Source organism: Psammomys obesus, unplaced genomic scaffold (assembly GCF_907164565.1).
Source record: "Psammomys obesus unplaced genomic scaffold, mPsaObe1.curated_primary_1811, whole genome shotgun sequence".
In the NCBI taxonomy this organism is placed as follows: domain Eukaryota; kingdom Metazoa; phylum Chordata; class Mammalia; order Rodentia; family Muridae; genus Psammomys; species Psammomys obesus.
In genome coordinates, this window is record NW_026596134.1 from 12,381,243 (window position 1) to 12,525,421 (window position 144,179).

Consider the following 144,179-nt stretch of genomic DNA (forward strand, 5'->3'; position numbering starts at 1 on the left):
ATACACACATAATTCCAGACAAGGAGTTATTGAAATGCTGTTGTTAACCAGATCCAACAACTGGTTTATAAAAGAGGACTGCATACACCTTGCTTCACTGTTTCATTCCTGAGTTTTTTGGTGGGTGGGTGGATGGGTGGTCCATGTGCTACCGAAAGCCCCTTCACTTGAGGACATCATTTCTGCAAGGATAAGGAAAATTTAAGAGTTGTAGGTTAATAGGGAAGAAGGTGTCTGTAGAACGTGCCCACAGTGCTGGGCAGCGCACATTCATTACAGCCTTCCCAACTTTGCTTTGAATAATAATTTACTATCACTAAATTCTATTATTAATCTGGTCACTGTGAATCTGAGCAGTGCTTTCATGCAAGCCTGGTAGATAGCAGAGCAAGCCTTAAGATTCTATGTCTCAATCCTGTGACCTTTCTTTGATTGGAATTCACGTTTGAAGCCACTGCTCATTTCTCTCCAACCTTTTCATCTAACCTTCAGTCATTTTGGAGAGAGCCCTTCCCTCACCCCCGGGACCTTTCTTAAAGGGAATTCTTAATAGAATTTCTGTTCTACTGTTATAGTTTGGAAGTCTGTGGTTGCTTCCTACCTATCCATCTTTAATAGCACCTTTTTTTTTAGTCCTCATGGATCCATTATTTCTGTAAAAATACGAGAAAACTAAGTGCCAAAGGGAATAAGACAAACAAATGCAATCCACAATTTGTTAGAAAAAAAAAGATTACTCCAATCTTTTCCAATTATGAAATCACATGCTTAAGAAAATATATATACATATGCAAGAAAGAGACCACTTTCTAGTTAAAAGGAATGTTGCCATTATTTCTGGGCCATGTCTTAATTCCTTCTCTCTCTCAGCTATGCTTGAGAAAGACTGGAAGCTAGTGGCCAAGTTTATCGCTGCCTCTATAATTCTATTCCATTCCATTCCACACTCCACCTCTGCTATCAGTTACATCAGCAGGAAAGAGTTGAGAAACACTTAAAGAAATGTTCAACATCCCTAGTCATCAGGGAGATGCAAATCAAAATGACTCTGAGATTCCATTTTATACCTACCAGAATGGCTATGATCAAAAAACTCAAGGGACAGCTCTTGCTGGCAAGGATGTGGAGCAAGGGGAACACTCCTCCATTGCTGGTGGGAGTGCAAACTTGTACAACCACTTTCAAAATCAATTTAGCGGTTTCTCAGAAAATTGGGACTAGCTCTACCTCAAGACCCAGCTATACCACTCCTGGGCATATTACCCAAAAGATGCTCCACCATACCACAAGGACAGTGGCTTAACTATGTTCGTAGAAGCTTTATCTGTAATAGCCAGAAGCTAGAAACAACCTAGATGTCTCTCAACCAAAGAACGGATAAAGAAAATGCGCTGCATTTACACAATGGCTATTATGAAATGGGCCTGCAAGCCAGGCTTTCTTCTGCTAAGTTTTCACTCTGTACTGCCCAGCAGGATGGACCCGGGCAATTTCAGCATCACCCTTTCTTTTGTCCCATCTCTCCTTTCCATTTTGTGGTTTTAGATAAGTGACACAATCTTCCAGCGCTTCAGGCAAAGGTGGATCCTCAGATTCCCTATCTCTAATGGGCTTCCTGGTGGTAGCCATTGGCTACCTAAGCCATCTCAGTTAAGACTAGTGAAAGTAAATAAAATTTAAAATCCAGTTTGTTAGCTTCAGGAGACCTGTTTTCAAGTGTTCGTGGCTGCTTGTGACTAGTGCCTTTATATCGGACTGTGCAAATTTATATCCTTTCCATACTGCTAACACTATGTACCTGTTCAAAAACCTACCCAGAGACGTTGAAACAACAATGATTGAGCATTTTGCCTGCACATTTCTAGACACTAATGGTGTAGAATTGGCAGAACAAAGCTACTTGCCCCCTGGAGCTTACTCTCCAGTTAGTACTGACTTGATTAAGAGAGGATTGTAGGATGGATTTGGACTTCTGGAAGGCAGAGCCCAGTTTTATTCTGTGACCCTATGACACCCTCTCGGAAGAACCCGGGGATTCCTTCTATGCCTTTCTATTGTTTAGAATTTCAATGTTCCCCAGGGGTACTCCTGTTAAAGGCTTGAAACCTGGGCTGGGGTTATTGAGATGTAGTCGAAATGTAGTTGTATTGGTAGAATCCAACACGTTTCTCTTTATCCGAGGAGTGTTTTCCATCCTCTGTGACCAAAGCAACGGAGTCCATTTTCAAAGTGGTGCGGAAATGGAATACTTCACAGCTACCCTTGGTTATACAACAGGAAAGTCACGAAGTAGAAATGCCTGCAATCAGTCGGTAGCCCTTTCTACCAGGCAAGCTGAGTACCACAATGGAAAATCACCTGGTGGACTTGAAAGAAACCCTGAGAAAGGCAGTCCAGCTCCACTCCTGTTCCTCCTGACTAGAACTGTGGCTGAAGCTAATTTGACAGCTAGCACAGAGGGAAATTATCTTTTTGCCCATTGTTTTGCATTTGTTTTACGGTGTTTGTTTGTTTGTTTGTTTGTTTGTTTTCTACTCCTTCTACAGACTAACTAGAATAAATTCAATAAACCCTCTTCTGGAAGAAGAGGAAGGTTCCTCCATGATTTGGCCTCAGTTTCAGCAGGGCCCAGCGCATCCCACTCATGCTAATATTGATTTTTTTTTGTCCTAACCTTCCTGCCCCTACATCCTGAAGGGTCTCTGGAGGTCCCCCAAAGACAAAGGCAGCTCCTGGGAAGCAGGAGTTGCCCATGACTGATATGATAGGGAAGGAAGGAAGAGAGGCAGCACCCATAGATGGGACATCCTCATCCCCTTGGCAACCACTCACTCTCCTAGGCTTTCCCCTCCATTTGGCTCCACTGTGGGCTCCTTCTTTCATGATTGTAGTTTATAAAGGCCAATTTTGCAATGAGTTGGCACATAAATTGAGCCTGAACCTCTTTTTGCACTGCAGTTTGGTTTTTAATAGCTTGATTAGGTAAGACATCCGACTCGGGAAAATTGCTTTGTTTCAAGGAGGCATTTAGGGCGGGGGGGGGGGGGGAAGTGTACAACCTTCATGATGTATCACGCTTAAAGGAGATCCAGCTACCGTGGATCAATTTTAAAAATCCAGATCAGATATACTAGGTTTAATAATGTTGAGCAGGGGTCCCCAGTTCCCCACCTTTTATGTCGAGCACCCTTTCCTTCTTACTCTGAACTGGTGACTTTTTGTCACTGAAACAAACAAAGCAGTTAGAAAAGAATGCCACCTGATTCCCATCGTACCCTTTCAGGGATCCGTAGGCAGGACATTGTACTCCGTGCTCCAGCTGAAGAAAGCCGTGTACAAAGCCGTTCATATATCCATCTAATGCCAAAGCCAACATTAGGTTGCTTTCCATCTTCCCAACTGCACTGGTCCTTTCTCCTGTGCATCTTCAAATTTCTCCTAGATGTCCTCGGAACAACCCAGTTCTTTCCCCTTTCTATTGTAGTTCTTAAGACAACTAGGTGGGGCTGGGGACATGTTGTGTGAGAGACCTTTCCCAGGAGATGAAACGTGCTCCCAGAAAGGGAGCCAATAAATCCCATTCTCTTCCTACATATCTATATATGCATGCTGTAGTTTGTGTTCTGCGGTGAACCCTGATCAGTGCAAATCATGAAAATACGAATTTACAGGGGACGGAATTCAGCTTAAAATAGACTTTGCCACCGTACTCCACTCCAACCACACTGCCTCAGCCCAAACTTTGCCTGCTTGGGTCTCGACTTGCTGTCTTCTTTATCGTGACCTCCTTCCCCCTAGATATTTCAACAACCCACTCTACCCTGACCTTCGTGCTATGTGGGATAATTCAAAAAACCATAGACCCTGGAGACACACCATCTGGCATATGCCAACTGGATAGGACTGTGGACAAGGAATTCTGAGACTCTGTACTTCATTTTCTTGCCATGAAATGGAAGTAATCATGGCACTATCCTTATGGAAACAGTGCAAGGACTGAATGGCATCACATGCACAAAACGCAGAGTCTGGCACTAAGAGACGCTCGAGCCAGGTTTGTGATTATGGTTGCCATGGCTGCCTGGTATTTTATCTAACCAAAGGGATGTTGTACACAGCACAACATCCCTGAGCTCTGGTGACTGGAGAGTCAGGGAGATAATTAGGTGTGGACAAGATGGTAGAAGTTGATGAAAGCAGAACTAATGATGTCACCTGATCAGGGATGTTGTCCTTTACCAAACTAAAATATCTCAGACACACACACACACACACACACACACACACATACACATACAGGGTAAAGGGGGAGGGAGACTGTATCTTCTCTATTCTGATGTTATCATTTATTGCTCCCCATGTACGATTATGTGTTTATTTATGATCTGCCTTTATTATCAATTCTTCTGTAATAACAAGCTGTACTGGGGCTAGAACATTGCCTCTTTTGTTTGCTATTTTGTCTTTAAAGGCTAAGAGGGGCTGTGGATTCTAGTGCTCAAAGAAAGAGGTAGCTGTATAGATTGTTCTGAGGCCAGACTTCCATGGACCTGTCTCTGTCAAAGAGCAAGCACTGGACTTGAAAAACAGAAAAGTCACAAACAGCAATCAGTTTTGGGCAGAGGTGTGTATGTGTGTGAGCAGTTTCTTTTGAAGTAGTTTCTTGAGAGGCGAAGGAGCCACCATCCAGGGAATTGTCTTAAAATTCAGGAAGTATACTACTGAATAGCTTCAGAAAGCTTCTGAAACTCACCAGACATACCAGAGGTAGAACTTTCAGCTACCTCTCCAGCACCATGTCCGCCGCCTTCATTCTGCTATGCTTTCCACCATGGTGATAATGGAGTAAACTGCTGAAGTATAAGCCAGCCCTGTTTAAGTATTTTTCTTTATAAGAGCTGCAGGTGGCACACACTTTTAGTCCCAGCACTCACGAGGCAGAGGCAGGTGAATCCCTGTAAATTCAAGGCCAGCCTGGTCTACAAAGTGAATCTAGGACAGCCCAGGCTACACAGAGAAATCCTGTCTAGAAAAACCACAAAACAAACAAACAAACAAACAAACAAAACCCCCCACATTAATTCTACAAGTTAAAATTTGGTGGTTATCCATATTTTTGTTTGTTGTTAGTTCCTCATCTGGAGTAAACAGAGGTTTTTGTTCCTATCTCCTCAGGAATAGTTTCCTATAACAAATAAGAGACAGAACTCTCAAAGGCACAGCAGTAAAGTGTCACATGAGGACAGTGCCAATTTAGAAACATCAGCAGGGTACAGTCGTAGACAATCCCCTGACAACGCGCTTGTCCTGCAGGTGACTGCATCGGGAGAGCTCCTAGAGGTGGCTGATGGCAGCCATAATATCTTCTGTGGCCAGAACGACAGCTCAGACAGCCTCCGTAGCTGCTGCAGCCATCCTTTTTTTATTTTTATTTATTTTATTTTATTTTATTTTATTTTATTTTTTTATTTTATTTTATTTATTTTATTTATTTTTTGCCACATAGCAATGGGACCTGTGGCTCCTTTGGGTGAAGGAGGTACAGCTGTGCTGTGACCGTGTCTTGCAGGGCTGATCGGAAAGCCTCGAGTGAGAAGGCTTGAGCAACCTCAGCTTACAAGTTTGTTTGTTTGTTTTTCTTTGATGATGAGGCTGAAACTTTGCCCTTTTCACTTAAAAAAAACAAAAAACAACTTTTTGTGGCTTCTGTTTGATATCCTCACATGCCTGGCACCAGCCCCCCTCCTTTATATTTAGATTACTAAATAAAACAAGGGATATTTGGGCATAAACACTGCAGAGAAGGCCTAGCCCCTGTGGATGTCTAACAAAAGAGTGGTTCTTGCCCTTTTCTGGATAGAGCAAGACAGTTCAAAACCCATCACCACATTTAACATGCAGGTTAAAAGTGTCCCCATTTTTTATTTGTGAAAATTTCTATCTAGGATTTTTAGACTCCCCCTACCAAGTCAACTGGCAGAAGATACCACCAGATGGAGCCTCAGAAAAGAAAAAAACCCAATAACACACTCATGGTACCAAAGAACAGTGTTGTTGTTTCTGGTTTCCCTGGGTAGACCAGGCTGGCAGAGATCCGCCTGCCTCTGCCTCCGCAGGTGCTGGGGTTAAATGCGTGCGCCACCACGCCTGGCTAGTGTTTTTTAACCAACTGTCGTGGACATTCCTGAAACCCACGGAAACAATGCAGAGAGTCTCAGAAACCTGGAGACTCGGTAAAGAGGAGCAAGAGACAGCTCGGGAACTGTTCTGTTGATAAGACCCTCGGGTGGACTGAGAAAACTTGAGTCAAACACTGCTGGGCCTCTTCCGTGCGGCCTCGGGTCCAGCCCACCTTGGGGTGATCTCCCTAGCGCAGCAAGGTGGAAGCTGCTTTTCTGCCTCCTCAGTGGTTAATCATGGGAGAATGCAAAGGCTAGTCTGCGTTTCCTGCGCCCTGGGTGGTGTCACTCTCTGCCTTTTCTCCCTCTCCCCACCTTCCCCGCCCACTTCCCACATAACCTCCCCTCTGCCTGAATACCTACTGCAATCTCTGCCTTGACTAATGCAAATGCGTTGTAGGCTACTTCAAGGGTTTTAAAAAGCTTTTGGCATTGCTACTATGAGCAACTTTTCTTTCCACAATAAATGGCAAGCATTTTGGGAAAAAAAAGAAAAAAAAAAAGCTTTTGAATTGTCTCATTTAAATTTTATAACAATTCTGTAGGGCTGACAAGGCAGAGGCCATTAAGACCATTTTTTTTTCCTTCTTCTTCTACAGAACAAAACCAGACTAGAAGGAGCCTCAGAGCTAGTCTTGCCTGAGAATATTTCTATGCTTCATCTGTACATGAAAAGATTGAACTAAAATTACCAGTTTTCGAATATTCTCTTTTTTTTTTCCACTGTAGTCTACAAGAAGAAATATATTCTATATCATTTCCTAGCATTTACAACTGCATGTCCATAAAACACAGTTTCAGAAGTTATTCCTAAGAAACACAGCACCCTATTTTTTAAATTATTTATTTATTAGATTTAGTTTTAAGTTGCTCTAGGTGATCCTTCCTACTGGATTCCCGGGCTTATAATTCAAGCAAGCAACATCAATTCCTGAGCTTCGGTTCTCCATCTATGAAATGGCAGCAACGGGGACTGGTGAGATGGCTCAGCAGTTTGTGGTTCTTGCCACGATGGGAAAAATGAGACAGTTCTACACAGATAGTCAGGGAAGTAGGTTCCAGATCCAAGTCAGCCAGGATCTAACCACAGGCATTTTTGTCCAAAATGGCCTCCTTCCTGGTTCTTGCCCAGAGCCCCTTGGGTGCGCTTTCTCAGAAGGGGAGTTTTAATTTCCTTACAATATCCAGTCAGGTTTCTGTTTTCATTTAGACAGACCAGTCAGTCAAATCAACGAGAGAGAAACCTAGCCCAGGCCCTGCCTAATAGAATATAAAAGCCCAGACTCACTCACCCAGGGGTTGGACTGATACAGGCTCTGGATTGCTTTCCTTTGTGAAGATCTGTTTCTCTGCACATTTTGCTCTGTTACTTATTTTATATTTTTCAGATTTTATTTTATGTAAATGAGTGTTTTGCCTACATGTATGTCTCTGTGCTACTGAGGGACCACCTGGGAATTAAAAAAAACAACTGTGATTATTTGAATTGAAGCCAGGTGCAGATAGCTCTTGAAGGGCGGGGTGAACTGTTCTGAGAAACAACCAGCTGTGAACTATCTACAACCAGCTGTAAACTATAGAGCAAAAGTGATCTGATTTTCAGGTATAAAAACCCTGTGCTATGCATGTTTGGGGTTGTCTCCTGTCTTTGGAGGGGCAACCCTATCTCGATAGCAATAAAACCTCTTGCTTTTGCATTGAGTTGTGGTCTGTGAGAGTTCCTGGGAAGGGCGAGATCCTGAGATCCTGAGCTCCTGAGCAGTGAGACTCCAGGTCTTACACTACATGCATGCAGGGTTTTTGGAGGCCGGAAGACGGAGTTAGATCCCCTGGGCCTCGAGGTAGGAGTTGACTGTGAGCTACCATACGGATGGGTGCTGGGAGTCGAATCTAGGTCCTTTGGAAAAGTTGCCAGTGCTCTAAACTGCTGAGCCATCTCTCCAACCCTTCTTATTTATTTATTTATTTATTTATTTATTTTTTAAAATAAATCTGGATTGTGCTCCCGACCACAAACTTGTCATCTTGCGTTTCCTTAGGGGTGATGATATGGGACTGAGAAAAGCCCCCCAGGCTGAATCACTACTAAACTTGATGCTGTGAGTTCGATCCCTGGGACGAAAAGAATCAGTTCCCACAGTCTGACTTCAGCACATGTACCAAAAGGCGTGTGTGTGTGTGTGTGTGTGTTTATTACAAACAAATGTAATAATTTTTAAAAATTAAATAATAATAAATTTTTAAAAATTAAATAGGAACAATAGGGCATCACTGAGAGTATACCTTTTCATCTATGGGGGACACACACCCCTATTACCTGTCCCACCCCCAGCCCTGTGGGTGCCGGAAACCACAGATGGTATTGAATTCTTAGGGACTTGGCCATCACCGTGGCTGTAACTTTTGTAATATGAGAAAAGCAACAAAAGTAGCACACATTTCATTTTCCCTCTTCACAACTTCAAGGATAGAAGGCTTATTACCATAGTTCTTGATGGCCTCAGGGCACAATTTCTTTACTTTTGAGGCTGAGACCCTTCACCTGCTCACTTAGAAGAAGCCCCTTTGTGGCTTCACTCTGGCATCTGAATTGCTACCACCACCCCTTTTGCAAGGTGGTGCCATTGATAATAAAAGAAGGGATCCTCGTACTGTGGGCACCGGGCAGGTACCTTGCACTGTCTGGATTCACCAAACAAAAGGGTGGTTCCTGACCCAGCAGGGATGGCGTTTGAGATTTCCTCACACTGCTTTAAACAATGTCTGATTTAATCCATGCAGTTTTTTCTACTCTTGCAATTTTCCAATTAATATTTTTCACATTTCAGTTGACCGCAGATAACTGTAATCTCAGAAAGCGGAGCCCCCACAAACGAGAGGTAGGGGACTATTACATAAGGCTATAATAGAATTAAATCCAATTCTATCTGTGGGTTTAGCTCAGAGTTGATGCTAATTTTTATCCCTGTGACCTAATAGGTGACTCTGGCTCTGCCTATTAGGAGCCTATTAGTACAAGATCGCATTGAAAATGAAGGACAAAAATAGTGTAGGGTGGTGGAGGATTAAAGTGGTCATAATACCAGAATTCCAGCTCTGCTAGGTACTTCAAGCTTCCTCCGTGGGTAGCAGGAATAAGAGGCAGGAACACTCACGTGGCAGTCCTCTGCCTTGGGGGACTGGAGGTGGAGGAAAACCAGCTCATACTGGAAAATGTTGTAACACTTCAGTGTGGCAGCATGTGTGTGGGGGAGTCACCGTATTTTAAGTGCTTGAAGTGCCCCCAAGCAGGCACATACTAAATGTTCACCTGGCTACACGTGGGACCGAGCTGCAAAGGATAGCAAGTGCTGTGAGGAGAACTGGATCGAGTACGTGCCCACACGGGACATTGGCAAAGCTGGCAGAATGACGGTGTGCCCTTGATGAGGTCACAAGCACATCCGCCTTTTAGGAAGTAGCCCTTGTGCCTATAGTGTCACTTAGCGCTAAGCCAGAGCACCGTAGCCCATCTTTGGGTTAGATGGATACTGACAAATGCACAGGACCTAACTGAGCTTTAATTCAAGTCATAGGAGGTTCCCAGAGATAAAAACTAGCCTGATACATAGCAGCTATGAGACAAATGACTTTAGGACTTAGAAGGTAACATTATTTAGGCAGCGGGGGGGGGGGGTGCTTAACTGGTACATCAGATGATGAGATATGTCCTCCAGAATTGAATAAAGTTTAGATTATCCAAATCTAATTGTGAGGTCATTTGCAAAATCAAGATACTACTACGCATCTTTGAAAATGACTCATGTTCCTAGGAAGTGCTATTGCACAAATAGCTCTCTGCACTATCCCCACAGGGTGTTCTGCTTGTCATGAAACAAAGCTTGTGGAAGACCTGTCGCATGTTATAAGCCCTGGGTTAGTGACGGCCGCCTGCAGCGGCGGAGAAAAGAGACATAGCAAACATGTTAGCCGGGCAGGCAGTGGAGGTTGCAACCTCTATCCCGGATCTGACCACAAAAATCTAACCTGTCCCTGGTAAACCCAAACCAGAGGCCACTGTTTAGACATACCCCAAGGCCAACCACCCACAGCCACATAACTCAAACTCGGGTCACCCTGATGGCCCCCAGAACTGGAATCACAGAAACAAAGCATTAACTTTACATTCCGGTTGGCATGGTTCAGTGAAATTACATCAATTAGCTATAAACAAATTACTGCAAACACCTGTTTGTCCTAAAAAAAAAATAATAATACATAAGAGATAATCATGAGATTGGTTGACATGGTTCCTCTCTTACATATTATAACACATTCTGTTGATGCTTAAGAAAAACTTCTTCCAACCTAGTTTGAAGTCTTCCAGATTGTGATCCATACATTTTATGGCATGACAGTTCACTTTTAAAAATTACTGAATCTGATCCAACTTTACCTCTGTCATCTTCTTTCTGCTCTCAAAGTGCATGCATACACACACACATGCAAATCTGTGTGTGCACAGTGCACACACCTATCTGGCCTTGGATCTCCTTGCCTCACTCCATTCAAGCCATTCTGATCTGTGCTGGTCCCTGGGCGATACCAAGCATGTTCCTATTTAGTTCACCCCTGCAGGGTTTTAAGTCTAGACCCAAACGTTACTTTCCCACAAGGTTCGTCCTGGGTCACCTAAAATTACAATTCACGGCTCTTCATTTTTCCCAAGTATGAATGTGTGTCCCCACTTCTTTACATGCTGAATCCTTACTAACTAGCACACGCTCGAGTGCTTGTCACAACAACATAAGTCATATAATCACAAGGATTTTCATATGTCTTAATGCATATGTCTCTACCTGTGGGTTGCAACCCCTTTGGATATCAGATATCCTGCAATATCAGATACTTACATTATGACTCATAACAGTAGCAACATTACAGTTATGAAGTAGCGGTCAAAAAACTTTATGGTTGCAGGTCACCACCACATGAGGAACTGTATTAACGGGGAGCAGCATTAGGAAGGATGAGGCCCACTGTGCTACAGTGTCCTTCTTGCCTAAACTAGAAGTGGGCAATGACAGACGCTGTTTGGTCAGCACCAGCTGTCAACTTGATGCAAATACAGAATACTCTAGGAAGAGGGAACGTCAACCAAAGAATTGCTTCCATTAGACTGGCATACCTGTGGAACATTTTCCCACTTGATAATTTACGTAGAAGGGGCCCATTCCATTGTGGACAATGCCATTCCTAGGCAGGTGGGCCTGTATAAGGAAGCAGACTGAACAAGCCATGGAAAGCAAGCCAATAGCAGCATTTTTCTTTGCCCTCTGCTTCAGTTCCTGCCTTCAAGTTCCTGCTTGAGTCCCTACCCTGGATTCCCTGAATGATAGACTGTAACTGGGAGGCTGAAATAAACCCTTTCCTCCCCTAGTTGGTTTCTGGTCAGTGTTTTATCGCAGCAACAAAAAGCAAACTAGAAAAGATGTTCAATAAACATTTTGCAACTCTAAGCCTCCAGGCAATAGGAAGGATAAGGTGTGGGTGCAAAAATAGCAAAAACATGAGGGAGTGAAGGAGAGGGAGGAGAGCAGAGTGTCTGGTGAGTTCTGAGGAACAGAATCCATGCTCCATCGACAGAGCATCCAGCTGGGGAAGTAAATGAGCTGCATCTATGCACAGAGGAACCAAATCTCGGTTTCTATCAGGTACACAGGCCAAGAAGGGGCAGAGCCACACTGAGAGGCACAGGAGTGGAGATGGGTGCTCTTGAACTCCTCATCCACCCACGCCTAGCTGTTGATGGGCACATTCTTGTGTAGCTCCAATACACATCTCTACAGATAGATGTTGAGTTTGTCATTGCAATGGCTGTGTCTTGCACGGCAGATGACATTTCTGGCCCTTCTCCATACATCGTCTGTCTCTCGAGTTTCCTAGCCTACTGAAAGATTCAGGAAAAGGGGCTGGGAGGTCCTTTGCCTCAGGGGGATGTATCCACCCTACCAGGCTCCAATAGACAGTTCCAATCCAACCGTCACACAGATGGTCTTGGCTAAACAAAACGGATCATAAAACAACCAAAAGTCATAAATATGGGGAAAGGGTAAGTAGGTAGGTGAATGTTGGTAAGGATAAGAGGGAGTAGCGTGGGGCGGGGGTGGGGGAAATGAGTAACCAGAATGTATTACATACATACATAGAAATGCCAAAAAGCTAACTTAATCAAACTATTCCATGTTTAAAAAACAAAGATGGTCCCCTGACAGACGAGGAAAGGACTTGGGGTAATCTGTGTGAACAGGCTGTCTCCCCCTGAAACCTTGTGACGCATCCTCCACAGAGCTGGTGAAAGAAAGGTTAAAATCAAGTTAAGTTGGATGAGGTAAACATGTAATTACGCCTCTCCTCTGCCAGGCTCCAAACTTGCATAATTTTATTCAGTCTTAAAGACAACCACTAATATTTTCAGGGGTGAAATCATTTTTAAAGACGTGTTGGTCATGTGCCTGGCTGAGAGTCCAGCTTTGTCCCCTGGAGCCTAGGATGAGCATTTCGTGTCCTCTGCTGACCTTGCATGTGTTTCTGTGGGGAAATTAGAGAGGCATTAAGTGGCTGCACACAGCAGAATAATCGCCATGGCAACCACAGGCCGATCACCTGAGCTTTCTTCCAAACTGATTTATCAAGACAGAATTGCAGATGGTCTCACAAAATGGAAGATGGAAAAATTGATATTCTCTCTCTCTCATTCTTCCTTTCTCATGTTTTGATATCTGGGTTCTAAAAGTGGCTCACTCATGTCTCCCTTTTCTAAAATTATTCTATGTTTTTTTCCTTCTCCGAGTTGCCGTCTGACTCATGGATCCTGTGCTTGATGAGGTGAGGGGCTGGGATAAAATCAGCACACAGCAGTTCCCTTGGGGGGTCAACCCACATGTCTTACATTGGCAAGGCTGGCAGAATGACAGTGTGCCCTTGATGAGGCCATTTTGGGACAAGCACATCTCTGCTCTGTGAAAGGGGGCCCATGACCTTGTCAATTCACTGTCTCAGATGAGCTATAGCCAAGATTAAAAGAGTTGTCAGGCTGTTTCTGGACTTGGGGTTGTGTGGATGAATAAATGACGACTTTGAGACCACATCTTTACAGAGCTTTGTTTTCCCCAGAGCCCATCATTTGATATGGAAAACAGTAAACAGGAACTGACCTGGAACATGGTTCATATGATGGGTTCTTTGGTTGCTATGGTGATTACCCAGCTATTAGTCAATGGCTCTTCTGTAAACAGTTTCAACACATGAATAAATAAAAAAGACCGACCATGAGTGTAGACAGAAAATGTTTATTCCTGAGATCTTCTCTGTCTCTCTGTCTCTCTCTCTGTCACTGTTTCTGTCTGTCTGTCTGTCTTCCTCTCCTCTCTCTTTGTTGTTTGTTTTGTTCATGTTTTAAAACAGGTCTCATTACATAGCTCAGACTAGCCTTAAACCTAAAATGTTGTCTTATATCCGCAACTGGGATTGTGGGCCAGCACTACCACGCCTCCCTTGCAGTTGTGTTTTAGATCAATAGCCCTCCAGGGAAGGTGGGCATTCAGGTGTCTCCATGCCGTACTGAGAAACAGCACACCACAAGGATTGCCCCACAAGTAAATTAAATGCCACAAGCTTTCTCAGGTTTGCTGAAACGCCAGTGAGGGACAGCTGAGCCTGGAGCTGAGGACCTGGGAGCAGTAGGGTCTTCTACCTACTCAAGATTTGTCCCTCTCAGGCTATTTCTCTAACCTCATTTTTGTCATGTTTCCCCTATGTCGGAGGCAGCTAAGAAGCCTTTGGGTAACTGATGCAAAACTACCAAACCCTGATTATCAGACTCACAGGCAGGAAAAAAGCTAATTTCAGACTATTTCATTTTAAGAAAACTTAGAATAACAATTTTAGGGAGAAGATTTCCATTCCCCTATGAAAGTTAAGTACAGTCTCATAGCTCAGTCCTGAAATTGTACAAGAAATTGATTTTACATCTCCTAGTTTTCTCTAAGAAGCAATGTAAGTTTTATGAAAAGTTTGCCTGAAGGGTATATGCATATGTATTTTTGGGTGGAAGACTTCAAATCATTAAATATATGGTTATATTGAGCTGTGGAAAAGTAGATGAGATTGAATTAACTATTGGACTGGAATTAAATCTATTTCCAATTATTCCCTGAAAAAGAGCAAGCTTATGGGTCAGTTATGTCTTATAGACAAAATTGCTGTTTCTAAAAGGCACAAATTTTAAATCATGAAGTTTTAGGTTGGAAGCTGCCTACCCGAGGTCCCATTCCTACTGCTACATTCATGGCTTCTGTAAGGTTCTCAAAACTGCTCCTGTTGTTGCTGTCCCTGGAGCTTTATCACGCTCTCACTGGAGTTCAGCTGTCTGTCATTCAGCTCTGCTGTGTTTAGTTCCTTGTTTTTAGCAGTTAAGTTCGACTTCCGAGTCCATTGTAAGCTCTGTTTGGTTTTCTGTTTTATCATGCGTGGGGAGGCAGATTAGATGAAGGGAATTGTTTAAAATAATGGCAAAACGTGCCCTTAACAGAAAGGTGTCTCTGAAAGAAATAAATCACAGGTGAACGTATACATAAGCACAGTAGAAGTGAACCAACCGTTAGGGCTTCCATCTTGGTTCTTAGCACCTAGAAAGGCTGGTGTCAAGGCAGTGTTGTCACTGCCTTGCGATTCCTTGACATACTGCCCCTACTTGGACTCTTCACTCCTTTTCCTTGTTCTTCCTGCTTCCTGATCTGCTGTTATGTCCCCGCACAATCCCAAACCAGGAGGCAAAGGGCCTTGCCACAGGTCCAAAAAGGCAACAGTCCGGGTGTCCTGAGCCAGGATGTGCCCTCGATTAGTGCACTGAGGCGGCAGGTGGCTGTACACAAACAAAGGCCATCTGGCATGGCCCAGAAACCTGTCTCCTCAGGCCGGCACACGTGTTAGGATGTGTCTGGAAATGGGGGTGGAGCTACAAAACTCTTGGTTCAGGTGCTTCCCAGCTCCAGACACTGACTCCAGGATCAGCTCCGTCACTCTTTAAAATATGGCCAATGAATGGGTTCCCAGTGCTCTGAGGAGAGAGAGAAACCCTTGGGCTTCCCTGAGCTTTGACAAAAAAAACCAAAAACCCTCCCTGAACTAGTCTTTCCCAGACAATTCCTTCCTTACCCTCTGCCAGTGTCCCTTTACTTCACAGCCATTGCTGCCTGCAAACTTATTGCCTGGAAGCTTGAACCCCAGTTCTACACTAATCCCCCCCATCGATGCCAGCCCTTATTCCTCCCAGCACGTTTGTTACCTCCACAAGGGCTGAACAGAACGACGGCTTCCGGAGTGCAGACCATACTTCCTCCAAGGCAGTGGTTCCCAACCTCCCTAACGCTGTGATCCTTGAACACAGTTCCTCACGTGTGGTGACCCCCAGCCATAAAAGTATCTCCGTCGCTGCTTCATAACCGTAATGAGTTGTAATGTAAAGTATCTGATATGTGACCCCGGGGGTTGGGGGACGTAACTCACAGGTAGAGAATGGCTGGTCTAAGGAGTTCCTTTTTTTTTTTTTTTTTTCCTAAACCCTTCAGGGCTTACCATCGCTTTAAAATCGAGGCCCGCTCTGGGCAGAGCAGTATTCTTCCTGTGCTATATGCACAGAAGGTGTTCTCGCGATAATACTTCTAATCTTTCTTCCAGGCATTGGTGATCTCAGTAAAAGTGATGGGAGTAGCAGGCTTCTTTCGGATAGACCGAGCACTACTTCCGTGTGCACATCATCTCCTGGCGTGGGTGAAGAGCATCCTCCAGTATTCAGTATCCCATGAGACTTCCGCATAGGATGTGGTTTGGACATAGGGTCCCTGCAGATGAAATGAGTTAAGAGGGTGTTACAGCGCATGAAGATGTACTCCGTATCAGTGTCCATTTTCTGTTCCTATAACCAAATATCTATAAAGAAGAGTTTCCCTTATCTCATGATTTTGGAGGACCCATTTGTTGGATCTCTGGTGAGAGCAATGTGCCTGCACCCCGGCACGGCAGACTGCATCATGCCGGGCACCCATGGTACATGGAGTATCGAAGGGTCTTGAGTAATACAGGAAAAGGGTGTCAATAGTAAAAACAGCTTTCAACTGAGTACGCTTCTCACATGATAGGAAAAGGTACTAATATGACACCCCAAGCGCTTATTTAACTCCCAGGCAGGGGAGACACTGACAGGAATACTCTCTGACTCTTCTCCAGGGTCGCAGCTCCTTAACCCTGTCTTGCAGTCCTAGCGCACACCATCCGGTGACAAAATAAGATTGGTGATGAGCAGCCAGTGACTTAGCTGCCCTGGTCCCATTAGCTGTGGCTGGGGAGTAGGCACAGGGACATGTGTTGACAAGTATGGGTTGGATTTATGGCCTGTGTTACCTCCACCTACATGCCTGCTCCAGGGGGCACAGTGGTGCACATATTCAGTTACATGAAAATCAATTGCCCCTTTATTAAAGAAAAGATTTTCTTTTCTGAGTGCTATTTACATAACGACCAGATAAGCACCTAATTTAAGAAAAAAAAAGGAAAATGGAAAATGATTCCTTCTACCATCCATACACCTACTCAAGGTATACACACACACACACACACACACACACACACACACACACACACAGCCTCACAGGTGTCATCTGCCTGGCACGATGTGGGCAGCAGGGGATGTGGGAGCCAAGCCAGCACAGAAAGTGTCTCCAAACACTTACTCATCCTCCCACCGCCTTCCAAAAGCATTGGGTGGCGTTTGACAGCTTTGAAAATGTAATTAACACTTTCGCTTATGGGAGAGTAGATCCTGAAGAGTTTTAGCAGGCTATACCATAAACAGCCTCAAATCTCAATGAACCATGGCCTTACTCAAACATATCCCAAGCATAGCCACACTCTTCTGAACTCCCAGGAGCCTGGAGACCGGTGCAGGCTTAGGTCAACCTTTCTTTGTAGTATCCCAACCCTCCACCCCATTCCAAGACTTAAACATCAAATCCCCCTGAATACGGCACTAAACAGCCTCATGGTAAAAGCTTCAAGAAGCTATTTGAGGAGTTGGGTTCTGTCTTAGGTTTGGGTTCTGTTGCTGCGATAAAGACACCATGACCAGAAGCAAATTGAGGAGGAAAGGGGTTTATTTCAACTTACAGTTCCACATCACAGTCCATCACGAAAGGAAATCAGGGTAGGAGCTCAAGGCAGGAAGCTGGAGACAGGAGCTGAAGCAGTGACTATGGAGGACTGCTGCTCCTGGCTTGCTCAGCCTGCTTTTTTATTCAACTGGGCCCATCTGCCCAGGGGTGGCTCTCTATCCAGTGGCTGGGGCCTTCCTACATCAATCATTACTGAAGAAAATGGCTACAGTCTTGCCTCCAGGTAATCTGATGGAGGCATTTTCTCAATTGAGGTTTCTTTTCCAAGATACCTATACCTTGTATCAACTTGACCAAAACCAAACCAAACCAACAAAACCACTAGGACAGGTCCCATAACTTTCTGCTACCAAAAACTTGACTGTGGAGGCTGTAGATTTGTCAAGAATTTTTGTCTTTACAAGGCATGGTGTGCATTTAGGGGTGACACGACACATAGTAATTGTTCCCATATTTCCCTTCCTGTAAGCCTGTCACTACACCTAGGGTCTTATGTGAAAACACTAAAATATTTTACTTGAAAGGAAAAAAAAAATGAAACTATCATGATTAGAGAGTGGGTTGGCATTGTCATTAGGGAAAGAAACAGACTGGGAAATTTTTGGTAAGGAAACTGAAGATGCTGCTGGGTGCTGCCTGGGTAGGATTCTGGGCCCTGGTGTTCAAGCAAAAGCTGGTTCCCATAGGAGAGAACCAGCTTCAAGGTGCAGCAAAGCCAAAGAGGCAGAAACCCAGGATTGCACAGAGCATAATTTATTTGACACTTCGGTTAAAAAAAAAAAAAATTGTCATGAGTATTAAGATAGTTGAATTCTCCTGAACTGGGTCAGAAAAGGGAGGAAGATAGAATGGCTGGCACAGGACTTCATCTAAGCCAAATGGAGATGATTTATCTCCAGCTGGGACGCTGGACATATTCCTGGTGCTGGTGGGTCTAGAATCTTGGTCACAAAATTTTGCAGACTACTCTACTTATAGATGCTGGGGAACTATGTCAGGAAAGTAGCCAGAGTCACTAGGCATGGTCATGGTTCTCATGACTCAAGATGGCCGCAGTCAGGTCAAGCTGAAGCCTCACACCTGTGCAAGGGGAAAGACAGCTAGGCAAGCCAATGGGGCAGACGGAGATCAGAACTTGTTTCTTCTGCCTACAGCTGAAACATGCGGGCATCACTGGTGAAAACACCAGCTAAAATATTGGCCACTGTCCCGGAACGGCTGCTACATATGACGATGTGAGAAGCATGTTTGATGTTAAAACAAATACAGATTTTCTTCTGGGTTAGTTGCAAGATTCAAGTGGTTATTTTAAATAGCAAAAAAGCAGAAGGCTCTAGCTTCAAATTTCACGAATATAGTGGAATCTTTGGATGGTGACCTGGATGCCTCAGATTTTTTTTCCAGCTGTCCTCCCCTGCTCCTGCCAGTGAAGGTCACTGGAGACCTGAGAGAGATGCTTTTTAATGAGCTTCAGGGATGCAACACTGGGAAGCCTTGTCATGATCAGAGAACAGTGCTAACAGTATGAGCTCTTTGCACTCAAAAACCTTGAGGGTGTTCCCCCCCATCCCAGGAATTCTGTCAGGGACAGTCAGACCAAAATAAGCCCACTCTAAGGATAGGCAGGTCAGAATGAGGAGTGGAGCAACACGGCCCATTTCTATGGCAGAAATTTCTTCAGCATCATCTACTTCCTTTGCAAACTGACGCACATGCTTAAGGCTCACTCCCTTACTTCACGTGATGTGCCGAAGACGTGGTATTACTGGATAGGACTGCTTCCAAGCACACGTCTCCCTGCCTGCCCTGGCTAGTTTAATAAGCACAGCTACAACTTGGGAACCATAACTAATAGTCTGGGAAATTATATACACCAGGTGCATAGTACGTATGAATCACTCACTATGACGATGATCTCTCTCTATAAATATCTTACAGAGGTCCCAAAAGATGGACGGGAGTCTTTGATTTAAAGCCCTCTTACAAGAACCTGAGGCTTGTGTTGGACTGTACAGGAAACTTCTCATTGCATGATACTGACAGGTAGTCTCTCTAACAGTTAACAGGGACACAGGCTATGGCTACTTCTTCCTGAAGGAGCTTCAGTGGCATCTTTTAAGGGATTTAGAGGTGAGGGTAATTTTAGAAACCACTTAGCAAAGCGGTTTTCAACTTCAACACCTGTCAGGATGACCACAGCCCTACACATTTACTTTGCATATTATCCTAAACACCATAGAAGAGAAGAGGGCAGCCTGGAGTAGTATTTTCTTTCTCCACAATTCCCAGTGAAATATGAAAACATCGCAGGACTAGTCATCCTGTGGGTGTAGACAGACGACCATCTTGTTGAGAAACCTATTTGTTGCAAGCTGTAATTAATGAGGCGCCATCTGTGAGAGCCTGTGCTCCTTGCATAAGCTGCAACGATCCAAGCAAAGTTCTTACGAGTTCCAGCCAGATGGAAGAGAGAAGAGGTGTAACAAGGCAGAAATGTGGTGTGAATTAGCTGATCAGGAGCATATGCTGTGCGGTTAGATTTTTATCCTATTATCTGACATAGAGATTCATTTTCATACCCTTCTTAGCAAACTTGATTTAAAATTTATATCCAACTTTGAATTCTTCCACTTGGTTTAGTTTTACATTTTTAAGTCTCTATCTCTCTATCTCAGTCTCTGTGTGCGTGTGTAAGTTTGTCCATCACCTGTTTTGAGTCAACTTTTGTCAAGCTATGAACCAGTGTGCATTTAGAGCACACGTTAGCGAAAAGCTGGTAGTGCATAATTTCAAATAAACTTAAAATAATGTTCTGAACTTTGTAAGAGTGATTATCTTTTAAAATCAACTTATGTCATCAGAGATAAGTAAAATAATTCATAAAAAGTACAGTTTTTTACATAGTGATTTATTTTAAAGTGCAATATATAATTACAAAGTTTCTGATAAAAATAGTTTAGAATACAAAATTTAAAGCTTTACTTAAAGCACTCATAATAAATACACACGTTATTAGCCATGAAAATAAAAAACTTAAAGCATATTTCCAACCTCCTGAGTTTTTATGATAGCTAATGCTTAAAGATTTTTAAGATACACATTTATAAAAAAAAAAAATCGAGGTTCATTACGCTGTTTAACAACTATGTACAAATATCTACCATACAGTGTAAAAGGGGCTTTATCATCTGATTAGAAATGCTGAAACCAGCTTGCCAGTGGCACCTGTCTGTAACTCCAGCACTCAGGAGGCTGGGGCGCGGGATCATAAGTTCAAGGCCAACCTAGACTACTATAGTAAGAGACTCTGTCTTAGACACACATACACACACACACACACACACACACACACTAAACTGAGTTGTCCTCAGAAAAACAAATATTGTATGTTTTCTCTAATGTGTGGTTTCTAGATTTTACTTAGATACCTAAAGCCATGTACATACAGATGTCATGAGAGTGGCTATGAAACTGTCTGGGAGACAAAGGGAACTAACGGGAGGAGGAGGGTATGGCACCCAACATACATGACATACTTGTTAGAAAATGTTGTATTTAAAAATAAGTGTTTTTAATTGATAAAACAAAACCAGGAAATGCTTAAATCCCGTTTTTACACTATTACCTTTTAAAACAACAAAGTTCTTATAATAGGGTCTGTATCGCACTGTTGATACAAATGTACACAGCACATTTTCTCTCTGTGTGCTGACACGTCGTGCACATTTGACCCAGAGACTGATCAGAGCATGGCAAAGTGCAGCTTTAACTGCTTAATTAGGTGCTGTGTGTCCACATGCTCAGGAAACGCTGCTTCCGACTTCTGAGCAGCAACATAGCTTCTCTGAAGATCTCCAATCTGTAAGAAATACCAAATCACAAATAAGATCTACATGTTGAAAAACTGTGAGGGGTTCTTAAAGGGAAATTGTGGTTAAGAATTACCTCATCTGGCTAAGAATCATAGCCAAACTTAGGGGATAGAGTACAGGGAATCTTATGAAAGAAGGGGGAGATACAGAGAGACCTGGAGGGGACAGGAGCTCCACAAGGAGTACAACAGAACCAAAAAACTCTGGGTCCAGGGGTCTTTTCTGAGACTGATACTCCAACCAAGGACCATGCATGGAATTAACCTAGAACTCCTGCACAGATGTAATCTATGGAACCACAGCCTAGTAAGGGGTACAGGGGCTGTCTCTGACATGAACTCGGGCTGGTTCTTTGATCACCTCCCCCTGATGGGGGAGCAGACTTGCCAGGTCACAGAGGAAGACAATGTAGCCAGTCCTGATGAGACCTGATAGGCTAGGGTCAGATGGAAGGGGAGGAGGACCTCCCCTATCAGTGGATTTGGAGAGGGGCATGGGAGGAGATGAGAGAGGGAGGGTAGGATTGAGAGGGGATGAAGGAGGGAGGATGGGATTAGGAGGAGATGAGGGAGGGAACTACAGCTGGAATACAAAGTGAATAAACTGTAATCAATAAAAAAATAAATTAATTTAAAAAAAGAATGAAAAAATATTAAAATAGGAGGAAAGGGGGCATAAATAAGCATGTAAAGTGAATAAATATATAAATTCATAATTTCAAACTTAAAGAAAATAAAAACACTTCCTCAGATCAAAAAAAAAAAAAAAAGAATTACCTCATCTAAGTTAGAAATCTATCATGAAACCAAATGAAGAAAATGAAATTATGTAAGTACTATGTGCTCCATTATAGTTGTTTAGCATTGAATCAGAAGCCTGGGTTTTCTTTCCCTGTTGCTGATAGAATTGTAAGTACAAGAGAGAATTTGTATGCCTCAAGGTCCAGCTCAATGTAGCTAGAATAAATGCCACATCCAATAAATGTGACATTTTGATTAGTGTAGTATCCCTTAGACATGAAATTTTAGCAAAATATATAGCTTAAGATATAAGATATACTCTGAGAAGTTCTAAGTGATACTAAATGCAAGAGTGTTGGGCAGATAGTTGTTCTTTAAGTTTATAAAGGATATTACTAATCTACTTTCATTCGTGTATAAACTTCTGGAAAGACAGAACATTTTTAGTGTGTACACAAAAAACAATCTAGATGATTCAGCTCTAATGGATTTTTAATAACATGTTTACGCTGTTTAGATTGAAGTGGTTTCCTTGTAAAATCATAACATCTCCAAAATTCTCACCATTTTATAGTATTTTGCTGAACTACCTTTGAAGAATCCTTTGGGGTGAGAATCACTAAGGCACGCTGATCTTCCTGTAAGTCAGTGCTGTGCAATTACTAAGCAGCAGCAGCAGGGTGCAGCGGGAGGTGGAGGGGCATGATGGCAGCTGGCATTCAGTTCGGAATCACGCACACATGCCATGTGGCTCTAGGGTGTGTCTTTGTTTTATTTTCTTCATATTTCTTTTTTTATTCTTTTCAGTTATGTGGAGGTGTGAGTGCAGGTGCAGTCACAGCCAGAGATGCAGAATCTCCCAGAGCTGGAGTTACAGACGACTGTGAGCCACCTGATGTGGGTGCCGAGAATCAAATTCTGGACCTTTGGAAGAGCCACAAATACTCTTAACAACACAGCCAACCCCAAAGACCCCTGCTATTTGGGTTTTGCTGAGACTGGTTCTTTCTGGTCTAGCTTTGAACTAGCGGCCCTTCTTCCTTAGCCTTCAGTGTTGAGGGCTTCGCAGACTTGAGCCTCCACTCCCAGCTATTGGTGCCTCCAAAGCTCTGTGAGCATCAGGCTCCACATGAATGTAAGCACCGTGAGGCAGAAGTTTTTGTCTACTTCATTCATTGCTACGTCTTCCATGCTGGCCTCATGGCTTACTCCACAGAGAGGCTCGGTAAAGAAGCATCCCTGGGGTTCCAGTGAGAATTCAGGGAGGTAGGTAGAACACCCCCAGCAGACCTGGAACTCAGCACCTGTCCCAAAACTGTAAGATGAGAGAGAGCTTTTCCTATTTTTAAAGCAGACATGTTTGGATAGTTTCATGTTCACGCTATAAAAATATCATGTTGATGTCTTCAGTCAATAAAACCCTGTACTTTTAGGACAACATTCTCACCTGTTTTCTAATCCTCAAGACAGACTTTGCTATTCATGATAAAAGTGCAGAGATGTCCCTGGTGTGTTTGTTTATGTCTTATTAAAAACAGCTCACTTATTAAAAACACTCACCAGGCATGGTGACACACTCCTTTAATGCCAGCACTCCAGAGGCAGAGGCAGGAGAATCTCTGTGAGTTCGAGGCCAGAGGGAGTTCCAGGACAGCCAAGGCTACACAGAAAAAGCCTGTCTCCAAAAATGCAAAAACAAAAACAGCTCATTATTTCTTTTGGCTTCTGAATATTAACTGATTGGCCACGAATACTAAAATACTAATAGTTATCTTACCCTCATATTGTTTGCAACTAAACAATATTCACTAGCATCCTTAATTCATAACAATGTTGAGAAAGGGTGGTGAAAATATAATCTGCAGATAACAGACAGGGTTCCTCTCTGTAGAAGTCAATTATAAATCCTTCCTGAACCAGGAGTTATCTAACAAGTGTTTCCTCAGTGATTAAATGTGTTATTTTAAAACGTAAGATATTTCTCCTACAACTTAAAGTGGTGTTTTAGTTAATACGCAGTGATAAAGTTTATTACATAATCTCCTGAAGTGAAGATATTTGTGATAAAAGTTTTTAAAAAGTCATTTCTTTCAGATTGGGGAAAAAAATCAACCTTCTGTTCAGAAAGATAAGGTTTAAAATGTTGTATTCAGTCGGTATTTTTTTAAACTAAGAAAGATCAAGAACGTGTCAGATGATAAATTAATAAAGAAAGAAAATACCTTATCAGAGACTGTTGCAAAATTAAAATGTGGCTCGTACATATGGGGTGCTAAAGAAGATGCCGTTTGTAACAGTGCCCGTGCCTGTGGGGAGAAAAGAAGAAAAAGCCACAGATGAGTGCATGTCACTCTGTATCTATGGTTTTTTAGGTTCAAACAAAAAACCTGGAACCAGACCTTAAAATTATCCTGTGGGAAATATGGATGCCATTCCTCAGAAAATAGAATGATGTAATAAAACATAGCTTACTACGGATACACTGACAAAATTATATTAGTGATACATACTTCAAAAGAGGGAATTGGAAATGTAGAGTAGATACAGGCTGTTTGAGAACCACTGCCTCAGAAAGTTTGCGCTTCAGTAGGACACAAAATTTGAAATACAATCTTCTCAAGGCTTAAACCAAAGTCTTCTTGTCTTAAGCTTTGTTATTGGTGATCAACTTAGGAGGTTCTACTTATCTGCTTCCTAATAACAACTTAACACCAATACATTTCAAAGTCCAAAGTTCTGCACTGGTGAGAGCAAGAAAGCATTCATTATACTGCTGACCAGTTTGCTAAGTGAAATAGCTACCGGAAGTGACAAGCTTTCTCTAAAGCACTGTCCTAGTTGGGGTTACTGTTGCTGTGACAAAACACCATGACCAAAAGCACGCTGAGGAGGAAAGGGTTCATTTGGCCGACACTTCTGCATCACCATTACTAAAGGAAGCCGGGGAAGGAACTCAAGCAGGGCTGAAATTTGGAGGCAGGAGCTGATACAGAGGACATGGAGGGATGCTGCTTACTGCCTTGTTCTCCACGACTTGCTTAGCCTGCTTTCTTATAGAATCCAGGACCACCAGCCCAGGAATGGCACCACCCACAGAGGGCTGCTCCTTTACCCCATTAATCACTGATTAAGAAAATGCCCCACAGGTGGATCTTATGGAGTAATTTTCTTAACTGAGGTTCCCTTCTTTCCAGTGCTTCTTCCTTGTGTCAAGTTGATGTAAAACAAGCCATCACGAGTACTCAAATAAAAATTAAGATTACATTTCACAGAACCATGTTTTGCAGAGACCATGGATTAACAAACAGATGCTCATGTGTGCACCAGTTCATATGATGCCATTGGACAATCTTCTCTAAACTCTAAACTTGTGTCCATGACCCTGAGGACAAATTCATTTATCTTTTATTGAAATGGAAAAAAAAGAGCACACTGATTCATATAAGACAACACATACTAGATTTTACTAATAAAACGGGGTGAATGTAAAAGTTTTCATAACATCTGAAATCAGTGGACTGGTGAGATGGCTCAACAGGGAAGGACACTTGCTACCTGGCGACCTGAGCTCAATCCCCAGAACTCTCATGGAAGAAGGGAGGCAGGGGAGAACTCGCTTCTACAAGCGGTTCTCTCACTTTTACATGTGTGACATGAAATGTGTACATACTTGAGCCCATGTACACACACATAGATCAATGGCATTTTAGGCGGGTGCCGGGGGTCTGAACCCAGGTTTCATGCTGCCGTGCGAGCACTTTACAGCCAGAGCTCTCCCAGCCCCTCCAGACAGTGACTTCAGGCTTCCCGAGTGCCAGTGCCGTTCCCACTGCTCAGAGTGCAGAAGTTACATAACAAATGAGGTCCCTGTTTTCAAGCAGCCGACAGTCTGCTCTCTACACACACCAATAGCTGGTAAAATGAGAGGCGGGGGAAGCACGTGGCGTGCTAGACCTCGAGAGCTTTTTTTAGACTGATGTTTGGATGGTTTTTCTAAGGACATGGTACTTAAGACCCAAGTGATGAAAGGAAACATCATTGCAAGAACCGGGGATCCTGCAAAGGCCTGAAGGAAGACAAAGCACTGTGTCATGTCTGTAGAGCAGCAGGAAAGTTGCATGTGCTTGAAGCCAGTGAGAAATGAGCACACGGATGTTCTCAAAGAATATAGGGGCCACACAGGCCATGGCAGGAAGCTTGGGTTTTAGTCCAAATGCACAGAGAAGGGACTGGAGGATTTTAGTAAAGCAGTAATAAAATAATACTGTTTAATAACAAAACCCATTAGCCTATTCAAAGGACTATGTGCTGCTGCTTCATTCATTCATTCATTCACTCACTCATTCATTCATTCATTCATTCATTCATTCATTCATCAATCCATCATTAAGTTACTCAGTAGTCTCCCTGACAGTGGGAAGAAAGGGGGAGGGTCCGCATCTCAGTTGGCAAAGTGTCCACCCATGTGGTATGTGTGCAGGAGGGAGACCAGAGGAGGCACCTGGGATGGTGAAGGGAAGAGATGAATGTGGGGTAGAGAAGAGGAACCAGGGTGAGCTACAGCTGACGGGACTGATGTGGGTGCAGAGGTGGCAGACAGAGGAAGGAAGGAAGGAGTGGTTGGAAGGGTAGCTGCCAGTGTTGGCAGGAGCAGCTAGATCGGGGGAGGGAGGCAGTGTGTTTCAGGCAGTGAAACCACGGAGGCGTGCATTATTCCCAGTAAATCAAATGTTCAATTCTGGCCTCTGAGAAGTGAAGTGACTTGACCAAGGTCACACAGCTAGTACATGACAGAGCAGGGATTCAGACTCAGTCAGGCCTGTCAGACTCGAGAGCTACTAAAGAGTAATGACAAGACATAGTGACAGCCAAGTGTCAGTTTTCCTCTGAAGGAAGCCGGTGGTCTTTGGTGACAGTAGCACTCCTCTGACCTGTTCAATGTGACCCTTCCGCATCTCTAGCACGGCTAGGTTGTTGTAGGCCTCGGCATGGTGGTTGTTGTGGACCAGGGCCAGCCTGAAGCACTGATGGGCTAGGTTTGTATCTCCTATTCCCTGCAAAGAAACGCACATGTTTATACACATGGAGCTGCACTCCCCCACAGCCATAGCCTCCCTCATTGTGCATATAAATCCTTCTAGCTACACAGAGAAAACAAGCACCACCCATAGCAGCGAAGGGTGAGTTCTGTGCATGGATTTAACTTGAGGATATAAAATGACTCCCATCAACCTCAACTGTCAGTTGGATTTATGATATCTGAGAATTTCTTCACATGATCATATGGTGACTTTTTCATAACAGGAAACACACACACACACACACACACACACACACACACACACACAACATACCACAGCTATGTGCCCCAGGTTGTACCAGACATCAGCTGCCTCCTCTTCGTTTTCGGCCAGGGAAAGGGCACGTTCAAATGAGGTCAGAGTCATGTCGTACTGCTGGGCGTAGAAGCAGCACAGCCCCAGGTTATTGAAAAGCTGGCAGCTATAGACTCCCATCTGCAAGAGGCGCCTTTTCAAAGAGGAGCACAAAATTCGCTATCAGACCAGCTTTACCAATGTAAACATTTTTTAAAGCTGGAAGTGAATTAATTTAATAACTCTCGGACCCCTGAAGAACACTAACACAAGCAGATTAATAAATGTTTAAAGCAATGCTCACAACTTGTCACAGGGCCATGTGTCCAGGGACAAGGTCAGAAAAGTGGTTTTTAATGTTGTTTTTTTCTAAAAGCTTTATTACAAAGAAAGGAGAAAGAGTCACAAAGAGGGAAGTTCACATGTGTCACTTCAGAGGCCTCAGTGCCTGCTGGGAATTCGCTGAGGCCTGATCCAGCCTGAGGAGCATGGTCCACATTTACCACTAAGCCTTCTGTTGCACCCTGGATTCCTGTGTCTACACTGCACGGTAGATTCACTCCCGTGAGCCTCTGCCATGGGAACTGCCACTGCAGGTAGCTCTCTGTGTTCCCATGGCAGCTCGACAGCCTCACTTTGCTTCTGTGTATCATTAGTCCCACAGAGTTCAAATACACAAATGATAAGCTAGCCCCCCTGCTCCAAGAAGCTTTGAGCCACTTCAGGGTGGAGGGTATAGCTTTGTGTGCTGGACAGCATGTGCAGCCTTTATGTTCCGGTACGTGTTTGGAAAGAACTTGTCAGCTGTCACCCTACTCCTATACATTACAGGGCTGAAACCACCAGCTAAACATAAACTTTAGGGGCCAGTGAAATAGCTTAGTAAAGGTGTCCATCTCAAAGCCTGGGAACCTGAGTTTGATCCCTGGGACTCTCGCAGTGGAAGGAAAGAGCTGATTTAAAGGAAGCTACCTTTTAACCTTCACAAGCAAGCCATGGTGCATGCACACAAATAAATACTGGATTTAACTGTTAAAAAATGCATTTTAGAAGCCACGTGTAGGATAAAATAAGTATGTACTTAAAACAGAACCAGTGACCACAATTTACTTAGACTTGGAAAAAGCTGAAAACATGTGACCGTGTTTTAGGTCCTCATCAAGGTTCAGAACACAGAGCTACTGCAAACCCCTTCCTGCTTCAGCCTCTCTGTCTTTAGGTTTTGTGGTAATAAGAGGCAGTGACAACGAGAAACACTTTAAGTAGCTATTTAGCCTCTGTTGTTTCTTGACAACTAATAGGAATTCACCCTGAGCCAAAATGAAAGGTTGGCCATGCAGGTCTGTTTCTCCAGGGTGCTGGCCTGCACACCCCCAAAGTGCCGAATACCACTTTAATCCTCAGAAAGCAGCTGAGAGACGCAGATCTTAGAGCCAAGCTCGTGCGGCCTATGCATAATGCATCATTTCTCTATATTTTCATTCCATCCCTTTATGGTTTCACCAACTTTTCCTGCAGATGCAGGGTAACACCCACCTGTAAAACCGGAGTGCAACCTCTGGCTGGTCAGAATAAAAGTGATTACTTCCAATGCAGGCGATGGCTTCCACGTGAGTATTGTCTTGTTTCAGAACTTCTTTGTAGTATTCTGCTGCTGCTGAACTATTGTTCATTTCCTGTTCCCCATCCAGACAGAAGAGCAACATGTTATTGACACTGGACAAAAAGCTGCTTTTTTTGTTTTTGTTTTTGTTTTTCCTGACCGATTTAAGTTCTTTCATTCAACAAATATTTATTTGTAGTCTGCCATGTCAGACTCTGTTCTAGACAGCAGGGACAAAATCCTAATGAAAACATGAAGTCATCGTCCCCAAGGAGGTGACAGCTGGTGGGGAAGACAAACAAATGAGTCAGTGTGGGACGTAATGTAAGGAAGGATGAGCAAGGGAAAGAAACAACGCAGGGTGAGCAGAAAGCAGAGGGAGCAGGGGCACTTGTTAGAGGCCCTGTCTGACAGAGATGGAAATGAAGTGAGGTGTGAGAGCCAGCATTTGTGGAGATAATCTTACTCGGCAGAGAGACCAAAACCCAGAAGTCTAACATGAAAACACTTAGAAGAAACACTTCCCCAGTGAGCCTGGAAAGGAGGCAGTGCCCACCAGAACACCATAGAGGCAGCCAGGCCCTTTGACCATGGGGAGAGCCTTGAACTTCATACAACGTTGGGAGAACACCAGAGGATGAGAAACAGAGGCACACCACAACCATACTGCATCGTGTTTAAGAAATCACCTGGTGGCCAACTATAGGTTGTACCAAATATGGAAACAAGGTGTAAGAAATAAATGAAAGCAACCCAGACCAAGTTGAGAAATACATACTTAGGCAAAAACCAAAGGAGCCTTCTTCAGTCACTGTATACATTTGTAAAACATAGGTAATCACAGGTAAATGTTTGCGGAAACGAATTGTTTGCAGAAGGGAGCAAAACAAATAACCCTTCAGATGACCTTGATAGGTGAGAAAGCATCATTATAGTGAGGGACAGCCCCACAGTAGGAGAGCATCAGGAGAGACTGCATCACCCAGAGGCTTTCACTTTCCCCAAAAGAGCTCCATTAGGAGACACCCACCACGTATAGCAAGGAGGAAATGAGGGTCTTAGAGGAGAAGAACCTTCAGTTTCCAAGGACAAAGGTGGTTTCTGCCACTTAGAAGCTCTTGAGGTGGGGTGGAGTGGGCAAGCTCCATGCCATGAAATCTAGCTTGCCTGGTCTACTTTCTAGGAGACACAGGAAGGGAAGGATTAGATAAAAGCACACATTTTACACATGTCCTAAGTCCAGGGATGAAGGGGCTGGGCTTACTCACAGCTGCAAGTGGAAGGGAGGGAACTAAATTCACTGTAAGTGCGGAAAAAACACCGTACACCTCGTCAGCTCATCCCAGAGCCGAGAGGGGCGTGTCCTGCGACCCAACACCAATGCTGTTCAAGTCTCACCATGTTGCCCACTCTGGGCTTGACCCTGAGCTTGAGCTAGCTCCTTCCTCAGCTTCCCGAGTAGCTGGACTGCAGGCAAACGTCATCCCATCTGGCTCAACATATACTATTAATAAAGGTTTTCACCTCTCAAATCTACCTCATGGCCAAGTCCATCTGCCATGAAACTTTCCTTATATCCAACTTCACACAGATCTCTTCTGCCTCTCAAGTTACATAGCATTCACTGTCACCCACACACTTGCTCTTTTCACAGGAGAACTATTTAAAAAAAACAAAAAAAAAAAACAAAAAAAAAAACATGGTTTTTCTGTGTAGTCTTGGCTATCCAGCCTGGCCTCGAACTCAAGAGATTCGCCTCCTCCTGCCTCCCCGAGTGCTGGGATTAAAGGTGCGCACCACCTTGCCCAGCCACAGGAGAACTCTTATTTACATTCGATTTGAATCACCACACAGTTCTTTAAACATAGGACTTGTATTTGATACAAGGCTCACGAAGAGTAGGACTGTACCGCAGAGCACATTTGCAGACTTTATATATATAAAGTAATATGTAAAGTAAGTTCGTTCACAAGTGGAGTCAAATTCTCCCAAGTCCTCTTTTCAATTGGTCATCCATGTCTGGGTTTTTCAAAACAGTACTGTCTGTGCACTTGGTGTTTTGCTTTTTAAATTTTATTAATAACTCTACATGTATGTGAGATACGATGTGCAGCCTTGACAGGCACATGATGTAGAATGAGCCTAGTGCGCACATCTGTGGCCTCACCTACTTCTCATCTCTTCGTGATGAAGACAGTTAAGATACTTTGGTGCTCCTTAAAAGTGTTCCCCGCCACTGCTCAGGACTTGCTTCCAAGTTCCTAACAGTTTTTGTAGTTCGGATGCCTGTGCTTTCTGGATCTAACCAGCAGGTGTCAACCAAAGCTTTCGGGCAACAATCAGAAATAATTACCATGTTCACCATGTTGGCTAATTGCAATAATTGCCAGGTTTTTCACAAGAGCTGCAGATGAGAAAAACTGCACATCAGCCACTACGTGGCTACAAGGATCAAAAGAAAATGGTGGTTTATATAAATGCCATGAAATATTATTCAGCCATTAAGAAGACAAAATCATGTCATTTGCAGGAATATAGGTAGAAGTGGAGATAATCATGCTAAGGAAAAGAAGCCACACCCAGAAAGAAAAGTGTTGTTTCTCTCTTATGTGGAATCTAGACTTAAAAGAAAAGAAAGGCTTGAAACAGAATGCTAACCAGATGAGGAGGAGGAAGGAAGGAAGACAAAAGAGAATGAAGTAGTGCTAAATAAGATCAAAGATATACATGCATGAGCATATCATAACGAATCCCAGTACTTTGTGCAGCAACTACATGGTGATGAAAGGAAAGATGCTACGTATTTTAAGATGTACCCTAATGCCAAAGGTGTTCAAACATAAAAAGGGATCCTGTGTCTGAATGTGTCTGTGTGCATGTGTTATTGTGTGTAGATGTGCATGCGGAGGCCACATGTCAACCCTGGCTGTCATTCTCCAAGTACTCGTCACTTTCATTGTGGAGAGAGGACAGGTCGTCGCCTGAAAATCCCAGTGAGGCTTGCTTCGGGTGCTTGGAGTCCAAGCCCACTGACGCACTGTTCTTTCTCAATGAAGTGGTCAGCTGCCAACCAGAGCACATTGGCTTTCCTGTGTGTGACGTACGTGTGCACACATCTGTCCGTGCGTGTGTGCAATGTGGAGGCCGGATGCCAACGCTGGGCCTCTTCCTCTGTTGCTCTCTACCTTATTTATTTTTATTTCAAGAAAAGGTCTCTCACGGGAGCTAGAGCTCAGTGGTTTGGCTAGACGGCTGGTGGTGGAGTTCCAGAAATCTTTTTCTTTCTTTATTTTTTTATTAATTACAGTTTATTCACTTTGTATCCCAGCTGTAGCCCCCTACCTCGTCCCCTCCCAATCTCCCCTCCCTCCCTCATCTCCTCCCATGTCCCTCTCCGAGTCCACTGATAGGGGGGTCCTCCTCCCCTTCCATTTGACACTAGCCTATCAGGTCCCATCAGGCCTGGCTGCATTGTCTTCCTTTGAGGCCTGGTAAGGCTGCACCCCACTCAGGGGGAGGTGATCAAAGAGCCAGTCACTGAGTTCATGTCAGAGACAGTCTCTGTTCTCCTTACTAGGGTACTCACTTGGAGACTGAGCTGCCATGGGCTACATCTGAGCAGGGGTTCTAGGTTATCTTGTCACTACCGCCCCAGTGTTGGGTTATGTGTGCAAGCTGCCACAACCGGCTCTTTTTCTGTGGGTTCTGGGGAGCTACTTGGGTCCTCACACTTGCCAGGCAAGCACATGACTAAGTTATCACCCCAGCCTATTGTGTTTTGGCACTTTCTGATCAAAACAGACATTTACATGTTTTTACAGTGTTTGATTGTCATAGAGATCACATACCGCCCAGTCCGTTTTTGGTAAACCTCAGTTACCCTTTACATTTTTAAGCAAAAGAACAGGATATAAACATTTCCGAGTAACTGCACACTGTAGAGGAAAATTCCCAGAAGTAAAACAGCCCCAAAGAAGAACCAGGTGTCACTTCTTGTTGACTCTGAACACCTGCCAGGTGGGCTGCGTCAACACATGCTCAAACAACAGCGCGCACACATGGCGTCTGCCTCTTCACACCCTTGACAGCCTAGCTTCTGTGCAACTTCTTCAGCTCTGCCAGTCCAGGCAAGGGGAAAGTGGCAGAGGGTTGGTTTACTGCTTAATTCAGAGCAGAGACCGGGTGTTTAACATATGAGACATCTTACTTGCTCTTCCTTGAGCTGCCAACTTGTGACCTTTGTCTATTTTCTGAGCTAGCCTGCCTTCTGCTCTTTCATTACTGGCATTCTGTGCTGCTGTAACAGAACAGCATGTGCAGGGTAACAGAGGAACAGAAAATTATTCAGCTACATCTGGGAGGCTGTGGAGCCCAAGATCAAGGGGTGGTATCTGGTGAGGACCACCATACTGACCTGATACTCATGTGTCAGCTGTGATGTGTCCCAGGCATGACAGGCAGTGCCGCTGGTTGATATTTTAACCTTTTAATTTGATTTTATTTACATTTTTAGTTTTGCTATATAGGGTTGTTATTATTATCTATTTTCTTGAGAGCACAGAGTTCCACCTGCCTCTGCCTCCCAGTGCTGGGATTACAGGCATAGACCACTATGCTTGGTGTATACATACACTATGCTTGGCTTTGGTATATAGAAAATCTGTATAGTAAATAAAAGTTCTCAAATATCAGTCTTTCTTATTATGTTTTTATGAAATGATATTGTTTAAAAAAGATTTTCCTCATGTAGGAAAAGGATGGATGGTTCACTGGCTAAGAGCAATGCTCTTCCAGAGGACCTGAGTTCCATTCCAAGCACCTACATGATGGCGCACAAGGATCCAAAGCCCTCTTTTGGCCATGGGCACCAAACATGAACTGTGGTACACAGTCTTACGTGCAGGTAAAAACACCCATACACATAAAAATAACTTATTAAAACTTAAAGATATTTTCCTCATTCTAATTTATACAAATACTGTGCCTGTGGCTTTTGTTGTTGGTGGTGGTGGTGTTTTGTTTTTCTGAAATTTTCAGTTTCTTTGATGGACAGTTTTCACTATTAGTTTGACACAACCTGGGATCCCCTGGAAATAGAATCTTGATAAAGAATTATTTAGATCAGCTTAGCCCATGGGATGTCTGTGGGAGACTGTGTTGACTACGGGGATGATCCAGTCCACTGTGGGCAGAAGCATTCCCTAGGCATGGGGTCCTAAACAGTATAAAAGGAGAAAGCCAGCTGAGAGCAAGCAAAGATGTGTTTATTCCATCTTTGCTCTTCACTATAGAGAGGGTGTGACCAGCTGTTTGAGCTCCTACCTTGATTTCCCCTCTGTCATGGGTCTTAACCTGGGGTAATAAGCTGAAAAAACACTTTCCTCCCTAAGTTGTTTCTATCAGGATATTTTATCACAGCAACAAAAATGAAACTAAAATAGTTCCATGTTTCGAGGTTTTGGCACTTTTTAAAAATGTAGATCTGAGCCTGGAAAGATGACTGTCTGTGATTGTTGCAGAACACTGGGTCCTGGTTCAACCCCAGAAACCACATGAAAAAGGCAGGCATGGTGGTACATGTGTGCAATCCCAGCGCTGAAGGGGTGGATTTCTGGGGCCTGTTAGCCAGGCTAGACTAATTGATGAGCCTAGGTCCCAAAAACCAAGGGAGGCGGCTACTAAGGACTGATATTAGGGTGCCCTCTGGCATCATACACATGGACACATACATGCACACAATAGGTACACACTTTAAATCTGGCTGAAATAATTCTTTCAACATGATAAATACTTGTTCATTCGCTCTATTTTTAAAGTATTTGATTAATAATCTAATAACTCAATTGACTTAACAGCCTGTCTTTGTCACATTCTAAATTTTCATATATTCTCTCTGTTGGTCCTTAAACTTATTCCTGCATCAGAAATGGTTAAATCATAATAAATTTTAATAACATATACTTAAAATAACACTTCCATGTATATAAATATCAGCTCAAGTGTATAATAACTTAATATTAGTTAGTGATTTTTAAAGTGGTTATTTCTGAGCCAATTCATGAAACATGAACTACACTTACGGTTGAATTATTTGAAGTAAAATTGCAAATAGCTTAAAGACATGAATGCTACAGTGGTTCTGCTCTGAACAGCAAAGGAGTGTGCTCAAAATATAAAAGCCAGCGTCCTACTTTTCAGGACTTAAAACTACAGCAGGAAGATCAATTTTACACTTCTTACATATGCCTGAGGCAACCTTCATACACAATAAAGTTGAGGGGTTTCCAGTGTTACATTTCTAATTCTAAATATTTTTCAGCAAAGAACAGTTGAAATGAGGGTCTTTCTATCAAAATGCCTCAAAAAAGTTCAAAAGTATCAGAAAGTTTAACAAAGACACACATGATCTAAGCAAGTGTCTGTAAGAAACACAAGGAGGCTAAGGCAGTATGACATGCTCACTATAAAACAGGAAGCACCCAAACCATGACAGAAGGAACAATCAATAAGAAAACACAACAGAAGAGACGCCTGGAGAAATGCAAAGTCCTCAGTGGCAAATACAGTGTAGCTGCAAACTAAGGACTTGGCTAATTATCAAACCACTGTCACACAAAGAGAAAAGGAATCCTCTGGAAATTTGGCAGAAAGGAAATTAATTGTAAAGCTAAGGCAGAGATGCCACATGCAACCATTTCTACTCTCCGCCATCCCTGGCAGTAGGCTCCTTTCCTCTCTACATCCTTCTCTCTGCTGCTGTAAATGCCAGAAGGCAGCTGATGAAAGACTGTAATCTATAGGACCCCTGATTGTGGTGGTGTACAATGGCAATTCCAGCACCCTAGAGATGGAAGCAGGAAGATGGAGAGCTGAAGGCCAGTCAGGAAGGCGGACACAAAGGAAACAAAAGATCTATTCCAGAGCCAAGGCCTATCTCAGCCTTAGCAACAGCGAGCACAACAGACAGGCATAGATGGAATTCTTCTGAAAAGCAGCATGCATTAAAGATGTTAACAGCTTCCTAGCTCTTCCTGCTAGCACCTTCTGTCAAAAAGAAAAGGACAAAGGGTCTGAGAGATGCAAAGGAGAGAGTCCAATGGTCTAATCACCATCCGAAGGTAACCACCACTAATGACAGCAAGAATCCCCCTGGCTTCAGAAGGTGACTCTGTTTTATTTTCTTTCTAAGCATCTTGGTCAAAGGTTTGTCCATATTCCATTTATTTAAGGTCATAGCAAGTAAAGATAGAAAAATTCTGACAGTATTTGTTTTGATGGGTCAAAGTCTTCTTTGTATTTATAAAAGTTACGCTTCAAAAAGAAAGCTTTCTTCTAGGTATTTTAAATACACTCATTGCCATCAAAAATATAATTCATTAGTAGGGTGTGGTAGCCTGGACGGTGACCACAGAACTAAGAGAAGCTGAGAGGAGAGTGTCACCCCACAATCAAAGACAGCCTGCTCTACATTGTCAGTTCTAGGCCAGCCTGGGCTACATAATGAGACCCTGTATCAAGAAATCAAATCCAACAAAACACAGAATTCACGTTCCCCACAACATTTTGAAAATACAGAAAGTATAAGAAAATAAAAATCATTTACAAGCTATCACCTGGGCATAGCAACTCTCAATCTCTTCCACTTCTGTTAGCAAAATGATTTACCAATATTACTGTTTAAAGTCCCTACCTGCTGCAGGGCATAGCTGACATACCCTGCCCAGGGGCGGGGCTTCTCCTCTCCCAGAGGCCCCTCACTATACAATCCAGACTTCTTGGTTCCTCTGCCCCTTCCCCACCTCCTCCTTCCTGTTCTCTCTCCCCTCCCCCACCTTTCCCCCAACAGTGTGCTCCCCCTCCCCCTCCCATGCTGCTTCCAACAAACCTGCTATTAGCTCATTCTGTTTTATTTAATCAACCAATCATAAGTACCATCTTCCAATGAATTTAAAGAAAACTGAGATATGTTTGTTCAATATCATATTAAAAGTTCTAACTACCTTTTAAAGTAAAATAACAAAACCATATATATATATATATAATTATTTTATTTATAGAAAAATATTTAAGAGAATCTATGGACAAGATCTTAAAATTGAAATAGTGGCTAATATCAAACTGGCTTTTTAAAAAGTAATGTATTCCTATTCACTATCACCAAACAGAAATTACAATATTTCATTCATAGTAATACATGTATTCATAGATATACCTAGAAATACATATGTGCAGTAAAGAGTTAACTGGAGACCTGAGATTGCTGTTCTTAGGAAGGTATGCACTGGGGAACTCAGCTGATCCCTGCTCTTGAGTAAACTTTCCCCTGACGACAGGAGTGGCTTGCTAATGTGACACCATGTGTACTATGTGCTCTGTGCTGACACCTGGTAACTGTAGAAGAGTTTGACAAACTCTGGGACATGATAGGCATATGGTGTCCACATGCAGTCTCTAATGAGATTCCTGGGAGACAACAGGCTGCAGGAGGCGTGACAACTTGTTGCTGAGAGAATTAAGTGTGCTCCTTGTGACTTCACGTTGTGACTCTACCCAGCAGGGAAGCTCCTTAAGACACAGGAGTTCTCCACAGAGGTGAGACATTCCATCCTGCAGGGAAGCTAATTGAGCTCACGAAGTAAACAACTCAAAGACTTCAGGAAGTCCCTGAAACTGACCGGATGCTTTAGGTTCCTTCTTCCCCAAGCATAAGTGCACTGTAAAGACTGAGTAGCACTCTCAGACAAGCTGAGCTGCCTAGGAGAGGCTCAGACAAGATGAGTCACAAGCAGACACCAGTCTAACTGCCTAAGAGAAACAAGGATCAGCTGAGTATCTTTAGATAGAGCCCAGACGGCTCAAGCTGCCTGCCTGCAGGTCTCCAACCTGTTGAGCTGCCTGCCTGCAGGTTGGCAGAATGCTCCAGGTTTCTAGCTGTCACCCATGCTGGACTGGGCTTTGGTAATGCAACTGTCTTTCAGTCACTCCTGTTCCACTCACCTGTACTTCTATAGGTTAACTCCAAGAAAACTCATTGGCTCCCCAGGGTGGACTTTGGTGGTGTCCATCCTTTAGTCTGGGGTTGATTCCCTAGCTGGAGTAGGTAGATGTTTAACACACACACACACACACACACACACACACACACACACACACACACAGTGTCATAGAACACCTCCCTTGCAGGGGCCTTCTGTAAATTCATCCTTTGCTTCCTCTGAACATTGCCCATGAGCATTTTCCCCTCACTGATTTTGTCTCTTTTTGCACTGATACAATGTTCTTGTGAGCACACTGTATCTGTGATTTGAGAGTCTCACTAAAGGACTGAATTTTAGCATGGCTTGGGGACTCCTACCTCAGAGTCTCCCTCAGAATAATCACAAGATGTTCACTACAGTACAAAAAAAGAACAAAGGAACTGAAGAGTTATGTCATACTTGAAAATGGAAAGACAGGCAGTCTACCTGCCCACCCCATCAATCAAATAGTAGCTGCAAATTTACTCAATATGCCTGGAAGTATTAAAAAATAGTTCTCAAACCATAAATCTTAAAAATCAATATAGAAAAACAGAGAGATAAATTTTCAGCTGTAAAGGAGAAAACCCAGGTGGTAGGATGGGATCGTTGTAATGCTATAGAAGTTAGCAGGGAAGAGAACTCAATGGAAATTTTCTATAGTATCTGAGAACATGAATCTAAACCGTATAAGAATAAGTAAGAGACCAAAGCAATCCTGACAAGGCACATCTACCAGGTACCAATAGAAAAAATACAGGAATGTAGCTAGTATGAGACAGGTAGAAGACTAGACAAATAGGCCAATGGAACAGACTAGGAAAGCTCAAGTCATATCTAATAGAAATGGGAAAAACAGATGTTTGATGTTACAATTGTTAAGGGTGCTGAGATAACAGGCTACTTATACAGGAGAAATAAGTTAAATTCCTGCCTTGTATCATTGACCTCTAGGTGTCTAAAATACTTCATTATAAAAACCTAGCTGAATGAAACACACACAGCAAAATCTCTCCTTAAACTGCTGAATCATGGCCAACAATCTTAATTTTATAAACTGTGCTCTCAACTAGGACCCCAAGGGCCTATGAGCTTTTTAAAGTAGCACATAACCTCAATTTTACACCAACTTTTAAAACAATATGATTCTTACCTCATAGATCCTGGCAATTCCACAAAGCAGGGTCACCTCTCCTGGAAACTTATCTAAGCCTTGTTTGAATAGATTTAAAGCAGTCACAGGTTGATCCAATATGATATAAACCTAAAGGCAAGATATATTTCAATGAGATTACTGGTTCTTAAAATAATAGCATTTGCATGACAGGTTTTAATTATTGATTAGACAGAAATTATCTCCCAGAAATTACAGTAAGAATGTTCAATGGATATAATTAGATTCTAATAATGACTTTAAAGCTTATCTGCACGTATTGAGTATAAAAATTATCCCAAGAAATGCGTGCTGTGGGTTACTATTGTCACAAAGACTGGGTAATAGCTGGACAGGAAGGATCAGAGGAACATCTCCTCCCACCCACACCAACCCTCCACTCCCTGAAGGTCCTTTTCTGATATTCATGTCTGTTTTGCTTTTTGACCCCACTGAGTTCAAACAGGGTAATGAACATGACTATGGTTCCAAGCTACACACTGGAGCTCACCAATGGGTATGCAACTGAAGACAATGCTGTCCCTCCCCTAGAATATACCAGTAGCTAAAAGCTCAGCAGGAAGGAGTATGGCCTTCTAAGTCTCTTCTTCAATCCATGATTGACTGATTTTAGACTTAGTCTCATGCAGGCAACTATCCTGCTGTGAGATCATGGTTGCAATGGCCGTGCTGTGCCCAGGAGACAGCAGTGCTCAGCCCTTCTTCCTCTCCTTCCCTCTTACACTCCTGCTCAAAGCATGCTTCTTAACTTGGAATTTTTTTATAGATAAGCCATGATAATGTAATAACTACCACTTCACCAAGTGTTTTCTTCAGTGTGGCTTTGATGAGACTCAGGAGGTGACTTTATTCTAATACAGGTAGAGCTTCCCTTCTCTGAAATGTTGCACCCCAGAAGCGTCCTTAATTTCTGATGATGGGGGCATTCTGGAGTATGCATAATGAGATACCTCGGGAATGGAACCCAAGTCTAAACATGAAATTCATTGATTTTTTTTTAAAAAAATGTTTGTATTTTTATTTTATATGTATGAGTGTCTTGCCTAAATATATGTCTGTGCATCATGTATGAGCCTGGTACCCTTGGAGGCCAGAAGAGGGTATCAGATCCCCTGGAACTGGAGTTCAGATGGTTGTGAGTCATCATGTGTGTGCCAGGAATCAAGCCTGGGTCCTCTAGAAAAGTGACAAGTGCTTTAGCTGCTGACCAATCCTCCAGATCTCTCACTGGCTTGTCCATCTACACGGAAGGCAGTTTTACACAATAATTCAGTGAGCTTGTGTTTTAATTGTGGCACATCCTGTGCTATCAGCTGTGAAATTTTCCACTTGTAACACCATGTTGGCATTCAGTAACTTTCAGATTGGGGAGTATTTCAGATTTCAGATATTCAGATTAGGAGTGTCCAATCTGGAAACCTTCTGGGTGGCCCTTGTACTGGAGCTACAGGTGGCACCATGCAGCACAGTGGACTCGAATCCTTGCTGTTAGCAGCCCAGTGACCCCTCGCAGCCCCATCTCCCTTAGCAGCACTAAGGAAAGTATAATACCTCTAGGTTTTATCCTCTAGGGTTACTGTACGGATTAAATTAATCTTTCTTTACTAACAAACCTGCTAAGATGTCCTACCCTGGATTGTGCTCAATAAAAAAGAAATAAGACCTGCATTACTATAGCAGAGATGAGTAGCTAATGTCCTACAAAACAGCCTATAAAATAGTCCCTGTTCTTAGAGTAGAATTTGATAGCACAGGCCTGGAATCGCAGCTACCCAGGAGGCAGAGGCAGGAGGATGGTGAGCTTAAACTGTGTTTGGACTATAGAAAGATCCTGTTTCAAAAACAGAGGGGCCCTGTTCTCTATAAATTGCTTAGGTCTGAAACGAATAGATTGTAGAAAATGCCTCTCTGTTCCATATAGGGTGGTGAGTCTACAGTGTTTTCTTTTGTCCTAATAAGCAATCTGTCAAGGGGATTTTCTTCTTTTTCCAGAGCCATCAACTCCTTGTGCCATGGGTACTCTCCATATGTTATTTTTCACTTACTATAAAAAATAAGTCTGAACATACTGACTTGCCAAATATTCTAGAAGGAACTGGCAACTTTTCCCTATGCAGTGGCCAGCACACTAAGACAGTTTTCACTCAAGTTAAGAATATTTACTTACTTTTGCCAGATAGAGAAATGTATCTACCATTTCCTGCTGCTTCAGGGCTGATTTAAACTGTTTTTCTGCTTCACGGTACATTCCTAACCTAGAAATAGCCATTAAAAAATTAGCCGTTCAATTGAAAAATCAGCACTTTCGTACATCTTTCTTTTCTTTTTTTTTTTTTTCCAAGCCCTGAGGATATGAACAGACACACCTCATCCCAGAGCAGGCATATACCAGAGCAGGTGATGCTGTTCATGCTGATAGTACCACATTAATAAAAGTTAGCAAAAGCCACCTGTCTCCCGTAGTCATGAGCTCTCTGTGCCTCAAATGGTGTGTAAGTACTGCAGCCTACTCGCAGCAGGACCAAGAGCTGCCTGTAAGCCAGGTCACATCAGTTCACCACCAGAGAGCTTAGGACCAGCTGCACATGCGGCAAGTGACCTAAATAAATGTGCAGCCGCCACTTTGCTGGGAGAGCTGTATGATGGCGTTCCTTTGAAAACAGCTCCTTCTCTAAGGCAAACCCGCCAGAGCCCTTCAGTTACCCCTACTCTATTTAAAAAATGTATTTTTTTAATTAAAGTCCAGTTTATTCGTTTTGTATCCCATCTGTAGCCCTTCCCTCAGGCCCTCCCAATCCCACCGTCCCTCCCTCGTCTCCTCCCATGCCCCTCCCCAAGTCCATGGTAGGGAAGGTCCTCCTCCCCTTGCACCCTTCCTCTATTTTGATGGAAACAGTTGCCACTTGCACGCTACAGATATATCATCATTTTTCTATAGTGCTTGTTTTCCTTTGCCCCTAGTGGACTGCCTCCTCTGTGAATCTGAAACTTGCTCCTTGACTGAGTGATTGCCTTGGTGTCAGTGTCCACCTCTGTGGCAGGAAGCTTTGTTACCACCAGGACAGTCACAGAAGCACTCGGGGCCTCCATTCAGCTTGCCCTCGGTAGACCTGCTATGCTTTCTGCTAACTATTCACTCTCAGCAATCCCAGAGCTACTTAGATAGTGTATATTTTTTAAATAAACAGAAAACTGTTCACAATATACCCCATTGTGCTAACTTCGTGTAAAGGCTGGAAAGAGCAGCTTTGATCATTTTTCAAGATCTAGACTTAAAGCATTGGTGCAGCTGATATACTAGCAGCTGCTGGGAGACGGGATTAAAGTGACTAAAGGTGGCTTCACCAGATTAATGTAAAGCTAATGGGCGTGTGGTGAGGCAGAAGCCCCTCCCTCTCCATAGGTTCCATCCACATAACAATGCAAACAGTGAGAGGTACAGGAAAGCAGGTAGGCTAGGACGGGGCTCTGAGACTACACTAGCAATGCAGATGGCGACTGCTGGAGGTAACAGCTGCCGGCACACTTCCCCTCGCTACGCTCAGGAAGGGTGATGAGATGAGAGACAGAAGGCAGAACACCCAGGGAAGAAGTTGCTGTGAGAACTCAACCACAAATATTAAAATACCCGGAAGTGGGTCAGCGGTTCTCAACCTGTGGGTTGCAACCCCTTTGAGGGTCAAATGACCCTTTAACAGGGGCCACATATCAAATACTTACATTACGATTCATAACAATAGTAAAATTTCTGTTACGAAGTAGCAATGAAATCATTTTTGTAGTTGGAGGGTCACAACAGGAGGACCTGTATTAAACGGTTGCAGCGTTAGGAAGGCTGAGAGCCACTGCAGTAAGTGAGAGTGACATGTCCAGAATTAAGGCACTTCAGTGGGTTAGGTAGAAGGAGAGGAACATCAGGAGTGCAGAGGTCGAACTTAAGTCAGTAGACCTTAGGTCAGGAGCACAGGGGCTGAGGTCAGCTTCAGGCTGATCCTCTAGGAAGGCATCTTTGCTCTCTCCAGGTGGCATCACAGGCTCTCCTCTGGGTTCCCAGGGTGCTATGTCTTTGCTTCCATAATAATGGGGATCGTTATAGTACTTATTTGCTGTCTGTCTCAGCATTTGAAAGGGTGGACACTCTAGTAAATCTTTGTGAGCCCATTTGAGAGCAGTTGCTCATTAAATATTTGGCTAAGTGGATGGATGTACAAATGTGTGAACACTAAATACATGGTAAAGATGTTCTGAAGAACAGAGCAATACTTTAATATGATAAAACGCACTCATTTGAAAGAAGCCACAGTCATATAAATGACATTATATATGGGCAGCAGAGTCTGAGTTATGCATTTTTGTTAATTATTAACCATGTCTGAAGGCTTTATATAGAAGCTCAAGATATTAAAACTGTCTTCAAGAATTAAACTCATAAGATTTTAATGTTATAATGATCTCACATTACCTTCTCGTACAAAACACTTTTCAGTTTGTCAGTGAGAAGAAACAACTCAGAGTTATATGTGAGATGTCTAAATGCAAAGTAATCTTAATGTCCATAGAGGCGACAAGCAACCTTCTAGGTCATTTACTTCCTTTTCCTCTCAGGGCCGCTCTAGAGATGGTTGCTGGTAAAGAGCGAAGCCAATCTTGATTCTTAACAATAAAAACCAATTTTCCATTTTAAAATATGAATGCTCATCTTTTCCATCTTTCCTAAAGGTTCTAAATTATCTGAATATCAGCAGCAAGTTTCAGATTCTACTTGTTGCTAAAAAGTCATAAAATTAGTTACAACTTTGCTGACCTCTCAGCTCGTTTTCTTTCGAATGTATTTAAATATTAATCACATTTAAAAATAGTCAGGTCCTAGAAAAACAAGAAGGATTATGGAAATAGGAGCTGACTGTGATAGACTGCTGATAATCCTGGCACTCCAAAGACTGAGGCAGGAGGATCATGAGAGCAAGGCCAGCCTGGGCTACATAGTGGCACTCTGTCTGAACTAAATAAAGTATTAATGAGAATCAGAGCCAGAAAATGGAGCTGAAATTCTTGCTGTATCACATCTCAGCCCTATGAATTTATTCACATTGGCAAGGCTCAGTCTTGCTCAACTGAGCAGCTACCTCCAGGTGTCATGAGTCCTAGAGGAGATGAAGTTAGGTACAGCCAAGCTGGTTCTTACCTGTAGGGTGGCCCCAGATGTGACACACTTGTGTGAGTGAGGAATTGAGAGCCAGGAGGGCAGACTAAAATAAACACTCTGGGTTCTAGTCTCAGGTCTGTCGAGAACCAGCTCCTGGTGAAAATCACAACCAAGCTCCAGCCTCAGCTTCCTTGTGTGACAAGCTCTCAGGGCACCAGCTCTTACTGTTGTCACATGATTGTTCAGAAAATGTTTGCTCAAATAAACCCAAATTGTCTCAGCTTCATGAGGAAAGCTTTTTTTTTCCCTTATCGTATTTGATGACATAAGAATATTTTCACTTTTAAGACTTTCACAGACAATGACGGTTTTACCTGTAGTAACACTTTCCAATCTGGACTTTCCACCACCAGTCCTTGTACTGAGAGTGCTCCGTGGAAAGGGACGCCAAATCTAAAGCCTTTGAAAACAATTCAGTTTCAATTACAATTTGCTTTTCTAACAGCAAACAGGCAGCAGGATACAGAATGAAATAAACCAGATAATTAGCATCCATCAAAACATGTATTAGTAACGAGATAGAAACTCATGCTGCCCAAGTTTCCAGATGGCCCCACCAATTTCCCCTAAATAATCAGTTCCAGGCCAGAGCTCTGACAACACACAAGTTGGAGACATTGATTGCAGGAAGCAGATACACGATATATCAGAACACAATTTTAATATACAAAGTACAAAACTGAAATTTGTAACACTAGAGTTTTACTCTCTTCCTAATTTGTATCTACTCTCTAAAGATGCAAAATGCCTCAACAGTCAGTGATGTCAAGTGTTCTGCCTGTAAGATGGGTCCAGTGGTCATCCCCATTTTAAACGCAGATGGAGAGAGAGAGAGAAGGGCCACATAAGCAGATAGAAAGGGGATTTGAAAGTGCAGGGACCATTGCTCAATGTAGAGTATCTGTATCACAGGCAGGACCAACCCTGGTTCAGGCTCTCGTCACACTGGGAAGAGGAGTGGAGTATCGGCTTGCTTTAGGGCCTGGGGAGGCATTAGTGGGTAAAGCGCTTGCTGTGCAGGCATGAAGACGTGAGTTCAGATCCCCAGCCCCCAGGGAAAGCTTGGTGCAGCACCATGTCCCAGTAATCTCCACGCTAGGGAGCACAGATGGGAATTCAGAATAAGAATTCAGGGAAAACGGGATGACAAAGAAGAGGCAAAAAAAAAAAAAAAAAAAATATTTGGGTAACTGCTGCCTTCAATGATTACAACTCAATTGCTCTGATATCCCTTTACCTTCTAAAAAATAATTTTCTTCTCCATATTTTAACTGTTTATCCCATATCATCTTTTAAGGACTTGTGTGTATGAGAGAGAGAGAGAGAGAGAGAGAGAGAGAGAGAGAGAGAGAGGGAGAGACAGAGAGAGAGAGAGACAAAGACAGAGATAGAGCAAATGCTTGCAAGGGTAAGGGACATCAGATCACCTGGACTTGGAGTTACAGGTGGTTGTACATTCCAGATGTGGGTGCTTGGATCAGAACTAAACTTGTGTCATCAGCAAGAGCAGTATGCTCTTAACCCCTGAGCCATCTCTCCACTACAATCTCATGGTTTGTTTTTTTTTTTTTTAATCTTTTTCCTTCCTGTGTTTTTACATGGTCACATAAGATATAACCAATTAAGAATTAGGATTTGGAGGGAGGAAGGTTCCCCCTTTCTGAGGACTAGGAGAGGGGGGAGGAGAAAAAGGAGAGGGGATGGGACTGAGAGAAAATGAGGGAGAGCTACAATCGGGATGTAAAGTGAATAAGTTAAAAATAATAAATAAAAACATAATTGGGATTTTTATGGAGAGGAAGTAGAAAATCTTTTGACAAAGGAAAAAGGGGAGCAAGTCTTTACACAAATTTGAAGTTTACAGAAATATAAAAATTCTATAAAGATTTAGGGATTAGAATTGGAGTTATTAGTTAAATGAGAATTTTGACTTTTAATTCTTGTCTTCTCACTGTTGGAACTGTTTTATTCTGTAGTCGGTGTTAATATAACCACGATAGCCAACAGTTCCATTAGAGGAACACTTGGATGTTGCAATTCTATTATCTCAAAATGCATCCCCTATTACTGTCATCTTTAATATCAGCTCTCTTCTGAAATGAATGCCAGAAAATTCCCCTCAACCTCCTACTGCAAAATTAATTACTTTTCCACGTGTTCTCTATCTCTCTTGCTCCAGGGGAGACCTCTAAATATGCAAACTACTTACCCAGCAATGGTGTCACCATGCTGAGCCTCTAATGGACCTAAAAAAATCAACATCTCTACTTAAACTGAACACTGTGGAAATTAAAATCAAGCCGCATATGACTGACTATACTTCCATGTGCATATCTTTCTTCCCCCCCACCCCAGCCAGAAATTAAAGACAAAAAAATGAGAGCAGCATATGACTTCAAGTGGCATTGTCTCAGGAAACTGTGTTCACAGAGGGCTGGGTTCCGGCTCACATTGTAAAGATCTATGCACATTAGCTTTGACTCAGTGTTTATTCAGACCTTTCCCAGCAAATAGATCACATTCGCCATCATGTTTAATATAAACGGACCTTCTGCTTTTTTAGGAAAAGCTTTTCCAATTAGATGCTTATGTACCCTGACTTCCTAAGGTCAGATTCAGTGCTTATGATGGGTGGCCCAAGTTTGCCTTCAGACACAATCCTGAATCAAGTCTAGTATGGAAGATCCAGATGTTAGTCCCATTAAGGGAAATATAATTTGCCTAGACAATAAAAATGGTAGGAAAAAATTACATTTAGCAATTCTTAAGTCACATGAAGCCTTGGGTCAAAACAGACAAGAACATTGTGATGTCTCCTGAAAGCCCCTGCGCTCCCTGAAGGAAGAACCTTTGTGGTCCTTTGAATGAGACTGTTCATGTACTTGAACACTTGGTCCCCAGTTGGTTGTGCTGTTTGAGGAGGTTTGGAAGGTGTGGCCTTGTTGGAGGAAGTATGTCACTAGAGGCCGGCTTTGAGAGTTTTAAAGATTCGTGGCATTTCTAGTTGCTCTCTCTGCTTTGTGCTTGCAGTTCAAGCACAAGAACTGCTTTACACTTGCAATTCAAGAAGTGAGTTCTGAGCATCCATTCCAGCCGCTATGCCTGCTTACCTCCTGTCAACCATTGTGGACTCTACCTCTCTGGAACCATTATCCAAAATAAACTCTTTCTTCTCTACTTTGCCTCTGGTGTGGTGTTTTGTCACAGCAACAGAAAAGTAACTAATACATCTGCTTTCCATCTCTGATGTTCTAGAATGTCACTGTGCTCACAAGAGGCACAGTGGCAAGAGGATGACTTGCCCAGGACATTAACTAGAGTCCTTGCTTCTGACTGGTATAGAAAATAGCTCAAGAACCAAAGGAATCTCTATTCACAGTTCAGAGATACTAGGATTTAAATTTTTATGTAGTGGCATAAGACATGTATTTCTTCAAAATTCTAATTTCTCTCTTTGTGTGTATGTGTCTCTCTCTGTCTCTGCCACTGTGTCTCTGTCTCTCTGTGCACGTGTGTGTGTGTGTGTGTGTGTGAAGTACATTTGGAAGCCAGAGGAAAGCCTTGGTTGTCATTCCTCAGGTGTGGTCTACCTCATTTTCTTTGAGACAGGGGAGCTCATTGGTACCTCAAGTAGACAGGTACTCTACTTGCCAAGCAGATTAGACTGGCTGGCCAGCCATTATTCCAGGGATCCCCCAGCACTGGCCTTAGAAGCATGGGTCTTCATGCCTAGCTTCTTCTACACTGCCTATGGGGCCTGCCCTCAGATCCTCATGTTTGCATGGCAAGCACTTTATGGACTGGCCTATCTCAAATTCTTTAACATGTGTATGTACATTTAAGAATCTTTGCAACTCCAAGGCAGCAACTGGAATCTGCACTAACCATGTCTCTGGGCATACAGCCCAAGCTGCAGGTGCGAGAGGGCTTTTGCCCTCTAGCTTCACTCCTTGGGACCCTCTCTGGGCAACCTTCAGCCGTGTCTTAGACCACTCTTCATCCACCTGAGATAAATGCTACTTTCAGTCTTAATCAGGGAAGCCTCTTTTTCCAGTGAATAGTGGTAAGTACAGAAACTGATGGCTACAAAGAGTCCTGAGAAAAAGTTGCATACAAGTGACTGGCCCTTAACAAAACAGTTATATCACCCTGTCTAAGGCTCAAGGAACACTGCAGAAGGAATGGGGAAAGACTGTAAAAGCTGTAAGATGGGGAAGGGCTGCAAAGTGTTATGTCCTGGTAAGACACTGCTCTTGCCATCACAAACTCACAGCAGATGCCTGTGCTGTCTGCACAAGAGCATGAGCATCAACAGCCAGGCATGAATGAATGAGGGGTTCAGGGTACCCTGCTCCTCCCTGCTTTACTATTCCCTATGGATAGGTGCAGGGAGAGAAGGAGACATTGCTTTCAGGTGCACACCCACTGGTAACCCCATCAGCCTCCAAAGGAGAGCCTAACTGCAGTTAGGCCCTCACATAGAGGGCCCTGGTTAAAATAAACAGGTCACGAAGCAACACCAAAAGTCATGAATCTAGGAAAGGGACTGGTAGAGATGAGAGAAGACCGATAGGGATGGGAGGGAGGGAAAGGGGTCAATCAGAACACATTGTGTACATATTAAAAAAAGTGAGTGTGGCTTGAATAAGAATGCCCCCATAGACTCCCAGATTTGAATGCTTAATCGTCAGAGAATGGCACAACTTGAGGAGGATTAGGAGTTGTGGCCTATTGAAGGAAATGCATCACTGGAATTTTGTGACTTCGGGGTTTCAAGGGCCCAACCCAGGCCTAATGTCCCTCTCTTCTTGCTGCCCACTGATCCAGATGCAGAATTTTCAGCTACTGCTCTAGCATCAGGACTGCCTGTGGGCTGCTGTGCCCACCATGATAATGGACTAAGCCTCTGAAACTGTAAGCAAGCCCCAATTAAATGCTTTCTTTTATGAGGGCTGCCATGATCATGGTGTCTCTTCACAGCAACAGAACACAGACAATTAATTTTAAATAACATAATTAATTAATGGCTACATTAAATACTATTAATATATATTTAATATAAAACCCCAAAATGTTACTTTTTAAAGGAACAGGCTCGTTGAAGTCTAACTGTAGAAGGAACTTTGGCAAATCTGAACAGAGTCATCTGTAAACATGTCCAAACACTAAGAACTTTTAAAACTTTGATTAGTTATGACAGCTTCAAGATGCTGACAATCAAGAGCATATGGAAATAAAGATTCCAGATCATCAACACACATGCTTTACCACCAACTATCAGTTAAGCGCACACACACAGGGAGAATGTCATTAAAAACTCAAATGTATACGTGTAGGTAACAATAAAATAAAAGAACAAATACAGTTTTCGTCAGATCAACAAGCAATGGTACGCATGTGAAGTCAGTGGACAGCTTGCAGGGCTCAGTCCTCCACTTCTACCATGACGGGCTTAGGGACTGAACTCTGGACCTCAGGCTTGGTGGCAGGTGGCTTTACCCACTGAGCCATCTCGCCTGACTGATTTTTTTTTGTTATTATTTTTAACATTGAAAATACTTCATAGTACTCTTAATAGTTAGCTCTAGCAGTCTCCCTATTAATGAAAAGATTAAAAAAAAATGACCAACTCACATGTCACTTTAGTTTTGTCAATAATGCCCCCAAATAGGAGCACAGAGACAGAAATATTGTTGTCACATCAAAGGTCAATTTTACTTTCTTGGCATTTAAATGCCACTTCACAGTTCTTGATATTTACCTATAATATCCCCTGTATTTGTGCAAAATACTTTCTTTTGAAAATCTGAAGGTCATCCAAAGTAATACATATAAAAGCAGCTCTGATTTCATTAGTATGCTAAAAAAAAAAAATCCCCTCTTTTTTCTTTCTTTTTCTAGTTAAAGTTGCAAAATACATAAAAGGTTTTTTAAAAATGCCCAGTTTGTGCTCATTATCTAAATCCTTCTTGGAAAGTAACATTTGTGATAAAATCTAAAGTGACATTTTAATGTTAGTGTCTGATCCAAAGAGCACTACGCGTGAGTTTGTGTGTGAGATCATGCAAGCTGGTGTAGGAAACAGTCACAGGCAGCTGTCCTCCCAGCATCCTCCCACCAGTCACAGGACAAGGCAAGGGCTTCAGTAATTATTTGTTTAAGGAATACACCTATCATTTCATAAGTGCAAACAGGAAATGAAGTTCATACTTTTCACCAAATAAAAACAAAAACAAGCTACCCCTTTGAGTGTTCCACACTAGATTACTAGCAGATGGATATAGTGAGGGCCCGATTATGAGCATTTAAAGTTACCGAGGTACTTAATACATACCTAATATATAAACCAAAGGTTGCTATTAAATCAGGAAACTTATGAAAAGTTTGAGAAAACAACAGAAAATGAGACTTAATCTCCACCAGTGCTGTGAGGCCAAGATGCTTTCTACACTGTTGTAACTCAAGTGGCTGAGGCCTTGTGGCCATTCAACAAGTACACATGGAATAAAGATACATTAAACCTATTCTCAAGAAATACATCCAAATATGTCTTAAGTATATGTGCACATGTATTTAGCAATAGTTCTAGTTTACATTATGAATGGATGTTTTTGACCCAACATTACATAAAACAAACATTCATAATTTTTATGAATTTGATAATTATGTTAATGGCTACATGAAAATCCATCCTGATGTTAATTATAACTTATCAAATTTGCTGTGTAGCACCAAGCATTTATGTTGTTTTTCAATCATTTTTGCTACTGTGTCTAACACTATAGTGATCATTACAAATTCAGCTATTTTTCCTGATTTTTTTTTTGAGAACTGAAAGTAGAGGACAAATTAATGTGTTAATGGCTATCTTCTTCCTATTATCATATATTTTCTAAATTGCATCCTTTGCACATCATGTATAATTTATAATAATTTATGACATTCTCACTAAACATTCTAAATCCCTTTATTTTACATTTCCTGTCGGCAAGAAAATGCCTCTCTACTGTACTGTTTCCTGCTATTTCTCCAAACTGTCTGTGCCTGGGTCATTTTCTATGTCATAAGAAGCCCTCTGAGGGCTGGGCGATGACTCAGCAGGTAAATCTCTCCTGATCAGGAGTTTGGATCTCTCGAATCCACTGAGGGTGTGTGTTCAGCGGCCTGCTATCCCAGAGCACAGGGCAGCAGGGAGGGCAGCAGGAGGCAAAGGCAGGGAGCCCTCTTAGTACCCTAGACTAGCTGGAATGGCAAGCTCCAGGGTCAGGGAGACACTGACATCAACCACAGGCTTCCACGTGTATACACACACGGAGACATACTGTGTGCCAGTAGACACATGAATATCCATATACATGCCACATAGATGCTAGAAAAAAAGCTTTCTAAGAACTTCAGATAATTTTTAAATATGACAAGTAATATTTAAAATCACCCTGTAGATATATTTTTCCTTTCTTCCAACTATATAGAAATTGAATATGAGAAGCATTCAGTTTCTTACCTTTGTGATTGCTTCACAAAACTAACCCATGAAGCAGTTTGATTGTTGAGCTATGTGTGAGCATGTGTATGTTTGTATGTGTATGTGTCAACAAATGTGTGTGTGTCAATCTGACTGTCATTCCTCCAGAGCCAGCAAGCTTTTTATCAAGACAGGGACTCTAGGCTGGCTCATCTATTAGGCTAGGCTGGCTAGCAAGCCTCAAGGAACCTCCCCCTCTCCACCCCAGCACTGGGATTATAAGCACATACCACTATGACCAATTATGTGTGAGTTCTGGGGAATAAACTCTGGTTCTCATACTCTAGTTTAAACTTTTGGAACTGGTCAACCCAATGTCTAAAGGAATAAATAAGCTTCCTCAGTTGTCATTTAACGAGTCAAAAAGATCTACCACAAAGTTTCACTATGTGCTCAGCAGTGCTTATTTTAAATATGTTAAGTCATTATTCATGAACATAATCTTATAAAATTACAGATAGAAACTCTGGTTCCCAAAAGACTTTACAACATTTTCTTGTTCCTGAGATGGTCTTAAAGGTCATTTTGTTATGTGTTTTTTTTTTTTTTTCTATTAATTCATGATTTCTTTTCATGAACTATCTTCCCTGGTGAGGTTGTTGTATGGAACTCAAGATTTCTAATGCTGCCAAGGGTCCTCAACTCCATTTCCTACATTTGAATAAATGTTTTCTAGTGTTCCTATAATTTCAGAATATAGTCTACAGCAGTAGTTTCCCAATCACCACTGAGCACTAGCATTGCCTGTGGAGTTCTTAATAACAGCAGAGTCTCAGCCTCCCCTGGAGATTCTGATTTTGGAAGTGTAGCACAGACCTACACATCCATTGTTATGAAATTACACAGGTAATTAAGAAAGAGAGGCCCTTTTGCATTTCTATTTCTAGGTCAATGAGAATGTAATCTGCTGACATAAATATAAGGAGCAAAGACTTGGGTTGGCCTTCCTCTGTCCTTGATCTCAAGACTGGAGCAGTGGCCGGCATGCTGCATCCCTCCCAGTGACATTGGATGAAAGAACAGACACCCCCTTGGTAAATGAATTAATCTTAAAAACCCAAGAGTATAAAGCCAGATGTGGTGGCACACACCTGTAATCCTAGCACTTGGAAGGCAGAGGCAGGAGGAATGAGAGTCTAAAGCTAGTCTGGGCTACACAGTGAGATCCTGTTTCAAAAAACAAACAAACAAAACAAAACCTTCTGAAAGCAGATGTGTAAGAATTTAGTAGTTAGAGATGTGTCCATCTGTGAAATGGAGCAGGATTCAGTAGTATTACACATCATCCTGCTGAAAGCCTCTTTGAGCCTTACAGTAAGTAAAACCACCGGGTTCTGTTTACAAAAATGTCCATGTTTTCTTGGGGGACTGCCTCAGACTCCTTTGTTCCCTATGTGACTTCTTCATCACACAAGAGCCAGCTAGGCCCTCAGATGCACACACGGAGCTTATTCCTCAGTGCATGAAATGGTTTCTCCACATAGAGGCCTCTGTCATTTCAAACACAAAACTGAGTACGCAGCTTTATAAACTGATGAGCTTCCCTCACATCCCACGCCTGTTAGCAAAGCTGCTATCCTCACAGCCTCCCCAGGTGGCAGCTGTGACTAGTGTCTCCTTCCTCTGCCTCCAACATCCAATCTATCATTAAATTCAGCCATTACTTTAGAGTGTCTTTGTTGCCCTCATTTTTGAAGAGAAGCCTTATTTAGCTCTCATTCCATCCTCCGTTCAGGGTTTCTCCATTTTTTTCCATTTCTTCTGCCTCGTTCCATGAAAGCCTGCTCACTTGGATGTCTGCCAGCATCGATCATCCTCTAAGCATTCCCTTGGCTACCTTCAGTTTGGCAATCAACTCTTGTTTGCTTTTGTTTTTCACACACGGTCTAACTCTGTAGCTCAGACTCGACCTAAACTCATGTCTCCCACGTCAGCCTCTAGAGCGCTGTGATCAGGGGTGTATAGCTCCACACCCAGTGACAGTTTATGCCAATTTTATTTCCCCAGTGAGAACGGACGGCTTTGCAGAACAAGTGTGCTGTCACATTCTCACTAGCATTCCTGAACACTGCACATGTGAACACAGTGTTTCTTTCTCCTGGACTAGTAAGAAAACGGGGGTTGGGAGGGGAGGTAGCCCACGATGGTACATGCCTTTACTTCCAGTGTTCTAGAGGCACAGGAAGGCAGATCTGAGTTTGAGGCCAATCTGGTTCACAAAGTGAGTCCTAGGACAGCCAGGGCTACACAGAGAAACCTTGTCTTGAAAAGACAAAGAGAGGGAGCGGAAGGACGGAAGGAAGGGAGGAAGGGAGGGAGAAAGAGAGAAAAGGGGAAACGTGCTATCAGACCTTACAGAATTGACTTTATTTGACTTGAACAACCCTGGAGTTTCTTCTCATTTACATACCAATTTATATAAATTGAAACAAATTTGGAAAGTCACATGCATATAACCTCAAAATTCATTATTGAGAAGTTAGCATGAAAACTGACTATTGCTGGAGCTATGTCATGAATAACATGGGCCCTTTATGTTATTCTTTATACTTTTTTAATTTGAAATCTTCATGGGCGAGAGGGGCAGAAGTAGGCAGAAATACACGTCAGTAAATTTCTAATATTCTGTGGTCTGAAGAAAAATGGATTGGTAACACCATTAGCATAAAGAATACATTTTAACAGGTATATGGTATTCTCAGTTATCTTTGCCCTTTAACAAGAGCTACATAATCTATGAACCAGGCATAATTCTTATCATTTCTATATTTATACAAATGTCTTCACTGAAACTGAAACTTTCAGTTCCTCCAATTTTTAATGATTCCATTTGTTTTTAAGGAGAGAAATAGAACATTTCAAAAATCTAAAGCCCCAAAGTCTGAAAAATTACAATGAAAGAAAAGAACATGAATTCATCACTTACCATCTTAACATCATTTTCATGGTGAAAAATATATTCAAATAAAGCCTGTGGAGGAAAAAATGTCAAAATACACTCAGTTTTATTTTAACAGTTATTGTTATATGAAAACTCAAAACTTGGTTGACTCAAAAATCCAGGATCTCTAAAGTGCTAGGAATTGCTAAGTAATAAATGTGACTGTCATTTGTCATAATAACCCATTTTAAAATTCTGTAACTCATAATGGACTCTTGTTTTTACAGACAATAAACTGAAAATTCAAAGAGCTGAATCTTTTTTCCTTTATGTTATATGCATTATTTTATTAGAACAAGACAAAAGAAGTTCACTTTATTTCCTAAGGACTTATGATTATCATGAATATTTTACCCAATTTGTATGCTCTATAGTATCAGGATTCTTATTTAATTTTGACACAGGGGAAATTGAGTATTTCTTCTGAAACAATGGGATATAAGTATTAAGCTGAATTTTCTGCTTAATTTTTGTTTTTATTGAGACAGGGTTTCTCTATGTAATCATGGCAGTCCTAGAACTCACTTTGTAGACCAGGCTAGCCGTGAACGTAAGTGATCAGCCTGCCTCTGCCTCCAGAGTCCTGGGATTAAAGGCAGGCACCACCACAGCCAGGCTTACTGATTAATTTTCAAGGCCATCTTCTCAGGTTTAACAGAGAGCTACACAGTCCAAGTGCACACATGGGAGAGTGGGGCGGGGAGGGGGAGCAGACCAGGCCAATTAAATTAGACACCAGGTATGAAGGGTTGAGAAGTCCCCGATACAGTTCGTGACGGTTCCAGATGACTCTACTGTCCAGCCATGGTGAAAAGGTGTGTTTTTTCAGTGTTTATCCTGCTCACCTGGGTAAATATTAGAGGATGAATTCCTAGTTCTAATACCCTACATCTCAAATGCACTATTTAACACTTGGTGGTGGCCCTCAGAGATGTCACATCTTAACAGGGAAGACATAGAGAAAAAATAAATAAATGAAAAAAGGATCCAGTCCTGATGGCATAGACTTGTAAACCCAGCTACTTTGTGGTTGGGGGGCACTAAGGCCAGAGTATCACTATACACTATCTCAACAAGGAAAGAAAGGGAGCTGGAAGGACAGACAGAGGCAGACAGCTACAGAGGAAAGGGAGGAAGGGAGGGAGGAAGGAGAAAGGGAGGGGAAGAGAGACGGAAGGAGAGACTGAATAAGGCCCAAGATGTGATTTCCAGTACAACCACAAAAGAAGAAAGAAAAAAGAAGTGTCAAGCACGGTGATGCACACCTGTGAACTGAACGACCAGGAGGATGAAGTGGGACAGAGCAGGAGCTCTGGACCATCTTAGGTTAAACACTGAGACCCTGGCTTGAAAAGAACAGCCAAAAAAACCCAGATAACAACCAAAAAAAAAATCTCACATAGAGCAAGCCTTCCCTTCTCCTCAAAAACCTAAAAGTACAGTTGTCTATTACCATGAAACGGCTTTCACAAACACCCAAGCTGTGGAACCAAGCGTCTGTGTGTGAACATCACCACAGACATCGCTTGGTATAAAGAAGTTCTGATGAGACAAGGAAAGTTGGCGGGGGGGGGGGGGGGCGGGACGGACTTGGTGACATTTTTACAGCACACCAAAGAAACACAGGAAATCTAGCTTGGCCAAATCTAGAACATACACCAGGTCTGCCCTGGATGTATCTTACTTTAACTCCATTGGCTGCATTAAAACCTGGCCAGCCAGTCACATCTAGGGGGGGGGGGGGCTACGTGTTAATATTCTACTTTCATGAAGAGGGGAACCGAGTAAAGCTTTACAGTCTCCTAAATGCCTGTGACTAGAGTGTGGTGAGAGACCTGGAGATCAGTGTTTTCCCGGTCTGACACAGTCTCCCAAATGGCATTCCACTTTTATCTACACCAGAATGTCAGCAATTAGGCATGAACTCAGCACTCAAGCACGAAGCTCACGGACTTTTTGCTGAGTTTGCTTGGTTAGAGTTCAATGAGTTTCCAGACAGCAAGTGTTCCTGTGTGATTTGTTCCAAGCTTCCCCCACCTTGTGGTTTTGTTTTATTTCATTTTGCTTTTAGGGGCATTTTGCTCTTGTGGAAGCCAGCCAGGGGGCAACCTCAGCTGTTGTTCCTCACCAAGCACACCTACGTTCTATCCCCCCCCCCAAAGCTCTATTTGCGTGCATGGTGGCAGGGGCGGGGGAGGGGCGGGCACAGCTGTTGGCACACAGAGGCGAGCATGGGGCGTTCGGCTCTACCGCGCTGCCTGTTCCTCTGAGCAGGCTAGGATGGAAGCCTCTGAGCCCTAGCAATCCTGTCTCCAACCACCTCAGAACTGTGCTTACATGTGCGAGTGGGACACTTAGCTTGTTCTGTGGGGACTGGAACCCATGCTCCAGCCCTCAGGACCGTGCAGCAGGTAGTCTTAGCCACCAAGACACCTCCCCAGCCCACCGTGTTTTTAGGATAGTTTCGCACTGGCCCGGGGCTCACTGATCGATCAAACTAGGCCACCTTTCTAGCTTCATTTCTACTAATGTGATAATATACCCTGACAAAAAGTGAGTTAGGGAAGAAAGCATTTACTTGACTTACATGTTTAGGTTAAGTTCATTATTGCAAGAAAGTTGGGGCAAGAACTAAAAGTAATGGATCCACAGTGAGGAGTAGAGAAAAAACAAAAACAAAAACAAAACACATGGATCCTTGCTTGTTCTCACCAAGCTATCTCTTCTCTCATATCGTTGAGGACCCCAAGCCTATGGAATGGTGCTACCCATACTGGGCTGATGGGGTCTTCCTACATCAACTAACAAGCCAAACAATCCCATACAGATGTGGCCACAAGACAACCTGATTTAATAATTCCTCATTAAGACTCTCTTTCTAGGAGATTCTAGATTATGCAAAGTTGATAATTAAAAGCAATCATCACACCGCCAGACCCAGCTTTTTGAAAACATTATTTGTGTGTGTATGTGTAAACATAGGCATGTACACATACAATACATACAATAGACATGGATGTCACAGCACACATGAAGACATCAGAAGATAGCCAAGGGCAGTCAGGTCTCTCCTTCCATGTGGGTCAGTCGGGTTAGTCTTGGTGGCATCCCCCTGTTCCCCCTGAGCCATCTGACTGGCCCATATCCACCTCCCTTGTGTTACCCCTGGGAGTGAATGGGAGCCCTCATGCTTGTGAGGAAAACACGTTAACCCCTAGCAGGCTCTCCCAAGACCCCTCATTCCTGAGCTTTTCATCCTGGAAAACTCCTGGACATCTTCCTTTCTATTTTTTGTTTTCATTTCTCTAGTTTCTTTCTAATTTTTCCACTCTCCTCCCTCCTGCCCCCTTACTCACTTGCGGTCTCTGGCCCCTATCTTCTCCTTAATTTAAGGGAATACTCCAAGTGATGAGAAGTACCGCAGTAGTTGACACGTTGGCTGTTTTCTGGCTTGAGTAATACTGAGAGCCTAGCTAATTATTAATTAAACATATCTATCTATCTATCTATCTATCTATCTATCTATCTATCTATCTATCTATGTATTCTATCTTTTGACAGTCCTTAAATCATACAAGAGTTGAAAATTATTTGTTCTAAGAACAGACCAATCTGAAAAACACACCGACAACCTCAAGCTCTGTTCTACAAAGACAATACTGTCTCTCTGCTTTCTTGGTTGTAAATTATTGCTGTTACCTAGGGAAAAAAATTTTCCCATAATAATTATATATGTGCTTAGTTCTGATCAATTGTACTCAATTCAAGACAAAGAGAATTTTTACATGTTATACTAACTAAAGTCATCTTATGGTTGATTCATTTGTCATTACTTCATAACTTAGAATCTTTTGAAGCACATACCTTTGCTAACTTAGGTTTCTGGGAATATTTTATTAAATTCAGTCTAGATAAATTTATAAATGGTCCATCAGGACTTGTAAGCATGGAAGCCTATGAGAGAAAAGAAAGAGAACAAGACATTGAAAACTTTCTCTTAAAATATCAATAAGAGTTTTTATGAATAAAGATTATAATAGATTATAGAAAATATAAGGCAACAAGAATTAATTCAAAACTTACATTTAATTTTCCACTGTAATACCAGTGAGGTGTAAAGCTACTTGGGTAATACAAGGTTCTAGGAAAGACAGAGCCTACCGTCCCGAGTCTGACAAATCTTCCAGATGAGCTAGTGATGGGCCGTGCTGTGTAGGCAGTTCTGGGGGTTCTGATGGCCTGTTCCATTGTACCAGGCCTCCCACTCTGGGTGCTGGGTCTGATGAAACCTGTAATGGGTCTTCCAGCTTGAGTGATTGGCCTGTGGAGAGCAACAGTTATTATAACACAAACAAGATCAATTAATTGTGGATCAGGAGTTGGAGGCAGAAGAATGAACCTAAAACACAGACCTGATAGCTTGACTTGGTCCTCCTATCTGGTTAGTTCCAGGGAGCTTCAGAGATGTGCCAGGACCTACAAGATGGGATAATAATCAATTTATGGATTACTTATGAATTTTAACAAATTTTTAGTAATCTAATTTGCAGACTTATACTGGCCTGAGAAAGAAGACATTGCTAGTAGGAAACAGTTTGAGGAAAGTGTTTGAGACTCAGCTTCAGTGAATGTTCACCGCTCTAGCTGGCAGCATGAACCTGAGAGACCAGCACCTAAAAGTAAGGTGGACTAAAGTCTCATGCAGAAGCCAATTTTATTCAGAGCATCAGACAATTCATACCCTGAAGCTAAGAAGAATCACGAGTAAGATGTTCAATCACAAGAACGAGTCACACATGTTTTTCCACAGAGGCATCTGAATAACAATCAATGGTTGAAGTAGACCCACTCGGATCCGCTGCACTTGGGAGGAGCATGGAAACACACTCTAAGACAATTCTGAGTTTTGAAGAAACTGAGGTCACAACACTCTGTCTTGTATTCTTGGTATTTTCTCACAAGCACTCAGAATTCTCACACGACTCCATTCTTGACTGTGTTCTGACAAGTGAGCACCTAACATGTGATATGTGTTAGCATGCAGACTTCACAAGGAGTCTATAAGGTAGGTTTTGTACTATGCCATATAACAGAGGCTCAGTGAATCAAGTTTGCAGATCACCCTATTAGTACAGCCTGCATTCAGATTCAAAACTAGCATGCTTTAAAATTTAAATGGTTCTAGGCTCAAAAGTTAATTATTTTTCATACAGATGTCTCCAAATAAATGATTGTGTGCAGGATTTAAATATTTTAGCAAGACAATGAGGAAAAGAAGAGCTCAACAACTAATAAATTATTAGCAAACCACCAAATGTTATGGCTGTCCTCCAATACTATTCATACCATGACCCTGACTTGGATTCTAAAATAATCCCATTACATATGTGTTTATATAAAATATAAAAATACATGTGCACACATATTCCTCTGATAATGCTATATTCCTCCTTTTTTAACTTAATGAAGAAGGAGTACTTACGTGGAACTTGAGCAATAGCATTTTCATCCAGAATCATTTCTGCAATCCCTTCCTGATCTACATCAATTTCATCTACGTACACCATTTCAGTCAATGCTCGTGCTTTCAAAATCCAAGCTGCCTAAAAACCACAGAAAAGGAAAGTTTTTGTAAAAATACCATTACATATCTTATAGGGCTTACTAACTTGGGCACGTTCTGTCCGTGCACTGTGTTCTCTGCCTCAGGACCACGACTTCCAGGAAGTCCTTCCCAGTCTCCAACCCCAGGGCTCCTCGCATCTTCTTCAATCTTTCCTTTATGCTCTGATCTTCTACACTTGCCATATCTGACAAATACGTGATCATCTAGGCATGTGTCAACCTCTGTTCCTCAGAATACAAGCATTTCAACTTTGTGCACTCCTGAATTTCTAGACCTTTCATTTTTTTTATGTATAATTAGAAGTTCAGGAAATGTTGGTTGACTCAGACTAAGGTCAGAGTCTCTGGAGTCCAAGTCGCTACTCAACCCCTGTAATTTTGTGATGTAGTCAGGAGAAAACCTGTTGAAGACAATGGAGAATGGAAAAGTAGTGAAAGAATCCGACCTGAAAGCATCATTAGCTTTGCAGCAGCCTGAGAAGGGCATCGTGAAGGTGCCCTTAACTTTCTTGTCAAACACATGGAATCGCTTTACTGCTTTTTTCCAGACTAAAAGCCAAGAATGATGAAGCGTGGTGTGCCTTGCATGATCTGAGAGGAATGCAAGTCTGGAAGTGGCAGCACAGAGCTGACTCTACAGTCCACGGGGAAGAGTAGCAGGGAAATCTGGGGAAAGACTGGGGCGCAGTATACCAGGAATCTGGTTATGAAGCAGGCCGAAGCAAAAGGAGCTAAGGCAGGAAGAAATTGAAAGCAACAGGAAGTCCGCAAAGTCCCCACATGTATGGAACGTTATCCAGTCAGCCTTTTTATTAAAGACCCCTTAGATACGTACTTTCAGGCCAGCTCTGAGTAGGAAACAAGATCATCACATGGATCCTAGCATCTAATGGATAAAATAGCTAAGGAGAGCAGGGTGTAATAGGCGACAATGTGTGAAAGAAAAAAACAGGTTTTATAGAATACAGTTGAAAGAAAAAGGAAGGAAGGAAGGAAGGAAGGAAGGAAGGAAGGAAGGAAGGAAGGAAGGAAGGAAGGAAGGAAGGAAGGAAGGAAGGAAGAAGGAAAGGAAGGAAGGGATAGACAGGCAGCCAGGATAGTAATACATGCCTGTAATCCCAGCACTTGAGAGATCCTCCTTGACTACACAGCAAGTTCAAAGCCAGCATGTGATACATCTCAAAACAACAATGACTATAATAATAATGACAGCTTTGGCTCCGTGGCCAGGTAAGATTGGCTCACAGCATATTTGGAAACTTCCAGTAGTTGTGAATGTTGGCAAGTCTGTCTGGGCGAAGAGAACAGTCAGAGGGCATGTGCCATGGTGAGGTTTAGGTATTTTTACTCTGATCATGAGGAGCCAACAAAGTTTACAGACCATGATTTGGAGCCTAACTTGAATCTTTTTCAGCCAGTCTGCCCCCTCACTCAACCATCCCCAATCTCTTTCTCTGACAGGTTCTCACTATGTAGTCCAGAATGGCCTTGAACTCTAGACCCCCTGATTTAGCTTTCTTAGTGCTGGAATTACAGGCATGAACCATACTCATATTAAATCAAGCTTTTTAAAAAGCACGTTTTTACAATTTTAAGCATTATTTACCCAGTCAGTTGTTAAATATTCATGGACACATCTTAACTAGTTTTGAGTCATTCCTACCATTTCATAGTCCAATCTGTTGTGCTTGATATCCACCCCCTAGTAACCTCTTAAATGCTAAGATGATATAAATTTTTCTGTGTTGAGCTAATCAAAACAGGGGAAGTGAATCTATCATTCTCTCCTGGCCCCAATAAATAAATAACTGTATGAGAAATTTGGTAGGAACATCTACTTAAAAAAAAATCTATTAATTCAGTCTTTATAAATATAATTTGCATTTTTAAGTCTTAAGAAATGGAAACAATAATATGGAAATTTGATATTAAAAGATCTGGAATGATTTGGGAGATTGCTCAGTGGGTAAAACACATGCTGTGCAAGCTTGAGTGAGGACCAGCGTTCCATCTCCAGCACCCATCTAACATACATCTGAAATCTAGCACTGGACAGCTGAGCTAAGAGGAAGAGACAGGAGAATCCTAGAAGTTCCCAGGACAGCAAACCTGCTACAAGCAGTGCCAAACAAGAGACCCTGTCTTAAACAAGGTCAATGGGGAGAGCTGACACCCAAAATGGTTCTCTGGCATCCACACAGGTTGTGGCTTGTACATGTTCTCTCTCTCTCTCTCTCTTTCTCTCTCTCTCTCTCACACACACACACACACACACAGATACACACATATCATACACTCATGCACACAGATACATCTCACACTCATATATATATGTAAATATACACATCATACACACACCTAGCACACTCATGTACATGTATATACACATATACACACAAAATTTTTTAAAGATCTGAGATAAAGCATATGTTGCAGTTTAGTTTTTGTGAACTTGACACAAACTAGGGTCATCTGGCATGAGGGAAGATCAATTGAAAATTTTCCCCCATTAAACTGGCCTGTAGGCAAATCTGTGGGGGAATTTTTTTAATGATGATTGATGGGGGAAGGTCCAAACCACTGTGGGAGGCACCACCCTTGAGCAGTAGCCCTGGGTCGTATAAGAAGGGAAGCTGAGCAAGCCAGGGAGCCAGTAAGCAGGACTATTCCATGGCCTCTGCTTCAGTTCCCGCCTCGGCTTCCCTCAGTGATGGACTGTGGGCTGCAAGAGTAAGCTGAAGTAAAGTCTTTGTTCCCTTAGTTGCTTTTGGCTATGGTGCTGATCACAGCAAGAGAAATCCAACTCGGCCAGACGTTTGTAGCAGGAACATGGGGCATTGCTGTGATGGATCTGACCATGTGGATTTTATGTCTTGGATTGTTTTTCAGGTAGGAATGTGAAGGCTTTTGGAAGTCTGCACCAGAAAAACCATTGAGTTCTCAGAGGTTAACAGGATGTTCTGGGGAAAGCTGAAAGAAAATGTTAAAGAAAATGCAGATAAAGAAGGCCTAACTCAAGAAATTTTAGAGAGAAGTTTGAGTCAGTTCAAATACACTATCAGGGCTATTTGATGTATTTGGATTAAGAATCTATGGAACTGAAAACTTTGTTTTAGTGGGACAATATATGCTGTAAGTTATCTGGGGCTGAAAAATCAATTGTGGTTAATATGAGAACAGCATCATGGAGGTGAAATCTTCTGGGAAATATTTCCTCAGGGTCAGACACAGAAGCTGTGGTCCATGGAGGGCAAAGATGCAGCCATCTCAAGCTGGTAACCAAACATGGTAATGTGTAAGAGTCTCACACATTGTACTGGTTTTAAATGCATAAAGGGGTCGTGGACAGTATCTGAGGTTGACGTTGGCACTGTTTGCAGGGATGGAGTCTCCTTGGAGAGAGAGCAGGAGAGGCCATTGGTAAAAATTCAGGCTCAACTGCAGTGAAGACCCCAGACTTGATGGGCTTTTAGAAGCATCTTAGGCTTGGTACCAAGTGGCAAGGTTGGAATCCTTGAAGAGGCCAGGAAAGGCCACTGGTGAGGCTACAGTCTCAGTCTGCAGTAGAGAGCCCAGCATGTTGGAGATGTCAGGACCATGGAGTACAGCTCGCCTGAGCCTATGAGAAAAGCTATGTGTGCTGGTGGTAGCAAAGTTACAGGGGTCACCCAAGACCTTTGGAGCCCAGAAGATTATGGGTGAATCCTGGATGACGGACACTGAGTGATTTACACTGCTGGAGTTTGGTTTTACTTTAATCTGGTTGTTACTGTGTTCCTCCCTTTTAGAATAAGTACATTTTTAAAGCAGATCACAGCCAATAGTCTTTGAATTTTTTAAAGAGACTGTAGACTTTTAAAGTGTTGAAAGAATTAAAATACTGTGGTATTTAAAAAGTTAAACTATGTTTTATACTGTGATGTTAACAAAATCTCGGGATAAACAAGGAAGAAAAGCTATGGCTGGACATTGATGTGTTTGTGATAAACAACTAGATAAACAACTAGAGCTACCTAGGAACCTCAGTTGAAGAATCGCCTCTATCAGACTGGCCTATAGGCGTGGGCATGTCTGTGGAGGCATTTCCTTGAGTAGTAATTTATGTGGGTGCCCCAGCATACTAGAGGCCAGGCTACCTCTAGGCAGGTGGTCCTGGGTTGTAAAAGAAAACAAGCTGAGCAAACCATGGAGGGCAAGCCAGCAAGCAGCACCCCATCCGTGGCCTCTGCTCTAGTGCCTGCCTCCAGGTTCCTGTCCTGACATGCCTTGGCGTCCCTCAGTGATGAATGGTGACCTGGAAGTGTAAGATGAAATAAGCCTTTCCTCCTCAAGCTGCTTTTGGTCATAGTGTCTATCACAGCAACGGATACCAAAATAGAAAACATACTTAAACCATTATTTGATTTAAAAATTCATCAATATTTCAGAAAGAAATCATCTTCCTTCATTTTTCTTCTGTCCCAACAAAAAATGACTTTGAAAAATCACACATCACTGCTTGATTACACATCAGAGTATGTTCAAATAACCACTCCCAGCAATGTGAACAATTCTTGAGATTTTAATGAAAACAGCAGATGGGGCTTGGGATTAAAAAAAAAAATTTTTTTTGAAATACGCCAAATATGTTCTAAAGTCCTAAAATCCCCTGCATATTAAAAAAGAAGCATGATCAGGCACACACAATAATCTCTAATTTTCCCTTAAATCTGAATAAAAGTACAAATTTGTTATGTATGTTATGTTCAACTGAATACATTGCAGTAGTCCAGCTTTAAAAAACAATTTCTTATGCATGTGACTATTTTTGTATTTTAGTAGAGACCCCAGTTCTATAAAATCAAATTTAAAAAAAAAAGATGTTTAGGAACTTTTTACAAAGGAAAAAGTTTCTCACAATCTAAATGAATATAATTTATTTCCCTGCACGTATTTTTTGCAATTCTTAGATAATTTCATACAATGCATTTTGATCATATTCACTTCCCCCTCCAAGTCCTCCCAGACCCCCTCCTGACTTTATGTTCTTTTTTTTCTTTTCCTTTTGAAAAACCCATCAAGTCTTTTTCATGCTGGGTGGGTCCCTGTACTGGAGCACAGTCAAGCTACGAGGGCTGCCCCTTCTACTCTACTGAGATAAATCTGTAAAGCGCCTAACATCAAGAAAGTACTGACTTGTGTGCTCCATCTTTTACAAGGCTAATCCAATTTCACTTACGAAATAAAAACTCAGCTAGCTAGAAAACGTGTTTTCACTATTCTGTTGTTACTGTAATTAGGATAAGTAACACAAGGCCAACAGGTTAAGGCATATGAGAAGTAATTTTTGATTAATAGAGTAAGTCAAATAAGAATAATCTTTCTGATATGATTTGAATGTCATTAAAAGCTGGCAGTACTACTTGACAGTCTACCTGTGAAATTAAATTTTAGGCACAATATATTCTGTTGGCATTGTGAGGCCTTTTAGGGTTTGGTTATGAAATCTCTCCAAAGGCTCCTGTATAGAAGGCGTGGTCTCTGCTGGTGGCACTATTGAGAAAGGACCCCATCACTAATCCCATCCATAGATGATTCCACAAATGCCTTCATAGCTGGACTGTTAGCAGGTGGGGGATGGGTCTAGCTGGAGCAAATGGGACTCCAGGGGGCATGTCTTTGTAGGTTATGTCCTGTCCCCAGTCCCTTTCACTCTCTCTGCCCCCTGACTGCCAGGAGGTGAGCACCTTTCTGACACTAGGCCATTCTGCCTCACCACAGGTTCCAAACACAGCCACCAACCACAGAGACCCCCTAAAATCCAGGAGGCAAAATCAAACCTTTCTCTTTTAAGGTTTTTTTTTTCAGGTTTTTTATCACAGTGGCAAAAAGCTAGCACAAGCTTCATTTCTTTTTAAGTTGTAAACAAAATGAAACCTGAAAAATATGAACAACATGGTCAACCTTATTCCTTTTGACATCATTATTTGGTGGATAATTGAGTCTACAGAAACAAAATTAGAAACTGTTACTACATATAAGGGCTTCATGAAACCTCTTGCTAGTCTGAAACTTTTAAATAACACAGTTTTCAACCACATCTACAATGCAAATTACTAATGCTTTAGTTTAATTTTAATAAAAATCTTCCATATGTCTAAGAGTAAAAAGTATATATTATTTATTTAGAAATAAATTGCATTTCTGATTTAGATCCATCTTGAATGAGGGCATGTACATTATATAAAATATAATCATGGGAAAACAAATGTCATTCTATAAAGAAGTCTGAATCACATTTGGGCCATTTTCCAGTGTTGTTCTAATTCAGAGGTCTTCATGACAGTACCTCTTAACTTCCTTTCAATCACTTCTCAAATGTACTGTGTGTGCAGTTCAAATCACTGAGTTACACAACACTAGCATTGTGTCTCACTTGGCAGGGCAAACACGTGGGAACATCTAAGCTCTCTGATTTACTAGTCTCCGCACCTCTTCTACTCCCAGACTCAATTGGAACCTTCTGGACTAAAATCTTCACTGGCCAGATGTCATCCTCTACAGCTAGGTCCTCACCACACCTCCTCCCTTCAAGGGCTTCCTTCTGACTCTGGGTCTCTCCTTCTTACCCAGTTAGCAGCTAAGTGTCTTCTCTAACCAATTAGTCCTTGTGATCTGGCCACTGGCCCTTCCCTCCTCCTTCACTGGGACAACCTTGCCCTCCCTGTTAGAGCAACCAAGTCAGTTAGAAAACAAGCAGAGTGGGACCACTGTATTCAAAATGTGCTGCTGTCTATCACAGTTTTGAAGATCCTTGTGACTCTGCTGACAGCCTGGCTCCCTTGTAAGTGTGATTCCTTTTGCCACCCTGTTTCTTTTTCTCATCATTCTAACCAATTTGGCAATTGTTACTTAAGCCCGAGTCTTCATAAGCAGTTCACAATAGTTCTACAAGGCTAGCCATGTCAATAAAAGCTTTAGGGATATGAAAGTTTATTTATGCAATAAGGAACAGAACAGCTGGTAGATGCAGCTAAGTTTCTAATGCTATGAGCAGACACACAGCACATTTTCTAAGTTTCAGTAGCAAACAAGCAATAGCAACCAAATTACTCTCTAAACTAATGTTTGCAGCTAAGCCTTTACCTGAGACACTGGCAAATCGGGAGCTGGTTCCTGGAAAGCATTAAGAAGGTTGCAAACATTTTTAAGACATGCAATTTCTGAAGTCAGAAGTTTTCATGAGTATTATTCAATAAAAATCCACATATTAAATGTGTGTGTTTGTATGTAGTGTGTACATAGGTATGCAGACAGTGGGTCCATTTGCCGTCCACTTGCATACTGAGGACGGAGGTCAACTTTGGGCATCTTCCTTAATCGCTCTCCGTCTATTTTTTGAAACAAGGTCTCTCACTCAATCTAGAGTTTTCAAATCAGCCAGACCGGCTGGACAACAAGCCCTGAGATCCGCCTGTCTCTGTCCCCCACCCTAGTGCCTGGGTTACCCGAACACGCTGGCACGGCAAGCCTTTATGTGCACAGGGATCCGAATGCGGGTCTTCACGCTTGTACAGCAAGTACTCTGCCCATGGACCCAGACCTGCAACTAGTAATCGGAATCTTTTTCCAGAAGTACTCTCAAAAGTCCGCAAAACATAATACACACAGCAAAGTGCTGTTTTCTATCATCAGAAAATTCTGATCAGTCTTATTCAGAGTACAAAGAAAAGGTATCTCAGTTACTTGTTTAAAGAAGTCAGTACAAGGTGCACGAGATGGCTCAGTGGATAAAGGCATTTGCCACCACGATGGAGGACCTGAGTGTGAGTCAAATCCAGGACCCACATGGAGGAAGAAGAGAACTAACTCCCAAAAGTTGTCATCTGGCTACCAGATAAGCTGCTCCCCTCCCACATACAAATATATATGTTTAATCACTCGTGGAGAAAAAAAAAAAACAAATCTTTTATTCCACATTAAGTACAATGAGATTAGCAGTTGCTAATAAGAAATTAATTCTAGCTAGGTAGTGGTGGCCCACACCTTGAATCCCAGTACTTGGTGGGATTCAGTCCCAGAAGCTGCTGGATCTTTGAGGCAGCCTGGTCTAACCCTGTCCGAAAATAATAATAATAATAATAATAACAACAACAACAATAACTCTAACTGCAATGTTCTATAGAAATATTAGGTACTGACAAATGAGGTATTTGAGTCTTTTCTTTCCAGGTTAAACAGAAATCCATCAATCAAATCAGGCCTTGTGGGGCTGAAGAGATGGCTCAGTGGTTAAGAGCACTGACTGCTCTTCCAGAGGAGCCAGGTTCGGTTCCCAGCACCCACAACTGTCTGTAACTCCTGTTCTAGGAGATCCAAGGCCCTCACATAGACATACAAACAGTCAAACACCAATGTACATAAAATAAAAATAAATAAAGATTCGTTTAAAAATCAGGTCTTATAACAAATATCTACCCTTAGGCAGCAGCGGATGTTGAACACTTACCTACACCATGTTTTATTGGAGAAAGTGCTAAGAAATAGAAAGAAGGTTGATCCTTGCTTTCTACAGCTCTAAAATCTGAAAGGAGCACTGGATATTTTAAAGAAAATATCTGTACAGGCAAAGTGCAACTTTGGATAGCTATGTGACTTCTTTAGAACGGTGCATGGTAGGGACATGAGAGGAAAAAGCTAAGCCAGGCTGGACAATGAGTGCCCCAAAGAGTGGGGGTTAGAAAGGATCTTACAATGTACTAAACCAAACACTGGAGAGCCTAGAGCAACTACAGGTTTGCAATCCTGTGCGCGTGTGTTAAGGAGGCTGAAAGCAGTGCTGATTTCCCAAGCATGGCTCATACTTCAGCAATGTGAAACAGAGGGGATGAGAAGGCAGATAGATCCCAGAAACAAGCCTTCCTATTCTTTCTTGGGTGTGTGTGGCTCGTGATCTCATTTGAATGTCGGAACAATGGTCTAAGTGAATCAAGAATTATCACCCATTTTACAGAGGAGGAAAACAGATTTATAGATATTAAACAGTTCGTTCAATGTCACTGTAATGACTAATTTAGATGGGCAACTTGACTGAATTAAGAAACATCTCAAGCACTAATGAAGCACAACTTCTGTTAAGTCTGTGTGAATGCTTCCAAAAAGGTTTATCCCGGGAGGAAAGACACACACTGCCGTGGGCAGCACCATCTTGGGATGGGGTCCAAGACTGAATACCAAGGGAAAAGGGGAAAGCCAGCTGGGCACCGTCATTGTCCTTTCTTTGCTTCTTCTGTAGTGTCATAGACTAAAATTTCTGCCAGCATACTTTCTCTGGCCCGGTGAACTGCCTTCCTCTGAACCAAGAACCAAAATAACCCATGCCGCCCTTCTGGCCACTTCTGGTTAGTATATGGTCACATCAATGAGAGAAGTGACTAGCATAGCTGTACAAATGTTTTAATGAGCCAAAGGCACTTTCTTGCCAGCTTATTGGGAATTTACATTTTCTTAAACGCTAGAAATAACAAGGCAGGCTGAAGAGAGATGAGAGGCTAGATGAAGGGCTAGGCATCCCTCTCGCTGCCATGGTGCGGGCTACGCATGCACCAGACCCAGGATGCATATCGCCAGTACCTCAGAAGGGAAAAACTAAATTAAGTTCAGAATGGTTCTATGATCGGATCAATACAGAATTGAGTGGGAAAGATCAACAACAGGCAATTGCAGGCACTGTTTGAAGAGGAAAAGCAAACAACTAAAGGAAACAGAAGCCCTAACCCAAAACCAAAGCCAGCTGTTTGATACTCTACCAACAGTAGTTAGCTTCCTCTGGTGGCCCAATCAGAAGCCACCAATTCAGCCTCATGGGGTTCTGTTCACTGATGAAGGACTTTGTGATCTGTCTTACTCTTCCATCCCTTGGGAATATATGTGTGACTGTGAAGAGCAGATAGGAAAACAATAAAAAGGTCAGAGAAGAAAATGAGAGGCCTAGAGCGTGGGATGGACAGAGACAGGGGCTGGGTATGTGGGTGGGAAATGTGGGTTGAAAACAGAGGCAAGGTTCAAAAGGGTCCGAGACAGAGACGGTGTTCATTCCACAGCCTGTTCCCGGCAGCCCTGGTACCCACCAAGATGCTACAAACACTCTACAGGGGAATATAGAAAATTAAATAAATTACAACATGGCGTTGGATGCTACACACAGGACCAAACCTCAGCTGATTTCAGGGGAGGGAAGAAGGGTAAAGCAGAAGGCATGGAAATAAGAAGGGAGACGGAGAAAGAAGAGATCACTCTGGAACTTGTAAATGACAATGATTTGTGAACTAGTTTCAACATCATTCTACCACCCATTTCACTGGACGTGAAGAGCATTCCTCGCAAATGCTTTCTAGATGATGAACATCCCTTCAGAAAAATAATAACAGAATTCCATATGCAGATATCTCTAGGACAAAAGTGGTCAGAATCAAAATGAGGTTGCTTATGTCAGAGTGTAATGAAAATCAGGTGGGGTGGGGGATCCCATGAGTGTGTACCTCATAACAAGAACAGTCCCAAAAGACTGCCAGACTACACCCTCAGTCAAAGGCCACTAAAATCTCACACAGAAAACTTCTGCCCCAATTTCTATCCCCAAACTGTCCATGCAACCTCAGACTGATACTATGTTCATTACCGATCTTTGAATGCCCTTGCTATTAATCCTGTGGCCAAGGATTACTGTTTCAAATTCACTTATGTAATATTCCTCGCTTTGCCTTTCCCCTGCCCCATGGTCTTAACATCACACATGCTCCCCACTGTAATTCCCCTTGCTTTCTCCCACGTAAATACTATATTTCTCCGGAGCGTTCCTTCCGTGTGTTTGATGTTAGCTATATAGAAACAAGAGGTAAATATTTTTGGTATTAACCACATATCAGTGAAAACCTTCACATTGTTGCATTGCCATTTTCACTAAATATGAGGTCAGGGTGTGGAGGCAGTATTTGAGCCTGGACACCCTGAGCTGAGCATCCACTATGCTGAGTATGTGAGACGATACCAAGGGAGGAAACAGATCACCATGGGATATATAGAGACCAAGGACAGGGATGGCTCGCTTTGGGGCCCAGCAGCAGCAGAACAGTAAGGAAAGGATTTTTTACTCTTAATTAAATATTTCAACTTAAAGTTGGGGCAATACTTTAACTCAAAAAAGAAAAACAAAAAACAAAAAACAAAACAAAACACTGCAGCCTTCCACTTGGAGTCTCTCTAAATTTTTATGTGCTTAAATTAATTTCTCTAGATAAGAAGCCACAAGTTAGGTTCCTTCAGTCTAGTGAACTGCTTCTCTGGGCAGCAGCACGGATGGGTAGAAAATACCAGACCTTGCTCTAGAGTCAAAAGCCCTGGACTTGATCCTAAAGACATGGCTCAGGTGTGGAACCCTGAGCAAATGGGTCATGCAACCTTTACTACCTTCTCAGAGTTATGGTGATAATGCTCCTTTCTGGGGTAGTTTTAGGACTGATCCTAAGACCTTGCCTTTTCAGGAGCTCTTTCACTGTGAGATGAAAGTCACCCAAGGATAAGCTCAACACACAAGCACCAAACCATCTCGTGGTCCCCTTTTCAGAATCCAGTACTGACTCCAGATTCTCAAAGATCAAACTGAAACTCCCTTGTGTGCCTCCCTTCAAAGCAGGTGAGAGGACAAAAAGGTACAGGGCTGCTGTCTAGACCTGGCAGCTCTCTTTGGCATCAGCATCATCTTCAGCTTTTGCCTCTGTGATAGTTTAAGTGGTGGTCAACTTGTTAGATTCTCTGGACATGTCTACGAGGGATTTTCTAAATTATGTAAACTGAGATGGGAAGACTCATCCTAAATATGGTTGGCACCACTTCATGGGTGGGAGTCCCGGGTTACAACCAAAGAAGAAAAAAGCTGGCTGAGAAGGGGTGAGCACTTACTACTTTCTGCTCTCTCACTTAAGAAGCACTGGGATTGGTTAGCTTCCTTCTCTGGGTGCCATGCTCTCCTGACCACTATGGACTATACCCCTAAAACTGTAAGCCACAATAAACACTTCTTCCTTTAAGCTGCTCGGCAGACATTTTGGTCACAGCGACTAGAAAGGTCCCTAATAAGGCCTCTCCCCCCCCCCCCGGGGGGATAAGTTTCCCTTAAGCTTGCTGATATTACTTCAGGGGACTGATTCTCCAGATATTTCTGAACACAGCTTCCTAATTATCACCAATACTTACTCTGGCTAAGAGCCTATCCAGATCTTAAACTGAAGCATTGCTATTCGGAATGTAGCAAGAGTAGGAAGGAAAAGCCTGTGAGAGTACAAAGATGGGTGGTTCAAAAGGTTCGAAAGGTTAGGAGGTCAAGTGACCGAGCAGCCACACAGCAAATGCAATCTGTGTAATTTGGCAGGACAGAAATCCACGCAACAAAGGGCCTGAGAGTGTACAGATAGAACCAAAGGATGAAGCCTGGCTTAGTCTCCATGGCCCCAAAGAGGAGACAAATTAGGTAAATGGACAGAAAGACATATTTGGGGGCTGTATCATCAAATCATTGCCTGAAGCAACTACTCACATGATCATTAAGGAAAACTTGTTCCCTATCTTTCACGCATTCCAGTGGCTTCCAGCCTGTGCTGCACCTTCAGGTCACTCATCTTCCCCTCTGTGACATCTATCATTGTAAGTGGAGACTCAGGGCAGGAGAGAAGAAAGTGAAGGCGAAAACCCTCACCCCTCCTTCCAATACACACCAAAGTATAACCATCTTCAGAGTCCTACCCACTCAGGAAGACACAGCATCTTCTTAAAAACCCCACTGCCCTTAAAGGCTCCATGTTGTATGAATTGTGAGCTACAATTCAGCACTGTTTTGAAAGCCACTAATCTGACATATGGAGTGAAAAGAATAGTAATCAGATTAAGCAACTAATCAGGATGATCAGCATGAACCAGGGAAGCCAGCCCTTCCTCTAGGTCACACTGCTCTGTGGAGGGTGGCTTTGCATTTCTGCCTTTTACATCTAATCATTCCCTGCTATGTTTTAGTAACAAAAAAAAAAAAAAAAATTTAAAGAACAATACTCTGTGTATTGATCATTCTTAGAATATATGTATTCTTTTTTCAAAAGAGAGGAAACTATGATAAAGGAATTTGCCGTCTCTCTGTCTTTATTCTTAATAGATCCAACTTTAATATCTTCCAAGCTTAGGAACCCTGCCTTCTGTCTCTAACTGTTAATCACACTGTGTCTGGAAAAATAGTCTACAAGCCCCAGTCAGTAGTGGTACAAGCCTCCCTTTAATCCCAGCACTTGGGAGGCAGAAGCAGAAGGATCTCTGTGAGTTCGAAGCCAGCCTGGTCTACAGAGTGAATTCTAAGACAGCCAGGCTACACAAAGAAACCCAGTCTCACCACCCCCTCCAAAACAAGGTAACAAGCATCAACTCACTTTATCAAAGTTTTCTCATTTATCTGGAAGAAAAGTAAACAAAACCAAGCTGAAAAAAAAATATTATTAAAAACAGAAGCTCTCACTTGTGTTTAAGGAGAGAGAAAGGCAGGTGCTGAAATGAACCTATGTGACTTGCAGAAGAAATGTTTGTATTTTCTTGTGCCACTATGTGCCTATCTGGGCACTACTCTAAAGAAACACATTCACACTGGGTTTGTTAGTCTGGGAATGGCAATTCAAATACATAGAAAGGATTCTGAAATGAGGAAGTTTTAAAAATACTAGAGTTTTGTCAACTTGGGCCAAGCTAGTGTCATTTAAGATAAGGGAACTAGGCCACAACTGAGACTGTGGCTTTTGGGCAAGCCTGTGGGTTTTGTTTTATTGTGTTGTTTGGCTGATGACTGATGTGAGAGAGTCCAGATCACTGTAAGCATTGCCAACTTTGGGCAGGTAGTTCTGGGTGTATAAGATAACAGGCTGAGGAAGCCATGGGGAGGAGCAAGTCAGAAAGCAGCATCCTCCATGCTTCAGTGCCTGCCTCCATGTTCCTGCCTTGAGTTCCTGCCCTGGCTTCCCTTCAGGAAGAACTACAAATGTGAGCCAAATAAACCCTTTCCACCCCAATTTGCTTTTGGTCACAGTATTTTTATCATAAGAACGTATTTACCCAAACTGAATATAACCCCTGCTCATATCAATAAATATGTAACTATGAACAATCTTGCATGGTATGAAAAATTCTGTATCACATTATGAAGTCTCATCACAAATCCGCCAGAAATAGGATGATAAAACAAGCTAGAACCTAATATGATCTCTTTCCATGATGATCTTAACCATGCTATTCACTCTGTAGTAGCAACCTCGGTACTCCTCAGTGGGATCCTGGGTCTGCTTTATTTATGATCACTATCAAAACCATACATTCACAAAACAATCCCAGAAATAAGTCTTAATCCTCAAAGAGGACCAAAGGTAAGGCATAATAATGGGGTCAACACAAGAGACCACACTAAAGACCCATTCATCTTGTTTAGCTGGAAATATGTGGCTATGAACAAAGCACTTAATTTGTTTTCTCGTGTTTCCTGGAAAAAAATCTATCACTTCTTCTTACCCATAGTAAAAGCACTGCTTTTCTGCCTATTAGTTTTCCAAAATGGCATCTTCACCAAATAATGGAGGTGATTTGCATTCCTGTTTTCCCTCCAGGTCAAATACGTTTTATTTTTTAGCTAAATACGAATTAGAACTTTTTCCTTCAGGACTTATCAGAGCCTTTATCAACCATGTAGATGTGCCAAAATCCTAAACTAGCTAAAGTCTTGGAGGGAGAGAAGGCACATAAGAAAATATACTGGGAAAAGTTCATAAGTAGTTTTGAAATGTTTCATGGCAGCCATTTAAGGGGCTTGCTAGCTTTGTAACTTTTGGACACATTTCAGTGTCCTGGATCTGTAACATGGGAAAAACAACACCAACCCCTAAAGTAGTTGAGGAGTAAATGAGATAACATAATAAAATTCTCTGAACCAAGTCTATTGTTTCTGTTACCTACTTTACAAGGTTATTCTACGCATTAGAAAAATATTTACTTCAAATAGCTTATGTTTCAGAAGTCTTAAGTAAGCTATAAAAGGTCACTGAAGTGAACACAAAGAATCCTAATTTAAAATCTAGCACAAATATAACTTCAACTCTCAAGTGCAGTCCTGAATGTCACCATGGCCTCAAGTTCACAGGATCTTACCCATCAAGAACACTTTCGCTAGCAGTATCTCCTAGGGATATAAGAAATATATTTGACCTTTGCCTTAGGGGAGGGGAGTGGGAATCAGTACTCAAGTAAGTTTCTAAACTGGTAAAGAAAATTGGGCAAAATCAGTTTTATTTTCTTCTGAACTACTGAGAGCCTCTGGGGCACATCTTGGATCTCCAAGAAGGGAGTATACACCTCCCACTGGTATATAATGAGGAAACTTCCAGTGAGCAACTCTTGGGAATCCTGTTCTGTGGAAACTACACCAACTCAATGAAAACAACACGTACAATTCTTGAGAAACGTTGTGCCTAGAACAATGTCTGGCACATCAAAAGTTCTTAACAGACTTCCCTTGCAATAATGGCAATGAGACTGTCTTATTGTCTCCAAACATGCTGGGTTGTGCAGGAATTGTCTTTAGCAGCATTTGTAGGACCAATGTGCCAAGCAGCAGTCTTGGGGGAAAAAAATACTTGTCTGCAGATGCACAGGCCTTTAACGAGCTGAATAATAGGAACAGAAGGTAGCTTAGCATCACCACTAATATGGACCTTCTTCAGGACGTGTACGATCCCTTGGGTATCATCCATCTCCATTTACTTGGAGAGCAGCAGAGCCTAATAACAACCTTCACAATAAGGACCCTGGTCTCCTAACTCTCCCTTTATTTCCTGACAACTCCAAAGCAATGCCACTAGAGGGGAAGCAGAGGAGCCAGACTATATTCTGCATGCTCCTGAAGCACCGCCAAACTGCCACAACAGGGGCTACTTGCTTAACGGCACTGTAGCTCTCCCATTCATACTCACCCCTTTTCATTCATTATACACAATATTACCGTATTTATTAACTTCCCATCGTTATTTTCTTTCTTTCTAAAGACAGGTTCTCCTTTAGCTCACCAGGCTGGCTTTGAACTCTCTACTCAGCCAAGGATGGCTTTGAACTACTGATCTTCTTGTCTCTACCTCCCAAGTGCTAGGAGTACAAGAGCGCACCCTTTGGACTGTTAAATTTTCTTTTAATCAACGCTATCATTTCCTCTTTTAGAGGGCTTTCCGTCTTATCTTTCCCTCCTACAAGAATAGTTTTTCTCTTGTCCAGTTTTTCTCTTTATTTCTTTAAAAATAAATATATCCTTCCTCCGTCTACATTCTCATTCCTCCATATTGCCTCAATTTTGAACTCATGCCTCAGAAACAAAAGCTCCTTCACACTTAAGACAGATGTCTAAAGACAAGGTAGAAGATGGCATGCTTCACTATCTGAACCAAAGGACAGCTGTGTTTTAAGGGGGCTGCGTCTCCGATCTTTGTTCATATATATTTTACTTCTTAGAAATCAACGAAGAGTCTGACCAGTTAATGGACAATTAATTTTCAAAGCCTCCCCTCAGCCCCCGCATAAACTTAACAGAGTCACTTTTAAATGTAACTGATTCTGAAAAGGGGGTGCTGAAGTTGATAGCTGGAGCTGTCAAGGCACAGAACTCAGGCTCTCCGGTGATGCAAAGAACAGGGACCCGCCTTCCAGGACTCCAAAGAGTCTCGCTCCAGATGCCTTTTGCAGACCACACAGGCAACCTCCTCCCGGACCTCCCCCAGGGGACAGAGGGATTCACCTAGAGCCCAAGGCCTCAGCAAGAGGATCCACAGACTGCCTGGGTCCGGCTAGTACCTGGTCATAAGGGGACTTCTCCAGCATCTGCGTGCACAGATCGGCGCAGAGCTGGAACTTCCTGCGTCTAAAATAGCTCCAGGCCAGGAGCAGCGGATCCATCTCCGAGCCCATGGTGGCCAGGGACAGCGCTCCAGGGACCCGAAGTCCAGTACCCCGGGCCGGGCCCTGGGAGGGCGGGGTCCGGGAACCACGAGCGGGAAGCGTCGGGCTCTGCCGGGCAACGCGCTACGGCGGGGCCTGGCCGAAGAGGTGCCCACGGCGCGCCTGAAAACAGGGGCCAGAAAAGCGTCACTGAGCTGCTCAGGCAGCGAGTTTGCACGAAATTGGCTGCAAAAATGTGTGCTTTTAAAGACAGCAGATTTCATTAATTTTGAAAAGGCACCGTGCCTTTTAAAAATAAAACAGGTAGTGACTTAGACACCTCTATGGGGGCCTCCGTGCTTACAAGAGATGCAGTTGCCTAGCAACCGCCAGGTTGCTTACCCAGTAAGTGCAAAAAGCCACCTAAATTGACCCGGCGTGTGTCTCGGTCCCACTCCCCCGCTTTTGCTCATTCCTACTGCTCTCATATCTCTGACTCTAGAAACGTAAACGCGAAACAGCTCCTCTTGTGCTGTAAATCCAAAAACCCTCCAGTATTTTTCCATCTCACCCCATCTCAGTGTTCAAATTGCCGGAGATTTGAAAGATTGCTCGGGCCAATTCATTCATGAGAAACTGAGATAGGTTCCATAGAGAGAAATGACTTGCCTGTGGTTGCCTGGAGTTAGGGAGCTGGGACTGTAATTTGTGTAACGGTAGGCTGTTGATTTTTAATTCTAAACTTACAGATTGATGGCATTTCCTCCATAGTAGACAATGTGTGGGAAAGGGGGATTTGTTGTTGTATTGAGGTTTTTCTTTCCTTTGGCTTTGGTTGTTTTCTTTTACTATCAGGGTCCTTGCTATGTATCCGAGGCTCGACCCCAGTGCGGAGGGCTACAGGCATTTGAAACCAGATACAACAAAAGAACTTTTGAAACACTGTTTATGAGCAGATGTCATCTGTCAAATGTTTTTGTGTGGACAAAATTGAGTACAGGTTTTTGGCACGTGCTAGGTAAAGATTCTATCATTGCAATGATTGAGTTAAATCCCTAGGCCAGAATGGTTTCTTCAAGTGCTGCCTCGCTTTCCTCTACAGATTTACAGAGAGGGCAAATATCTAATGACAAGAGCCAGTAAAACAGAAATGTGGCCAGGGTGAATCTGGGAGTGGCTTCATAGATCGTTCCCTTGCCTCCTTTGTACCAAGATGGAAGACAGGGGGAAAAAAATCCCAATAGTAAAGCGTTTTCTGATCGTGTCTAAATTTTCTTTCACAGATGGCAATCGACAAAGACAGACCTTTTGCAGTGTTCTCAAACCACTAGAGAATTACAATGCAGACATTATATTTAATCCGGGTAGCATTTGCAGATATCAAGCTGAAGAAAAATTTCAAAACTTAAGGAATGGATTGTGAATTTTTTTTCTCCCTTTCTAAGCAATTTTTTCTACAATGTTTGCATTTTGGAAGTGAGTAATGATAAAGATTATGAGTTTTACAGTGATGTCTAATTTGGTCCATTTGTGTTTCCCTGGGAGTGACTCTACAGAAATAACGTGTAAAAAAGTCCCAGGGAGGCGGTCTATGTGAAGGGCATGGTTTCAGAAAAGCATGTGTTGGCAATTGACAGCTTTAGTAGTTCACAGGGGCCTTTTATTTTCTTAACCCTGGGTAAATGATTCTCAACCCTTATACCCCAAACTGACTGTGAAATGACAAGTTCTGCCTTATCCTCTGAGTGTGGTGGTTAAAGGTATGGACGTGTGTGTGTGTGTGTGTGTGTGTGTGTGTGTGTGTGTGTGTGTGTGAATATATATGTATATATGTGTATATGTATATATATGATTTTTGGTTCACTTTATTTTATGTGTCTGAGTGCTTTGCTTGCATGTATGTCCATCCACCTTGTGTGTGACAAGTGCCTGTGGAGGTCAGAAGAAGGCATCTGGTTCCTGGAACTGGAACCAGATTTCGTTGAGTGTCTGAGCTGCCATGTGGGTGCTGAAAATAAAACCTGTATCCTCTACAAGAACAAGTGCTCCTAACCTCTGAGTCACCTCTCCAGCCCTATACCCATTTGTTTTAAATTTCAGAATGATTTGAGATTTACATTTTAAAACAATGCACAGATAGTTCAATGTATTCCATCCAGTCCTTCCCATTGTCAATTTCGCCCACTGCCACAGTGTGCTTGCCACAACTAATGAGCCAGCACTGATACATTATCAAGCAAATGTCATGCTTATTTGGATTTCAGTAATTTCCTGCCAATCTCACTGGCATTCCAAGTATTGAGCAATGCTTGTTGTTGTTGTTGTTATGGTGGTTGTTGATGTTACACACATTCTCTTAAAGCTCTTCTTCATCTGCAGCAAACTCCCAAGTGAAGAAGCCCACAAAAGTAATCACTTCCCTAAAATAAAATCTCCGTTTCTACACAGGAGCTATATTGCATAACCTCCAGTTGCTGACCATCTGCCAAGCTCCATTTGCCTCCTGCAGCCCTCCAATGAAGCCACCACCTGTTCTTTTGGGAAGGCTTTTTTTAAAAACTGAAAATGCAATTAATAACCATCCCCTCTGATTCTAAATTTGCTTTCTTGACTCTGAATTTCACAGGCAATTACGCACATTCACTAAGTTGATCCAACTGGGTGTTCTTGGGAATATTTCTCAGGTTCTTCTGATTCAGGCCACATACAATAGCCTGCACAGCTCTAAATTAGGTACATAAGGAAAGCTGATTCATTCAATTGCTTTTTTTTTTTTCTATCAGGCTTCTTGTACTCGGCAAATCATATTCTACGTCTGAAAATGAATTAATTTTCAACAATGGGAGTAAGATGAGAACACTGTTGGTTTAAATTCTATTTACGCAATAAGCAGCTTCTGGCCCTTTTTTATGCATGGGTGTGAGGTGGAAGAGCATCCCTTTCTATGTAGTGCCAAGGAATAATGACAGTGTCCTTCAATGTGTTTTCAAATTAATAATAATAATCATATACTTTTTGAAAGATGTAGTTTTTAAAAATAAAACAACAGTATCTCCTCACATGTTACATACATAGGGAATCATGGTATAAATATTTGAAGTGCAAAAATATATATACTTTTTAAAGTACAGTAATGTAGATCTCTACCTTTGATCTTCCACAAAGACTCATGCATGTGTCCCAGGAGGGCGGTGAATAAGAAGGATTTGGCTAGAGTACTGGTCTTTTAAAACACTAGTTTCACAATGCTTTGCCACCACAAATCCAAACTTCCTACCTGGACAGAAAAAACAAAACAAAACCTTCTAGTTCTAACTGTAGACTCTTTCTCTGAGTGTATATAACCCCATACTCACACAAGTGACCCCAGTCTCCTTGCTGCACCTTAATGGACTTAGCGAGAGCATCATATAGCTGTTACTGCCATACTTCTGACCAGACACCCTTTTGCTTTGCTCTATAAAGCTCTCTCATTGAAATGCCACTTAATTGATCAGGTCTCTTTTCAAACTGTCAACATTTTATTTCTATGCCACGTTTTTCTTCAAGGCCCTATCATTAAATATTCTTTTTATTACCAAACTTTTTTTTTGTAACAGGGTCATCTATAGCCCAAACTGGCCTTGAACCATGGAGCCAATGCTAGTCATGAAGCTCCTGATGCTCTTACCTCCATCTCCCAAGTACTAGGATTACAGGTATGTGGTACCGTGCCTGCCTTTCTTTTACCAAACTTCAATTAGGTTCCTCTAAGCCTTTTCAGCACTTGGTCCTTACCTTTGGTTTCTGTGTTCATTTCCACAGAATTCAATTATACAAAGACTACTGCTAACTTGGTTTATAGAAAATCCTCATAGTTAGGTTTGACTTCCCTCTATAGCATATCAATTCTTTGTTTTCCAGAGTCTCCCATATAGTCTGATCATCCTACCCTTCCTCAGGAATCCTATTAAGTGAACTTAGTAAGGTTTCTTCCTAGTTCCAATGTCACCTCGGAGATCTTTCTATTCATGGCTGTGCTAGTTAGTTTTCATCATCTCAACACAAACTAATCATAAATAAAAAGAGGATCCTTCATTGAAAAATGCCTTCATCATAACTGTAGGCAAATCTGTGGGATCATGTTCTTGATTAATAATTGATATAGGAGGTCCCAGCCCACTGTGGATGGGGTCACCCCTGGGCAGGTGGTCCTGGGTACTGTAAGAAAGAAGGCTCATCAAGCCATGAGAAACAGCATTTTTTCATGGTCTCTATCAAGTTTTTGCCTCTAGGTTCCTGTCTTGAGTTCCTGCTTTGTCCTCCCTCAAGAGACTGTGAACTGGGATCTCTGAGCCAAATAAATCCTCTCCTCTCCTAATTGCATTTGGTCATGGTCTTTATTATAGCAACAGAGAACAGCATTTTATTACAGGTCTTTATTATAGAACAGAGAATGCAGGACAACAGCTCTCTACGCCAACACCTCAAGTTTTTCCTTGACGCTAAATTTTCATTATTTTTCATCCCATATTTGAAGTTGACACAGGTTCTTTCTCCCTTACTAAAATAGTATTTGAATGGAAACTTATCAGCTCCTAGTTTGGCTTTATGTTTCCTGCTACATTTTATATGCATTTTAAACATATTACCATCTATGACTATCCCCTGTCTTCTGTTCCTCAGAAGGTAAACACCAAGAACAGAGACTTTGTTGCCTCTTCAGCGCTTAACGTTTGGCATATAATAGGTACTCAAGAACTGCTTGTTGACCAAATGGTTTTCCTTCCAGTAGTAAAGGTCATACAAGTTGTGGGTCACTTATCATACCAGTACTGGGAAGATGAAGACAGGCCCATCCCTAGGGACTTGCTGCCAGACAACCTCACCAAATCAGTGAGCCCCAGGTCCCAGTGAGAGGACCTGTCTTTACAAAAAAAACATAGGATGGTTCCCGAGGAACAACACTTAAGGTTGTCCTCTGGCCTCTACACATATATGTACATGTAAGCACACACTTGTACCTGTACAACACACACACACACATGCTTACGCACACTACCAAGAGCCACCTTGTTATCTCATTTAAATTTGTTCTCACTCCTTTACCTGCAGAACTTGTTATTCTCCTTCATTGCAAACCTGGGTGAGAGCAGCGAGCAGTGACTATAACATAGCCTCCATGTGATGCTGTCTTGAAATTTCTTCCACCCAATTAGTCCGTTGCTTTTGAACTGAGCCCCACTCTTCTCTGTATGGACAAAAGCCAGATCCTCTGCCAGGCTGTAACATGAATGGTCTCTACTCTAATTTCCAATGGGTTTTGTGTTGTGCTTTGAAATCCTATAAGCCAACCCCTCCACTCCCTCATTTCTTTCAGCACTCTCTTCTACATTCTAATGGGAATGGCCCATCAATGTTGGCTCGTGGCATTGCATGGACTCTGAAGCCCATAGTTCTAAACTTTCCTAAATTCCTCCTACAAACTAGCTCCAAAAGCCTAGAAACCACACGGTCACAATACCTCCTACTCCTTGGTATGCTGTTTCCTTTAGTTACTTTGCTCATTGGTCTGACAAAAGCTATTTAACAAAGGCAATCTTTATTTGGACTCACAGTTGGAAGGGATACAGTCTATCATGTTGTGGAAGGCGTAGTGGAGCAGTGAGTGGCTGATCGCATTACATCTGTGGTTAGAAAGCAGACAGCGATGAATATGTGTGTCTTTAGAGGAGAGTATGATAAGTAGCTATCACTTGGTATATATTTAGTGATAGTTATTAGCTTTGAGATTCTAATTCTAAGAATCCATAAGAAATTAGAGATTTTTGTTTGCAGCTCTGAAGGCTGAAACTAAGGCTTATGTAGGCAAGGCATGTATTCTACTAAATGAGTTACATAATTAGTCCAAGGCTTCCTGTGGAGTTTTGTTGTGGTGGGTTTTCCTCTTATCCATTTGCTCCCAGAATAATGACTCATGAGACTCAATTATTATTTTACAAATACCTCAGCCATATAGCTAGGCTCTTCTATGACTAGCTCACAACTTAAAATTACCCATTTATATTAATCTTCATTCTGCCATGTGGCTGGTTAACTGAGCTCAGGTACCATGTGTCCCTTCCCCTAACATCTTGCTGGCTGGAATCCCGTGTGCCTGGCTGGCTCTATCCCAGAGTCCCTTCTGCCTAACAGATGTCCCACCTATTTCCTGATCCAGCCATAGGCCATGAGTATTTTAATTGACAAGTGTTGCATCCATACAATACACAAGAGATTCCTTTTACAGTTTAAAGAGCATCATAGAGTGCTAACTGGGTTTATGTCAACTTAACACAAGCTGGAGTCACTGGAGAGGAGGGAGACTCAACTGAGAAAATGCCTCAATAAGATCAAGCTCTAGGTAGGCCTGTAGGGTATCTTCTTAATTAGCTGGGGGAGGGCCCATCCCATTACGGGTGGGGCCACCCCTAGTCTTACAGTTCTAGGTTCTAGAAGAAAGCAGGCTGAGCAAGCCATGTTGAACAACCAACAAGCAATAACCCTCCATGGCTTCTCCACCAGTTCCTGCCACTAGGTTCCAGCCCTGCTTGAGTTCTGCCCTGACTTCCTTCAATGGTGGACTAAGATATTGAAGTTTAAGCCAATTAAACCCTTTCCTCCCCAACTTGTTTTTTGGTCATGATGTTTTGTCACAGCAATAGAAACCCTAACTGAGATAGATGGGTAGATAGAAACATGCATTTTATATGCATGTATTGACACGTGCACTTTACAATTCAATCAGAAAATAATGATATCATAATCAGTAGCTTATAATCTTTGTATTACACCTCAAACACTCTTAGCAGCTATCATCCCTGAAAATATTACAGACTGTCATTATTATCAGTTAATATTCATCCCAATAATAATAAACAAAAAGTGATATTGAAGTCTCTGATTAATTCTTCCACTTGATACTAATTATAGTGTTATAGTGGAGAAACCCGGCAGATGCTTTTAACCAAGTGAACAAAGTCAATAAGGCCAATAATAGAACAAATAGTTGTGAGTGTCTTGATATGCTGTTCTGAGGACACATGTTGCTTATTGTCATGCTGCCAGAAATGTATGCCCTCAATCTAGTAACGAGAAAGATCAAATGAAGAAAAAGGTGGTATCAAGTCTTCAAATCATCAACGTGATGGAAGATAAAGGCAGAAACAATTCCAGATCAAAAGGGGCATAGAAACCAAATGCAATATGTAAGACCTAGATCAAAATTTAATTTTCTCCTACAAAGAGCATCAATGGAAAAAATTTACATGAGATTGATAAATAATGCTACCGTGACAATATTGATTTCATTATTTTGGTAATTGTGGAATATATACACAGGAGAATATGTTTAAATAAAGATGGACACAAAAAAATGGCTAAATGCAGTAATACACACACATACACACGTATGTGTATGTATATGTATGTATGTATGTATATATGTATGTATGTATATGAGAGATTTCCTGGTGATGGTCAAGGAAATGTGATAATGTTCGTATTGAGGAATCAAGAGATGAGGGTAAAAATAAAACATATGGTAATTTTAAAATCATATTTGCCAATCTGATGTCTTAAAAGGGGAAGCTGGAGAGATGCTCAGTGGCTAAAAGCGCTTATTGCTCTTGCAGAGGACCCATGTTTGGTTCCCAGCGTCCCCGCGGTTGTTCGCAAACATCTATAACTCCTGTCCTGGGTGATCCGATGCCCACTTCTGGCCTCATTCACATAAAATGAATCTAAAATACTTTTAGGGAAAAGAAGAAAACAAAAACTCCTCATGAGTAAATATTCTACACTGTATCTATGGGAGATCCCGTCTAAAACAACTTGATATTTTAGCTTGTGACAAGAAATTTTGGGATTTGAAGAGTCATCACTTTTAAGATTCTCATGGTACAGAATGAAAACTACTTTCTAGTTCATTTCCTATTATCAGTCAAATTGATTTACTAAGCTGTTTATATGGATCTCTCTCAGAAAGAATTTTCCTTCTTCCTTCTGAGAAGCTGGTGTGTTTGGAAATGGCCTTGGATGCTAAGAGTAGTTGCAAAGACTTTACAATTTTTTGGAATTACTATAACCATTAACAAAATTCACTTATTTTGTCTTTCTTTTTCTTTCTTTCTTTCTTTCTTTCTTTTTTTCTTTCTTTCTTTCTTTCTTTCTTTCTTTCTTCTTTCTTTTCTTTCTTTCTTTCTTTCTTTCTTTCTTTCTTTCTTTCTTTCTTTCTTTCTTTCTTTCTTTCTCTTTTTTCTGTTTTTGGATTTTTGAGACAGCAAGGAGCTCCTTAAACTTGCCATGTGGACCAAATGAGCCTTGAACACAGAGATCACCTGTGCCTGCCTCTCCAGTGCTGGGATTAAAGATGTGCACTACCTCACCTCCATCATTTGCTTTTCAGTCTATTCACTTGGTCTATGTGACATTTCTAAATGAAACAATTTGTTGACTCTAGTTTGTTTTGTTTGTGTGTGTGTGTGTATTTGTGAAAAGGTTTTTTTGTTTTGTTTTGTTTTGTTTTGTAGCCTAAGCTGGCTATGTCCAGGCTAGCATCAAATTCACCATCTTCCTGCATTAGCCTTCACAATGCTAGGATTATCATACCCAGTTTTGGATTCTTTTTTATAGGAATCTTAAGATCTTTATTTTGTAAATGTAATTGTTTTTCTTCAAAATGTTCAATGGAATAACCATGATATGCCAAGAAGATATCTATATATTTGTTTATATATCATCTATATCTATCTATCTATCTATCTATCTATCTATCTATCTATCTATCTCATATCCTTCTTGAGATTTTTTAAGCTTCTTGGATCTGTAGTTAACTTTATAGGACTATCAACTCTTATCTATTTAAATGTGTTTTTGTCTCTGTTTTCTTCTGAGACTTTAGTTTCACATATACTAGTATGTTAGAGTGTCTCACACAGCTTTTAAATGCTCTGTTCTTCTTTTCCATGCTCTTTTTGCACTGTCTTTCAAGTCTGGAACATTTCTATTGCTGTAGTTTAAAGTCACTAATCATTTCCACAGTGGTGTGAGGCTGCTGAGGTGACATAAAGGAAGAAATTTCTGGTCAAGGGAGCTAATGCAGCAGGTAAAAGCTAGCGACATGCAACATGTGACCCCCCCCCAACCCTGATGACCTGAGTTCTATTCTAGGAAGCCACAGAGTAAGTCTTCTGATCTCAGACACCTCAGAGAGACAGACAGACGGATGGATGGATGGACAGATGGACAGGTGGACACACACACACACACAGAGTAAAAATGTAAAATGTTAAAAGGAATTATTCATCTCTGGTGTTGTATCTTTTATTCCTAAAAGATTTTTGTAGCTTCTACAAATACTGAAATCTCTTATTACTTGTACATGTTATCCACATTTTCTGCCAGATTCTTTTGCATTTTAGTCATAGTTATTTTAAAGTCCTCAATAAGCTTCCCCCGGAGAAAGAGAACCATTGGCGTATATATAGAACAAAAATCATTGTAGTGGTTTATTGCGTGTCCTTATGAAGATGAATGTCCCACAATCTGTCGTATTCAAGGAGGCCCAGTGGCATGATTCCAGCCCCAACCCAAAGCACTGAGAACACAGGAGCCAACGTGTAATTATCAGGGCAGCTCCTGGGAGCACAGATATCTGAATCAGAACAAGAACATATTAGCCAAAGTCAAGATCGAACTTGCCCATCCTTCATTTTTTGGTTATATTTTGTGGGGAATGTAAAGATAAGCCTTACAGAGGTCCATAGGGAATGGTGAGGGAGGTTTTAGGGGCTCATACAACTCCTCGAATGATCCTGGTCCACTGCACACAACGCTGACCTACTAGGGACTTCTGACACACTGCTCTCAAATGGATATGAGGCTGGGGCAGTGACTACTTCCCCCTTCTTTACAGAAGTCTCCTGAGGTGACCTCGCCTCCCTCCGCATATGTTTCCTTATAGTTACACCAACCTGATTGATTGTTATTGGTGCTTGAGGCTAGTATAGGATGGTCTGATTGGCCCTTTAATCCTATAAAGGCTTATGCACTACACAGAAAGTTAGATCTGTACCTCGAGTCTGGTCCCCAGAGTCTGATTCCCGGGATTCTGCATAGACGTGGTTGCCTCTCAGCCCTCTCCCTCTGTTCCTGATCCCCACAATATTTGAGGCCTCAACATTTGTATTGGTGAGGGTGCTCTTTATCCAATTTACTAATTCATATAATTATCTCTTGCAGAAACACCCCTCCAGATGCATCCAAATATATTCTAATCAGTCATATGAGCAACTCTGATCCAGTTAAATTGAAACATAAAATTAACATTACTGCCTGTATTCTGATTTTCTTCATTGTTTTAGCTATTGAAAACACCTTCTTTGCTTTGTGCATCTTATAACTTTTTAGTCCCTAGCAGAAAGACAGAGGAATAGTAAAGAAAAATGAATATAACTTTCACTGTGAAAATGGGTATCCTCCCTCTCTTTTTTCTGCCAAGACTTTCAATTGAGTTAGCAATAGCAAGACTGCCTTTGAGTGTGATTGCTACTGTTGTCACCATCCCTGTACCATGAATACATTCTTCCAAAGGTAGGCCACAGTTGCTTGGTGCATAGAATTACGCCTGGGTTGCAATAGGCGTATTTCTAGAATAATCTTCATGCTCATGCTGAATGCTATCGTTTTGTTAGTCTCTGGAGGGACTTTGTCATAGTGGGGCAAGGGGTGTCTTTCCTATATCCATTTTAATCTAGTAAGGCTTAAGAATGAATGCAGAGCAGAAAAAAAAAAAACAAAAACAAAACCTCTTTTAATAAAAGCATGTTCAAAGCTGGGTGTGGAATCCACTTCCTATAATCCTAACACTTAGGAGATAGAAGAATCAGAAGTTCAAGGTCAGCCTCATCTACATAGTGAGCTGGAGGCCAGCCAGGGGTATATGAGATTCAGTCCCAGAAACAAAAAAGAGAGCACATTCAATCCATAATTTTTTAGTAACATTATTTATGGTGTATTGCTTGTTTATATTTTTCTTTGTTCTTAAAAATATGTGTGTGTGTGTTTCTGAACATTAATCCTTTAAAACATAGTGTGTACGCTCATTTTCTAGATTACTCCCCCATAGTACCAAACCTAATGACTCACGCGTGGGCACTAAATTTCTGTTTAGCAATGATTATGATGGTGGCTCTTAGCCCTTTTCCTTCTGTGAAATGCTTTTCAATGGTAGAACATTGGGTGATGTTCTTGAAGGAATTAGAAACATCTAGCACCTTGAAATAATTCAGCGATAATGACAGAAAACCACTCCAACAATACAAGACAACTTTCTGAATCTATTCCAGCATCCACAGTTACTGCATTCTACTGACCCTACAATGCTGTTTGAGTGTAATTGTTTTGTTTTGTTTTTAATTTCTAGAAGGTTAATTTTATTTGCTAGTTGACAGAGTTGAACCAATAGTTTTTTTATAATTTTTATTTTTTATATTAATCACAGGTTATTTACTTTGTATCTCAGCCATAGCCCCCTCTCTCATTCCCTCCAAATCCCACCCTTCCTCCCTCATCTCCTCCCATGCCCCTTTCCAAGTCAACTGATAGGGGAGGTCCTCCTTCCCTTCCATCTGACCCTAGCTTATCAGGTATCTTCAGGACTGGCTGCAATGTCCTCCTCTGTGGCCTAGCAAGGCTGCTCCTCCCTTGGGGGGTGGGGAGGTCAAAGAGGCAGACATTGAGTTCATGTCAGAAATAGTCCCTGTTCCCCTTACTAAGAAACCCAGTTGGATACTGAACTACCATGGGCTATGTCTGTGCAGGGGTTCTAGGTTATCTCCATGCATGGTCCTTGGCACCCATCAGAATGGCCAAGATCAAAAACTCAAATGACAACACATGCTGGAGAGGTTGTGGAGAAAGGGGAACCCTCCTCCATTGCTGGTGGGAATGTAAACTGGTACAACCACTTTGGAAATCAATCTGCCACAATTAGGAATAGCGCTTCCTCAAGATCCAGCTATACCACTCCTAAGCATAGATCCAAAAGATGCTCAAGTACACAACAAGGACATTTGCTCAACCATGTTCATAGCAGCTTTATTTGTAATACCTAGAACCTGGAGGATGTCCCTCAATGGAGGAATGGATATAGAAATTGTGGTACATTTATACAATTTAATCCTACTCAGCAATTAAAAACAAGGAAATCATGAAATTTGCAGGCAAATGGTGGGATCTAGAAAAGATCATCCCGAGTGAGGTATCCCAGGAGCAGAAAGACACATATGGTATATACTCACTTATAAGTGGGTACTAGACCTATAAGATAGGATAAACATACTAAAATCTGTACACCTAAAGAAGATAAACAAGAAAGAGGACCTGGGGTAAGATGATCAATCTTCACTTAGAAAGACATTGGAAGTAGGATACAAACAAGTAACAGGACAGGAGCCTACCACAGAGGGCCTCTGAAAGACTGTACCTAGCAGTGTATCAAAGCAGATGCTGAGACTCATAACCAAACCTTTGGCAGAGTGCAGGGAATCATATGAAAAGGGGAGTTAGTATGATCTAGGGAGGACAGGAGCTCCACAAGGACCAAATATATCAGGGCACAGGGGTCTTCTATGAGACTGTTTCTCCAACCAAGCGTAATTGTTTATGGACCTGGAAGTGTTCTGTTAACTCACTGAGCAAAGCTATGTGTTATTAGACTGATGTCAAGATACACTGCTTCATCAGTGTACTGACACTATACTGTGTTTCTGTTACCTGCTGTAACAAAGTGTTCTCATTTGTAGGGGTTGGAGAAGCTGGGTGTTAGCACACATGCTCAGCACATGTGAAACTGGGTTCAGGCTCCAGTGGGATGGGGAAAGACTCAACTGCTAAAAAAATTTTTTTATATTGATTGCAGTTTTAGGCCACAAGGAAACCAATACTTTGTAGCAGCATATTGGATCTGTATCAGGAGACAATGTTCTATGACGATCTCGTGTTTCCTCATATCTTTGAGGTGGACGCACTGACCACCTGTGTCCTGGACTACTTTGCAAAGATGATTGTGATTCATGACCACAGAAAATAGAGATAATGTTTCCCTTCCGACCAGAGGATAGGTTTGATTACTGTCCATTTGATAAAAGATGACATCAGTCAAGTTTAATGCCCATGGTTATAAAACATCGGGGCTCCTGATGCTTGCCTGGGATTCCTTTCCATTTATACAAGTATTGTCTGTCAGGGTGTCGGTATTGGCTCAGGATATCCAAGTCCAAGTTCTCAGCACAAAGGAGATTTATTTGCGCCAGAGGACAAGGAGTAAGAGAGAAAGTCAGGAGACAGAGGATAAGGGAGACCGGGAAAGGAACAAGGGAGAAGAGGAAGGGGTATTTGTCCCAGGGAACAAGGGTGTATCTCTGGATAGAAAGGAGACAGATGTAGCACATAGGGAAATGGCAGGTTATAAAGGTTAAAAGTGGAAACCCTGTGTTAGCATGAGGTGTTTAATTTTAACTTGGCATGTTAATTACAAAAGCCAAAGGAGGTTTTTAATTGCTGAACTTCAATACTTTGATAGATGGACCTTGGTAAACACACTCAGGAGGAGGAAGTGGCCAAACAATGGAATAGACTTCGGTGGCTAGCTTTAAAAATGTGATCTGATGGTTTTGCAAAGACAGAAGGAATGAGAGAAAAGGGTGAGGCCTGCCAGAGCCATGTCTGCCATGCTCAGTCTGGCCAGAGTCCCTTCAGTCTGCTCTTCTTTGAATGTCACCCTGTGAGAATCAGGGCCCAGGAGACATGATCAGTTGCATAGACACAGAAGAAGCTGACTGATGGACCTAATGGTGGGCAGTAATGCTGCTATATCACAACATAGCTTTTAACTAGTTGAAAGGAGCCGGGAGGGAGATGGACAGATGAATTCTCCTTTCTGTTTTCTATGGACTACCTGAGGGCACAGTTTCTCATTGTACTGAGTGAAGGAACTCACATGTGCCAGGAGGATGCACTTGCCTGCTTAACATGATTTATCTCTTCACAACCTAGAAGGTGGCAGCCAGAAAGTAATGGCTCTTTATGTTACATGTCATTCCTGCTTTATCATTTTCCTTGCTTTGCAGCCTTTTCTTCAACCTTCCTGCTCCATGTTCGGCTTCCCCTGATACATCAGTGCCTTAACCATTGCTTTAGTCTGTTTCCTTGAGAATCTAGGCTTAAAGTATTGGCTGGGAAGGAAGACTAAAGACCCTAACAAAAAGATAATGCATGCTCTCTGACATACTTTAGGGATAAAAATAAGCAATTTCCTAAAAATACCGCATCAGAGCTACTATAAGTTATGCGTGAGTTTAGAAATAAGGGGAAGCCAGTTCTGGAAAGTGTGGATGGAGCCATCACAGGAAACTTTACAGACATGTGTTCATTGCCCAGTGCTGTCAAATAAAGCAACCAACTGGGTGGTTTAAACACTAGGAAAACATGCAGATGCAAGTCTGGAAGACAGGAGACCAGAGATCAAGCTTCCAGTATGATCAGCTCCTTCTGAGGAACGTGATGAAAGATATGTTTTGACTCCTTCCATGCCTTTCTGCTAGCTCGTGATGGGTGTCGGAATCCCTTGGCATGCTTTAGCTCAGCTCTGCCTTCAGCTTTACCTGACATTCTCAGTCTGTGAGTTTCTATGTTCAAATTTCCCCTTTGTGTAGAGATGCCAGTCACGTCAGGCTTATCCAACTCTGGAGTGAACCTTTGTATCTACAATGAAATCTTTTCCAAACTAGGTCAAATCCCAGAGAAGTAGGGGTTAGGGTTTTAACTTGTAATTACTGGGGACTGGGGACCACTAACAAGATGGCATATAATCCACATCTGGACCGGGCTTCAGACCTAACAGGGGTTTACTAGGTTGGCAGTAGATAGTGGAGATTATAGCCCAGCATGAAACCTTACTAGGAGTGTGTCTGAAGCTTTGGGGAAGCCTGGTTGATGATGATCATTAATGTAGGTCAGCTCAGAACAGGGAGAGCCTAGCTGGGGATAAGTCTGCTAAAACAGACTGCAAGTTTGGGGTGGCACATCAGCCCTTTATTTTATAAACAACTCAAAACCGCCTAATTTGTTTGTATATAACTTTTGTTACAGTTCCCTAATTATAGACACAATATTGTGATTGAATGGCTGAGGAGCTGGCTTAATCAGTAAAATGTTTGTCTTGAAAGCATGAGGATCTGAATTCAGAGTTCAAGTCCTAGGATCCATGTTAAAACACAACAAAACCAACAACAATAACAACAACAAAAGCTGAGTGTGATGGCTGTGTGCCTGTAATCCCAGAGCTGTGGAGGTAGAGACAGGCAGATCCCTGGGTCTTTCTGGACAGTCATCCTAACCTATTCAGGGGTGAACTTCAGGCCAAAGAGTGAACCTGTCTCCAAAAAGAATTGTCCTGAGGAATGATACCTGAATTTGCCTTCAGATATCCACTGCTACATATGCATGTATCCTTGTAAGCACATGAATATGAATATGAATACCCATCACAGACATACACACTCATATATAAACTGTAACTAAAATGTCAAAATGTAGCTGGAGAGATGGCTAGGTGGTTATAAGAACTAGCTGTTCTTCGAGAAGACCAGGATTTGATTCTCAGTGCCCCCATGTCAACCAACAATCACACAATTCCTGGAGTTCTGATAACCCATTTCTGGCTTCCACGGGCAATGCAGAACACAGGCAAAATGCAGGCAAAACACCCATACACATAATATAAAACTCAACAAAGTATCTAAAAGTTGTTTTTTAAAAATAAGTTTTTGGCCTTTGCAGGGATCTTCCAGTAACTCACCAAAACGATAAACACAAAGAGCGAGTGGAGAGGCACACCCACCTTGTTTTCTTCAGGCCTTTTAGGAAACCAGAAGTTGTTTCTTAGGTCACAAACATGTGACTCTACAAAAAGGGTAATACTGTAGACACCAAGAGGGTGAGCACTGTTTAAAAAACAAAAAAATGGCAAAAACGGGAAGAGTCCACAACTACAGCGGGCACGCTAAGGGTATCACCGCAAACAAACACGCCAAGGGCAAGATAACCTGCCGAGAGAATGAATGTGCAGACTGAGCCTATCAAGCACTTTGCGAGCCACCTGAAATTGGTGACAGAGAACCATCAGAAGAAAGGAAACCAGAAAGAAAACCACCTTGGTTTCCCTGGAGCACCAGCCTGCTCCACCCAGACAAGTACAGTTTGTGGAGACTGAGGGAAAGCAGCCTGAGCTGCTGAGCTGCTGCAGTCTATTCCCTCTGAACTCATGGCTTAAGGAACACAACGAAATAAAAGACCCAGACTGTTGATTTTGTTTTAAACAAAATAAAAGGGTCAGTTGGCAGCTTCCTATGAGTTAGAAAGTTTGACATGGCTTGTGTTCCAAATGTATTTTCTTATTAGAGACCTTGGTTTCCTCTGATCCCTCCCTGACAAGCTAAGGATCTTTTCATGTTTCATTGCTTCCCACACAACAACTCAAAGGGAAAGCTGCATTTCTTCCATTAAAAAAAAAAAAAAAATCTACCCAACAGTTCATGAGTGAGTAGTGATTTTGTCATCTGTCTGACTTCACTCCACCCTCATCTTCCTGGAGGTACCAATTCAGCTCCATCCCTCATGCAGAAGTTCCCTGCCCACATCGGCTCCTTTAGTATCTCCTCTCCTGGGCCAAGCATCCATTCAGGCATTTCCCCAAACAAACAGAATTCTCTTCTCACGAAAAATTCTTTAAAAAATGTTTTTTTGTTACATGTAATTTTTAAAAGCTTTCACAAAACATACCCAGAATAGTTTTTAAATTACCCATATCACAAATCTTAACATGTTGGTATCTTTTGTTCCACTTGTCATTATATTATATAACTGGGCTCATTCTATATATATATTTATTTTGTATTCTGCTTAAAATTTTTATGCATTACATTATAGAAATTTGTCATTGCTGCCAGAATGTATCAGGAAAAAAAACAATTATAATATTTTTGCCATATTGGCTAGATGAGTTTGCTTAAAACTCTCCTTCTGGTTAGGCATTTGGGGTTCTATATTATTTTCCTAACCTGTTACAGTAAACACTTTCATCCTTTTTTTTTTTTTTGTAATGCTGAGCTTAGTAATTGCTAGGTACCCACTGTAATAAGTATTTCAACACATGAATCTTCTCCACTTTTTGCCATTATATTGGGATGGATCCTAGATGGGGAAATTGATGAGCTGAAGAACAAGGTCATGAGGTACCACTGAAGTGCTTCTAGAGGGATGGTGAGAGGCACAATCTCTTAAAGATTCTCTTTCTACAGACACTTCATGCAGCAGACTCTTAAGGAAGAGGTAATTAGAATTTGAATATTACTGTGGCAGTTGGGGGGCTGAGAGAGTGAGAGTTGATGTAGAGGCAGGAATGGGAGTCAGTGATATCTCTTAAAGGGAGCCGGGAGGACTCGGTGGCTAAGTTTGGGAGGTGGGAAGCGTTGAGGGTCAAAGGCAACGTCTCCTGCCAATCAGCCTAATGTAACACTGATTTTTTTTTTTTTTAATAAAAAAGAGACGATGGTTAAGGTGTGCAGATGTGCAGGAGAAATAATTTGGTATGGGACTTATTTCATTTGGATTATATGCCAATTTTTAGAAGCTGCGGGTGGAATCTAATAGGCTTGTGGAATCATTGTTCTCCGGCAGGGGGAACATCTGTTGTTCTTGCCAGTCTGACATTTGACGCTCCTTCGCAGGAGGAATTTTGGGGTGCCAGTCTGGTGTAGAAGGAGTCTCGTCCCGGAGCTGCATTCATTTACACCTGTTTTATTTTTATTTTTTTAAATTAAATTGCAGGTGTCTTTGGTTTGGTAAATGAATGTGGGGGGTGATGGCATATCCAAGTCGGCCTCAAGGACTGCCAGTGACATCCACTCCTTCTTCATCTGCTAATACCACTGGGAGGCTTGGTCTTCCACATTCTTCCTTCCTGTGGCTTCAATGTGCCTGGCACTACTCCGGGACTTCTAGGGGGGATCCGTGACCCAAGCCAGCTAACTGGAGACAATGAAGTTGATGCTTACTAGTCTCCAGGGGACAACCAAAAAAAATAAGGCTATTTCCACAGGGACACCAAGCTAAGGGGGATCGGTCTATAGATGGAGCTGTTGGTAATTATTTTGCTCCTCAGGCAATTGAACCAACACCAAGTAAATCTGGGTTAGTTCTAACGACCTGGTTCTGATTGGTATCCTAGGATTCAAGTACCTCGGTGTGTGCTTTTGGACTTTTAAGTCATTTGAGACATTACAATTCTCTTTAATCCTAAATTAGTTGAAATGGATTTTAATCACGCACAATCAAATAAATTCTTACTAATACAAAACCAAGAGGAGTCCTATAATAGTATGTTTTATATTTAATGGTTGACATAGAAGAAAGAAATGTCCGTGTTAGGTTCTGTATACAAATAAGAGTGATCAAAAGCATGGTTGTAGAAATTAAAACATGATTACAATTTGTAACTGCCCGAAATGGATAGCTAGACTAGCATAAATTTCAGCTTTGTTTTACATGCTTTGCTTCGTGTGTGAGTGTGTTTGTATGTGTACACATACAAGTGTCCTTGCCTTTGCATGTATGAGTAGAGGCCAGAGGTCGACCTGGGCCCTGGTCTTTGTAGCTAGGCCTGATACTCAGTGAACCGGATACACCTTTATCTCTGCCTCCCTAGCATTCAGATTTTTAGGTGGGACCCGGACATCCAAAGGCCAGAACCTCACTCTTGCACAGCGAGCACCCTACCCTCTGACCCACCTAACCCTCTGCCGGTTGCCTACCTTATGTTTCTTTTACGGGCTGGAGGATACACAGCAGGGTGCCGACACACGAATTTGTTTGAATTTTAGAATGCGCTTCACGTATCTGGAACCCACAGCTTCGTACTAGAACTTGGCCTTTCAGTTGACAGATTATTGAAGGATTATGATTCTTTTGTAGAGGGCCTTTTTAAACTCTATTTTATTTGGGGTTCCTGAAAGCCTCTCCCTTCCAATCCTCCAACCCTAAGCAGGAGAGAGGAGGTTAGTGGGAAGAGCAGGCGCAGACCCCTTTACTTCTCCCAGCTGTTTAGGGCCGATGGGCTCTTTTAGGGCTATGCCAATCTCCAACAGCATTCTCCTCCAAGCCTCTGCACCCAAGCGTTTCTCTCCATCTGTTTTGCTCCAAACTGTCTCTGGTTTCTTCAAACTGCCGCTCAACAACACACATCACCACCTCACACCATGCTTTCTCTTTCTGGGCTCTCATATTTATATCCTCAGAGCCCTAGACCACACCCCTCTCCTTGCCGTTCCCTGCAGTCAAAGGCCAGTCCCCGAAGGAGACAACCATCAGCTGTGGACAAACCAAAGCCCAACTAAAATCCCACACCTGGGATTAAAACAAAAAAGCATATTTACATAACATGAATGAGTTTTTAAAGAAACCCAAACTTCCATTGCATTCTTTTACTTAAAATGTGCACCAGCTGTCCACTTGTTGATCCAAGGAGTATCTGGGGGTCTGGTTGCCCCATCATATTGGCATGACTTTCAGAGAGTGATAACCCCTCATCTAGCAGTGAAGGCTTGACTGACCGTTCTGCTGTGACACTAGTAACAGATCACACGGAGAACTGATCAGATTTGCTTTTCCTTCCTTGAGTATTCATGAGTGGTTCATTTCTAGCCACCGCTGTGCCTGAGCCGTCTCTTTTGGTCTTAAATTGTCATTTCAGATGGCTTAATTAAGAATGTTTTTGCTTCATACCGTACCCTTGGGTCATTAAAAATTGCAATGGAAAATATGATAATGGGAAAATAAATTACTTAAATCTATTATTAATCTGAAGGTCTTAAATATGTATCATGGGATCTGTAAAACATCGTGCTGGAAAAAAATCTGAACAGAAGGAAATTCTTATTCTTCTACACCCTGCCCCATAAAAATTATATGTAGCTAGTAATTAATATTTCACAGATGTACAGCAACAAATGCTTAATTTTTTTCTGAACGTGTTACTTGATTTTACATAGTCAACATCTCTATCAGGAGCAGTACCTGATCACAACTATTTAGACCATCTGATTTCACAATTACCTTAAAACATGCCCTTCAAGAAGTCATTTTAATTAAGACATAATTGCTGCTTTCCAAAACAGCAATTGAAAGATCGGCCAGCCAAGGGGGGAGGGTGGTGGTGGCAATGACGCACGTTTGTAATCCCAGCATCCAAGAGGCAAAAACAGGAGGATCATGAGTTGGAGGCCTATTCATCAACAGTAGTAACAAATCCAGGAGTCACTGCTGTTTATTAGGACATGTGTACATCTGCGAGGTTGGATTTCATCTTTGCCAAGTTTCTGAACCAGAGAACACTATGATAAGCGAAAACACACATATGGTATGGAGGAGGTGGTTAAAGGATGAAGTTAACATTCTGGTGTTAATTCCCAGACATATGAACTAGCTGAGGTCACTGTAAAAGGGCGTGCGGGGTCCCCAGAGCTTCCTAGGCAAGAAAGCCTAGCCACAGGAATCCAGATCTGAGGGGCTGGGTGAGGAACCCAGGTTACCGGGTTAGCAACGGTCTAGGGTAGAGCAGGGAGCCCCCAAATTCCGCTCAACTCCGGCAGGGGCGGGGCTACCGGAGAGGCGTGGCCAGCTGCGGAGAGGGGCGGGGCGAGAGCGCCCGGGGGCGGGGCCAGGCGTCTCCGCCCGCCCGCCACTCAGCTGGGCTCGGGAGCGCGCGGCGCGGCACCGCCGGGCAGTGGAGGCGAGGCAGCGGCTAGACGCGAGCGCCGCAGGTGACCCGGGCGGGGAGCCCGGTGCTTGGGGCCGGCTGCGAAGCCGCGGGCTGGAGGCGCACCCCCGCACCCCGCTCGGCTGTCTCCCAGCCTAGGCGCCGGGCGGAGGGGACGCGGCGAGCCCCGAGACGCGCGAGGCCCCGGGACGGCCGGCGGCGCTCGCGGCCCTCGGCATGTTCGGCGAGGCGAGGCTCTTCCTCCCGCCCGTGGGCTGAGGCGGCGACCCGAGCGAGATGCACCTGCCGGGCTCGGCTTAGAGGAGCGTCCCGGCCGCCCAGCGGGAGAGCTTTCGTCCCCCGGCCCCGGCGGCGACCCGCGGGGCCCGGGCCGCAGCGACGGGTGGGCGCCCGGACATGGCGGCCCGGAGCGCCCCGAGCTGCCACCTGCGGCTCGAGTGGGTGTACGGCTACCGGGGCCACCAGTGCCGCAACAACCTCTACTACACGGCGGCCAAGGAGATCGTGTACTTCGTGGCGGGGGTCGGAGTAGTGTACAGCCCGCGCGAGCACCGGCAGAAGTTCTACCGCGGCCACAGCGACGACATCATCAGGTACGGGCTCGGGGGCGGGGGCGGGCGCTGTCACCCCCGCCGAGCGCGCTCGGAGTTTGCACCCGCCTGTCCTTCTGCAAGTCGTGGCGGCTCCCGCAGAGGAGCGTCGCCCAGGGAAGCAGTGTGCGTCTCCCCGGTCCCGAGCCCACCCGCCTCAGCGCTCCGCTTTCCGCATCTTCCTCCTCCAGGGGAGCCTCCTGCGGATGGAAAGGACGCCCTGCAGGTCCTTCGCGTGAATGGCCTTGTGACCTTTCCCATTCCATCAAAATCGGGAGGCTTGTCGACGGGTCGTTTTTCTCTTTTAGACCCCCGTGATTGATTTCCTGTCAAAAAGAACGCTTATAGGGCCAGGGGTAGGAAATATTTAAGAGAAGGCGAACCCAAGCTCCGCAAAGCAGAGGCTGGATTTGGGGAACGCGTCACACAGCGTCCAGGAGGGTACTCAACTCTTGGCCGTAGTTAGTAGTTGAGGTTTCACTACCAGCAATTATCAGTAGCGAGCAAAGGAACTCAGGTGTTACTCTAGAGGCAATTCACTGGAGGTTAAAATACACACACTGGAAGACAATTTGAGGGTATGTCTTATTTGAGAAATAACCCCACACTGATTTCCAGTTCTGTTGTTTATCTTCATCAAAATAATGTTTTCTTTCCTATTTGTAGTTTTCAACCACAAGGTGTATGTTTTTTGCTCTTTATTGATCTGCACCTTAACGTTGGTCGTGATGTTTACATTTCTTTGATAAGAAGTATGTATAAAGGGTAATTTTCAACATCTCAGAAGAACTTTTGAGTTAAAGTTGGGAGCGTTAGAATTGATTATTCCTCAAGCACATTTTGTCTTCCATCACAATGAATGTATTACAGAAAATTTTGGCAGTGTGTTTGTGCTGGTGCTTCTGAATTCTTGACACAGGTTCGGTGATTAGGTTTGATTTTATTCCATCATGGATGTTTCAAAAGATTCAAATTAGGTACTACCTATCCGTATCGTGGTTTGATGCCTCAGGAGCAAAAAGCTCTGGTGCCGAAACTCCAGGAAGTTTGTTATGTTAGCTCTCTGCACATACATATGGGGAATAAAACTGATGAAAACGCTTTCATTATTAAGGCCACTGTCATCACATTGTTTTCTTCTGTCCATCACATTTATGAATGCCGTGTCTTCTGCTGTGAAATAACTGAGCAATTATTGGGATGATTTCTGTGCTTACAGGTCAAGCACTGAATTGAAAAATAAAGACAGGCTTTCATGTTTGACCATTTTTGTTCCACAAGAATAATCTGTCATTACTATCTGAAATAAAATTTCTAAAGCTCTTTGATTTCTCAGTTATATTCTTTGTCTTGTATTAAATTTGTGCCACAATCCTTACTACACCGATGGTTCAGATTTTACCGTCCAGGACAACTTTCCAGATCTTTTTAAGTTGTCATAAATTATATAAGAATGTATCATTTGCAGCAAATCACAGACATGTAGAGTACGTTTGTCGTTTTGAAGTTTTTGGCGATACATGTATGAGTTGCACAACTCGTGCAGAAGGCAAAAGTATGACTTTCTTTACCGTTTACTGAAGTGAAATATAAAAGCCGCAGTCAGTGAAGCTCAGTGATCCAGCGCTTAACATGAGTGAGGCCCCGAGTTCAAGCTGCAGTAGGACCAAAGGATAAAAGCTTCCAGCAGTGTGACTTCCAGCACAGCCTCTAGTCCTAGCAGAATGAAGCTATACCCTTGTCTCCCTCACATAAAGCACACCAGGACTTGGAAAGACTGAAATAATGTGGCTCTCACTGCAGCTGCACCTAGCATCCTTCACCCTTGCACCTCTTACTGTTTTTAGCCGAATAAGATCTGGAGGGAGGCTGTTACTCAGGGCTACTTCATGGAGTCCTGTAAAGCTAGAGACCCAGTCCATGGAGAAGGACAGACGTGACAGGATTGGTGGGAAGTAAAAATGAGGGTGAATAGTGAGATCAGTGATTACTATCACTTATGTTCAAGCTAGTGATTTTGGATGTACACCAGGTCTGAAGCCCTGATACCACAACAGAAATTCCTAATTTGAGAAGAATAAAATTGCTTCTCAGATTCCTCTCCAAAAACCACAATCTAGAAAACCTTCACTCTGGTGTCTAATAAACAAGTGAATGATAATAAAAGCCTCCACCATGCCTTTGGGACTGTACAATCTCAAATTTTCATATCTGCTGAAAATTTACTTGTGATTTGTTGGTGAAATGTAATGAGGCTAAGACTGTTCTAAAGTGAACCAGAAACTGTCACTTGGTTTTAATACTGTAAGTGCTGTGTTGGCTGTAAATTTTGACAAGTCTGTTATTTGTTTGATGTTTCTATAATCTTAATGTCATCTAAGATGGCTCAAGGCGGTTCTGTATGACATCACATCATTTTATTACATTGTTTATAGTTGTCTGCCTTCTTTTGCCCTTATCTGTGTGTATTATACTTCTCCAGTCATTTATCCTTTGCAAGTATTTATTTCGGAAACTTGTTGATACTTGGAAGTGAACTTCTATGTAACAACAACACAGGACTTTTTCTCTTCCTTGTGTGTGCACACGCCTGTGTATATGTGTTTCAAGTTCTGTTGTTGCAGTTTCTCTATTAGCTATTTGCAATGGTTTTTAGACAGTTGTTAGTTCTGTTCTTAGCATAAGAAGCTTATCAATGGCCTGGTTTGTATTTTGAAACTTTTGATAATTAGTTTCCCCAGAGGATTTGATAGTCTTTATATTTTTCTTGTCATTTATTGCCCATCAACATTTACTTTCCAAAGTAGCAGATATTGTAGAAATTTTCCAAATCATGTGTACAGGAAGGGCCACGGATGGGATATAGCTAACGATGTGTTTTCACATTAGACTCTGGTTTGCTCAGTTGTCCACATTTTATAGATGTACAACTTGAAATATTTTAAAACTAATTCCATCTGTTCTTTCAAAAGACTATTTCTCTCTATTTTTCTTAAAGAATTAACTCTTCTGGGAAACAGTACTCTCATATGTCATGCTCTTGTGTTGTCATAGAATATCTGAAAGTAGTTTTACTACTTTTATTCCCCACCCATCACATTTACCTTTGGTTCTGTTTTGCTATAGCCATTGATTTAGACATTGCCAAATCAAGTGGCTAGTAATCAGTCCACACTTTTTTGAATTTTTGTCATCACTTGACACATTTGATCTTGCCCCTGTTAAGATGCTTTTTAAAAATTTAAAACCAAAAATTGTACATATGTGTATCTATTGTATAATGTTTAAATTTGTGTAAAAATACTTTGTGTCCTTTAATTTAATATTTATTGTTTCTTTTGTCTTAATGTTTCAGGGAAAACATTGAAAAAATCCTTCTAGTTTTATGATGTACAGAGCACATTCATTAACTGTAGCCATCCCATTGTGTAATAGAGCACCAGAGTCCTTATTCCTAGGACTTAGGACTTGCTGATCATCTTTTTCCTATCCCTCTTTTCTGCCTTTTTTTTCCTAGTCTTTTGTAACTACCATTCTATTATCAAGTATGAGATCAATAAAAAACAATTCCATATATAGGTGAGATCTCGTAGTTTGTTTTATTTCAATTAACAGTGATCTCAGGTTCCATCCATGTTGTTAAAAGTGGATAGGATTTTGTTCTTTTTATAGCTGCATAGTATTTTTTATATTAATTACAGTTTATTCACTTTGTATCCCATTCATACCCTCCCTCCCTCATCTCCTCCTATCCCCTCTCCAAGTCCACTGATAGGGGAGGTCCTCCTCCCCTTCCATCTGACCGTAGCTTATCAGATCTCATCAGGACTGGCTGCATTGTCTACTCTGTGGCCTGGTAAGGCTGCTACCCCAATGGGGGGGGGGGAGGGAGTCAAAGAGCCAGCCACTGAGTTCATGTCAGAGACAGTCCCTATTCCCCTTATTAGGACACCCACTTGGAGACTGAGCTGCCATGGGCTACATCTGAGCAGGGGTTTTAGGTTATGTGCACAAATGGTCCTTGGTTGGAGTATCAGTCTCAGAGAAGACGCCTGGGCCCAGATTTTTTGGGTCTGTTGCTCTCCTTGTGGAGCTCCTGTCCTCTCCAGGTCTTACTAACTCCCGCTTCTTTCATAAAATTCCCTACACTCTGCCCAAAGTTTGGTTATGAGTCTTAGCATCTGCTAGGTAGAGACTTTCAGATGCCCTCTGTGGTAGGCTCCTGTCCTATTACTTGTTTTCTCCTACATCTAATGTCCATCCCATTTGTTTTTCTGAGTGAGGATTGATCATCTTACCCCGGGTCCTCTTTCTTGTTTATCTTCTTTAGGTGTATAGATTTCATTATGTTTATCATATCTTATAGGTCTATATAAGTGAGTATATACCATGTGTGTCTTTCTCCTTTTGGGATACTTCACTCAGAATGATCTTTTCTAGATCCCACCATTTGCCTGCAAATTTCATGATTTCCTTGTTTTTAATTGCTGAGTAGTATTTCATTGTGTAAATGTACCACAATTTCTATATCCATTCCTCCATTGAGGGACATCTGGGTTGTTTCCAGGTTCTGGGTATTACGAATAAAGCTGCTATGAACATGGTTGAGCAAATGTCCTTGTTGTATACTTGAGCATCTTTTGGATCTATGCCTAGGAGTGGTATAGCTGGATCTTGAGGAAGCGCTATTCCTAATTGTGGCAGATTGATTTCCAAAGTGGTTGTACCAGTTTACATTTCCACCAGCAATGGAGGAGGGTTCCCCTTTCTCCACAGCCTCTCCAGCATGCGTTATCTCTTGAGTTTTTTATCTTAGCCATTCTGATGGTTGTAAGGTGAAATCTCAGGGTCGTTTTGATTTGCATTTCCCGAATGACTAAGGACGTTGAACATTTCTTTAAGTGTTTCTCTACAGTTCAGTATTCCTTAATTGAGAATTCTCTGTTTAGCTCTGTACCCCATTTTTTAATTGGATTACTTGATTTGTTGCTTTTTAACTTCTTTAGTTCTTTATATATTCTGGATATTAGCCCTCTGTCAGATATAGGGTTGGTGAAAATCCTTTCCTGGTCTGTAGGCCGTTGTTTTGTTCTGACAAGAGTGTCCTTTGCTTTACAGAAGCTTTTCAGTTTCGTGAGGTTTTATTTATTGATTGTTGTTGATCTTAGAGCCTGTGCTGTTGGTGTTCTGTTCAGGAAGTTTGTCTCCTGTGCCAATGAGTTCTAGGCTCTTCCCCACTTTTTCTTCCAACTGATTTAGTCTGGGTTATATGTTGAGGTCTTTGATCCACTTGGACTTTAGTTTTGTGCAGGGTGATAAGTATGGATCTATTTGCATTTTTCTACATATAGACATCCAGTTAGACCAGCACCATTTGTTGAAGATGCTGTCTTTTTCCATTGAATGGTTTTGGCTTCTTTGTAAAAAATCAAGTATCTGTAGGTGTGTGGGTTTATTTCTGAGTCTTCTATTTGATTTCATTGATCCACCATTCTGTTTCTATGCCAGTACCATGCAGTTTTTATTACTATTGCTCTGTAGTACAGCTTGAGATCAGGGATGGAGAGACCTCCACTCCAGATGATCTGTTGTTGTACAGGATCGTTTTGGCAATTCTGGATTTTTTTGTTTTTCCATATGAAATTGAGAATTTTTCTTTCAAGGTCTGTAAAGAATTGAGTTGGTATTTTGATGGGAATTGCATTAAATCTGTAGATTGCTTTTGGCAGGATGGCCATTTTCACTATGTTAATCCTACTGATCTATGAGCATGGGAGATCTTTCCATCTTCCAATACCTTCTTCAATTTCTTTCTTCAGAGACTTGAAGGTTTTTTTTGAACAGGTCTTTCACTTGCTTGGTTAGGGTCACACAAAGGTACTTTACGTTATTAGTGGCTATTGTGAAGGGTGTTGTTTCCCTCATTTCTTTCTAGGCCCTTTTGTCTTGGGTATACAGGAGGGCTACTGATTTTTTTGAGTTAATTTTGCATCCAGCCACTTTGCTGAAAGTGTTTATCAGCTGGAGGAGTTCTCTGGTTGAATTTTTGGGGTCTCTCATGTATACTATCATATCATCTGCAAATAATGATAATTTGACTTCTTCCTTTCCAATTTGTATTCCCTTGATCTCCTTTAGTTGTCTTATTGCTCTAGCTAGAACTTCAAGTACTATGTTGAAGAGATACAGAGAGAGTTTGCAGCCTTGCCTTGTCCCTGATTTCAGTGGGATTGATTTAACTTTCTCTTCGTTTAGCTTGATGTTGGCTATAGGCTTGCTGTATATTGTCTTTACTATGTTTAGGTATGTGCCTCGTATCCCTGATGTCTCCAAAACTTTAAACATGAATGGGTTTTTGGTCAAATGCTTTTTCAGCATCTAAGGAGATGATCATGTGGTTTTTCTCCTTTAGTTTGTTTATATGGTAGATTACATGGATGGATTTCCATATATTGAACCACCCCTGCATGCCTGGGATGAAGCCTACTTGGTCATAGTGGATGATATCTTTTATGTGTTCTTGGATTTAGTTTGCAAGTATATTATTGAGTATTTTTGCATCAATGTTCATAAGAGAGATAAATCTGAAGTTCTCTTTTTTATTGCATCTTTGGTTTAGATATCAAGGTGACTGCGGCTTCATAGAATGAGTTTGGTAATATTCCTTCTGTTTTTATTTTGTGGAGTTAGCTCCTCCTTGAAGGTCTGGTAGAATTCTGTGCTGAAACCATCTGGCCCTAGGCTTTTTTTGGAAAGGAGACTTTTGATGACTGCTTCTATTTCCTTGGGGGATATAGGACTATTCAATTTATTTGCCTGATCTTGATTTAATTTTGTTAAATGGAATCTATCAAGAAAATTGTCCATTTCATTTAGATTTTTTTTGTGGCATATAGGCTTTTGTAGTAAGACCTAATGATTGTTTGGATTTCCTCAATGTCTGTTATTATGTCCCTTTTTTTGTTTTTGATTTTGCTGATTTGGATAGTTTCTCTCTGCCTTTTAGTTAGTTTGGCTAAGAGTTTGTCTATCTTGTTGATTTTCTCAAAGAACCAGCTCTTGGTTCATTGATTCTTTGAATTGCTTTATTTGTTTCTAATTTATTGATTTCAGCCCTGAGTTTGATTATTTCCAGCTGTCTACTCCTCTTGGGTGTGTCTGCTTCTCTTTTTTTTTCTAGTGCTTTCAGGTGAGCCGTTAAGATGCTTATATGAGATGTTGCAAATTTCTTCTTGAAGGCACTTAGTGCTGTAATAATTTTCCTCTTAGCACTGCTTTCATTGTGTCCCGTAAGTTTGGGTTATGTTCTGCCTTCATTTTCATTGAATTCTAGAAAGTCTTTAATTTCTTCATTTATTTCTTCCCTAACCCAGCTGTCATTGAATATCGAATTGTTCAGTTTCCAGGTGTGTGTAGGCTTTTTGCTCTTTCTGTTGTTGTTGAGGTCTAGCTTTAGTCTGTGGTGGTCAGATGGGGTACAAGGGATTATTTCAATATTCTTGTATCTGTTGAGGTTCGCTTTGTGACCAACTATATGGTCTACTTTGGAAAAGGTTCCATGAGGTGCTGAAAAGAAGGTGTACTCTTTTGAATTTGGGTGAAAAATTCTGTAGACATCTATTAGGTCCATTTGATTTAGGACCTCTGTAAGTGCCATTATTTCCCTATTTAGTTTCTGTCTGGATGATCTGTCCCTTGGTGAGAGTGAAGTGTTGAAGTCTCCCACTATTAAGATGTTGGGGTTGATGTGTGATTTAAGCTTTAATAATGTTTCATTTACAAATGTAGGTGCTCTAATATTTGGGACATAGATGTTTAGAATTGTGATGTCCTCCTGGTGGAGTTTTCCTTTGATGAGCATGAAGTATATTCTCTCCTCATCTTTTTTCATGAATTTTGGTTGAAAGTCTATTTTATTATATATTAGGATAGCTACCCCAGCTTCTTTTCTGAGTCTGTTTGCTTGAAAAACATTTTTCCAGCCCTTTACTCTGAGGTAGTGTTTTTTTTTAGTTGCAGAGGTGTGTTTCTTGGATGAAGCAGAATGTTGGATTCTGTTTCTGCAACCATTCTGTTAATCTGTGTCTTTTTATTGGAGAGTTGAGTCCATTGATGTTGATAGATAATAGTGACCAATGAATATTAGTTTTTTGGTTTTGTTATTTATTGTGGAGTTGGTAGTGTTACTGTGTTTCATTGCTTGTTTTCTTTTTAAATTTTTTTTGTTGGTAAGTTATCTATATCCTGTGTTTTCTTGGGTGTAGTTGTTTTCATTGGATTAGAGTTTTCCTTCTAGTATCTTCTGATCTTCTGTAGGGCTGGGTTGCTGTGTAGATATTGTTTAAGTTTAGTTTTGTTACGGAATATTTTGTTTTCACCATCTATGTTGATTGAAAGCTTTTCAGGGTATAGTAGTCTGTGGTGTCTTAAATTCTGCTTGACATCTCCCTAGGCGCTTCTGGCTTTTATAGTTTCTGATGAGAAGTCCAGTGTGATTCTGCTAGGTCTACCTTGATATGTTACTTGGCCTTTTCCCCTTGCTGCTTTTAATATTTTTTTTTCTTTGTTCTGTTTTTGACTATGATGTGACGTGAGGAGTTTCTTTTCTGGTCTAGTCTATTTGGTGTTCTGTAGGCCTCTTGTATGTTTATGGACATCTCTTTAAGTTGGGAAAATTTTCTGTGATTTTCTTGAAAATATTTTCTGGACCTTGGAGCCTGGACTCTTCTTTTTTATCCATTCCTATTATTCTTAGATTTTATCTTTTCATGGTGTCCTTGATTTCTTGGATGTTTGTGTTTGGTACTTTACTGATTTTACTTTTTCTTTGAGAGATGTATCAATTTCTGCAAGTGTATCTTCAGCACTCTCTTCCATGTCTTGTATTCTATTGGTGATGCTTACTTTTGTGGTTCCTGATCCTTTCTCTAAGTTCTCCAGCTTCAGGGTTTTCTCTGTGTGTTCTTTATTGATTCTAATTCTGTTTTCATGCCTTGCACCATTTCCTTCATCAGTTTGAATGTGGATTCATGTCTTTCCATGATGATTTGTTCTTTTCCTCTCTATATGCCACTGATTTTGCCTCTACTTGTGCCTCTATTTGTTTGGCTGTATTTGCCTGTATTTCTTTGAGAGCTTTGTTCATTTCCCCTTTATTTGCCTCCATTTGTGTGTCTATTTCTTTGAGAGATTTGTTTGTTTCTTCTTTACGTGCCTTTAATAACTGGATAAGCATAGCTTTAAAATAATTTTCCTGTGTTTTTGATGAATATCCATTAATTTGGGGGGTTGCTGGTGAAGCCATGATGTCCAGATTTTTGTTGGATGTTGTTCCTACGCCAACCTATGGTCATCTGCTTATCCATATCCTTCGCTGTTTTTTCTTGTAGTCTGTGCTTCGGACTGGGTCGTCTTTCTCTGGCATCTGGAGTATTCTTCAGGAAGATGAGAGAGGTCCAGTGGTCTGACAGAGTGTGTTTGTGTTTCAGCTGTACCTAAGGGAGGACAGTTGCAGTGCGGGCAAACAAGCATAGGGGTGTACATGGAAATGTGCCTTGAAGAACAGGGTGCTAGAGAGTGTAGATGCCTGGAATGTGGGGCAGGGGAGGGGTGCAGGCGCAGGAGGGGGTGCTGGTGCTGGCACTGTTCGCTGGCGCAGTGTGTGTGCGCAGGTTCCCTTAATACCTCAGGGGCCTACAGGTCTGTCATACTCTCCTTCTGATATTCAGATCTGTCTGGGCTCCAGGAATTGTTTGCCCAGCCTCCACTGGTAGACCCACAGAACAGGGGCTTCAGTGTTGAGAAAGCTGTCCCAAGGATCCCTATGTTGCCCACAGTGGTGCTATGGGTAGGAGGGATCCGATGTCTGGATGCTTCTGTAGAGGGACCCTGGATCTGGGCTCTGCATGCACTCACTTGAAGGCGCACTCACCTCTTTAGTAGGCCTAATCAGAAAGCACAGGGGTTCCCTCTGTTCTATACTCTCAGATTTGGGCCTCCCGGGGCAAATGCCAGTGTAGGAGATCCATCAGCCCAGTGGTGCTGCAGCCACAGAACTGGGAGGCTGGTGTAGGGTTCACTGGGTGTCCAGCCTCCGCAGCAGAACTGGGGAGCCGCTGGTACAGATGCCTGCTGGGAGGCACTGGGGAGTCTGTACAGCTGCCCACGGACCTTGGTGACCTGGTGGCCCATACAGCCAGCTGCCTGCCACTGAAGGACTGGGAGGCCAGTGCAGTTTCTGGCTAGGAAGCCCTGCAGGGACCGTACAGATGCTCATGGATCTGGGACCTGGGAGGCTGGTACAGCTGGCACTCTGCCACTGAGGAGCTGGGAGGCCTGCCTTCTCTGTCTCAGATACCGAGCAGGGAGTTCAGTGCTAGGAGCAGTGGGCACTGTGGGCCGCCTCCATTGAGGAGGTAGGCCGGACAAGGGAGAGTGCAGGGGGATTGAATATTTGCCACTCTCAGTCCCAGAGAACTCCCCAGGTGACCTGGATCCAAATGGTCTCAGCTCACAGATTGTCCCCTCTTGCCCAGGAAGCCTCAGTGTCAGTGTTCTGGCTTCAGCTGCCCCTCCACTCACTGATTTCAGAGTTTCAGATATTCTGCCCCACAGATAAAGTGCCAACTGGTCACCGCTATCTTGGATCCCCAGCTGAATAGTATTTTATTGGTGTGTGTGTGTGTTTGTGTGTGTGTGTGTGTGAGAGAGAGAGAGAGAGAGGAGCAGAACTATTAAGAACATTTTAAGTAGATGTTCAGATAGGATGGAAGGGAAGCCTCACTATTAGGATGATACTTTAGAGACTGGGGGTGGGGTGGGGAGCTGTGCTGTGTAGAAATCTGAGTAAAGGATAGAATAGCAAAGGGAGTGTTCTGTATAGAAGGTCTAAAGTAGAAGTCCTAATGAATTTGATGAACAGTGAGAGAATTTGTGTGGCTGGAGTAGCATGGACTTAGGTTCAATGAGGTAAAGATTAGATGAAGCAGATTTTGTAGGACCTTGCTGAGAGAGTTTTGGCTTTCTCTCTGAGGAAGTTGTTTTAACAGTTGTGGTTTGAATTAGAATGGTCCCCATAGGCTTGTTGATTTGCATGCTTAGTCATCAGGGAGTAGCACTACTTGAGAGGAATAAGAGGTTTGGCCTAGGAGTAGGTGTGGCCTTGTTAGAGGAAGTGTGTCACAGGGGTTGGGCTTTGAGGTTTCAAAAGCTCAAGCCAGGCCCAGTGCCTCTTTTTTCATGCTGCCTTTGGATCTAGATGTAGAATTCTTAGCTACTTCTCCAGCACCATGTCCATCTGTGTGCTACCATGCTCCCCACCCTGCTGATAATGAATTAAACCTCTGAATCTGTAAGCAAGCCCCAATTAAATATTTTCTTTTATAAAAGTTGCCATGGTCATAGTGTCTCTTTACAGCAATAGAACACTGACTAAGACATCAATTTAATGAAGTTATTGGCTTGGAGAATAACAAAATCACAATGGTTTCTATCTCTATTAAGAGTATACTGGAGAAGAGGGGCAAGAGGAAAGTAGGGAAACCACTGAGGGGAGCTATTGCAGTTTTTCATTCCAGAAGTGTCAGTGGTTTGGACCAGTCGAGATATTGAGAGGAGTAACAGTGAAAACAATGAGAAAAAAAAAAATTCTGAGTATATTTTAATGATGGAACAGCATGATTGATTAATAAATCAGATGTAAATTATGAGAGAAAAGGAAGACAATAATGATCATAAAATCTTGATCAGAACATCAGGAGAATTGGAGTTAGCAGTTACTTAGTTGAGAAAGATTGTGAGAAATATTTTCTCTTGTGGAGAACTGGAAAAATGAGAAGCCCTGTGTTAGAAGAGTTCGATTTGAGATTCCACAGACACAAGTAAATGGGATTTGGAATCATACAGCTGGACACGTATGTCTGTAACTCATGGAAACAGTTTGGTATGGCTAGTATAAATTGAGTGTTATCAGCATTTAAGTAGTAAATCCGTGACTCCCAATAAAGTTAGCAGGTTAGCAAGTATAGACAGAAAGTGGATCTGAAACTGGATTTCTGTTGTGCTTCAATATTCAAATGCAGGGAGGTGAAGAATGAAATAACAAAATTGTGGCCAGAGAAGCAGAAGGACTAGTACGGGGTATGGAGACATCAGATATGACCAAGCCTGCTTCCCATTAATCAAGATGTTAGGTGTCTGTGGTTATTATATTATAGTTATAAGACCTGCCCAGGAGAGCATTATGGTCAAATGGTCAGGGGAAAGGAGGTCCAGAAAAAAGTCAAAATGGGCTATTATGAATACATAAAACTAGCACCCTTTAAGATATTCCAGCAGGTTCTATTTTACTTTGTTATTTAAAGCAAAGAACCAAACAATGGCATGTGGCTGGCAGCCCTAGATTCTTACTACTTACAGTGTGGTCTTCAGATTGGTGATGGGAACATTACCTGAAAACTTATGAAAAAGTACAGATTTATTTTTTCTCTGTGGCTTTCGAGACAGGGTTTCTCCGTGTGGTCCTGGCTGGCCTGGCCTCGCTCGAAATACATGTTCTTCTGCTTCCCACTGTGAGTCAGCTTTCCATAGTTGTAACACCGCATCTGAGAAAGAAATTTTAAAGGAGGAAATCAGTATTTTTGCTTATGGTTTTTAGAGGTTTAAGTTGGAGTTTGGATGGTCTTTTGTTGCCTGGGGCCTGAGGCAGGGCCGAATATCATGGTGCAATGTAAATGGCAGAAGAGGCTCTCACTTCAGGCCATCCAGGAAGCAGGTAGCCGGGGAGAAGAGGACAACAGAAGGAAGGGGAGAATGAGCAATGGCAAGAACAGGAAAGGAGAGAGGAGAGAGGGAAAAATAATGTGGACATTGCATTGGTGAACTTTTTAAAAACTCTTTTATTTACATTTTTATATGTCTTTCTCCCTACTCCACCCCATTCCTTCTAACACCCCAAAACCAGGCAGGAGAGAGAAAGGGTTAGTGGGAGAGGGCGCAAAGTTCTCTTAGCTGCTTCCTGCTGGTTAGAGTTGTTGGGTTCCTTGGAGCCAGTCCAATTCTGGTTTCAGGAGATCTCCAACTTCTTGTCTCTCTGCATCAACAGCAACCAGGAGCCACAGGGGGAAGCAGCAGGAGCCTTCTTCTTCCTCAGAGCTCTGGCATTTATTCCCTCTCCAGAGTCCTCAGATTTAAACTCTCTGCAGTTGGCAAAAAGCTCCTCTCAGAACCGGCATGAGGCAAATAGTCTGCTGCTGTGGACCCTGTGAATCAGTCCCACCCCACACCTGGGATTAAAGCATTGTTTATATCCACCCTATTGTGTGCCAGCTTCACTTCCCACCTAAAGACGGCCTTCATTTGTTCTTGAATTGAATCTGTCCTTGCGTCCTTTGCGAGTACTTGGTCAGGGTCTACAATACTGTACTCCACTGCCCTTAGTGTGGAGGGTTGTATTTCCTACTCACACCAGTACGCGGCTGGGCACGGTAGCAGCACAGGTAGTCTTTGCTAAGTATGCGTCTTGTAGGATTTAACTTAGCCACCAGGGATATAACCAGGCCTGACTGCTCCGTGGTTATCATCATAGGTGGTATAGTTCATCAGGGAGCAGGATAGAATTCCAACCCAGGGTAGAAAGAATAAGACTAATTTTATAGCATAGGTGACTAGCATTAGAGGCCACAGTTGGTTGAGTGAGACTTTGCTGGTTGTTAGTTAACTAATGGACAATGTATTTAACACATAAAACATGAGACCTGGGAGCAGAAATCTTACCTGAAACTTGGGTGCTAGATTGAGAAGCTAAGCCTTTACAAAAGGTAGTTTTGATAGCTATATTTTTAAAAGACTATATAGAAGTTTGAAATTGACATAATAGAGATTATGAAAGGTCTTTAAAGTTCTCAGAGTTTTATTGCTATTTTAAGTTAGTAATACTTATTATAGAAAACTTAAAGCCACAGGAAAATATTTACCCACAATCTTGCAATCTGGGAATATTGCTATATTGTTTTTTAGATTATTCACTTGTGAGCTTTTTTAGTATATGCAGTCTTGAGCAGTTGAGGTTACACTGTATGTAAAATATAGATTATGTTTTTCCTTAATATTATAACAGAAGCTTTTCTTAATGTTACAAAAAATTCCTATGCTTTTAAGTGATGTTAAAGTTTTTTTTTTTTTTCTGTTATAAAGGATGGGATGAGAGCATGTTCATAAGTTTGAGGATTAATTTATTCAAAATTTCTTTTTAACTTTAGTGGTTTCTGTGGAAATTCAGTTAGCAAATATTGATTGAATAACAACAATCAGTGGACTAATCATTGCTTTAGGTGCTTAGGGTTATGAGTGAATAAAAGAATGTTCACAAAGTTTCTGCCCTATTGGTTGGCATATAGATTTTAATGGAAAGTACAAAATCAAACATATACAATAGTAGCTCTAGATAGTTGATAATTTCTGTAAATGCCTCTAGGGTAATGAATAGGATATATTGAAATGTGAGTAGTTAGAGAGAGCTTCTTAGTACACGATACCTTTGACCTAAAGGATGAATGAGGCAAAGATTTTGGAGATAATTCTAGACAAAAACTTAAAGCACAATAATCTTGACCTTTTTATGGGACATAAAGGAGTAGGTGGCTAGGGTGAACAAGAGGGAAAATAGAAGATTAAGGCTTGAGAACATGCCAGATGGGATTTTATTCTAGATCAAGGGGAAGCTATTGGAGAGTTTTCACTAAGTGGAAAGTAATGACAGATTTATGTTGTTCTAAAAGATTACTCTGGGGTCATTGAAATGGCTCAGCAGGTAAAGGTGCTTGCCATATAAGCCTGATGACCTGAGTTTGAGCCCCAAAAGTCATGTAAAACTAGAAGTGTTGAAAAGACTCCACAAAGTTGTCCTCTGATCTTCATATATACTCTGTTGCAGGCCCTACTCCCAGTAAAAAATAATAAATGAAATGTTTTTCTTTAAAAAATTATTCTGGCTGTATTGAGGAAACTCTAAAAGGGAACAATAAAGAAAAGGAGGTGGGTGCCATCCTACTAAAAGCAATCTACAGATTCAAGTACCTCCAACCAAAATATCAGGACCTTTCTTCACAGACAGAAAAGAAAAATCTCACAAGTTGTGAAGAGGCACAAAAGACCAAGAGTGGCCAAAGCAGTCCTAAACAAAAAGAATATTGCAGGAGGCATCACTGTGCCTAGTTTTAAATTGTATTACAGAGCCATACAGAGTAATAAAAACATCATTTTTCTGGCACAAAAACAGAGAAATTGGTCAGCATAATAACCATGGCTATTGGATCTTTGACAGAGATGCCAAAAAACAAAACAAACAAACAAAACACAAAACAAAACAAAGCAAAACAAAACAACCCACATCAGAGGAAAGACAACATGTTCAACTAGTGGTACTGGGAAACCTGGATTTCAACATTCAGAAAAATGAAACTACATCCTTCCCTCTTATCTTCACAAACCACAACTTAAAATGGATAAATTGCCGGCTCTGCATCTGACAGGGAATTAATATCTAGAATATACAGAAAACTAAACATCAACAAAACTAATCACCAAGAAAACAAACAACCCAGTTTTTAAAATGGGCTGTGGAATAGAACCGAATATTTTATAAAAAAAAAAAAAAAAGACATACAAATGGCTAGTAAACACTTTTTAAAATATTCAGCATCTTTAGCCCTCAGTGAAATATAGAGTAAAACTATTTTAAGCTTCCAGTACCATGCATGGTTTCCCTCTTATTTTGTAGACCTTATGTTAGTTATTGCCAACATATGTGTGCCTCTATTGCCGTGCTGATCATTGTGGTTCATAGCTGTCATAGCTGGGTAGGACTATTGGTTGCTTCCCTCTCTTGGAAACTTGATGGTGCCTCCTTCTGGTACCAGGAAGAAGGCTTTCAGATCAGATCCAGCTTAGATCCTTTGGGTCCTGTCAAAAGCACATGGTATCATTAGCAGAAGGGACTTACCTTTCACCTCTAGGAGGCAACCAAGGGCAACAGCAATAGGCTATAATGTTTTGAGAATCTCTTGGACATCTCTGACCAACAACTCAAAAGGAGGCTTCTATCTCAGAGAGGATGTATGTATGGAGTCTTATCAACATGGCTCTCTAAACAAAACCTGAACAAGAATGACATCAGTGATCATGCTAAATGGAAGGGGGATGACCTGCAAGGACTCTATCCTAGATTGAGAACTATGGAGACTGGGGAATGCTGAGAGTGGAAGAAATTATTTTCTCCAGGGAAGAACCTCCCAACTGGTCATCCTATACCAAGTGTTCAGCCCTGAGATCATATATATATATATATATATATGACATTATATATAGACCAAGAAGGTTGCATTTATGTATTTAGTAATATATTTAATAACAATTAAAAAGAGGTCATAAATTTGAGAGATAACAAGGAGGAACTGGAAGAAGGAAAGGAAAGGGAAGAAAATGATTTATTTACATTATAATTTAGAAGATAAAATAATTTAAGAACTACTTTAAGTTTTCATATTATCTCAACCAGAATGGCTAAGATTTTAAAAAGTAGAAGAAAAAGAAAACAAATCCTGGTGTAGGTGTGTCAAAAAGGGAAACAGTTTTACACTGTTACATAGTGCTAGACCCTGCTTGCTACAACATCGACCTTCCAGACTAGATGTGTCCAGTGATAGACACCATGATCATTGCAACTGTTATAAAGGAAAGCATTAACTGAGGCTTGCTTGCAGTTTTAGAAGGTTAGTCCTTTGTCATCAAGGTGGGAGCATGGTGGCATGTAGGCAGACATGATCCTAGAGAAGTAACAGAGTTCTGCATCTGGATCCACAGGTTGCAGGATGGGAGAGAGCCTCTGGGCTTGGGCTTCTGAAACCTCAAAGCCCACCCTAGTGACACACTTTCTTTAATAAGGCCACACCTACTCTAATAAGGCCACACCTCCTAACTCTTCCAAAAGGTGCCACTCCCCGGTAACCAAACATTCAAATCTATGAGCCTGTGGGACCATTCTTATTCAGCCACCATACTAGGTATGGAGACAACCAACCCCCTCTTGACTGAATCTGAGGTCTGTTCCACAGGAGAAAGTTCATGCCTGATACTGTAGGCATGGTCAAACTCATGGCTAGGGAAGTCATAGGTTCTTTTGGAGACCCCATTGATGTTGGAGGATGGGGAGGAGTGCTGTTAAATGCTGTCTCTGGACATGGCATGGCTCTTTGCTGTATACCATTTCCCTCAGAATTGAAGAATTGTTTTTCCTGGAGGGAAGGGGAGGCTCTTTCGACATAGGAATTATGCAAATGATCTGTCCTTTGTCAACAATAAAAAAGAGTAAAAGATTGATGGAGGAAGTGACTAACTAGCTGAGCTGGAGGGAGACACTCAGACTGATAGCTGCTGCATCTGTGTAGAGAGCTCCAACGTTGCAGCCTTTGTGAGTTGTTGCCTGTGTTGGGGTGGGCTTTTCAGTGACATGGCTGCTTTTGACTCATCCTTGTTCCATGTGACTCCTTCCCCATACTCCTGTTGGTGACCTCAATAAGAACTTTGGTTCACCAAGTTGAACAGTGGCCTGTTCTTTACTTTGATCTGTTGTGGGTTCCCTATTCCTGGTGAGCAGACATTTGTGTGTTGTGTTTCCCCAAAAGTCTATCACATGAGTGTTGCTTATTCCAGACAGTTTCATCTAAATGAATCCGTAGAATATGTGGCTCTATGTATATATTTTTTTCTGTCTAGTGTTAAATTTCAGAGTTCATCTCTGTTGCAACATCTTATTAGCACTTTATGTCTTTTTCTCCATTCAGTTATGAACATTTGAGCTTTTTGCTGTTATGAATAATTTTGGCATGAACACTTATGTGCAAATCTTGTGTGGACATATGTTTTTACTCCTTTTAGGAATGAATCTAGAAATGGAATTGTTGTATCCTATAGTAACTCTGCTAACCTGTTTTTAAACTGGCTGTATAATTTTACAGTCCCACAAAATATAATTGTAGGTTCACATTTTCTGTATTATTTTTATTTAATCATTACTGGTACTTTGATGAGAACTCTTGATTTTAGATCGATTTAAGAGGCATTGCCATCTTGTGAATATTACATTCTTTTAAGCCTAGAACTGATGTGATTTATCCTCTGTTTAGACCTTTTAAAATGACTTGTAGTTTGGTTTCTAGATTTCAGTATAGAATTCATATGATCCCTTAAGTTTCTTATTGTATTTGCTCTTGTTGATGCTACTATAATTTAGATTTTCTTGTTTTCTTTTTTGGTTGTTCTCTGTTAGTGTAGAGAAATGCAATTGAAAGTCTTTATCTAAAGGCAAACCTGATAATTTAAAAGTTTGATAAGCACCTTTCAAGCCTTATCATTTATTTATCTATCTATCTATCTATCTATCTATCTATCTATCTATCTATCTATCTATCTATCTATTTATATTTTTTAGTCTTGCACTGCATCCTGAGAGAGTGTTGGTAGCAACAGGACAAGTTGGGAAAGAGCCTTACATCTGTGTTTGGGACTCTTACACTGTCCAGACCGTGTCGATTCTTAAGGATGTTCATACACATGGTATAGCTTGTTTAGCGTTCGATTTGGATGGACAGGTATGTGATAATTTTCCTCCTTTGTATCAATTTTGATGTTAAAATGCGTGCTATAAGAAATCATTATGAGTTTATAATATAGAATTGAAAAACACTGATAAAAAGTATTTGTTTATCTAAAGGTGTTAAAGTATAAATGAGATGGGTTGATGATGTAGCTAACAAAAATAAAAACAATGGGTATTAATTTCATCATTACCAAGAACTTTCTTCATCAAATTATTCTAAAAGCCAAAGAAATTCTCATTCACTAGGCTGTTACTTGATTGTTACAGAAAATTTTATCTGTCACTATTTTCCAGGTAAGGGCATATGGAAGATACCTTGGGAAAATTAAGTTTCTCTGAGTAGAGCTGTATATATTTTCACTTTCAGTCACATTAAGTGTTTTCTTTTATAATTTTATTTTTATTGAAAATGAGACAATATCAATGACTTACTTTTATACAAAATCAAGATCAAAACAGTGAACTTAATCTCACCTCACTGGCTAATCAGTTTCCTAATTATCCTCTAATAAGCCAAGACTTTTTTGTCGTTCTGCACAGAGGCTGTTATGACTAAAATGTATTTTAAAAGTGGTGTAGTTAATTTGTAATTGCTAAATATTTTGTGTTTAAGTCAGATTTTAAAATAATTCTAATGTTCAGAAAAATTTACTTACCTGCTTTTTATTATTGTTGTAGATCTAGATTCTACCAAAAATAGACTTACTGTGCTGTATCCTAGAGAACATGGCAGTCAGGAGGTGCCTTATGTTATTCTGAGGCAGAGCACCTTTGGGTAGTGTAGATTCCTGTGAGGTTCAGGTAAGGGATCTGTGGTGACTTCACTGGACTTCTCTGAAATGTGTTGCTAGGTTTAATGGTGATTAGCAATTGTGAAAACCCAAGTTATGTCCCATGTTTGCCAGTACCTTTCAAGTCTTTTATGTCTAATCCGAATTTCATTTTCTTTCTTAAGAGAAAAATAATCTTTCTTACATCAGAAGAGTATAAAAGAATGAAAGAAATCTACATAATTAGTTTAAAATTTCTTTACACATAAGGTTTTGTGAAATTTAAGATGTTTTTAACCAGAGGAGTCTATAAGTATCCTTTATATATTAATAATATCTTCTTAATTTTTAAAGGTTCCTCCTTTGAATATAATGCGTTGCATTGCTGAGATCTCTGTAAGGAGGAACTACTTCCGTAACTTTTAGTTGGAAGCACTGAGTCTTGCTTACTCTGAGCTTTATCTATGAGAAACCATGAATATTTGTATTTTTCATCATGTTTTCATGAGGACATAGTATTAAAATTTTAAACTAAGAAAGTCATAGCACTATGGAGTACACGCTATGTACCAGGCATTTTCCTAAGCCTGCATTATCTCATTTAATCCTTAAGGCAACCCTATGAAGTAGATTCTGTTGTTATCTCTATTTTGCAGAAAAATGAACTGAGACTAAGACAGTTAAATAACAACTAGTGAGTGAAACCAGAGCAGGAACCGGGTCTCTTGTGCTCCAGAGCTTATATTTTTAACAGCAGTGCTTTTCTGCCTCAAACACGTAACTTAGGAGGTAGTTGCTTATAAATCAAAAGGAATTCAACCTTAATGCAAGGAACTTCTACCAAGATAGATTATTTTATAATAATTTTTCTTATGTGAAGTTAAGGAAGTTATTTTAAAATCGTAATTTGAAGTGTCTATTTGAGCAAACATACCTGTTTATGAACTTCTCATAAGATATTAAGTAGGAAATATTGCCTAATGTTTTTATTTTCCGCTAGATTTGAAAGAATATGTGATAATTTAGGATTTATTCAGTTGACAAGCTTCCTAGTAGGTACCAAGGCTAAATGTTCCTTTCCTAAAGGCTTTCTCCTAAATGAGCTGAATATACATATTAATACTAGTAGCCTCTCTTCTTGAGGATAATTAAGGCCTGAAGAGTCTATTTATAGAAATCTGTAACAGAGACTGAAGAGTCATAAAACAATGGGAGGAGGGAGGAGGTTAACTTACCTTATAATTGATCTAAAAAACATAACCAAATATTATAAAAACATACTTTTCATTTCTTTAAAAATCATGTGCGTGGAGGGCACACGTGTGTGGGCACATGTAGAGGCCAGAAGTCAACACTAGGGTGTCTTCCTCACTTGTTTTGCCTCCTTATGTTTTACTAAATCTAGAGCCCAAATTTTCAACTACCCTGACTGGCTTAAGGAGACCCTTGGGCTTACCCGTCTCTGCCTCGCAGTGCCACGGTTGCAGAGTTATGCCTTAATGCCCAGCTTTTTACGATGATGCTGGAGACCTGAACTCATTTCCTCAGGCTCATACACTAAGCTCTCCACCCCATCTCTCCAGCACACAGTTGAACTCCAGGCCCTTGCCAATTGAAATAAACAAATCTGTTGGCTGCTTAAGGATTCTACCCTTGTGTACTTCAATGTAGAAATTCTCTCCGAAGTGAAGTCAGCTGTAGAACACACTTTATTTCTTCTGTCCCCTTTCATGACTCACAGTGCCTTGCTTACTGTTAAAATATTTGTTTCATACATTTTTGTAGTTTTCTGTATGTTATAGCAGTGGTCAAGTTCAGACCCTGATGTTCCTTCTTGGCTAGAATTTCATCTTTCATGCTTCTTACCTTTTTCATTCTTTCAGTCTTACTAACTCCTGTCAACTGTGTCGTCTCATCTCTTTCTAATTTATTAAACTCTTCCACTAAATTTTTAGCTTCATCTAGTTTTCATTTCAAGTCCTGTCTTTCTCTGTATATCTTTGGATACTTTTTATAGTTTCCTACTCTTTATTCTTGTGGAGATAGTTTGAAACCTTAATTTTATTTCTTTGTGTAAATTAAACTTATTATATGTTGTTGATATAATTCCAATGTTGTGTATTTGTTCATTGCTGGGCTTATTTTCACTTATGCTCTCGTTTTCTGAAATGAAATGTTTGTGCCGAAATGGCTGGTTTGTTTTTACTCTGTAGCTTATTTTTATTTGGATTTCTACCTGTAGGAATTCTTTAAAGGATGTAGTAAAAGTTGTATTACCCCATATTTGATTTATATTGCCTATACTGTGCTACTAAAATTTCTCAAAAGCTTTAGACACACTCTGAAAGAGACTTCCCAGTTCAGGGTTCACAACCCTGAGCAGGCTGGTTGTACTTGCAGATGTTCATAGGAAATCTTTCTTTTTCTTCCAGTTATCCTCTCTAAAAAGGGATTACTTCTCATTGTTTCCTATTCTGAGGAATTTATTTCTGTAGTGAAAGGCTGCAATTCCAATTCCCACGTTGGGTAGATTCCCTAGACTTTTCTTTCTTATTTCTCTTTAGTCTTCAGCAAAACAAACAGCAAACAAGCAAACAAAAAGCAACCCAAAGAACCAGGGCAGCCAGGCTTCACCCGATATATTCCTAGTAAATGTTTCCTACCCTCCAGGGTTCTCACCAAGAATTCTTTGTTTTGTTTTGTTTTTCATTCTTTGAGAGTGCAACAGTATTTTTAAAAGATGTGTTTATAGCTAGAAGTTTTAGCTTTTGGCTGGAGTTTGATAGGATACTCCCTGGGTATTCATAGAATTGAAAGTCTTTCTTTTTACTTAATATGAAAAACTAAATGCATGTACAAATATTAATGGGATGGACACATCTATCTGCTTTAAAGGGTGTCTGAAATATGAATGCATATATTTTGATGTTACAAGTAGAATTTATTTGCTATTTATAATTTGGTAGTTATTTGAGTTCTCTTTTTATTCCCTCCTGAATTTCTTGGACAAAATCCAGCGCTTGGTTTCAGTTGGACTGGATTCAAAGAATGCAGTTTGTGTTTGGGACTGGAAGAGGGGGAAAATGTTGTCTATGGCTCCTGGTCATACAGACAGAGTGAGTACTCTCCTTTGGTCTCTCTAATGAATATGTGGCAAGAAAAGTATGGTGGGGAGTTCACAGGGTCTTCTTGCCTTGTCATTGTCCTGTAGTCACAGTACATAAAAGTTGTACAACTTGTAAAGAATTGGTACAATTATGGGGGTGGGGTGGGAATGGGAATGTGGAATGAATTTCTTAGGCAATACAATTTTCTAAAACCATAGTTACAGTTGAAAAGTTCTGTGAGCATACCAAGTACCATTGGCTTATGAATGTTAAATGAGGAACTTTATATGTAAACTATTAATCAAAATTTTAAAGTTAAAATGACAGAATTAAAAATACTCATGAAATTTTAGATTATAGGCTGGTGAGATGGCTCAGCAGGTAAAGGTGCCTACATACATAAATAAATAAAAAAATAAATAAATAAATAAATAAAAATCTATGAAAAAATATGAGATTACATATCTACAAAAGGACCAAAACACATGATCCACTGTGTACAACATTAGTTTGAAACTTATCTCCATGTTTGCTTTGGTTTAAAAAAAAAAAAAAAGTGCATTTTAAGGCAAGTTTATTAGCATATGATAATTAAGGGCTAGAGATAGTTAATTTGTACTATTTGAAAAGTTGTACATATGAAAACATAAATTATTCCAATATCAACTTTATATGATTTATTTAATTTGGTTTACCATTATGTTGCAAATGTATTATAATAAGGGGAATGTGATGTTGTTTGCATACATTTAAAATTATGTATTACTTCAGGTTAGGAATGTTGCTGTGTGGAAGAATGCTTGCCTAGCATGCACAAGGCTGTGCTTGAACCCCAGCTCTGTAATAAATAAGATATTACTATACATTTTAGAGACTTAGTATTTTCTATTTTGGAAACTTGTTAAAAATATCAATGCCCTAGATATGTTATATAAGATTAATATTAAGAATACTTTGTTTTATTTTGTTTTTTAATTTGAAACAGAGTCTCTACATCGTCCTGGCTGTCCTGTAACTCATTGTGGAGAACAGGTTGGCCTTGAATTCACAGAGATCCACCCGCTCTGCCTCCTGAGTGCTGGGATTAAAGGCGTGTGCCACCACCTCTGGCCTTATACTCAAGTTTTTAGTGAAATGCTGTGATTGTTATAAATCTAGACTAAAATTTAAACTTTCTATTTTGTTATGTTTGTAAAATTCCATTCAGATGCACAATACAGTGATAGCCAAAAATACTAGTTTGTAAGCATGTATAAATGTTTTGCAGGAAATTTTCGTGTTTTTGCAGTTTGGAGAATATACTTGGTTTTGGCAAATCATTTAAAGAGCCTATTACATGGTCAGCGATAACTATTAAAATGTTAAACTTTATCTTATTAGATAACCTTGTTCTCACTTATTTGGGTCAAAGTATTTCACAAATTTGTACCTTGGATTTAGCAAACCAATTCTTGTAAAAATGGTGTTGAATGATGACAGAATTTTTAAAAGTTCTGCTGTTAGTATTTAGAGTTGCATCTTGTGTCTTGTCTATGTGTTGTGTTTCTGTGTGCTGTCTGTTATGGTGAGTTGTTGAAGAGTAGCTTGTAAGATAGCTCTTCTCTATCATCGGAGATAACAAAATTCTTAGGTTAAATTATATCACCATATAATCACTAAGAAATGAGTGAAGAGCAGTATATGCACAGCAAATGACTTGGTTTTCAAGTGATAGTTTTTATTTCATTTATTGCTTAATTATGTGTATCTATTGGATATTTTGATTCACCAGAGTCTTGTAACAGCATGATTTGTGTGTACGATGAATTTATGTAATATTAGATATGAATAAAACATAGGGACTCTAAAATTTAAAAAAATAATTCTGTGTGACCTGTAAACGAGGAAGCTAAAAATTAAAGGATGAATATTGCTGTGAAATGAATATTTAGATAGTTTATTAAAGTAGTTCTGATTAAAAACATTCTATATATCTCAGTGTATAAGTATTCCATTTGGAGTTTTGCCTCTGTAAAAAGTCTCAGGCATTTACCTCTGTTGAACCATTCATGTTACTTAATTAGGTCAAAGTATTCTTTAAAAATTAAAGATACAGTTAGATTTTACTTTATTATTTGCCCTCTAAAGTTAACCAAAACTAATAACTTGCTTTTATTTCTTATTATCATATATAGTTTTTTTCTTCATAAGATTTCAAAAGGTAGGATTTTTATTATATTGAGACTGTTGTACATAGTTTCTTAGAGGTACGGGCTTACCCTACCTCATTGTTTGGGCAGGCTTCTTAAGTGATACTGGAAATATTTTAACCATTAATCTGATTTGTTTACAGATATTTGATATTTCTTGGGATTTGTACCAGCCAAATAAACTTGTCAGCTGTGGTGTAAAACATATCAAGGTACAAGAAGGGTTCTTCTTTTATAACAGTTATTTTTCATTGTCTGTTGCTACATATACATCACACCATTAGCCATTTAGGATAGTTACAGAATTCCGACAGGACTTGTTTTAAAATGTTAACTTTTAATACTCATGTCTAGTCCAACAAGTGCTTATTTTGTACTTATTTTGAGACATTATAAAGGATAAGTTTTAAAAAGGAAGTAATGAAGCATTCCCTATTAGGAAACACAGTTTAGTGAGGTAGAATCTACTGTGAATAGGAAATCAAACATCTAAGAACTTTTGTCTGCAGAGATGATATTGCCTCATAGGAGCAATGTGGATGGTCACAGCTGCTACTTACTAGGTACTTGACTTGTGGGAGTCATTTAACAACCACTTTGAGGTGGTTTTGTTTCGTTTTCTACTATCTTACATAATTGCTCTTGAAACAGTTAATCCCTAATGAGTAAAAAATCTGTGTCCTACCATTATCTGCTTGTCTGTCTCCACTTACTCTTCAAGGCTTTAGACTTCTAATTTAAACACTGGGAAGATAGCTATCTTTGTCTTTAATCTTGATATAGTACTTGAGATAGATGTATATGTATGTATAGTAATTTACCAACTGTGTATTAGACATTGTATATGTCTAATTTTATATTATAATGCATAATTATAAGGAGAGCTAAAATAATTATAGAGTTTCCTATTGACTTACACTATAAATAAGGCTAAAACTTTTATTTTCAGTGTTTTTTAGGAGCTCGTCATCTGAGATCAGAATGTATAATGAATTACATTTTCCTTCCTGTGGTAGCAACAATGACTAGTAAGATGGTAGTTTTGTGTCAGTGGTACATGTGAGGAAAGTAAGTCCCAGAAATGATCTAAAATTGTATTGCCAAGTACAGTAGCCATTAGGACATACAGGATTTTAAGTGCAAACTCAAATGAAACTTAAAATTTATTTCTTTAGTCATTAGCCACATTTCAAATATTCAATAATCACGTGTTTCTGGGGTCTGCCGTATTGGAATCATGCATATATACATTATACACACATGTATTTATTCATATATACTCATATATGTGTGTAGAGAAGAGTGGGAGATTTCCATTTTCACTGAGATTCTATTTGACAGCTCTGATCTGGATTATAAAACAGAAGGATTAGCTCCTGTAGAGTCTCAAAGACATTTGGAAACCTTGACTTTATGTCTAGAAGTCACAAAATTTCACACATTAAAGTGTTCATTAATTAAACTTTTATTCATCTTATTCATTTGTTGTCTTCCTCCTGCTAAACCTAGGCCTAGTCCTGGAAGCTTCTAGCCTCCATACGATCTAATCTAGGCCTAGAATTTTCAGCCTCTGATAACTTTGTTTTTACTGAGCTCATAGCTGACTGGTTCAACTCAGCTGTTCTATCTTAAATGCCTCTCCCAGCTGACTTATTCAGTCTCCCTTTTCTCCTGGCCTCTGAATTGCTCTTCTTGGCTTCATACTAATTCCAACAATCTGCTCTAATCTTCTGATGCCTTCTCATTCTCTGGCTTGTTCTGTCTTCACCTGTGTCCAGCTTGTTCTCTCTCTGCCATCTGTCTCTCTATAACTGTCCTGGTAAAACTACTTCCTCTCTCTCTCATTGTCCCTTAAGTAGCTTTCTTTTCCCCTCTCTTCTTGTGAGAGTTGGGTATATCCTTTTCTATTAAGACAGAATTCTGTATATATAATAAATAAATAAAACTTTAGAAAAATTAACCAACTGACACCAATTTGTGCTGCCCATATGCTCAGGTGTGAGGTTGTCCACTGAAGCATGGCTCAACTACCAGTGGCCATACCATTAACAAAGCCCTGGAGCTGGGCGGTGGGGGCCCATGCCTTTAATCCCAGCATTGGAAGGCAGAGGCAGGCAGATCTCTGTGAGTTTGAGGCCAGCCTGGTCAACAGAGCTCCTCAATTATAGGTGTATGGGCAGATTTACAGTACTGGGCATTCGTTTCCTCTTCTGAGGGAAGCCTTAAATCAAAAAGTGGTTGGTTAACCCCACAACAGCCATAATACTTATTACACTCAGAGCATGAGCAAGGCATACTCGTCATTATTATAGTCATGGGGTTCACAGCTGGGTAAGACTGTAAATAAGTAAAATAAAGTAAAAGTAGATGTCAAAGAAAATATGTTAGCTCAGATTTCTTACTCTTACAGATAAAGATTGAAACTAGTAATTTATATGCCACAACAGCTTGTGATAACACTAAGATGAGGATATGAGCATTGAATGCTATTTTATTATAAGACAACTACTTAGGTAATTTCTGGTCTTCTGCCATAGTGTAGCATTGAATTGTTGAAAATATTTTACTTGGTTTTTATAAGCATTATTTGATAATATGCTTATACTGTGTACATTTTAGTTCTGGAGTTTGTGTGGAAATGCTCTGACCCCAAAACGAGGAGTTTTTGGTAAAACAGGTGACCTCCAGACAATATTGTGCCTCGCCTGTGCTCGGGATGAATTAACATATTCTGGTGCGCTCAATGGGGATATATATGTTTGGAAAGGAGTCAATCTTATACGAACAATACAAGGAGCCCATACTGTAAGTATATTTGAATATTTTCAACAATTTTGGATGTTTACTGATTAACTTTCTTAAAACAAGCTCTCTAATATAGCCCATTTCTAGTCATTTCAGTTTCTTAAAAAATACTATTCTAACAGCTTGGTTTTTTTTTTTTTAAGATTTCAATTAAGAACCATGCAATTAGACTCATACATATTTATTAACTTAGTATAATGATCAGCTTGTTAAAACCTTTGTTGTAACAGTATCTTTTTCAGAATAGTGTTGAATAAAGCTCGTTGTCTCTAGCAATAGAGTTTTCTAAATTAGCTGCAGTAAAATAAAGCTAGTGTTGCTAAGGCCAGCTTACCCAGTAGGCAATTTGGGAATGTGTGGGAAAACAAAACCAAAACCAAAACGATAGACTCATTAAGCCAGGGAGAAGGGATTTAATTTTTTAAATTGATTAAATGATGATTTACTCTGTGCATATGGATGTTTTGCTTGTATGTATTCATCTGTGCACCATGTGTGTGCCTGGTGCCTTTGGAGGCCAGAAGGTGGCATAGGATCTACTGGAACTGGAGTTATATCCCATTGTGAGCCTCAGTGTGGGTGCTAGGAAGGGAATCCGTGTCTTCTGGAAGAACAGCCAATGATCTTAACACCATCTTAAAGTCCTTGGGATTTTTTTTTTTTAATTCATGAGATTTTCATATAACTAAGTCAGAAAAATATATTGTTAAAACTTTTCTGTGGTTTTAAATTCGAACTGTTTTGCAGTTGGATCATTCTCTCCTCCAACAGTGTAGGGGCTTAGTTAGCATGGAGAGATTTTCAAGTGGAAAGTACTGACATGCTATAGAATCATTTATGAATGACTTGCTCTAAGTGTCTGGAAACAAAATTATCAGTTTCTTTCACAAAAGGTTTGTCAATTCATACTATAACTTTTAGTATATAAAACTAGGTTTTTTCCTTCATATTTTTCAGTATTGAATGTGACATGCTGTAAAAATTTGCTTATCTTCTGGAAGAAAAAAATGTTAATTTCCTTAAATATTTGTTTTTTATTAATTACCCTTTTTGTCTTTCACTTTTGTTTGGTTAGTTGTATTGGTATTTTTTCTTCATTAGAGATACATACTTTTTCTTTTCTAACTTATATAATTTTGTATATTTGTAGTTAAGGGCCAGGGATGTGGCTCAGAGATAGAATACTGGTCTAGCATTGTAGTCTTGGTTTCAATCCCTAGTACTGCACACAAACACACAAGAAAGTAAAGATTTTTTTTTCTTTATGGCTTATGGTTTTATCATGTATGAAAAGGTCTTATACCTCCAAGTTACATGAGTATTGTGATGTATTTACATTTATTTGTTCCATTTAGAGTTTTGCCTTTTAGGATTCACTTTATATACAGTATAATATTTAACTTTCCTTTGTGTTATATATATATATCATTAAATACTGCCTTAATTATGTATTGACTTCCCAATGTTGTATTATATTTTAGATTTTTGGATGTGTGTTCTGGCATATTTATCTATATATTCATTTTATATGTATATATTCATAAGAAAATATTGCTGAATGGATTTTTGCCGTTATTTAGTAGACATTCTTAAGAAGGCCATGTCATTAAGTCATTTTCTACCTTCACCTAGGCAGGAATTTTTAGTATGAATGCTTGTGAAGAAGGCTTTGCTACTGGTGGCCGAGATGGCTGTGTTCGTCTTTGGGATTTAACTTTTAAACCAATTACTGTGATTGATCTCAGGGAAACAGAACAGGGATACAAAGGTAATAATGCATGAGTCATGCTAAGCAAATTGTGAAACAGCCGGTTGTCTCTTAGTACACATACATGTTTTCTGTAGGTTCTACCAAGAGGGGCTTCGCTGGTAAAGTCTGTGCTGTTATGACAGAGGTCCTTTTGCGTATACAATGCCTGTTATAATAAAACCTGCAGAAACATATGGTAGACATTTGCTCTTTGTAACTGTGGATTTTGAAAAGACTTTGCTGTTACAACACTAAACAGAATTTGCCAAATAATCACGCAAAGAAAATATATTGGAAATTGGCAACTTTTGTTAATGATGATTTAAGTCGGGTTTTTTTTCTGTATTCAAAACTTATTTTTTCAGCAATTAGGGAATTGTAAAATAGACATAATAAAATAAGTTCATTGTAACGTTCATAACATGTTAATCACTAATGTATCATTGAATTGTAAAACTAAGATTGGAAGTAACACATTTAGATCGTATTTATTTAAAATATATTTAAATCATATTTGTGTTTCTGAAGATATGTGTAACTTTGGTCTAGTTATTTGGTCATCTGTAAATTAAGACCACTATGAATATCTCCTAGTGTTAGATGAATTACCATGTGAATTTTTTAGGATGTTCAGTACATGATAAGCTTTTATATATTAGTCTTTACTCTATTTTCATTAGTTTTAATGAACATTATTCTGAAGCTTACAATTATTCCTTTTTTATTTTATTCTCAAGAGAATATTATGAAGTATAGAGTGTGTTTTAATTGGCAATGTAGTATAAATAAAAAAGATGGGAATGTTTTTTCATAAGGGCCAACAGGAACTGTAGAAAATGCAGATAAAGTAAAAGTGAATTCTCTTTCCTTAAATATATTGAAGAAGAGATTTCAAAAGTGAAATATAGAAAGAAGGCAGGTTGTTACAGAAGAAAACACAATATGCACTTCTCTACAGGCAGGTCCTGAGCACTTGATGCTTGTGAGACCTTAGCTACAAACGCAGTCCGACTCTCAGAATTGTCTAGCAAAGTGTATCTAAAGGATGGGTAGAAATTTGGTTTCTGAAAAAGGAAATCTATTGTCTCATGAAAAAGAATACGAATAACTGAAGGCAATGGGGGTATATATCTAGACTTTGTACTCTATCTTAAAACCAAGATAGAAAACCAATTAAGACTGTATTTTGTTATTGTACACTGACACTAAGCACACTATTGCTATTAAATGTGCTTTTTACCAGGTTTATCTGTGAGGAGTGTTTGTTGGCGAGGTGACCACATTTTAGTTGGAACACAGGACAGTGAAATTTTTGAAATTGTTGTGCATGAAAGAAATAAACCTTTCCTACTTATGCAAGGGCATTGTGAGGGTGAACTTTGGGCGCTTGCTGTTCATCCTACTAAACCTTTGGCTGTGACTGGAAGTGATGATCGTTCAGTCAGGTAAGTAAATAATTTCTTAGGTAGACAACCACAGCAAAATAAGGTACTATGACATTTTAAATTCAGACTGTAAGAACTAATATTTACCAACTAAACGTATCTGTGATCATACACCTTAAATGTACTGTGCATGTTTCTGACCTTCCATGGTGCTCAGGCAATTTGGACACATACACATAATACATAAATGTAAAATTTGTTCTAAAGTCTACCTCTGTGGTGTACGTAAGCTTTAGGCAATGTATAAACAAATGAGTGTCTGTGTTCCTGTAAAACTTTATTTATAGGCATGAAATATGAATGTTGTGTATTTTGTTGTGTTTTAAAATTTTATTCTTTCATGGTTTTCAACAGTTAAAACTTGTAAAATTCATCCTTAATTCTCAGTTTATAAAAACACACAGTCATGTTTTTGTCCCAGGATTTGCCCCAAAGGATGTGTTTGCTGGCACTTGTACAGAACAAGAACTTTCAGCAAACTCAGCACTTAATGTTGCAGCATTGAAACTTTGTAGCCAGGAAAGACAGTATGCATGAGCACAGAATGGCCAAATAGAGATGCCTGTGGCAGGAGCTTGAGAGAGATAGAGAGAGGGGATGGAATAAAAGAGATGAGTAGAAAAAAAAAAAACAAACAACTTTTATACATAGGCAATATGACTGTAAGTGTAGAAGCATCCAAAGAAAATGCAAATACATTCATGGAATTAAAAGGGAATTAGTGGAGCTGGAGAGATAGTTCAGTGGCTAAGAGCGATTGCTGCTCTTTCAGTGGGCCAACAGTTTGGTTCCCGACAGCCACACTGGGCAGCTCAGAACCAGCTATATTTGAAGGTGTCTTTTGGCATCCTCTGACACCTGTGTGCATGATCTCAGACATACACAAATAAAAAAATAAATATTAAGAAGCTAGCAAATATCTTAGCTATAAAAGAATATAAAAATGTACAAACATTTTTCTATAAAACAGCAAAAATCTATTTCGCTTTGCTGATTTTTTTTCTAACCTCTTGGAGCAGATGCTTGTTCATTAAATGATAGCTTTTGTATTATAACATATGCAGCAAAATGTTGCCCTACATATTTCAGCTATAGTCTCTGAGTTTCATCACTGTGTTAACATAGTGACTGTTTATTGTTTTATTATTTTATTTATGTGTGTGTGTGCTACATGTGTCCTGAGTAACCCTGGAGGCAAGAAGAGGGTATTGGATCCCTTAGAGCTGGAGTTCCAGGTCGTTTCAAACTACCTGCGTAGGTGCTGGGACCTTAACTCAGCTTCTCTGAGAGACCAGTGTACTCTTCTACCTGCTGAGCCTGCCGAGCATCTTTCTAGTGCTCAACTTCCCAAGTTTTGATGTAAAGTTTTATTATAGCATTTTTGACTATGTTAAATCTTCATTAGTGTTTTTCTTTGTTCTTTAAGTTTTTTGAAATCACAATTCTTGTTTTTTAAATGATAGCTATTTTCTAGTTATCTTACTAATTTTTAATATAGTCTGGAAGACTTTCTGAATTTGAATATTTTAAGTACTCCATTTAAAAGACTACATATATATGTAGACTACATATATATATAAAGACTACCTATATAATATATATCTATTAAATATATATATGTTAAAATATATACTTGAGACAGGGTTTCACTATGTAGCTCTGGCTGACCTGGAACTTGCTCTGTAGACCAGGTTTGTCTCCAACTCACAGATCTGCCTGTCTCTGCCTCCCTGATGCCCAGTCTTACATATATAATTTAAGGAAATAGATAGCTCTCTTTTGATTAAGGTAGCTATTATTAACCTATCTCAGATTAACAATTGAATCATAGTGATATCAATATGCTTTTGTATTTAAAAATATTGTTATTCTTAGTATGTGAGAGTGGGAGTGTGGGCTCATGAATTTTGTGACAGATACAGAAGTCAGGGCAGCTTTGGCTTTTTCTTCCATTATGAGTTTTGGGGATTGTACTGCAAGCAAGCACTTTTACCTTTGGAGCCATCTCATTATCCCCACTATATTATTTTAAAAACAATAAATTCTGATATTCTTTTTCATTTTAATTATGAACAATGTTGCTATTTCATAGAGACAAATGTCTTTCTTTAAGCCAGATTATTTTAACTAAAATATTCTTATAGAGATTATTATTTTTATGGTACACATTAACTATTTTTATTTTTGAATTAAATTGTACAGGATTTGGAGCCTTGTAGATCATGCTTTAATAGCAAGATGTAATATGGAAGAACCAATTCGATGTGCTGCTGTCAATGTAGATGGAATCCATCTTGCCCTTGGAATGAAGGATGGGTCATTTACTGTCCTTAGAGTGAGGTATGCAATTAGAGTAGAAGCAGAAACAGTAATTTCTTGTTTTGTTAGAATTTATAGTATTTATTGCTCTTAACAACATATCCTTTCTTTCTCTCTTCTTTTATATTTAATCCAAATATTACTTTCATTAAATGAAATATACTTATAAAAATAGCTTTATTGGAAATTAAACTCAAGAACTTTTATCTGAGGGCATTAAGAATGCTTAGCAAATGGGTTAGAGAGTTGGCTCAGTGGCTAAGAAAGCTACTGTTCTTACAGAGGAACTGGGTTTGTTTCCCAGAACCCACATGATGTCTCACAACTACTTGTCACTCCAGCTCTAGGGGATCTGACTTGGTCTTCTGGCTTCTGCAGGTCCTGCACGTGTGTAGTACACATAAACTCAAGCAGCCACACACACATACACATACAATTTTTTATTTAAAAAAGAATGCTTAGTACAGTTCTGGCTAAGCTCTCAGTTACAAATTGGGTCCCGACTTTCTGTTGGTAGTAGTATTTTCTGTCAAGATCCTTTGTCGTTAAGCAACCATAGAGCTATGAGAAATGACTAAGTAGGGTTTTTTGTATGCTTGTTTGTATCTTTATGCTCTGAAAAAATTGCCTATCCTTTCACTTGTAACACTTAATGAATTTATTAAGAGGCTGAGCATGGTGGCACATGCCTTTAATCCCAGCACTCAGAAGCAAAGACAGGAGAATTGCTATGAGTTGGAAGCCAGGCTGGCCTACCTAATGAGTTCCAGGCCAGCCAAGGCTACATAGAGAGACTCTATCTCAAACAAACAAACTAACTAACTAACTAATGAAGACTTTGTTAAAGCTGTTGCTAGTTGATGTTGAATAGGTACATACATTGAGTTTCTATCGTGTGTAGTCATTAGATACAGTGCTGTGGAACCACAGCATGCTCACAAACCAGTGCTTATGAAATCTCTCTTCTCCAGCCCAGTAGTCCTCTGTCCAGTTGCCCAGATCAGAAATGATTTGTTTATATTTACTTTGTCTCTCTTGTGTAAGAGTCATTCCCACAGAAGCTGTCAAGTTACTTCCTTCCAGCTTCACTATTACACTTGCGTGTGAGCTTTGTCATATCCTCACTGGGTTGGTAGAATAGAGAGTGGAAATGCCCTCCTTCCCATCTCAAAACCATCTTCCACCACCATGGTTGAGATTCTTGCTTTCTTTATGAAATAAATCTGTGCCTTGACAATCTCATACACATATATAATGCATTCTGATTACTCTCACTCCCGACCCTGTTTTAGCTCTCTCCCCACACTATCAGCGCTTCTTCAGCCCTACATGTCTCTTTGCCACACTCATAACTTTTTGCTTTGTTTTCTGACCATTGAGAGTAACCACGGCCCTCTGTGTGATCATGAGCTTGGAATTCTTCTGGAGTCTGATGGGGCCATTAGTGGCCCTATAACTGAAGACAACTCCCTCTCTCCCACCATATATGTCAATAGCCAGTAGCTAGCAGGGTGGGTAGGGCCCTAAGTGCCCTCCATCTGTGAGTGACTAGGTAAGAGCATTGATGCCAGTTCTCCTCCAGCAACCTGCACAGCACCCCTGGTGCTGTGGAAGCTACAGCAGAGATGCTTGCAGCTCCTTTCCAGATTTATTTTAGAGATTCCTTTTAGGTCACATTTGTTTCTCTTCCCGAAGACTATCTGCTCCTTAGGCTGAACTTTGTAATCCTTGATATGGTATGTAATGCCCATCTCTGTTCTGCTTCTCTGTTCCGTTTCTTCATCTATACAAAAATCCTTCACAACTTAATCCTAGTTGTTAAGGAGGCTGAGCAGGAGGGTTGTGAGTTGAAAGTCCTCCTGGACTCAAGTTCAAGGCCAGCCTACCTAACTTTATCACTCAAAATAAATAAGGAAATAAATAGGCTATAGTTGAATAGTAGAGTGCTCGCCCTGCACATGTCAGGCTCTGGATCTGATCCCCAGTATGGAATGTAACTGTAGGTTTTTACAGTGGGATGGCCTGTAATTTTTCCTTTTAAGATTGTTTTTATATAATATTTTATTTCAATAATTATAGATGTCCAGAGACATTAAATACATCCACTATTGTGTCACTACTATCTTCTCTAACACTTTTGATCTTTCTGTGTGGATTCAGCTTGTATTGCATTGTATTGTATCTTGATTCAGAACTGCCATACTGATCCAAATTAACCTGAATTGGCATTTCCTGCATAGTTTCCCAGCATACCACAAATAGACAAAGCCAATGGAGTTATTTAGAGCTTTTAACCAGACCTTGGCACTGGGAAGGTACCGACTCCTTGACATTGGCAGGATAAACTTGCTTACATGATCTCATTTTTTCCCCTTTTTTTCTAGCCCAGGTTGTGGAGATGAACTTGAGCTTGCTTGTCGAACACTTCTGTTAGTAGTTCCCAAAATTGTACTCTGCAAACCTAGATTTTTATCTGCCTCTCTCTTTGGTTTCACTCAATCTTATTCGTTTATCTTCAGCTTCATTGTTTTCTGCTCTTCCCACTAATTTCTGTATCCGTCACATACTGTTCACCATTCTTCAAATGGGCCACCCACTACATGCTTCCATACCATTGTGCTGTTCTCATTCCAGAAGAACTTTCTCTCCTCTTTCATACTTTAGCTACTGTCTCACTCATGTCTTATGCTCACGCCAAATTTACCCTGCTGTGGCTCCTTCGTGCTTTCAATCTAGTCTTAACCAGTCGTTTAAGTTTTTCTTGCAGTTTTGCATATTCCTTTTGAGCAATCACCATATATTGTCATAGTTATTTTATGTCTGTCTTTCATGCAAGGTCAATTCAAGTTTGAATCCCTAGTACTAAAGTAACGTAAGTGTTTAGTGTTATTAAAAGAATTTGAATGTTTTTTTTTAACCTCCATTTAGAAAAATTTAAAAACAAACAAACCAAGAAACATACTTCTGCTTCTAAAATTGCTAATCTGGAGCATTTCAAATGACTGATGCAGAATTATATGGAGAGTTGGCTGCTGTCTCTTGCCCATCTTCCCTGCATCTCTGTTCTTTCACTCCTTTCAGTTCTAGAAGTTCGAAAATTAAGTTGTGTTAAGCCTAAGTGTTCATCTGTTTTTATGGCTGTTACCAACACCCATGCTATTTTGGAAATTCATTTTAAGGAATCTCAGAAAAAATGGCTGAACTGTGGTCTACTTTTTAAAAATAAATTAAGCTGAGCATGGTGGTGTATGCCTGCAATTCAAGTGCTTGGGAGGCAGAAGCAGAAGGATTGAGAGTTTGAGGCCAGCCTGAGCTACATAATGAGACTTTCAAGAAAAGGGAACATTTGAAATAAAATTGATTAGTGAGGAAAAATGAATAAAAACAGCCAAGGTGGTTATATAGAGGTAACTCCTGCTGTAGCAGCTCCTCTGCAGGAGGCTTTCCTCCTGGGCTAGGGCATGTTGCAGCACTTACTGGAGTCTCCTCAACCTAGGAGAGGGAAGTCAGTTAATACACAAGCCTGGTGGGGACCTACATGTCCCCTGTCAAGCGGCTACCTCCCACCACCTCAGCTGTGCTGCACAGTCAGCGTCGATCCTCTGGAGTAATTGTGCTGCTGCACTAAGGCTCCATTCCCCAGCAGTCCCTCGTTCTCTGGCCTCAGTGTGTCCACCTTCTCCTTCAGCTGAGTTGCTTCATCAGAAGACAGCTGTGGAGGTTGCTGCAAACACCCTCTGCATAGTGAGGCCCTAAAGATACATATTCAGATATATTGCTAAAGGGCTGAATTCTTTCATGTTTTCCTTATTTCCCAAATGTCAGTATGTACATTTGGCTTATTATGAAAATGTGTTTGAAAATTATGTCTTTTAGAAATATTTTATAAATTGAGTATTTACAAAGAACTTTTATCATTAAAAAAATCTGGCTAAATATTTTTTCATCTGAATCCAGAAATTTAGTAGGAAGCTGAAGGGTCCTTAAAAATAAGGTTATTTATTCACTGAAGTTTAGCATTTTTCTCCTCTACTGTTTTTTTGTTTTGTTTTTGTTTTGTTTTTGTTTGTTTTTTCAGTGCTGGGGTTCAAATCCAGGACTTCATGCTGGGCAAGTGCTCCGTCACCACATATTGCATCATGCATTTTTTTTTTCCTACTTATTTCTGGTCAGCAAAGTAATTATTTTCAAGTAGATACTACTTACCTTTCTTACATGTATGTCACAGTCAGTGTTTGGAGACATTTTAAAACAATTCTCCAGTGGCTTTTGCTCATGTGGTCTTTTTTCTTTTTAACAGAGATATGACTGAAGTTGTACATGTTAAAGACAGGAAGGAAGCAATCCATGAGCTAAAATATTCGCCAGATGGCACTTACCTGGCTGTTGGCTGCAATGACAGCTCGGTTGACATCTATGGAGTTGCTCAGCGATACAAAAAAGTTGGTGAATGTGTTGGTTCACTTAGCTTCATCACTCATATGGACTGGTCTTCAGATAGTAGATATTTACAGACAAATGATGGCAGTGGAAAGCGACTTCTGTATAAGATGCCAGGTAAACTTTTCTAGCACATTACATATAGATCATAGACTGTTTAGGTTTTTTGAGACAGGGTTTCTCTGTGTAGCCTTAGCTGTCCTGGACTCGCTTTGTAGACCAGGCTGGCCTCGAACTCACAGAGATCCACCTGCCTATGTCTCCCCATGTGCTGGGGTTACAGGCGTGTACCACTGCTCCCGGCTGATCATAGACTTTTAATGTTTGTAGTATTTAAATTTTCATTAAGAGTGAATTGTAAATTATATTTGATTATAGGCATAGTATTCCGAGTTATTTCAGGCACCATGGTCTTTTCTATAAGACAGATGTCTTTTGAGTTCTTTGTCATCAGAATATTGAGTTGTGACATCAAAATTCTATATGTTTAAAACATGCAATGTGATATTTTTAAATTTGAGATAAGGTCTTGTTATGTTTCATGGATACACTGGAACTGGCTATGTAGATCATGCTGGTCTCACATTTGGAGATCCGACTGCGTCTGTCTCCCAAGTGTTAAGATCAAAGGCAAGTGCCATATCAAGCATAATGTGATTTCTTTTTAAACGTACATATATTTGACATTATAAATTAATTTTAACAATCACACTAATTGGCATACCTATCACCTAGTATAGTTATTGTCATTTTCACATGTAGTAGAAACATTCAGGATCTTTGTTAGCAGATTTTTAAGTATACCATGAGTAATAACAGCTGTGGTGCTGTACATTCAGAAAGGACACTCGGAACCCATCCTGTACAACTTAGTGCCCTGGACAACATCTTCCATCACAGTGCTTCTCCCAGCTCTTGAAAACCAGCACTCCAAACCCTTCCTGATTAAAATTCCACACCTCTCAAATTCTACACCTCCGTTTGATATGGTACTTTGTGAATTAATCACTCTTGTAAGAACTCAGTTAGTGGGATGGAGAGATGGCTTGGAGGTTAAGAGCACTGGCTGTTCTTCCAAAAGTCCTGAGTTCAATTCCCAGCGACTACATGGTGGCTCATAACCATCTATAGTGAGATGTGGTGCCCTTTTCTGGCATGCAAGCACACATTCAGGCAAAACATTGTAAACATAATAAATGAATAAATCTTAAAAAAAAAGAACTCAGTAAGACTAGTTGCATAATACAGTCAATGTATCTCCTCAAAGCTTGTCACTGATGATTTATAATGATTTACTGAGTCCTAAAGTCCTACCTAACATGAATGTATCACCCTCCTCTGATCATTCCTTTTTAGTCTTTTTCAGAGTTTCCCCCCAATGATGTATCTTGGATTTCTTTTTTAACACCACATTTGCCACTTTGACGTAACTTTCGCCCTGTCTTCCTTCCCTTTCTCCTTGCTACTGCCCCTCCTTCCTTCCTTTACTTGCTCCCTTTTTTCTTTCCTTCCCTACCCCTTTCCTTCCTTGTTTGGATTTTTATTGAGCACATTACAGGACATGTGTAGTCAGAAAGACCAAAGCCCATGCCGTCAATAGGCCCTTAGATTCTCTCTCTGCTCCCACTGCCTTCTGCTGCTGCAGCTGCACCGGGGGCAGTTCTTTCAGCGTTGTCCTGAGAAGAGCTCAGCCATGTAGGAGAGCTCAGAGCTGCCAGAGGGAGAGCCTCACTCATCCCAGCCTTAGCTTCCTCAGAACCGTGACAACCTCTGAAGAAAGGCATCTTGCCTTTTCTAACTTACCCTATTGTCATTAATCTCTATCATGATTTTCATAAGATTCAGATCTGTTTCCATATGAATGAGCCTGCTGAATTGGTAATTATATTCAAACTCACTAAAGTAGCACTTAAATTTTTAAAATTTTGTTTTCTCTTCTAATCCACACTTACCTGTCTGTTCATGTAGTCTTCTTTAACTTAGGTGTAAGGTATTAAAATTTACATTTGCATGAAAAGAAATGAAATCATTTCTTAAATGAGCACTTTTATTTTTAGGAGGAAAGGAAGTGACAAGTAAAGAAGAAATAAAAGGCATTCACTGGGCTTCATGGACATGTGTTTCAGGCCTTGAAGTCAATGGAATTTGGCCCAAGTATTCGGATATCAATGACATAAATTCAGTAGATGGAAATTATGCTGGCCAGGTGTTAGTGACAGCTGATGACTATGGAGTGGTAAAATTATTCCGATACCCATGTTTAAGAAAAGGTATCTTCCTGTCTACATTTTCACTAATACTCTCATAAAAGATGAGATTCTTTTTGTTTATATTTTTTAGTGTCTTAAAGCTTTTAGAGGACTGTCTGGCTGGTTGGGTTGGGGGTTAACTGTCAATGGGGTAAGTTAGACTAGTTGTACCAATTTCACTAAAAAAAAAACAAAGACCCCAGGTCAAAACAGTCAGTTATCTTAATACTAAAAACTGATCTCCAAGGTTTTCTCAGAGAAATAAGATTATGCCTTGCATTTTTTTTGTTCTTATGCTTGTTTTATTTAGTTTGAGATAGATTTTTATTATACAGAATGTGCAGTTGTTTTTGTTCATAGGTTTTGCTTTGTATTTATTTTTGTGTTAATGGGGATGAAAGCCAATACACATTAGGTAAATGCTGTGCCAGTAAACTGTTTATAAACCCCAGCCCCTTTAAAAACATTGTATTTTGAAGTAATGGCTCACAAAGTTGCTCAGGCAGGCCTTGAACTTGTGATTTTTCTGTCTTAGTCTTCCAATTAGCCAGGTGTGAACCAGTATTCCTAACACCTCACAATTTTTTCCTACATTTCTTTATTTTTTTATTTAATTAAAATAGTATCACATAATTTCCTCCTCTCTCTCTTCTCCCTCCCACAACTCTTGGGACCCCTCTTTCAAATTCTTTGCCTTGTTAATTATTATATATACACACACGCACACGCACGCGCGCGCACACACACACACACACACACACACACTTACACTTGTATCTGTAAATAAATATACAAATGCAAAAAGTCTGTTCAGTGTTGCTTGTTTGTTTGTTTTAATGGCTGACCTCTTGGGAGTCTATAAAACTTAGGGTGCTCATCTCTGAGGAAGACTCATTTTCCCTCTCTCAGTAGTTTTAATTGCCTGTACCTCTTCTTCTAGGGGTGGGACCACATTCATTTCCCCTGTTCCCGCCATCTACTTTGGCATGTCAACTAGTGTTGTCATTGTTCAGGTCTTGTTTAAGCAGCTATATTGTTGAGATTTCCTGGGCGAAGCTTCTCTGTCATATCTAGAGGACTCAGTCTTGCAGGAGACTTCCGGGTTCTTACAGTTCTGCAGCATTTCCCGGGCCGTGGATGTAAGGATTGTGTTGTAGATGTATCAGACGGGACTGGGGCCCCACATTTTGATCAGCTGTGACCTTCTATAATAATCTTTGCTGCAAAAGGAAGTTTCTTTGACAAGAATTAGGAGCTATACTTATCTGTGGGTTTTAGGGAAGTGGCAGTAGTAGGCTTTCTGACCTCAGTAGCCATGGGTGGCTGGCTAGGTTTTCAGCACTAGACATGACTACTCGCCGGCTGAGCAGAACGTAAGTCCAAATAGAGCTGTTGGTTACCACCAAGTATGTGTCAGTGTTGCAGCTTTAGGCATCTCTTACTGTGGTTACCACTGTTGCGATGCACAGGCGTCACTGCTGGCAACACTGCTGCGCTTGCTTCCCTTGGCAGCGTGTAGAGCACCTGCTGGTCTCCTGGTGCTATGAAAGCTAGTCATCAGGGCACCCGGCTCTGGTCAGAACCAGCTCTCTTTATTCCTCTGAGTCCTGTGTCCAAAGTGCATAGTGCCTTTAGCAGTACGAACTTATACCTCACAGTTTTGGTGTTTCCTACCAAAATACATTGGAAAATCAGTAAAGGAAACATTTGCACCCTTCACTCCATTCATTTGTTCATTTCACTAATTTTTAAATCATTTTCCATCTGGCCGTGCTTAAGATACTGTTGTGATATTGTAATAGTTTGGATAAAGTAGTTGTTGTTTAAGGTGGTATTTTTATGTGTATTGCTTTTTGTCAAATTAAAGATATATTTTTGTTATAGGGGCCAAGTTTAGAAAATATATTGGCCATTCAGCTCATGTAACTAATGTCAGATGGTCACATGATTATCAGTGGGTTATTTCTATTGGTGGAGCAGATCACTCTGTCTTTCAGTGGAAATTTATTCCTGAAAGAAAATTAAAAGATTCTCTTCACATAGCACCCCAAGGTAAGCTTAAACAGCTCCCCCATTCATAGCTCTAAACTAAGTAGTAGGTGCATATCTTTAAAGTCATTCATCACAGAGAATGCTATACGAAGTATTTGGGTTGAAATTTAATTTGTTAAATAAGTGAAGCAATAGTTGTATTAGCAAAACTAACACTTAATGTTTTATCTTGGAGATGTGGGTTCCTGGGTTTTACATATACTTTAAAAACACAAAAAAATGTCAATTCATCTGTTGTGTGTAGTATGTTAAGCTATTTTTAATATTGAGTATAGAGCATAGTTATATCTGCACAGACACTTAAATTTGATGTAGTGGATTGGGGAGGCAGTGGAGGGATTTAAAGGAGTTACTGACTCTCAGCAAGTAGGCAGGAAAATAACCTGTAGTACAGTTTGCTGACATGTGTCACGTGAATAGGTCATTTCATTTGACAGTCTCATGGCTTGTCTCCATGTCAAGCTACATGGAAACCTCTTAAGTCATTAATTTTACATTGTTGTTTTGAAAGTAAAACTTTAAACAGATGATGTTTTTTTTTTTTAAATACTTACAGAAAGTCTGGCTGAGTCCAACAGCGATGAATCAGATTCAGATCTGTCTGATGTTCCAGAACTGGATTCTGAGATCGAACAGGAGACACAGCTTACTTACCACCGGCAGGTGAGGTCCTAGTAGCCTATGATGTTGTCTCCCAAAGTCCACTTTCTTCGTCTTGATTTCTGTCACATTCATCTATTGAGAATTTTTATGGCTTTAATTTCTCTTGTAATGGATAACTGTCAGTCTTCCCCCCCCCCGACATCATTGCACACTTGCATGAAATGTTCTTTTATATTAAATGCTTGATGTACTAGGTGAGCCTGCATTGTTTGCCTGAAGGATTTTGTTACTGTAGACTACCACATTCCCCCAGAGGTGTTTCCTTATGAGGTATAAAGAGGTCTTGGAATATTAAATTCCAAGTGTTCCCTTAACAGCATTTGAAAGTTTTATTAAGGATATGAACATCTTTATTAATACTTACCTTAATCATATTCCTATATATGTGTGTTTTTAAGGTTTACAAAGAAGATCTACCTCAGCTTAAAGAACAATGCAAAGAGAAACAGAAAAGTGCTACTTCTAAACGAAGAGAACGTGCTCCAGGAAATAGTATTCGATTACACTTTATTCATGGGTATAAAATACTATTTTTCATTTGTGTGTTTGAATTTAAGTTTGCACTCAATATATTGGCAAGTCACCCTGCCTTGCTGTTCGCCTATCTTGCCTGTTTCCCTATCTGTAAATTGGTACCTGACTAAAAAGTTGCAATGAGAAATAAATAAGGAATGCCAGTGATGACATTGTCTGGCACACAATGAGCTACTGTGAAAGTCTTGGTTAAATTTCTAAAAACTGTCTGAAGGTTTGATATTACATTCATAGAAGTGGACGTGACATCTTTAAATATGTAAGAGGTAGTCATCTTTCTTACAATGTGACTAAATTGGAATTTTCTGAGTCCCTTTTTGCTTGAATATTGAGGATTTAGTGTTTGGCTAATTGTTATTAATTGCGGGAGTCCCTGAGAGCATGTAATGTATAGGTTTCACATTTCAGCTTCACAGCAACAAGTTTCTACCCTCAGCAAACACAGATTTTTCTCACCAGAGTGGTAGTACTTTCTAAGAATTGGAAAAGAGTTTATTTATGACAAGTATTTCCAGAGCTAGAGAGATGACTCAGTGATTTAGGAAGGTTTGCTGCTCTTCATGGGACCTGGCTCCATCTCAGCACCTACATTAGGTGGCCTCCCTGTGCACCTGCACACATGTGACAAATGCACACACACATATACGTAAATAAAATGAATCTTAAAAAAGTATTTGTCTTCCAGTGTTAAAATAGATAGTATTTTTGTTCTGTTGTATTGTGTGAATTGGACTTCGTTGAAGCACAAAGCAAGGTTGTCATTGCTGTGATTGTATTAGCCGTTTTAAGATTTGTATATTCTAATTGATTTCTTAAAGTTACTGTTGGAACATGTATTACATGATTCAACAATGTGCACAACCAAGTACCGTTTGAAACCTTCCTTTCTCTTCTCTTTCTCTTCGTGCTAACCAAAGTGTCATTCCCTTCCCCTGTTAAGTAATATTTACTTTCAAGGATATTTGAATACAAATATATATTCTTTTCTTACCTGATTGTGTATAAAAAGAAGTGGTTTTACTTTGTAGAATACAAATTTAATAGACTTTTTGTAAATACTAGAATACCAGAGATCTCTTTTCCGTACTTGATTTTTTTCACTCAGTACCTTAGCCTAGATTTTAGCTATCTGTAATCAGAGAAGCTCATAACAGTATGTAGATTCTAAGAAACTGGTATTCTCCTTTAATTATTCATTCCTTTAAACAATCCACATGATACCTACTTTCTGGTGTTATATATTGATCAGATAAAAGATTAAAATGCATTGTACATGATTTATTTTCTGCATTAGTTACAGGGGTTATGACTGTCGAAGTAATCTTTTCTACACTCAAATTGGTGAAATTGTGTACCATGTGGCAGCAGTGGGTGTCATATATAATAGACAACAAAACACGCAGCGTTTTTACTTGGGTCATGATGATGATATTTTGTGTCTGGCTATTCATCCTTTGAAGGACTATGTGGCAACAGGCCAGGTAAGTTCCCTTAAAAGACCAGGTGACAGTAAGTCAGCTAGGCAACCTTTTCACAAACTTTTGAGATTTATTTTTATGTGTATGGATGTCTTGCCTGCATATATTTCTGTACAGCATGTGCCTGCGGTATCCATGGAGGGTAGAAAAGGGTATGAGATACCCAGAACTAGAATTATGGATGGTTGTGAGCCACTGAATGTTGCTGGGAATCAAACCTGAGTCATTTGGCAGAGCCGTCAGTGCTCTTAACTGTTGAGCATCTTTCCAGCCCCCAAACCTGATTTTTTTAGGGAGAATGACTAAAGCAATATAAGTAATTATATAACAACAAAGCTCTATGACAGCACGTGACTGTATCTTACATTTTTCACTTGCAGTACTAACCTACCACATTTGCCAAAGCACAGGTTCTGGAATCTTGCAATGGAGACTTCTCTACTTGAGTATTCATAAAGAAAGCAAAATGTTATGTGTTCATTCTTCCTGTATTTAAGAAATGTACTAGCTTTTTAATGTTTGTTTAGTTTACTTTCACTACGACCTGTGAAAGTGTTTAATACCGAAATGCAAAAGTGACAAACAACCATGGAATGAAATCTTTAAAATCATGAGTCAAAATAAGTTGATTATCTCAGGTGTTTTGTCACATTGATAAAACACTGACTGACATATGTGCCTATATCCCTGAAATGAGGTGCCCCACGCTTGCTTCATATCACTATATATGCATATGTGTGTGTGTATGTATCAGCCAGACTGAATTTGGTGTTTGAATCCAAGTGCCGTTATTTATTGTCTATGGGCATTTCTTGCGCATTTCTGTGCC

The 144,179-nt window shown here is 40.9% G+C and overlaps 2 protein-coding genes across 4 annotated transcripts in view; one reads left to right on the forward strand and one right to left on the reverse strand.

Annotated features, from left to right (window-relative positions):
* Positions 1-20,302: 20,302 nt before the first annotated feature.
* Positions 20,303-77,554, reverse strand: Ttc8 (tetratricopeptide repeat domain 8). 3 transcript variants are annotated; one of them, XM_055592940.1, is made up of 15 exons: positions 77,364-77,554; positions 67,593-67,622; positions 60,325-60,445; positions 59,255-59,318; positions 59,004-59,163; positions 58,707-58,796; positions 54,828-54,872; positions 44,691-44,776; positions 41,338-41,425; positions 39,150-39,260; positions 28,913-29,052; positions 27,356-27,530; positions 26,933-27,055; positions 24,224-24,307; positions 20,303-21,248 (listed from the first exon to the last, which is right to left on the reverse strand). In XM_055592940.1, the coding sequence occupies exons 1-15, from the start codon at positions 77,475-77,477 to the stop codon at positions 21,132-21,134; spliced, it is 1,548 nt and encodes a 515-aa protein (XP_055448915.1). In that variant the 5' UTR covers positions 77,478-77,554; the 3' UTR covers positions 20,303-21,131. The 3 variants fall into 3 exon arrangements, with proteins under 3 accessions (XP_055448915.1, XP_055448913.1, XP_055448914.1); XM_055592938.1 differs by lacking the exon at positions 67,593-67,622; XM_055592939.1 differs by lacking the exons at positions 67,593-67,622; positions 77,364-77,554 and adding an exon at positions 59,405-59,515 and having other exon boundaries at positions 60,325-60,366.
* A 20,785-nt stretch (positions 77,555-98,339) lies between these two features.
* Eml5 (EMAP like 5) overlaps positions 98,340-144,179 on the forward strand; it is a 106,493-nt gene continuing 60,653 nt past the window's right edge. Inside the window, exons 1-14 of the mRNA XM_055593195.1 lie at positions 98,340-98,897; positions 117,382-117,541; positions 121,337-121,435; positions 123,759-123,827; positions 126,235-126,420; positions 128,053-128,188; positions 129,414-129,615; positions 131,818-131,955; positions 136,235-136,491; positions 138,432-138,644; positions 140,508-140,675; positions 141,232-141,338; positions 141,737-141,855; positions 143,167-143,353. Coding sequence (XP_055449170.1) covers positions 98,701-98,897; positions 117,382-117,541; positions 121,337-121,435; positions 123,759-123,827; positions 126,235-126,420; positions 128,053-128,188; positions 129,414-129,615; positions 131,818-131,955; positions 136,235-136,491; positions 138,432-138,644; positions 140,508-140,675; positions 141,232-141,338; positions 141,737-141,855; positions 143,167-143,353 — 2,238 coding nt within the window. The 5' untranslated portion in view covers positions 98,340-98,700. The remainder of the gene's footprint in view (positions 98,898-117,381; positions 117,542-121,336; positions 121,436-123,758; positions 123,828-126,234; positions 126,421-128,052; positions 128,189-129,413; positions 129,616-131,817; positions 131,956-136,234; positions 136,492-138,431; positions 138,645-140,507; positions 140,676-141,231; positions 141,339-141,736; positions 141,856-143,166; positions 143,354-144,179) is intronic.

Excerpts from the sequence above, each read along its gene's own strand:
- Ttc8 (XM_055592940.1), bottom strand. The coding sequence starts at position 77,477 with ATGGGCTCGGAGATGGATCCGCTGCTCCTGGCCTGGAGCTATTTTAGA. Across the intron at positions 60,446-67,592 it reads CCGATTTGCCAGTGTCTCAG|GCAGCTTGGATTTTGAAAGC; the intron begins GTAAAGGCTTAG and ends TGTGGTTTTTAG. Across the intron at positions 39,261-41,337 it reads CATTTCTCTATCTGGCAAAA|GTTTATATCATATTGGATCA; the intron begins GTAAGTAAATAT and ends TCTTGCCTTTAG.